This window comes from Xenopus laevis, chromosome 4L, assembly GCF_017654675.1.
Source record: "Xenopus laevis strain J_2021 chromosome 4L, Xenopus_laevis_v10.1, whole genome shotgun sequence".
In the NCBI taxonomy this organism is placed as follows: Eukaryota; Metazoa; Chordata; class Amphibia; order Anura; family Pipidae; genus Xenopus; species Xenopus laevis.
Window position 1 is genome coordinate 101,763,577 of NC_054377.1, and position 144,179 is coordinate 101,907,755.

General features: G+C 38.4%; 1 protein-coding gene across 1 annotated transcript; it reads right to left on the reverse strand.

The window, feature by feature from the left end:
- Nucleotides 1–849: 849 nt before the first annotated feature.
- Nucleotides 850–75,750, reverse strand: pkn2.L (protein kinase N2 L homeolog). The gene is made up of 22 exons (XM_018258592.2): nt 75,263–75,750; nt 31,287–31,584; nt 27,270–27,424; nt 25,448–25,568; nt 24,421–24,566; nt 22,651–22,864; nt 21,334–21,519; nt 20,028–20,137; nt 19,008–19,151; nt 18,387–18,462; nt 17,228–17,399; nt 16,985–17,114; nt 15,510–15,643; nt 15,350–15,425; nt 15,181–15,272; nt 14,350–14,526; nt 12,307–12,369; nt 11,689–11,765; nt 10,713–10,855; nt 9,307–9,414; nt 8,094–8,174; nt 850–7,077 (listed from the first exon to the last, which is right to left on the reverse strand). Exons 1-22 carry the CDS (start codon nt 75,305–75,307, stop codon nt 6,874–6,876), a joined length of 2,952 nt encoding a protein of 983 aa, XP_018114081.1. The 5' UTR covers nt 75,308–75,750; the 3' UTR covers nt 850–6,873.
- Nucleotides 75,751–144,179: the final 68,429 nt, after the last annotated feature.

The following is a 144,179-nucleotide window of genomic DNA, read 5'->3' on the forward strand; positions in this document are numbered from 1 at the left end:
GCCATAAGCAGCACCTCACCCTGTATCATTGCTGGGAGCTGGGTGAGTGTAGTATTCAGAGAAGTGCACATGTCCATAGTCTACATCTGAGCTTCAGCTCAATAACAAAAGCTCCACTTACCAAATGAAAGAATTGAGCACATTTTTATTTAGGCTTCTGGGCAAACAGAGGAACAGACAGTGATTAGATGGCAACGTATTAAGTGTAGTGTCAAATGGGTTTCTGGTGACAAACGGACATTTGTCTTTGCCTAATCTGGAGCTCACATAAGGACCACAATCTTCTGCAACAAATGCTGGATGCCAATGAAGCAGCTGACCCAGCTTGTGCCTCTAGAGCTGGCCACTAATGGAATTGTGAGCTGGACCCGTCTAGGAACAACAGTTGTGAGGTGTCAGACCTGTAACACAACTCACACACAGCGACTGCCAAGTGCTGAAAATGTGTAAAAACAACATCCACGGAAACGATTTCAGCACAAGAATGATTCCCTGGGACTTTTTACGTTGGTTTGCGGAGATGGTCTTCAAAAAACTTGAAAACTTGAGCAACTGTGGGATAAACTGGAAGCTCACTGATGTTTTTGCAGCTGAATGGAAGCAAATCCCACCAATCCTCCAACAGTGAGTGGAACCTCCCCAGGAGAGGCTGAAAGGAAGAACCAACTCCATTTTTATTGCACTTGTTGGCCAGTCAGGTGAGCAGATAATTTCAGCAGTGCAGAGTATTTGTAGTTTGCTTGGGGTGCAGCTCTATCACCAGCTCTATCACCGACCCCTGTCCTACATCCTCTCCGTGACAATAAAACAACGGCAGCCATGAACAAACTACACATACTGACCAAACAATTGAGTCTATTTAATGGTTTAATTTGTGCATTCATAGGATTTAATGACTGCAAAACACTCCTTTTGAGAATGACATTTTCTTAAAGGCACATTTCATATCAATGCATAGTGTACCATCCTAAAAATATTCTAATTTCCTTACAAAGTGCTTGAGCAGCCACTTACAGCTATAGCAAAATATATTTACAATCTAGAGTTTAAAATCATAATTTGCCTAAAAATAGTTATCTGTAAAAAAAACAATAGGACATCCTACAAAGATAAAATTAGTGCTTCTCTTCAGCTTCTGTTTGTGACATTCCCTGGTTACTAATTAGTGATTCCATTAGATGAACACAGTTCTGTACATTGTGTGCTTGGAGAGGGATTCTACAGGGATTTGTTTGACACCAGCTACAAGTAGGAGTAATACGAGGTACCTGCTCACAAGATTCTCTCACCCAGGGGAACACACCACCATTTTTAAAATACTGGGAGAGTTGGGGTTTGGTAAGGGCTGGTGACCCCATGTTTATGGAAAAGCTATGATTTAACAAAAATAAAAAAATATCAGCTACTAATACTGTGGATTTCCTCAGGAGCAGCAGCCATGCTCTGTAAAGTTCCACTGCAGGACTAATCCAGCCAATTGCTTTATTCCTTTGTACATGCCATTTGCCTGTGTGCAACATTGGTACAATCAGTAGAGATAAACAGAATATCATCAATATCAGCTGGCCAATGAAGAGTCATTTATACAATGTAATAGAAACAAAGCTGCTGCTGCTAAATGAAAGGGAAATGAGAAAGATGTGTCATTTTCCATGCGTGTAAGTTACATGTGTAGCCATAGCAGCCACGTATGATTGTGTTGTACAGAGCAAAGGCTGGAGGTGAATTGTAGAGCACGGTTCCTGCACAAAAGCTCAAACACACACACTAATATCACACCTATAAGGGCAAGGCCAGACATGGTGTTTTTGTTTTTTTAAAAAAAACAAAATAAAAAAAACCTCAGTTGTACATGAATACACAAACTGCACTACCACTAAAACTCACTATAGCAATTCTCACAGGGCGCTTACAAGCTGAGACCCACCACGGGACGCCAGTATTGGTGGGGGTTTTTTTTTGTTTTTTTTTTTTTAGCAGAAACACCAATACATAAAGAAATGACCAAATCAATAGACTCTATGGGATCTGCACGTTTGAAACCACACTTTATGTAAATACGCTGCGTATTTAAAATGTGACGTCCAAATTCTCGGGAGATAAATGACGCATATACGTTTTTATGGCTGGTGACGAAATTATGTTGCGTTTTGCTTCATTTTGCATGTACATAGTTTTTCCAGCCAGCGGAATTCTGGAGAACGAGAACAATGAGAAGTGCATGTTGGGAAAAGAAACCTACATGCTGAAAAACGCATGTTGGAGGTCGTGTGTGTTTCACGTGGCGTATTTAGACCCGATGGAGCTTTTTTTTAAAAACGCCACGTCTGGCCTTGCCCTAAACAGCCCACACTGTCACTGAGGCAAAGCTGAACTGTAACATCGCTTTCCCTCGTCAGCTGCTGATCTGCTTTGCTGGACTATTTGACATAAAGGATATTTATGATGAGACACGATTGCTTTTATACAGACCTACCCAACCTGCTGAGCGACACTCTGGGATTAATTAATAGCATTGCCTACAAATAATATATATTTTTGTAAAGTCACGTCTGTCAGTTTGAATGGAAATTGCCAAAACTACGGTGGCCTGATGGGTGATTTGAGGTACTCTGTTTTGCTGCGTAGTGCATTTCTTTTACATGCCATTGACAATACTTTGATCATTCCAGTAACATGATAAGGGAATGTGATCCATACAGAGAAATATGAGTTACTACCTACTGTCCAATGAAAATGCACCTATACAAATTGCTACTGCCGGGAGGGATCTGAAGGCCGGACGCTCCCGTTAAGCAGCAAATAAATGAAGATGAGCTTTGTTCTCTAATGTTTGAGGTACGGCTACAGTTAGTGTTACAATAGCATTATAAAATATACATTTTTATCAAAAATATTTATACATTCTGTCACAACATATTGCTTTTAACCTCAGGCGCTAAACAATAAAAAGGAAAATCCAGTGGGCCGTCATGTTTGTTAGTGTACAACTAGAGAGAGTCACCAGGGGGTGAAGTGGAGGCACAAGCTGACGTTACAAACAATAGAAATGCATAAATATGAATGGAAAGGAAGGAAATCCCGGGATTATGTGCAAGCAAGATGGCTGCAGTAAAACAGGCCAAGCTCCTTTATGAACTAGTGACACCTGGTTTGCCTTTCTGGACGACTGGAGGAACTAATGAAGAATACAAGATATCATATTAGTCCAACGACTGCATCTGGAGCATTACTTCTCGTCATTCAGTACAGGGTAAAACAAATGAGGACTGAAATCCAGGTGACATTTTCATTTTCTAATAAAAACACACAAGAGGTGGGAGACAGGCTGCACATGTCACATGACTCAACCTTTCTGCACCTTTCCCACAAAGCCAACTAAAAATCAAATCATTTGCAGCGGTTGCCTCTGTGTGTTTTGCGTCAGTACAAATAGTTGTATCAAGTCCTGCTGCACCTCAGATTATTTTCATTATAACGAGTTGTGCCACACTTCCCATTGGCCAGACTGAATACAAGGAGGCATCCCAGAATGCATCTTTACTTCCCATAATGCACCTTTATTTCCCACAATGAACTTTTATCTCCCACAATGAACTTTTATCTCCCACAATGCACCTTTCCGTATCTGTCTTCCCCCAACTGTTCTGCCTGTTAAGCAGTTGGCAAGTACATGTCCATTAAAGGGGCAGTTTTCAACACAAGAGCAATAATTAGGGTTTCTGTACATTGTACGTTTTCCTATTTTAATCATTAAAAATCTATGGATATAGTTATTTATTCAGCAATACAGGGAAATCAAAGCTACTCCATGTTTGGTCCTTGTGGGGTAGATAATGAGTTACCGCTGCACAGATAAAGCTGGTGGCACACGGTAGAGTTCTGCATGGAACCAATTTGTTAAACCCCACCTGGGACCCGCAAATCTGAACCACATCCTACACACTTGGACCCGTTACCCAACCCGTCATGATTTAGGAAGTGCTGTCATTGTAAACAGGAAGGGACATCATCGGAAGTAGGCGTGATCAGAAAAAAGGAGTCAAACTTGCTATTGAGAAGACCCACGACCTGTGTCTATACCCGCACCCGAAACTTCTACCCGCAACCTGCAGGTCACCCACTTTTTCTGCTGCAGGACTCTAGCACATGGTAAGATTCGGGGGAGATTAGTCACACAACAACAAAACTCCTCTTCTTTGGATAATCTCCCCGAAATGCCTTCCCGTCTGCAAGAATGTGAATCACTGGCAGAATGGCAACATTTCCAAAGTCATCTCATGAGGAAACTTCGGGTAACATCGAAAAATTCTTGCCGGCAGGAAGCCATTTCAGGGAGTTTAGTTGCCCAAAAAAGAGGAGATTTGTTGCTGGGCGACTAATCTCCCCTAAATAGATGTCTATTATACAGGGGCACTGGGAATCTAATGATCTATCTTGCAAGAACAAAACATGGAGTAACTTCAGTTTCCCTGTCTAGCTCAAGAAATAGAAATAAAATAAGACAAAATAAAGTACATTCAACCTTTTTATTGCCCTCATGTACCTACATTAGTGTGATTAGCTGTGACTGGAGTAAAGCTGCGTGGGGACCATAGAAAGGAAGTTATGGCTGTTTGATTTGGTACAATAAACATGTGCTATAGGAGAAATAATCAGGGCCCAGCATGCAGCAAACTACAACAGCACTAGGTCATTGAAAGGAACCAAAGAGCACAGCTTCCCATTAAAATAGAATTGTTGATTCCAAGCTGTAGCCTCGATATGACACTAAACAAACAGGGACACCTAGTGGCAGAGCCAGGCAAGTTGGCAAATACCTAAACACATTTAAGGCATTGAGAAGTGAAATTAACTATCTACGACTTTTAAAAGGCATCGGCTGAAATCTGAAAATAGTCAAAACTGTAAAAAGCCTGCTAAAAGTGAACAGGAGGAACAATTCATATAAAAACATCATTCCCATTAGTATCTCAAGTTGCTTGTGGCTGATGATACACAACTTGTCCTAGTTGCAGCCAATTCACAGCTTACTATACACAAACAGTCAGGAGCAGGAATATCAGCTCTGCACATTTATGTTTAACGTGGAGCTAAATAAAACACTATATCCATGGGAACTTATTTGTGCAGCTAATCCCACTGCTCAATGGCAGGAAGTCAAACTTACCTTAAAGGGGTTGTTCACCTTTGAGTTAAAGTTTAGTATGATTTAGAGAGGGATATTCTGAGGTAATTTGCAATTGGTCTTCATTTTCTATTACCTGCAATTTTTGCATATTTAGCTTTTTATTCAGCAGCTCCCCAGTTTGACCTAGCAACCATGCACCGATTTAAATAAGAGACTGTAAGGCTGCAAATTTATTGTTATTGCTACTTTTTATTACTCATTTTTATTCAGGTCCTCTCCTATTCCAGAGTATTCATTTTTAGATGGGGTCAGTGAATCCCATTTGAAAGCTGCAAAGAGTAAGAAGAAAATGGCAAATAATTAAAGAACTATAACATATAAATAATGAAGACCAATTGAAAATTTGCTTAGAATTGGGCGTTCTAGAACATACTAAAAGTTAACTTAAGGTGAACCATCCTTTAAGGCTATTTTCTACTTTGTCCCGAAGACACTGAAGGTCTAAGGGCAATGAACACACAGGGCGGTTCTAATCAGTTTATCTCCCTGCCATTTTTCAGCTCATCAAACTCAAAATAAGCCCTTCCTTGAAGGGGCAGTATACCTCTCTTTTTAACATGGGATCAATGCATAGGGCTTGTGCTGAACATCGTTTTTGACTTGTGTTTTAATCACAAAAATCAAAGCAAAATGGCAGGGAGACAGTGGGCTTGCATGTCTTAAAGGCCTGGAAAAATTTGGGTTCTGAATAGGGATGCACCGAATGCACTATTTTGGATTCAGCCGAACCCCCGAATCCTTTGCAAAAGATTCGGCTGAATACTGAACCAAATCCTAATTTGCATATGCAAATTGGGGATGGGAAGGGGCATACATTTTTCACTTCCTCGTCTCATGACAAAAAGTCATGCAATTTCCCTGCCGCCCCCTAATTTGCATATGCAAATTAGGCTTTGGTTCGGCCCGGGCAGACTGATTCGGCCGAATCTGAATCCTGCTGAAAAAGGCCAAATCCCGAACCAAATCCTGGATTCATACATCCTTAGTTCTAAACCACAGCCCAGCAACAACCAACTTGACATTTCAGGTAACCAGAGGGATGCCTAGAATATGGCTTTTCTTTTGGATAAATCATTCACTTAAACAAACCACACTAAAATAACACCTTGTTTGTTATGGGAAATCCAACAGATCGAGGTTAGTAGGCTGCTGCCACAACTCTTCTTGGGACTACAATTCCCAGAATGCCTGGACGATACAAGAGCTGCTGTAGTCCAACAATGGTGTGAGGACCCTCCTGCTACTGACAGTGTTTTATAAAGTGACTACTAGTGTTATGGTTGAACATAGCACAGCATTGGAACATTATAAAGAGTTAACCTTCTCTAATTTGATTGGTTCCTCTCAACTCTGATTCAGAGAATATTCAGCTGTGGATGGTGGGTGCCAGTATGAAGAAGAGCGGGTACAGTACAGATATGTAGCTCAGCGCCTGCATCCGTAGGGTTAGCTGGACCAGACTTGAAACGGCTTCCAGTGCTCGTTAAAATAATAAAAGAAAATAATAAAATAGCGGGGATATGTTGCAAGTGGCCACTCTTCAGCGGAGTTTATATAAAATAGTAATTTAAAAGAATCTTCATGTGATTTCAAAAATAAAATAATCAGGAACTGACGATGGCACAAGATGGCTGGGGACAGTATTTTGCCATTTTGCTCCAGTTTCACAGTGTCCAATGTCCTCAACACCAATCCGCAATGTAATCAAAATCTCTAAACGATTCTTGCTCATCTTCTGTCAGTATCCTGGGCTCCCGGGGCGGTGTTAAAATTGGGGCTTCTGAGGTAAATTCATCGTCAAAATTGCTCACGTCTTCCCGTCCTTTGATGGTCGGTACAAATGGGGGCTTGACTTTCTTTGCTAGCAAAGCGGTCCAGTCTGTGTGCTGTGAAAAGACAACAGTGTTTTGCAAGTACGGCCAAGGCTTCGATTTGCAATCAGCTACAGCAGTTATTATTGTGAGAATAATTTTTGTTTTTTTGGTACATGAGATACAGATCAGGACAACAAAGCTCCTTGTAATGGAGTATCACGAGTGACTGTATAACAGTGGGTCTTGTGGAACTGGACAGATGCACAGTCTGCACCCAGTCAGTCATTATCAAAAACATTCAGGGCCACCATAAAGGTTAAACAGGACTCGGGGCTTAGTAAATGTGTCTATAACAAGGGCGTAACTACAGAAAAAGCAGACTCTGCGCCTGCAGGGGGGCCCAGGAAGTATAGGGGTCACACAAGGCCCTTATTCCTATACAGTTTCAAGAAATATTGGTTAAACAAGTCAACCTCTAAACATTTTTGGGGCCCAAGAAATAATTTGCTGTGGGGGCCAAGTAGTTAGTTATGCAACTGGTCTAGAAACCTATTGGAGTACAGTAGAACCCACATTTTATGTTTTTCAGGGAACCAGAAAAAAATGGTGCAAAATCCAGTAAAATGTAAAATCAGGGAAATGTATTATGCATAATATATAGGTGGGACCACAAAACAACAAGGTAAAATAAGGAAAAACTTAAAATCAGGTGGTGTAAAATGGGGGTTCTGCGGTATTTTAAACATGTTGTTGTAACCCCAAAAGTCTAGAGACTAAACGCAATAAAGCCATGACCACATTTTTGGCTTCCCTATGAATGGACATTACAGAGAACAAGACTTTTCTCTACTACTGCACAACCCAGTGAGACGGTCCATTTGTGCAAATGGAGAATAAATAAAGGGTCCAAGTGGGTAGGGAACCTGAATGCTGGACACAAAAGCAAGATAATGGATACAAAGTGGAACATACTGACAAGAGGTCAGAAAAAAGTGTACCCCTTGCATTAGCGTCCCATATTTTATTATATATATACATATTTCATCTATTAGTGCCTGTGATGTGACAGATCTCAGTACTGTACATACTCTGAAGAAAGGGTGTTTCTTTACATCTTCAGCATCTTTATCACTTGCACCAAGACGACGCTCTGGATTTCTTCTTAAAAGCTGCAAACAAATGAAAGATTATGCATTTTAATATTCTTAATATTTCTAGAGGTTAAATACAACAAGAAGATAACATTTATCAACACTTTAAACACTGCTTGCTTTATGGAGGAGATCAGGTCTTCAGAAACCAACACTACATTATAAACTACTCCATAGTATTAAAGGGGTGGTTTGCCTTTAAGGTAACTTTTATTATGTTATAGAACGGCCAATTCTAAGCAACTTTTCAATTGGCTTTCATTATTTATTTTTTATAGTTTTATAGTTATTTGCCTTTTTCTTCGGACTCTCTGCAGCTCTCAAATAGATGTTGCTGACTCCCTTCTAAAAAAACAAATGCTCTGTAAGGCTACAAATGTATTGTTATTGTTACTTTTTATTACTGATCCTCCTATTCATATGCCAGTCTCTTATTCAAATCAATGCATGGTTGCTAGGGTAATTTGGACCCTAGTTACCAAATTGGTTATGATGCAAATTGAAGAGCTGCTGAATAAAAAGCTAAATAACGCAAAAATCATCAATAATAAAAAATGATAAATTGCAAATTGTCTCAGAATATCACTCTTTACATCATACTAAAATAAGGTGAACAACGCCTTTAATTAATATTAATGAAAGGATATCTTGTAAATGCGGCACTTTTATTTTTTTAACTGTGCAGTTTCTTTTTGGCCTCTGAACATAGTGAAACAGAAATGATATCCTCTAAATATGATCAGAAACCCCAAAAACAAGACCCTTGCTGTGAAGCTAGATTTTTCTTTCTTTTGTTCTATCCACTCCCATCGTCATCCTGTGGCATTTAAACAAATGTCTGTTTGTTGTGGTCTGCAGGCCTAGCAACCAGACAGCAGTTACATTCCAAAATGGAGTGCTGCATAACAACCAAAATATATACTCAAAAAAATATTTGTAATGGTGGAACTCCACAGCTGCACAGACCATTCATTGCTCCTGTTACTATTTTCCCAAGTCTGATCAGTCCCAGGCAGCATGGGAGAAGCAATGAACATGAAATCGACAGAATTTGGAGTCAGAGCCCAGAAGAGCAGGGGCAATGGTCTGAGGAGCAGATATAAACAGTTACAAAGATGTCACCATGGATATTATCATGCTGGGAACGTACTCTTCTCATTATGGAGATGGCTTCTGTTGACAGAAATCGAGGATATCTCACTTCGTCGTTAACGATACTGTCAAACACCTCCTCTTCATCGTCTCCTGGAAAGGGGGACTGAAAAAGCATAATGTGCTTAACAGAGACAGTTGGGCATTAAATAGAATCACATTAGGGTTATGGCAAAAATGCACACTTTTTGAGTTTTTTTTCCCATTGAGCTGAGCAGGGTTCACTGGAATATTTGATAGGTCCTAGGTCATTAACGCAGTTCTCTGACAGCATGTACAGTAAACTAAATCAGCTGAAGCAGGGCTGATGGATACCCTCGATCAGATAGATATGGAGGTACCCTAGGAAATGTCAATGGCATGATTTTTCTATCTCAAACCTCTTTCCCATGCATGTCTGCTCTTAATTATGGTAACAAGCTGTCTAAAAGGACACATTGGAGATTTAGTGAAAGGCAGCAAATGTACCAGGTATATAACAGGAGTTTTAAGAGGTTTTGATAAAAAGGGTTTGGAGGCAGGTTAGGAATAATTTAAAGATTAAGGGGAGACAGAATCTCCTCGGATGACATCAATCCTGTCAGTGGTATAACATGCAGAATTAGGGGGCCCTGAGAAGGAACTGTATGTAGTAAAGATGAGCTGAGAAGTCATTGCATCTGTTTAGTATAGCAAGGGTTCAGACTGCAACAGCAATAGCAGCAGAGGGTACTTGAGAAGAAGAAGCATTTGTTTCATTGGTCGTAGCCAGGACATACAGTGTGAAAAATGAGAAAAACTCAATTAAGGGCTTTTCAGTTCCTTAAATGTGTTATAAAATGATGAAATCAAGGTAAAAGTATATTCAAGTGGTCTATTGAGGTGAAGAAAACGCATGCTCCGTGAAAAAAAAAACAATCACACTTCTGCCACATTTGGATACAGATTAGAAATGAGAGGAGTAGAATTTGTAGCACTGCCCCTATGAATCATGTACAACAGGAAATACTAGAGATTTTTTAACTGCGATGAGTCCGCAAACATTTACAAATTTTAAACCTAATTAAAAAAAAAGCTACAAGTCTTGTAACAAAGCACTACAGTGGCATGGGAAAAAAAGTCACTGTTCTTTTCAGCCTATTGTTAAGAGTGTCAAAAATGGGTTGTTGTTGCTGTTGTTTTGTTGTTTGTTCAACAGTTATTTAATACAGATTTTTTACTTTTATATATAAAATCCTGAAGTGCCTACAGTTTTTTGTAAGATTGGAAATACGAGATCGGCTCTCAATCCACTGAGCACCAGGTCATTTCGACTGCATGAGCCCAGAGCCACATAACTACAAGTATACGACTGCTGGAAACCTGCCAATGATACACAAGTTTATGTTTCATCGGTTTACTCTGTTAATCAGTTTATAATCTTACCTCACCAACAAGCATCTCATAAATGAGAACTCCCAAACCCCACCAATCCACTGCTCTGGTGTACGATGTTTCTGTAAGCACCTCTGGAGCCAGGAACTCAGGAGTCCCACAGAAAGTGCTTGTCCGGTCCCCAAAACCCATTCCTAAAATACAAAGAACATTGTATGCTGGAAGCTCAAGCTTTATTTAATATGGAAAGGTTTTTTTGTACAGAATTGCACAGTTTTAATATATATGCAGTAGGAGCCCCTTTTTCAATTTTCCCTGTGTTGTGTTCTATTATTAATAACTACATTATTACATTATTATAAGTGCTTCCCTGATTTTTTTTCTTTATTTTAATTGCCCCTCAGTTTAGTAGTCCATTGTAAAGTGAGTGCGTGTTGCTAGTGCGATTCTGTAGCAAAACGGATTGACTACAGTCTGTCAGAAACACAAGGTGGTAATGTGAGAAGAGAAATTGCTGCTAGAGTTCTCTATATTCAGCTTATAAACATGAAAGGTTCAACAGCCCTCGAAAAGCCAGAAAAAACAATCATGTATAAGAAGAAGCCCTACTCTAGATAATCACCATCAAGATAACTAAGCCCTGTGAGTGAACCCAATGCCCAGGTCAGGAGTCTCTGATCCCAATAAATGCTACCATGCAGGGATGTGCCAGCCTTTGAATACTATGACCGGAGGTAAATAGTTTGGGCTGCTGTATGGGGATTACTTTGACGTGGTATTGTGGCTTATCAACTTTATGATCACAACTCTGTAACTAAACCCCTGTTTATAAAATACTTGCATATATACTAAATGACGCATAAAACAGGGGATCAGGGAGTGTGCATTGATCAATGCACTCTTGTTTTTGTTTGCTTTTAACTAATTTGGCCAGATCAGTTGCACTTGCATTGTATTTATATATTTTTTACTTAGCCTTTGAGTGCTCCCACAAGCCTTCTTTTTGTTGCATCAAGATATAACATACCTTCTTTACAAAGACCAAAGTCTGCAATCTTCACAAATCCTTCAGTGTCCAACAACAAATTATCCAACTTCAGATCTCTAAAAAAGAACAATGTAATGCAATGCATTTAAATATAACATAGGCTTAATTTTCCAATCCTACTTTTCCCATTTTCTGAATGAGAATAGTACAAAATGGGAATCACTTACTACAGGTGTACAGCATGTTATTATTGGCATACCCTGTGCCTCCTTTATGTCTAGGCAGGTTCATTTCTACTAACCAGCATAGCAGGGCATTAGTTACATTACTATACACCCCCATTTCTTCCTTCAAAAAAAAAAATCTGCCCAGGGATGGACCATAAGAGGATAGTATGCTGCATTTATAGGAACATGTATGTCTTTCTTTTAATGTCATGCTATAAACGAAAAAGGTGGTGGTACCATTTTTAAAGATTTTGTGTAGTACCTCCATTTCTTATACATACATTAACTATATTTACACACAGATGACATCTTACAGATTCTAATAAAGGAATCATTCTGTTTGCTTTCCTAAATTGGTGTTGACTTATGCACTTTCCAGTGCATGCCTGTAGTTACCTAAGCAAACCTTTTGTATTTTACACATGCTTACCTATAAACAATCTTGTGTTCATGCAAATATTGCAAGCCAAGGACGACACAGGCTGCATAAAATCTAAAAAGGTAAACAAACTATCAGTTGCTGAAAATTTCCTACTATTGCAACAAACATCTAAATAAATTCAGCATTGAAATATAAAAGTTAAAGACTTTATGAGTTTTATTTCACTAAATAGAAACAAAGTACAAAGACATTTTACGATGTGCTTAAAATTCTGATTATGTTGTTATACTTTTTCATTTGTTTTTCCTTGGCAGAGATAATCTTGACAATTGGAAAGGGGCTACAAATGTGCTGAGGTCTATCGAGATTACCTATGCAGATGCATGAAATGTAGCAGCACCCACTAAAAGGACCCGTAACACTTAAAATGGGAAGAATGGAATGGACAGGTGAATGTGGGGTTATATATAAGTATGGATAAAAAGCAATACAGGCTGGCACACAGCGATTCAAACCGGGGTGCAACCCCTAGTACGTTTATTGCGTCACAACGTTTCGGGGGCGTTCCCCCTTCGTCAGGTGATCACCTGACGAAGGGGGAACGCCCCCCGAAACGTTGTGACGCAATAAACGTACCAGGGGTTGCACCCCGGTTTGAATCGCTCTGTGTGCCAGCCTGTATTGCTTTTTATCGGTAAAATTTGGGAGGGCCGTCTCCCTGAGGCGCTGTGCACCAAGCGGGATCGTGGCAGAAAGGGCCTGAGTGTGCACGTGAGTTTGTACAGAGTTATATATAGTATGGCCACCTTTCTACTGTTGCACTTATTTGGGCTCACAGGCTATGATTGCAACAGCAGGTAGTGAAGAACAGCAGTGGCTACTTGGTACTTTATATTGTTCCCATCATGAAGAGGTTTCAGGCCAGTGTTGTTACATTTATTTTAGATGCAATGCCTGAATGTTGCAGGCTCACTTCATGGGTGGAAATCTTTAGTGCATAAGGCAGATAATTGGGGTCAGCTTTCTGAGATTAATTATTGTCAGTGTCTCTCAAAAAGACTAGGTTTGTCTAGCTATAGAAAAAATGGCAAGTTAGGTTTCTCTGGGACGCAGAAGAGTTCTGTTACTGAGAAAAGGGCTGTATGGTGCCCCCAGGGTGAAATTGCAAATGGCTTTCTGGTAGGATTGGGCTAAATTTTCAAGGAACTGAAGTGGTAGTTAATTTTTACCAATGCGATGTGGACATACCATGTTTAATTGGCAGAAAGGCAGGGGCAGTTTGTGCCATAAAGTCTAAAAAAGGGTGTAAGGTTAATGCCCAGGTATGTTATTTTAAAGGTATAGCTTAGGGCTAAAAGGAAGATTTTGTATAATGGTGTCAGATCGACAAAACGCATCCTACAAGTCGGATGTAGATGACGCAACTGTCAGATACCAACGCTGCATTGTTGAATCTTCATCAGACGAGATAAAATCTGATGGTGTCTGACCGACTTTTTTTTTTTCCCCACATTGGATTACATGGACTGTTAGATGTAGATGCATGAACAAACTACATCATTTGAATATCTGATCTCACTTTAATTCTAGCTATAGGGAAGATCAGATTTCATAGCACAGTACAAATCTAGTGCTGTTGTGTGGTCTTGCATATTGTTGCATGGCAAGATCAGATAAAATCGGACCCACAAAACCTGATCAAAATCTCCTGTGCAGTGTAACCCCAACAGAAGTCAAAATGGATTTGAATCAGTCGCAGTTCTGCTTTCAAGATTGCAAGAGGAAAAGCCTTAATTTAGAGGGGTTGCTTTTATAGCCCAAGAGTATTCAAAAGTTTTTCAAAGCTTTGGATACATTTCATAAAGGGTAGTGTTTCAGCAGCTCAAACTAAGAGCATCTGTAGAGATTCTATTTATAGCTCCTATTCCCCACCTGTATGCCTTTTATGTTGGGGGAAGTTCTTGTATATTGGGCTAAAATAAGAGAAATTGGGGACAAACTTAATGGACTGAAGTTAATTTTGGGAAGAGAACTATTCTGCATGACTTCCTAAACAGTAACATATTCTCTTAAACAGAAAAATCTACTTACACTGCCCTTGGTTCTGCAAACACATCAGTATGAATGTGCATCATCAGGTCCCCACCAGCTGCATATTCCATAACAAAGCACACGTGATCTTTGGTTTGGAAGCAGGCAAATAAGTTTACTAAGAAAGGGTGCCGTACGCTATTCACAGTTTCAAATATGCGCTTCTCACACATAAGGCTGCAAAATAATTCAAATGAAACTACATGTTAAAGGTCATCTTACATGTAAGAACTCATAATGTTGTGGGGGTGCTAGAATAAATGTCCCTGAGCAACCATCTCTGTGACGCAAAATAAAGCTTTGCTAAATGGGGTGACCATCCAAAAATTTTTATATGTTTGAAGTTTTAAAATTATTGGTGAATGTGGTCGCTATTTGAAGCAGTGTTTTATACCATTGTGTTCTCTTCGCTTCCAATATTGACTATCAAACAATATAGCAGATGCGAGCTGATTAAAAGGGGGGGGGGAAGAACTGACTGCTGCAACATTGTTTCAAGAGTCATAACCAGCAGTGAGTGCAGAGAGCCAACCCAGGAGCGACAAATCCTGCTATTAGTGTAATTACATTTACAAATAACTTTAAAACCATAGAAAAATGCTTTAAAAGTGTATGTTGTAAGGTTGCTTAGAATGTCATTTTTTAATTATACAAAAACTATTTTAGAATTGTTTTGCCACTAATATGGATTCATGCAGCTTAGTTTGGATCAAGTACAAAGTACTATTACAATAGAGATGGCCTTCCCATAATTCTGAGTTTTCTGGATAAAGGGTTTCAAAATAAGGGATTTCATGCCTGTGTATACATACAAAAAAAAAATATACTAACCTGTCAACTTCATCACGTGCAACAATGTCTCCTTTTTTTAAGGCTTTGATTGCAAACATCTCGTTTGTGCTTTTGTACTCTGCCAACAACACCTGGTACAAGACAGTTTCATAAGTTACCTTAAACATTTGAATTACATGTATCTATGTTAAGTTTGAGACCAGCTCACCTTTCCAAAATGTCCCCTCCCAAGCACAGCACAACAATGGAAATCCTGCAGATTGAACTGAAAACGCTGCTGAATCCTGAAAGTGAATAAATGTGTGTTTAGTTCCTCCTACCAACAGCAGCTTCATCACCATACTGTGAGCTTATAGATTTTACTGTACCGTCTGTCCTCGGATTCTTCGCTCGTGCTATAGTTCATATCGGATACTGGAATTTCTGGTTCAATATTTACTTCTGCCGTTTGCTTTCCAATGATGCTATTTCTGTTATTTGAGTTTTCATAAGTTCCTTTATCCTACAAAAGGTAACAAGGATTGATTAAAAAAATTTTTTATGAAAAATACGTCATTTAAATTGTGGACTCAACATTAATATGCACAGAATATATGCAGTTTTGCCTGCATTGTACACAGAGCTCTATCAATTCAGAGTTCTATTAAAAAGATTGCAAACCTAAAACAAGACATTGTTTGGTCTATTTTTTTTAATTTATTACTAAATAATTGTAATTGTATTTATTTCTCAACAATCGTAGCTGAAGTTTAATAAAGCATAAAAATAAAACCTAAGCTATTCAGTCACCAAGTATGCATTGGTAAATTCAAGAGAAAAACACCACTCCAGAATTTCAATGCAACGGTTTTGACACAGATTCCACTATTATGAAGAAATGTTTAACTTTACACCTTGTGTGTCTATAATGTGGTAATATCTCGCACGCAGACATGATCCAGTGGCATGAGACTACCTACAACATGCAATGACTAATTAATCACTCCATTCTGCAAAAATTTGGGGCCCTTTCCCTTTGAACAGGCATGCTCCAGTCACAACAAACCCATTACAAATCCATTTGTGCTTCCTGATGGGTTTGTTTATTTTAGGGACGCACCAAATCCACTATTTTGGATTGGGCCAAACTCCCCGAATCCTTTGTGAAAGTTCTGGCCGAATACCGAACCAAATCCTAATTTGCATATGCAAATTAGGGGTGGGAAGGGGAAAACATTTTTTACTTCCTTGTTTTGTGACAAAGCGATTTCCCTCCCCTCCCTAATTTGCATATGCAAAGTAGGAATTGGCCCGGGCAGAAGGAATCGGTCAAATAAGAAATCCTGCTGAAAAGGGCGAATCCTGGCCAATTCAGTGCATCCCTATTTTATTTTCCTAAAAGGGTATCCTTACCCAAAAACCTTTTGCATAAGGAAAGAAAATATAAATATAGCATTTATCTATCTGCTAGGTTCTGACTCCTGAAATAAAGCAGAAGCCAAGTGCTTAACAGACCTGGCTAACCGACTTCTGCAACATTGTTTCAAGAGTCAGAACAGAAAAGGGAAAAGAAATGTCGTGCTTTCAAACACAATTACAAACAACTTTAAAAAATTTGCCTTTTTTTAATCACGGTACACTGGATAGCTGTTTAGAATCATATATTATTTAATTATACTAACAAAACAAAAACAGTCTTTGGGTGAAGGTCTATTCTAACAGGAGGCTTGGTAAGGTTAAGAAAATGGTTATTCCTAATAATTTTTAAAAAGCATACCAGACCGTAATAAAGTTTATATTTAAATATGTTGCCTCAGCACACTCTGCCATACAAAAATGAGAAAAAGGAAGAAAGTAGTGATACCGGCACTAGGACATTAGGTGTTTTATGTTCTGCTGAAGGCTGATAGAGGTCACCAAGAGAAGATGACCGAGGTGGAGCAGGAGGAGCTTCTGGTTCTAAGTCAAAATCCAACTTTGCTACAGTAGATTCACTGTAAAGAAAAATTGAGGATCAATTATTTTTTTTACCCCTCTGTGCCTATGTTTTCTTCAGCTAACAATGTACTGGTGATTGGCAATCATGTTTAATCAGTAAAAGAAATACCTGATTGGTGAAAGTTCTAGGTTCCGTGGATCCACCACAGGCACAGCGGCAGGAACAGCAACCTGAGGGCTGTAGGTTCCAGAATGATTCACTGTAGGAATTGCCCTTCTCACCAGCCTGCCCCATGTTGCAATATTAATGTTCATTTGAGGAGCACGAAGAAATGTTTTGCCTGCAAAATTCACAGCATGCCATTATGATTAGTAATTAGACATTTATTTAATTAAATCTGCTTATAACTTTTTAAAACTGTTTTTAAAAAAAAAAAAAAAAAAAAAATTGATAACCGTTAACAATTAGCAAAACAATTTAGTTGAGAGCAAAGCTAACATTCACTTTTAAAGATAAAACTTCTTCCTCCTCCTTGTGTCCAGACAGATTCAAAATAAGCTTTTCAACACACAACAACCCAAAGTTTTTAAAGGTGTTTCTTGCCACATTATTAAAGTGTAATAATAATTAATACTCATGTCAGCACCAAAGCCAGTCTATCCCTGCCCCCTTCTGTTCTGGGGCAAAAAGGGAAGAGAAAGGACAATGCATTATTCCTTTCCAGAATTCCAGTGTCACTGTTCCTTCTGCAATCAGGTGCAAAATATTGCACCATATAACAGAGGTGTAAAGATTTCCATGAGCTAGTATACTACTAGCACTTCCATGCAATTTACACCTGCAATGGTAGGCGAAAAATGCAAGCACAGGATGGGCTTTGCACCACTAAGTATAGATGCAACATGTAGCGGAAGTCATGCACTTTTCCCCTCGTCAAGGCATATGCAACATGGCTCCCTTGTGCTGTGACAAACATAATTCTGTACCAAATCTTGCGTCTCAAGATCCTACATGAGCCTTAGTTTATGCAATCTGCACCTGTTAATGAGCTACATTTAACAACATCCTGTAGGGGCTCAAGACCCTTGGTTTGTGCTAGAAACTTTAGCTTCACTACTGGTATTGGACTGCAATAACTTTGTAATCTTGGAAGGAGATTAGAGAAGCCCAAACATATGTACTAACATAACAAAATTGGGGACCTAATCCCAAAATGTATGGCTATCTCTGCTAGAGAGGTGTTACTATGCTATCAATCACTCTTCAACACTCTCTTACAATGACTCCCATGGTAAACAGTGCCGTTAAAGAAATAACCATATATTACCTTGTTGCTTTGAAAATATTTTCTTTTGCCTCTGAAGTTTCGGCCTTCTTTCAATAACCGGGTTAAAGAAGGTTACCTGTTTTGAACAAATAGAAAATAATTTGATTTTGATACGTACCTCTTCCATCAAAGTGTTAGCCTGTATTTTGGCTCCAGAGAAAGGAATTCCTATCCTTTATATACAAAGAAAATAGCTGCATAGAAGGACTACGGGTAGGGGCTAGCCACCCTTAGACCCTACATAGATAGGCAGGCTGTTTTGCTGGGTGATTTGTGTGTGAGAGGGAGTAATGGATATTAAGGAGTAACTCATAACGATTGAGCCACTTTTCCATGGGCACTGCCCTGCACCATTTCAAATGTTGTAAAATGGTGCGGTTATCTGACTAATAAGAACTTTAATTCACAACGTTTTTTATTTTAATCTTAGGAAATGTTAGTAGTAACCGACGATCCACCTACTGAACTGGCCCACTGTGTTGGTAGTGGAAGACCCGTGCATTGTCTCCATTACCATCATCTAATAGCTAATTACACCCTTCCCCTTGACTTACCGAGTGCACTCTTTTTGCACTTTCTGCCATACAACAAAATACAATGTTGGTAGTTGTGTTAACCTACCTCAGCAAAAAGTGTGCCCTGGGGTTCTAAATATAGGCACATGCCATGTCGCTGGTTGTCCAAGAAATCTTCTAGTCTCAGAAACTTAACTGCACATAACGACCTCCAATCTCGCCAAAACACAGAGATCTCCAACTCTCGTGACTAAAGAAAAAAACATTTTTGTCATGAATACATTTCCAGTACATAAATAATTTTAACTTCCCATCACCATCCTCGATATCAAATGTTCACAACTTTTGGGGGCAGGGATGGGTAAAAAAAAAAAAAAAAAGAGAAAAGTGGGTTCACCAAGCAGAGAGGGAGGGGGTTTACAAAGTAGAGGATAGGGTTTCAATTTAATGCCCAATTAGAGTGAGGTGTTGAGGTTTTGAAGTCTATTTTTAGAAATGTAGACGGTGACTAACAGCAATTATCCCAAAAAGTCTGAAAGTCTACTGTATTTATCAAAGCTATGTTTATATTTTGAAGTTCTTATAAAGTGACAACATATGCCATAGTGCTGTACATGCATATACGGACTGATACAGGATGTGGGCCCTGCTCATTAGTACCTACAGTTTAAAAGGGGAAGGTGACGAGTTTTGGAGGAACCTGCAATCTCTTTTGCGCTACATACATAGCATATAAACATATAATCTTCCCACTTGCTGGATAAAGATAAATAATTTATTTAAAAGGGGAACCATCATCAAAACAAAAATCTTGTACGTTACAGATAATGCAACAGTAATCTCCCTAATGGTTTAGCTCAGAAAATAAATCTGCCCTGTTTCAAAGATGTGTGTATGTAACTCGTGATTGAACAATGAGCAATATACATGTATTAACAAATACAGGGCACTGCAGCAGCTTCTTTTCATTACACTGACATATTTTCAGTGTATTCACTAAGGCTAGATTTTACATTTATTTTTTACAATTCATTTTCATGACGGCTTTTTAGTCATACTTTTTTGCACGGAAATTTCTTGTTGTTGGGGAGACGAGAGAGGAGGCTGTCCAAGAATTCATCCTTACCCTATCCAGTTCCAGTGTAAACTTCTGATCCCATGACTGATTGGATATTGGTTTCCAGTTGGTTTGACCAACCACGGTATTGTCCAGCTTTAACACAGCACAGACCTCATCTGTAAGGAAATTTTAGCAACTCAGCTTAAAAGACTAAGAGGATTTGAAGAAAAAAAAACAAAAAGCTTGCTGTTAAAATCAGCAACAACAAAATATCTACTTAAGAACAGATTAGTTAGGATTTTTCTTTTCCACCCTTGAAGTACAGAATTGTCTACACATTGGCTGTGTGCACAGTAGGCTGTTCTTTGTGATAATTTAGCCACAAGGGTTAAGGGGCACATGAACATTCCATTTACCCAACTGTTTCTGCCAATAGGCATGGATTTTAACCACAAATTACTGTGAACTGTGTTGATCACCTCTGAAAAAGTCAGTGTTAGCGTATGGAACAAATCCACAGAAATCTGTTCAAAGGTCTTGACCTATTTAACCGAACAAAGGTATTAAATAACTTTAGCTAAAGCACTACTGCTTCCACGTTTGAGAGTGCTTTGTACCATTCGGCAGTATATCAACATTGGCTTTGCTAAACTAGATACTCTGAAGTCTTCTTTTTAAAGGCTGACGTGTGTTTTAGTAGCCTTTCATGGTAGCAAGAGCATGAATGGGCTTTATACATAAATGTGCCAAACTAACTGTATAACTCAGTATTTTCTATAATGGTCCCAAAAATTTAAAACCCAAAGGGCTAGATATTGTTCTAGCATAAAAGGGTTAAACTAATTTAACCCATTTTATCTAAATCCAGAGAAATGTTGGCTCCCCCTCAAACTAATAATGCTTTACTTTTTAAAGCAGATTGCACTGCATCAGTCTTTCCACTTTGCATGCCATCTGTTCAATATGCTGGTGTCTTATGTAATCTAAAGCAAGTAAATGGGTCATTATACTGTAATGCCCTAAAAATGGAAAACCAATGGTACAATGTGACTGTACAAGAGATATCAACAGGAAATGTTGCAATTGGCAACAAGCTGCCACTGTAGTTGTGCTTGAATGCCTGCCTTCCAACAATACTATTAGGAATGGCTGACAATACTAGAACACATTTAGGGCCAGATTTAGCAAGGGTCAAATTAAAATTTTGAATTCAATCTGAAAAACAAAGAGCAAGTTCTTGCTGATGGGGGGGAGGCAAATAATTGCAACCAATCATGTATATTATTAAGGCTAAAAGAGTCTGAAAAAGAAATGCTGCTGTATATTAACTCAACATTAACCAATAAAATGAAACCAAAACTTGTTACTGAACTGGAAAATTCATCCGTCTTAAGAAGGTTCCGGCTGCTACCGCTTTTATTTTTACTTGTTCTGCTCATGAAGGAGGAGCGCGCTTCACTTGGGCTCCACCCTGGTAAGGTAGCAGAGGCAGCCTTGGATCTGCCTGGTACATTTTCCAGAATATCTTGACAGCCCATAAGTCGAACTTCCAAGGTACCTTTAAAACAGAAGCAAGAATGTAAGTGACTGTGCAAAAATGTTTAACCCTATAATCCCCAATACTTTCAAGTGGATTAAATACACTTTGAACACAAAGAAAAGTCTTATACCAGTGATTACAATAATGAGGGCTCACAATGCAAAATCCTAGGTTAAGAAATCTTTGCACAGAGATATTGGTCATGCTCAGGGACATTCGTTCTATGAATACAATCACGGTATTGCTTTACAGTTATGCTGGACAAGGAAACATTTAGTTGAGCAACAAAGTATGGAAGAGACAAGAATAGTGTACAATTTTGTGAAAACTAACCAGGTTATAACACAAAATACAAATGCTGATAAAACACTGGATCAGAAAATTAGCAACTTGAATAAAATATTTATATTTTTAATTAAAGGATTTTTATGTGAAATATAAGTCAACTGTTAAAGAAAGAACTACATAAATAATACAGGTTTAGTATACGGAAAGAACATCTGTATTTGATGTATATTATTTTATTATACGGCAAGAAATGTATCTTTAAAGGAACAGAACATCTTTAAATACACTTTTAGAAGGTTATAGATGGATACATACTTTGCAACTTTTCAAATGGCCTTAAATTAGTTATTCTGCCTCTTTTATGCCTGCAACTAAAAAAAACCTGCCTATTGTCGTTGTCAGTGGTCCCAGTAAACACTTAAAGTAGAAGAAAAATCTAAATCATTTACCCGGGGCTGGTGCTCCTGTTAGGTGCAGTAGAGTGAAAAGGCTGGCTTTTTTTGTTCGAATTCAGCATTTCACTCTACTGTGCTTTTACATCCAACGCAAAGTAAATTCAAGTTTGACAGCTGCATAACATGTCAGAGATTCAAAAACAATAAAAAAAATTTAAAAAAGGCTGCAAACTCTTACATCATAATAAAAGTTAATTTTAAGATACACTAGGGATGCACCGAACACACTATTTTGGATTTGGCCGAACCCTTCGTGAAAGATTTGGCCATCCCCTTTGTGAAAGATTTGGCCGAATACTGAACCAAATCTGAATTTGTAGATGTCTGTAGATAGAGTGCTTTCATATACACATCTACTCATTGTACATTTGTAAGCCTTCATAGAATGACTCGTGCATATTTTCACCTGTTAAAGCTGCTGGCTTGGATAGTGTACTGTACTGATTCTGTGTAGAAGTCATGCTTTGGCGTGGACTTAATGTTGGAGATGCAACTAGGGAAAGCTCTTCAATGATAACACTGCTCTTGGGATGGTTTTTTGGAAGTTCATTGAGTCTCTGTTCCAAGGAATATTTTAAGAGATCCAGCTTCTGACTTGACTCGTTAAATCTTGCTTGAGCCTGTCAAAAGCATATTGGAAACAAGAATGTATGGCCACAAAACAACAAAATACACAGATGATCAAAGGACTGCTATGTGATGGTACAGAATGATTTCCTTTAGGATTGCTCCACTGAAAAAAATCCAGTTGTCCTATCAGTTCAACTAGGTTGCAATTGTGTTGCAATTGTGTATTAGGCCAACAGCTATTCAAAAGGTTAACGTTGGCTTAAAGATGCTGCAAAAATGGATATAAATCAGTGTTACTGAATTGCAATGCATGGTGTTTTTCTAAAATGCAGGGCATACCACATATAGAAAATAACTCTCAAATACTACTCATATGTTTTGCCCTGCTCAGGTGACAATGAAAAAGGTCTTAATGTTGCATACAAAGAACTACAGTTATAAAAGCAGCCCCACACGATTTTATTAAACATTAAAAGTCAGCAAAAGGGGTTCCATTCCAAGTATTTTCTTCCATTTAAAGCTTTCCATTTTTTGGTTTTTTTTTTTTTCTTTAATAAACAAGCACAATATAAAATGAAACACAAGGACAAACTACCACATTAACACAAAACTTGAATACATGGATTTGAAACATATATAATAATTTTAAAAGGGTGACAGGAGTTCCTGTGAATGGTTCAATGTTGGGCACGTTTGTTTTAAGGAATTGCCAAATACACAGGCAGTTTGACTCAAAAAGTGAAAGGTATCAAGGGCTAGAGGTCCAAGGTTCAGAAACAATATAAAAATAATACAATATAAACCAGCGATACTACCACTCATTCCATAAAAAAAATGTACATTAGAGAAGCAAATTCAAAAGAAAAATTAATTTTGTTTTGCATTATGATATTTTCTTTATTCAACTGCTCCATTCTCTGCATTGCTGGTATTAGCAAAGCAACCTTCTAAGGGTTAGTCCACACGAGCAGATTAGGGGAAATTTAGTCGCCTGGCGACTACGGTAATCGCCTTTTCTTCTGGCCCTCAATCTCCGGAACTGCCTTTGTGTGTCTTCCCATCCGCTGTAATGAAAAGTCGCCTGCACTAAAGCACACGCATCGCTTTCCGAAGTTTCCTTGTGAGGCTACTTCGGAAAACAAAGTGCTGCGTGTGCTTTAGCGCATTCGACTTTTCATTATAGCGGATGGGAAGACACACAAAGGCAGTTCGGGGAGATTGTCAACCAGAAGAAGAGGCGATTAGTCGCCAGGCGACTAAATCTCCCTGAATCTGTTCGTGTGGAATAACCCTAACAGTAGGAAAGACTATTTGCAGCAACATATGCATTTCTGTCCTTCCGAATTTTACCATAAACAAATGCAACTTGCGTTCAACCTACTTTTGGTTTTAATATGGCAACTTATTTTTAAACAAAATATTAAAATTAATATTGCATGTCTGCAAATAAATGTTTTATTAGACATTCTCAAAACCCATTGAGATGTATATATCAAGTAATCTAGGACTTGATCTTACAACTACTAGGCAAGCCTTGAATTTAAGCAGCTCAATAACCAAACCCACTGTAGAAATCAACATTTGCACTGCTGAACAGCAAACTTACTTCAGAAGGAGCCTTTCTGTCTGTAACTTTTCCAGAACCTAAAAGCTTCATGACATTCTTTGCCCCTTCAGCTACAGCAAATTCTATCCTAAAATGGTGCCGTAGTTCTTCCATTCTCAGCTCAAGGGGACTTATCACAGGTTTTTCTGAAAGACAAAACATTACACAGCATGTTTACCAATTGGTTGGAAGATAAAAAATAAATACATGTATACTGGATATATCTAAAAGACTGAAAACATGCAGCAGAAAGAAGTTAAGCTGCAGTTCAGCAACGGTTGGAGAACTGCTGTAGATCATTGGAACAGGGTGTAATGTAATTCTAAGAAAAGTGAGACCGAATTTACTTGAATTTCTGCATAGTCTGATTCATGCAGTGCACGTAAGGCTAACTGCAACATAGGCCCTCTGTACTAGAATGTGAGTGTGGGGAGTTTTCCTTTTGACATTACCAAGCAGGAATTTAAGGAGTTTGCTCAACGTGATTTATTCTGTAAAACATGAAGCCATTTTTTTGGACAACAATTTACAACAATTTGCTTGTCTGATTTCAGGTGTTTTGCCCTGTGCATTTTTTCAGGCCATCACCTAAAAATGGTGTATGTTATCACCTAAAAGCATCAGCACCGGTGTTCATCAGCCGATTTAGGCCAGAAAACTGGATATTACTGTAGTCTTCCAGAGACGCATCAGGTGAGAACTGCATCAAATAACTGCAGTTTTCACCCAACTGATTTTGGGTTATTTTCAGACAGATATCCCTCATAAAGGCTGTAGAAAGGGCCGGTAAGCTGCAGACTGTCTGGGAGGGGCTGAGCCAGCAGCTTTTATATATAAAATATAGCTAGTGACACTACTAGCCACTATATAACCATGGTGCTGCACTGAATAAAGACACCTGCTTTGGTGCACATAAGTGGTGACCGCTTGCTTAAATTCAATAGACAAGTTTGAGAAGTGAATTGGATTTATGATTTTTGGCTGTTGAAAATGGAGTTACTGGCTACACCAGTCTTTAAACGTTTACCATTATCAAAGGACATCTCATTAGTCTGCTGATTGGCTTGTAGAATTTGCATGCGTATTACTTCTATTTTTGTCTTGCTATCCTGGAGCATTTGCTGAGCCGTGCCAAGAAGTTTCCGATCCTGCAAAAAGACAATATATTTGTAACATGGAAAACAGGTCTAATAAAGCAGTGTTCAACAGAATAGAAACAGTTTAAAAGTGGTCTGAAACACTGTAAATGGATTCACAGATATTCCCAATGTAATTTGTCTAAAAGCTGTCTAAGAAAGTATACTTCCCCCAAACTAGATTTAAAGCAAAGTGTGCCTTTGATGAAAATGATGAAAATCACCTGTACAAGCAACATTTTGGTGACAAAATATTGATCAGCCCTTATTTTTAATTAAAAAAAAACAGGCAAAAGGAGTTTCTACCTGCAAACTTAAGAGTGACTTTTATAAACTAAAAATTGTTTATAAAAAAAATGCAAAGGAATACAATAATCTCATACACTTGTTTTTGTTTACACAAAAAAAGTCTACTAAGAACTACAAAATAAAAACAGAGCTCAGATTGGAAGTTACGAGTAAATGCACTGCTGCACTAGCCAACAGATATTTCAAAAATGATCATATACTATTATACATTTTTATACGAATTTCTGAACTTACTGAAAAAAAATCACCACAAAGCTCATCTCCCATGTCATTAGGTAGCAAGAAAAAAAAAACATACTAATTTGAATGCCAGGTGAATATTTAACAGCATGATGTGCATAGGTTTACCCAAGTATGTGGCATGTAGGGGCCCCAAAAATTAAAATACCCTATATGCTACTGCAGAAACAACATATTTACTGCATTTTATGTGGTTTCCACTGATTGGTTACCAGGCAGTAACCAATCAGTGACTTGAGGGAGGGGCACATGGGTCATATCTGTTGCTTCTGTATCTGAGCTGAATGCTAAGGATCAATTGCAAATTCACTGACTAACTCAGAGTTAGAGAGCTGAAAATCAAGAAGTAGTGTCCTGGCTATTATGTTAGACATCCAGTCACTCTAGGCTTTATAGATTACATGTTTGACTAACTATATTAGAAAATGTTTTATTTTGCACAGCATATTTATTTACCCAGTTTTTATTTTTACACTAGCTGTTCCTTTAAAAGAGCATTATTCAGAGCCAACAGGGTAATAGGTAGCAAGTACAGAACAGCAAAGTTTCACATCTACTATTACCAATAGATGTCACATTAAAGGCTGCAATGTTCAGTTTGGGGTATGCTAATGTCCAGTGAGTGTCGACAAGACACTGTTCAGCCCTCCCCTCCAACTCTCCCTACCCCAGTGTCTTGTACCCTTGTCACAGACAAGAAGACATCATGTAGTCTCACAGAGTAGGTGTTGCACCCCACTTACATTCTAATTTGACCTATCGTGTGAACAAGTAAATGGACATATTTATAAGGCTCTGAGGCACTGCCCACTGCACTGTATATAGCTTGGTTTTGGCTGCAATCAACAAACTATATCATCTGATATTTACATTTATATGAGGAGTGAGTTTAAGAAAATATAAGGACAAATTTTAAAATAAATGAAAGCACCTAGTGGCCCAGCATATAAGAAGTGAAGCATACCTTAAAAAAAGAAATATAAATAACCGACCCTGCATTGGCTTCCTACCCTATTCAATGACAGAGAAGTTCCTGCAACCTGCCTACCAACATAAGGCACATTATTGTACCTGTTTTATGCCTTCAAATGCCGCGTGTTCTTTTTTATTATCATAAGAACACTATCAGTGAAAATAATGGTTATTTGAATGTACTGTACTTACTTTTGACTGTCCATTAGAGTAAGTCTGAATCATGTTTTCAGCTCCTTGCTTCACTTTTAACTCAATGTCAAGCTGCTTTTGCAATGCTATCAGCCTTCCATTAAAAGCAGAAGAGCCAGAGTCACTTTTAGGAGTATCTGGAGTTTTTGGACAATCTGCAAAAAAACATTAAAATCATCAGATTCTACATATATGCTATATCTCAAAATCTGGCCACAGACTCAAAGATAAAGACGTACAAATCTCCGTTTTGTATGGTTTTCGGACCGTGTGTGAAGTGTCCTGACATTTTCCATGCCATGGCGATTGGCAAATTAGCCGATTGGACAGGTAAGAAGACTTCTGTTGGCTAAAGATTAGGGATCCACCGAATCCAGATCCACCGAATCCAGGATTCTGCCTTTTTCAGCTGGATTGGGATTCGGCTGAATCCTTCTGCCCGGCCGAACCGAATTGTAAATTGCATATGCAAATTAGGGGTGGGGAGGGAAATCACTTGACTTTTTGTCACAAAACAATGAAGTAAAAAACGTTTTCCCTTCCCACCCTTAATTTGCATATGGAAATTAGGATTTGGATTGGTATTTGGCAGAATCTTTCGCAAAGGATTCGGGGGGTTGGCCGAATCCAAAATAGTGGATTCAGGGCATCCCTACTAAAGATAATATCTCTGCTTGTATTGCCTAGCCCTATCTGATGATATTTGTCAGACATAACTTTCGTACAATGCTGTCTGTCAATTAATGGCCAGAACATCATCTGATTTGTTCTTTTTCATACTTTATTTAATCTGAATGGTTAATGGAAGGTCGGGAGATTGCAACACACAATCATTCGTCAGACATAAGGATATATCTGCATGTCTATGGCCAGTTTAAGAGATAATCTATGACACACAGCAAGTCCTTTGCCTTATCTAGCTACCTTAGGTGAGAAACAACAATTATATTTAGGCCCAGGAGCGTAAATACAGTGGAAGCAGACCCTGCTGCTGCAGGGGGCCGAGAAGGTATAGAGGGCTCCTTGAGGCCCTAATTAATAAACAATTTCAATAAATATTGCTAAAACAGGTCAGCCACTAGACATTTTGGGGGTCTGAAAAATAATTTACTGTGGGGCCCAGCAACATCTAGTTACGCCACTGTTTAGGCCATCTTACTTTTGTTTGTGGGCAGGCAGGTGAGCCAGATTAAATGCAATGAAGAAACTCAGGGTGAAATGTTGTACAACAGCTTCTGGTATAAAAGCAATGCTAAAAATACTAAGGCTTTTTGAAATTTACCTATTTTTTTTTTTTACACTACATTTACTTACACACCACATGGTCACTGCTACTGTCAATATTAAGCTGCCAAATCATGTGCCTTTTTAAGTTGCCATCTTGGCCTCTTCAGACTGAGTGGCTGATAACTGGTGAGTGAATGGGTGCCCTTCTAAAGGCCTGCCCAAAAAACGTATCTGGATCAGCCTGCTTTGACCCAGCGTGTGGGCAGCGAAATTGGGCATAAATCTGCTAATTTGGAAACCTTGCAAAACAATAGTATCTCAAGTGTATGACCAGCCTAAGGCACATTATGTAAGTGCCACAGCCAAGAATCCCATTACAGTTCAATGGCAGGCAGCCTAAGCCAGCATCAGAAAAAGTGTTTTGTTTAATGGCTCTACTTTACAGTATTCATAAGTGATTGTCTCATTTGTTAATTTGCTTGTTCGGCATAGAAAAGGGGCATTTTTGGATGGCCATGGAGTTTATTTTCTGCTATTTTTTCAGCCAGTGGAGAAAAGCCCAAACATGGCTGTGCAGTATGCCCTTTACTTAAAGGGCAAGTCAACCCCAAATTAAAAAAATTTGCATTTGCTTAACTCAGTGATCCCCAACCAGTGACTCGAGAGCAACATGTTGCTCAGGAACACTTTGAATATTGCTCTTAGTGGCCTTAAAGTAGGTACTTATTTTTGAATTCCTAGTTTAGAGGCAAGTTTTGGTTGCGTAAAACCAGGTATACTGCCAAACAGAGCCTCTTATAGGCTGCTAGCCCACATAGGCACTACCAAATGGCTAATCACAACACTCATTTTGCACCAGCCAGGAACATTTTTCATGCCTGCATTGCTCCCCAATTATTTTTACATCTGAATGGTGTGCACAGGTACAAAAAGGTTGGGAACCCCTTGGCTTAGCTCCTGGTTGTTCGTTTTTAAACAATGTTGCGAAAGTCTTAATTCAGACAGGTCTGTTAATCATGTGACATGTCTTACATTGTATCAATAGCCTGAACCACCAAGGTGGATAATAGAAAGGGACAGACAGACACGGCTTTCAATAACAATACATATACAATAACTTAAAAACCATAGAAACATTGTAATGAATGTATACAAGCAAAGTTGATTAGAATTATGTTCTCTTTTATTAGGCAAATATCTTTGGGTTGACATTCCCTTTAAAGGAGAACTAAACCCTAAAAATGAATGTGGCTAAAAATGCCATATTTTATATACTGAACTTATTGCACCAGCCTAAAGTTTCAGCTTCTCAATAGCAGCAATTATCCAGGACTTCAAGATGGGGTCACCATATTGGAAAGTGTCTGCGACACTCACATGCTCAGTGGTCTCTGAGCAGCTGTTGAGAAGCTAAGCTTAGGGGTTGTCACTTATTAAGCAGAAAATCAGGTTGGCCTGTAATATAAGCTGATGCTACAGGGCTCATTATTAAATTCTGATGCTAGTTGCACTCGTTTCTGTGCTGCCATGTAGCAATTATCGGGATTACTTATCAGTCTAAAGGTGGCCATACACAGGGAGATCCGCTCGTTTGGCGATCTTTCCCTGATATGCCCACACTGAGGTGGGCGATATCGGGCTGATCGGATCGTGGACCCTAGGGATTTTTTTACCCTGCCCAATCGGCATCTGGCAGATTTTCAGCCAGATTTCGATCTGGGACGCCCCTCGGATGGCCCCACACACGGGCCAATAAACTGCCCGTGTATAGGGGCCTATATACCGTGACACTGATTTTCTAGGAGTACTGTATAGTGTGAGTGGGCCCCTAAGCTCAGTAAGTAACAGCATCACAATTGCGAGAGCAATTGGGAGAAGAAAAAAAAACACAAATAGCTTCCCACACCCTCTTAAAAAGGGTGGTTCACCGTGAACTTTTGGTATATTATAAAATGGCCAATTCTAAGCAACTTTTCAACTGAAGGAGTAACAGTGGGACTTTTAACTATTGAGTGCTGTTCTTAGATCTACCAGGGAGCTGTTATTTTTTGTCAGGGAGCAGTTATCTGGTTACTGTCCCATTGTTCTGCAGATGGGCTGCTGGGGGAAGGGAGGGGGGGTGAACATCACTCCAACTTGCAGTACAGCAGTAAAGAGTGACTGAAGTTTATCAGATCACAAGTCACATGACTGAGGGCACCCAAGAAACTAACATGTCTAGACCGATGTCAGATTTCAAAATTAAATATAACAAGAATCTTTTGAAAAAACAGATTTCAATGCCGAAGTCTCTTGGAGCAGCACTTTAAACTGATGCATTTTGAATATATCATATTTTCCTGTGACAGAATCCTTTTAAATAAAAAAAAAAATAATTAAAAAAAATGCAATAACACGCCCCTTCTCTTCTGGAAACACTTCAGGGTATACATCACAATTGTCAACTATATGGCTAAATGCTAAGTCACTACCAGGAAGAAATGAACAATGCTATCAACTGTAAATGAGTCAGCATCTCTTACTATAGAACAATTGCCCTAGACATCCTGCTCAGTCAGCATAATAAAAATAAACTAAACCTCAAAAACAATATTAAAAAAAATATGGTACATTTTAATGATCATTAAGAGGCACTACACTTCTAAAAAGAGAATTTTTATCTGGCTGACTGGAGATTCGACATCCATCAATTTCTGACTCATGACAATTTCCCATATAGATAAGAAAGGCAAAGTGAATATTTGATTACTATAATACAACAAGAAGTCAGAAGTCACTGAATTACAGTACCTGGAAGATTCTCGGCCTCTCGCATTACAATATGTGCATTTAGTTCTTGCAGATTGTTGTGAAGCTCTTCTAGTTTCTTGTTAGACTTTTTTAATATAGTGTCCACATAAGCCAAGTTTTTTTTATCCGTAGTGACTTTACGAAGATTTTCAGCACCTTCTTTGATTTTAAGTTCTTTTCTAATTTCACGCTTTATCTGGTCCTTCATCTCATCCAAATGTGGCTGAGCTAATGGATCTGAAAAGTCAATTTTTGGAAAAATACCCATGGGTTCAGCGACTATACTGCTCCTGGGGTCCTGTAGTGAGAGAGAGAGGCAAAACTTTAAAAAAAATTAATACCAGGCTTAATCCCCCTACTAAATTAAACATAACACAAATTATTGGTATTTAAAGGTTATATCATTTTGTCTAGCAAATGCAAATAAAATTTCTTGATAGTAACAGTTTACTGTAGTAGCATTGCTATAGCGGACAACAGATCTCCGTGAAATGCCTTACATTACACGTGGCGATTCAGGTTAAATGCAGGAAAATGCCAATTTTTCAAATGTTCCTGCAATCGCCGTAATATAATTTACTTGCAGAGATTAAAATGATGGTAAAGGGCAATGTATTTTTGGGGACATTTGTCACCCATGGTAGCAAATTTTTAACACAGACAACAAATGTCCCCGAGGCTTGATAAAGGGTCCTGCGAGGCCCGAAACGTTGCCATTTTTATTGTCTGCTCTAAATTATGAGCCAATAAATTCACCTTTCTAAGCAATCGTTCATTCTACAGTGTGCTGCAGTGTATTGGACTACTACAACAAATGTCCCCGTATGTCATTCACAAAAGGCTATGGTCACACATACTTGTTTCTCAGCCTCCGTTAAACAGCCAAACTGCTTGCTGGTCAACACTGGATTCTGTGTATACATTTATATGCACAATGTTGGCCCATGCACAGTGGATTTCAGCACAAAATTATACTGTCACAAATCTTACTGTCTAGACACAGGTCGACTCTTGTTAATGCCAACACAGGATTAAGCTGTTTGGAAGTTACCGTACACTATAAATTAGAATTAGGGATAAAAATTACAGCTTCTTAACGCAAAAGGGTAAAATAGACAATTTTAAATGCATATACAATCCTTTCATTTGTTGGTGTTGCTGGTATTAGGTTAAAAAAAATCTAAGGTTTCCAGATTATTTGGTTTCTAGCTCTGCTTATTTCACAGCAAATGCTACTTATTTATATTAAAGGCACATGGACACACTTTCAAAAAGCATAAGGATTTCTTCCCTAATCACAGATTTCCTTAAAAAAAAATAATCAAAATTTGGGGCTAAAGCAGCAAACAATTTCATGTCTGACTAAATAAGGTGCCCATTACTTGGCTGACACACACATAATCATAACTACATGAAGTGCGGGAGAGCTACTACTCCACTTCATCTGTCGATACACCATGCACCCAGGGCTGACATCATAAAACATGGGGCCCACACTACTTTGTTAGCAGGACATCTATGTATAAATAAGGCCCCAATCAAATGCATATAACTAAACTGCATGCCTGACCACCCACCGATTTGTTCCAGCCCCGCCAAATTAAACCCAAAACATGACCAGCAACAACCTACAGGGTAGGTTACCCCATAATCTGGTAAAGCCCACTTCATACGCAACTAAGTATGATGCTGTTACTTAAATTTGTTAGGAAAGGATGATAAACGATTCATCTCTCTCTCAGTTTTCCTGCTTCAGTATTTAGATGAATAATTAATAATGTATCATATTGTAAATGGGATAAAATGCCAGTATAAACTCAATCCCTGATATAAAATGGTCAGCAACATTATAGTGTTTGCATTGAGACTACTTACACAACAAAATGACTGAAGAGGCAGGCCATGACCAACATTTTTTGTTTTCTGCTTTGAAGAGTATTTATTGTTTCTTTCTGAAAGGCTTGCATGCTGTGGTGTGCTAGTATACACTGCCAGGCTTTGCATGGCTTCATTTGTAATGATCCATTACAAAGACATGATCACACTATTTATAAAGACTGTATTTTTTTACCCACACCGGGCTAATGCGGTCATTTATCCATCTATCCTTTTTATTATGACATTGCCTCTTTATATGTATGCAGTAAGGTGTACTGTGACATTTACTAGGGGATGCTTTGTCTATTTCAATTCATTTTAACATGGACATTTTTAAATAAGCCACTAAAAAGCAATATTATGCACAGAAAGTCTCGCATGAAAGTGGGAAGTATTGAGGTTCATAGCAAGAAAGTGTATTTGAATAACTATGCTTTATCGTTCTTGCTTAAACTATATACACTTTGTAGACATTTGAAAGAAAAAAGAAAATCAATAAAAATAAGGGGGTTGAGATTAGAATACTTTGTACGGATATGACTAGTGTAGCAGAGGCCAGACAGTACAAGACATGAACATAACAAAGAGGTTGAGTTCTCATGTAACATTTATCAATGTAGCCCTAAAAGCTTTTATACATGAGTGGAAACACCACAATATTTCTCACTATTTCACTCATTTTGTCCAAGAAATTGCAAAACAAAGTACAGGGTGTTCTGTTTTGATCTTGTGTTTATTCATTTTAACTTGGTGGGGCATATTTATCAAAGGTCGAGTGATAGTTTTTTTTTCCTAAAATGAACTTAAATTACCTTGAAACTCGAAAAGTATCTAATTTAAGAAAAAACCCGAACATCTAAAACTCTAACTAATATTACCGACCAGAAAACTCGAATCGAATTCGAATCAAATTAGATGGAACTCGAATAGAGCTTTTTCTCAGAAAAAAACTCAAATGTTAGGAAGGATCACTGGACATCTGCCATTGACTTCTAGATGAACTGGCAGGTTTTAGTTGGTGTACTACCGAATTCGAGTTGTTCCCAGGGTATGATAAATCTCAAATTCAAATTCGAGTTTGGATTATTCCCAACTCAAATTTGAGTTTTGACCAAAAATCCAACTCGAAAATTCGAATTGACCATTCGAACCTTAATAAAACTGCACCCAAGTGTTAGTTATTTTATGCCTAAGAGGTTTCAGGTGTCTCCTGTTTAATAATAAACACCAAGTATGCAACATTTAAGATTATTTAATAAATAAATGTTAGTGCTATTCTATTATATTCTATTATAAACATTTGTGCATTACTCACATGGGGTGTATTATAGCAATAGTTAAATAGCAGCCAAGACCGAGCATCAGGTTTATCTAGTTTATTCTTAAACAGCTTTGAAAGCTTGCAAATCATTCCTATAGAAAAATTTAATTTAATGCCTGCAAGAATAATACTTTTGTCTAGCTCTCTGCAATTGTATTTATTAATTACACTTTATTTACATAGTGCCAGCATGGTACTCTAGATACACAGCACCACCAATTTAAACACACAAACAGATCATTTTCAATCGATTAGTCTCCAAAAAAGCAATGCTCATTAAAAAAAAGCTAAATTTGACAAATGTTAAAGAAGGTAAACCATGTTTGCTCATATCCACAATCAGAGAGCGATAAAGTATGTATGTATGTACTGTATGTATGTATGTATGTATGTATGCATGCATGGTTACACATGCACACACTTGGTTGCACAGATAATTAGCAATCCAAATATCAGTGGCCAAAATGTAAAATGCCAATGGCAAGAATTCAGAAAATTGGCATGTGTCCAATCTCCGCCTATTTGTTGCCCTGCTCTTCCTTAGCACATCAATTTAGGGTACACTGGTTTAGCTGGGACATTTACAGTACTCAAGAAAACCTATTAATGTGCCACTGGCAGGTTTCGAATGAATGGGTAAACCATGTTTTCTTGTAAATAGCACAGGTTCCCACAGCCACCCAAATCTACAGCATAACCCTGACACGGATAGGGGAAGGATCTTATCTGTTATAATTGTACCTAACACTGCATATTTTTATTATATCTTGAAGAAACAGGCACTCTCTCAAACTGCTTCTTTTACTTGTTTAAGCTCCAGCTCTTTACTCCAAGCTTAGTGAAGAGGCCATGTGGATGATTTTATTTCAAAGCGCTAACAATGCTCCATTATAAGAGCTGAATCCTTTCCGTAAGATAAGATCAGACTCTTAAAGGGGACCCGTCACCCGAAAAAAATATTCAAAATCCTATTTTATCACATTAGTCAAGCAAAATGAACTTTAATTACACTTTATCAATTATTTGAATCTTGTTTCCTTCAGTCTGGGATTTCAAAATTATAGCAAGCAGGCAGCAGCCATTTTGTGGACACTGTTTTTAAGGAAAGCCTTGTATCGTCTCAGAATTTTGTTTGTGCACCAGAATGGGGGACCTGATGTCCATCCCCATGCCCTGGTTACACAATTAAATGGTAAAAAGAACGGGGGGAATATATGGAGAGCAGTGACATCTAGGAAGTGCTGAATGGAAAGTGAAAGTAATTGTCTGCCCCGCCTCTATGCCACGGGCATAGAGGAGTGGCAACAATATTTGATTGACAGCTGAGATTTTTAAATGAGCTTACAACAGCTATGAATGCTTTAATAAAAAATAGAAATTGGATTTTATGTTTAATTTGAAAAGGACTTTTATTATACAGATTTTTGCGTATGGGTGACAGGTCCACTTTAATGATATTCTTCCTCTGTGTACCTACTATAGCGCAGTCTGAGCCTGCATCTTGTATTGTTCCCCAGTGCACTGGTGGAGAGACACTAACAAGGTAAAACATATTGCAGTATGTGGGACTAACAACATATTGCTTTGAGACAGGCAACAAAAGCTTACGGTATATAGAAAACACTACCTAAAATATTGGCAAGGCAGCACTCACAAGCTTAAATACTTCTGTTTCTCTTCAACGTGTCACTAAAGGTCCTGGTAAAACTTAGCTTTATGCCATTTCTATAAGAGGTAACTATAGATGGGCTTAAATAAAAATATTTGAAATATTCAATTTTTACTTTCAATATATGATTTTTTTGCTAAGCAAGCAGCAGAATCAGCTTGAGATGCAATTCACAAGACATCTTGACAAGGCAACAGTCTTATTTTTACACTCCAAACAAAGAGCACAGCAGAGATAACAAGGGAAAAGGACTGGTTCACTACACGGACACAGAGGACTAAGGGCAGAGACACCCCCAGTAACAAACCGTTTCTTCTTCTGGCGACTAATCACCCCAAACTGCCTTCCCAACAGCTAGACTGTGAATAGTCGGCGGGATGGCACTCGGAACGCTTCATTTTCCGAAGTCGACCAAAGTCGCCTCACGTGGAAACTATGGGCAACTTCGGAAAGCCGAATCGATCCGAGTGCCATCCCGCCGGCGATTCACATTCTAGCCAGCGGGAAGGCAGTTCGGGGAGATTAGTCGTCCGAAGAAACGATTTGCTGCTGGGCAACTAATCTCCAGAAAAAGCATTGTATGTCTCTGCCCTAAGGGGCATGTTTACCAACATTAGAGATAAATATCTGGAGATATCTGGAGATGTTGCCCATGGGAACTAATCAGCAATTAGATTCAAACAGCCACCTATTATTTAGAAAACAAAAGCAAGGTTACGATTGGTTGCTATGGGCAACATCTCCAGAAATCTCTCCAGATATTTATCTCCAATGTTAAGCTCCCCATAGACGCGACGATTCTTCTTGCCGAACAACCGATTTTAGGGAAGTCCGACCAATCCTTCGAAATTATCGTGCGGTTAGTGGGATTCGAACAATCGTACATCTTACGATTTTTTGCCCGACATCTGTCAGGAAATTGATCGGCCAGGTCAAAAAATCTTTGTCGGTCCCAGTGCAATCTATCTATGTTTGCAGGGCCAAGCAGGCAGCTCCCCTTTGTTTTCCTGGCAAATTGGTCTTCTTAGTTGATGGTCAATTCGTACGATCGTTCCCAGAAAATCGTGGTCTCACGATGAGGATCGGATCTTTTAAAAATCTCAACATCTATGACCAGCTTTAGTAAACATGCCCCTATATCTGTTTATGTAACAAGGACACCCCACATTCTTATTATATCTCCACAATGCTCACTGCTGTATTTGAGTAATAACAAGAGGGCACCAGCAAGGTGGCAGAGATCACAATAATAGTGAATGGAGAGGTATTTGTCACCTGCCCATTAGTGCAAATTCTCGGGGGCAACACTCCATGAGTCACTGGCCTAATATGGATTAAAGTGAGGGAGTGGTTTAATGACACAGGTCATACGGGTTTTCCGGATAATGGATCCTTCCGTTATACCTTAAGTCTACTAAAAAATCATGCAAACATTAAATAAACCTGATGGGCTGGTTCTGCTTACAAAAAGGATTAATTATATCTTAGTTGGAACTAAGTACATGAGGTACTGTTTTATTAATATATAGAAAAAGGAAACTTTTTAAAAATTGGATTATTTGATTATAATGGAGTCTATGGGAGAGGACCTTTCCATAATTCGGAGCTTTCTGTATAACGGGTTTCCGGATAAGTGATCCCATACCTGTACTAGAAAATCGCGTAAACATTAAATAAACCCAATAGGCTGGTTTTGCTTCCAATAAGGATTAATTATATCTTAGTTTGGATCAAGTACAAGATACTGTTTTATTAATACAGAGAAAAAGGAAATCATTTTTAAAAAATTTGGATTGTTTGAGTAAAATGGAGTCTATGGGGGACGGCCTTTCCATTATTCAGAGCTTTCTGGATAGCGGGTTTCCGCATAACGGATCCCATACCTGTAGCAGATAATACGAATAATCTCAATCTGAGGAATCATGTAAGTCTGTGTGAAATATACATTTATTTTTGACAGTTCAACAATGTATACAGGCCACTAACACCTTTGTGACATAAGAATAGATTATATTTTAGTAAACCCAAAATTCTTTTGCAGACCATGACCCAAGTGTGGCCCAAGACGTACAGTCTAGATTTAGGGAACTGAAATAGTCCGACAGACATGACGTGCGAGTCTAAGCACTATGAAACTATTTTAAACAAACTAACGCAGGAGAAAACCAATACATATGACCTAGGAGAGCCGAGGTCGTCCCCAACACACACACCACAATGAAAAAGTTGAAAGCCTTTTTACACAGCTTAGACAACATGTGGTTGCTTATATTTTGCTTAACTTTTATATATTAAAAATAAACAAAACTCCTATTCTGCGGTAATAAGAGATCAGACATTTAAAGCAAACTATCATCTTAATAATAATCACTTGAAGTACGTTAAAGGTATATAATCAGCGGACTACTAAAACTGCAATATCAAGTTACTTATTTATGCAACAAAGAACTGGTTGGGCCTGTTCCAACGTCACTTGTAGGCAAATTTACACAGAAAAATACAGGTAGACACAGCTAATATGAACTATAGATCACATCCTTCAGCTAGGGTACTAGGTTTTGCCCAAAGCATTTTACTGTGAGAAATAATTCACACCGTTTTTACCACAATGTTCTGTTTTAAGGAGAACAGAGTTCCATTCCAGCACTATCCAGGGCACTGTCGGCAAGAAGTTTGTATGTTCTCCTCACGTCTGCTGGTTTCCTCTCATTCCAAAAATCAAACATGAAAATAGCCTAAGCAATAGGTTTTCCTCTTTTCTATTTATGCGTTTGTTTGTTCTGTCCTTCAGTTTTCCTTTTTAGCAAGGTTAAAGGGGCAGTATACCTCCTTTTTCAACATTGGTTCAATGAATAGGGCTAGTGCTGAACATACTCTCTGCCTATTGGTTTAGGTAGGAGATATTTATGGTTTTTGATATTTCTTGCTCTAAAAAGGGCAACATTGCAATTGAAACTAAAGTCACATTCTATTTCCTGCAATGTCAGGCAAACCAACAGCCTGAAAAGTGGCTTTAGTCTCAAATGCAAATGTTGCCCTTAGAGCAGTGAACCCCAACCAGTAGCTCGTGAGTAACATGTTGCTCTCCAACCCCTTGGATGTTGCTCCCAGTGGCCTCAAAGCAGGTGATTATTTTTAAATTCCTGGCTTGTAGACAAGTTTTGGTTGTATAAAAACCAGCTGTACTGCCAAACAGAGTCTCAATGTAAGTTGACAATCCACATAGGGGCTACTAAATGGCCAATCACAGCCCATATTTGGCACCCCAAGAACATTTTTCATGCTAGTGTTGCTCCCCAAGTCCTTTTACTTCTGAATGTTGCTCACGGGTTCAAAAGGTTGGGGATCACTGCCTTAGAGCAAGAAATAACAAAAAAATAAATATTCCCTTTAGATTGTAAGCTTTTGCCCGCACGCTTCTGCAGGGGTGTCATGCGGAATTGATGGGCACTAGGACCCTGTGGCTTGATGCTGCCGGGCGCTAGGACCCTGCAGCGTGAAGAGGCCTTGGGGCTGTGAAGACAGGAATCCAGCCTTGGGGCCGGGTTTAGGAGGGGGCGGGTTAGGGTCAGGTGCGGGTTGAGGCAAACTCGACCCACACATCACGAATACGCACCCTTTAAAATATATGAAATCTGGTTGCTAGCACCAGTGACCACAGCACCCAAAAATATGATTTTGACGATTCTTTAGATATATTTTTGCTGGCTAAATTTCTGTGGATGTGTGCATATCTTTGGAATTTAAAGATAATAATACTGAAAGTTTAATCATACAATACCAAAAGTTTAATAATACAGTGACTTTCCTTTTAAGTGGGCCACACCCAAAGGACTGGTTTATCTATTTGTAGTAAGATTATTGAGCTGGCACGTTAGGGCTCCTAATATTGCTCAACATGGATAGCTGGATCAAGCAACCAAAGCAAAATAAACTAATTCTAAGCAACTTTTAAATATAGAATAACCACGTGTTTCAAATGGCTGTTATGTTACTTTATGGTCTGCTCTGTGACTGATGGCACTCACAGTGATCTGGCTTAATTGAAGGAAATTGCTTCAGTTCGTATTTTTCGCGCTATTCAGCCAAATCGCAGCGACCTATTACTTGCAGTGATCTTAAGGTTATACTATAGCAAGTAATTTTCGCAGGATTTGTCGCCTCCAGTAGTACGGACAGTGTGGCATCACCCTAAAGGTGGCCATTGACATTTTTCGTACAATATTTGGTGCGAGTATGGTGGGAAAAGAGCCGACCATTATTGGCAGAAGACTTGGATATCGGTCGGCTCGTCGATCGGGCTGGACGAAAAATTTTCATCAGGCGCCTTTGAAGGCACCCAAACATCGTCCGTTGTTAGTGCTGAATCGTCAGATACAGGTAGAATTCTATTGTTTCTACCTGTATATCCGACGATTCAGCTCTAAACTTGTGTATTGAAACAAACGATCTTTCTTGAAAAGATCTTTTCCAAGAAAGATCGTAATTGTTACGGCTATGGTCACCTTTAGAAGAAGCATGCAAGGCAGCAGTCTGCTACACTGATTCAAAATATAGAAAATAAACAGCCGTGCAGAAAGGAACCGCAAAATAATGCTTTCAAGATGCAATTGCATATTCAAATATCTTAATTGCAAAGTTGCTAAGAATTACTTTTCTTTCAACATTTCTGGGTTTACATCCCCATTAAAAATGTCAAGTTTGCATCTCCCATTTAAAGTTTTCAAAGTCACTGCAAACAGTACAAACATAACAGCAACCTCACAGGTTGTAAAAGGATATAGATAGATAGATAGATGATAGATAGATAGATAGATAGATAGATAGATAGATAGATAGATAGTGCCCAACAAATGATCACTGAGACACTTACCTAAAAGCTAAGAAACAACAGAAATGTACTTTATTAAGCACAGTAGTGCACATAACAAATAAAAACCGATCAATACTTAAATGAATAAGGCTTTCTATTTCATAAGTAGTTGTACTCTAGACATTCACCATAGAAATCCCAGTATTCCTTGGCAGGTTATTATATCTGAATAAAACATGACTTTTCATAAAACATTAAAGCTAAATTACAGACTTCGTAAATTATTTAAAAAGCAGAAAATACAAATGAAAACTCTGGGCACACCACTTCTCACTAATTAATCCCATGGTGCCAGAACAATTCCACAAGCAACATATTCCAGAATTTACAGAAAGTAGTCAAATGATTATTTAAGAGTTTATGGGATAAAAAGTATAAACAAATAAGCTGAACAAAGATGAAGATGAAAAACGTTTGTGTATCGATCTTCTTCCACCTGCCAAGCTATTATTTATATTTTTTAAACAGTACATTTTCATGCATAAATATCTCCTCTCGCCTTGTTTTCTTCAGCTTCTATGACGATGTTACAGACTGTGCAGTTTAAGGGTTGCTCAAAAACTCACAGGAAGATATGGCAAACTGCTCAAATATCACCCTACGTACAACAATCTGGTTGTACATTGAACCTACAGTCCTGAGATATTTATTCTTTTTGCCTCTTCACTCCATGTGAATGAAAAGGCACTAAATGTGGTGCAATAAACCATAGCAACCAATAATTAATGTGACTAGTATAGGATTCCTGCGGCACACTTTACATCTTTGAAACTCTAAAGGGCTTATGTATTAAAATCTGGCACATGCATTTATCTCATTTGATTGCAGAAATTTAAAGTACAAGCCTGAGGAAGGGGTTGGTCTCCAAAAGCTTGTGCTTCAAGTTTCTGCAACAAAATGAGATAAAGGCATTTGCCAGAAAAAATTGATGTGCTTCTTTCCTACTCAATCTGTATGATATAATTGGCCTGGAAGTAGTCGGGATATGAATGCACCCGCAGTGATAAAGAATTGGTTTGCTGCAAGAAAGAACAGTCCTTAAACGTATGTATTAAAAACACTGTACACTGCTGCTTGCAGTGTTAGGCTGCAAGCAGCATATCTGCACTGGACACTCCCCAGTGAGGACTGCAGCAGACAAACTTCACGTGTCTATACCATTCATCAGAGCGGTTCTTCTCTCTATATTTAGGAACACTTAAGACAAGAACATGCTGCACACAAAAATGCGCCACAATAAGAAGCAAGTATCCAGAAATGTACTTGGCTAAGAAAGAAAAAAATTTAATGCAAAAACATATGTTTAATATTGCTATAAATATGCATTAAATTGTATTAATACAGAATCCAAATAATGAATCACATAAGAGCATTTGTCATGTTTTGTCACTGAATTGTGCACTGCTAATTCTATAGCATTGTGCACAGTCACTCTATGCTAATGATTCCCAACCAGTGGCTTGCGAGCTACATATTGCTCACCAACCCCATGGATGTTGCTCCCAGTAGCCTCAAAGCAGGTGCTTATGTTTGAATTCCAGGCTTGCAGGCCAGTTTTAGCTGTATAAAAACCAGGTGTAACGCCAAACAGAGCCTCATATAGGCTTCCAGTCAACATAGGGGCTACCAATAGTTAAAGGAGAACTAAAAATGCCATATTTTATATACTGTGCTTATTGCACCAGCATAAAATTTCAGCTTCTCAATATCAGCAATGATCCTGGACTTCAAACTCGTCACAGGGGGTCACCATCTTGGAAAGTGTCTGTGACACTCACACACATGCTCAGTGGGCTCTGAGCTGCTGTTGAGAAGCTAAGCGTAGGGGTCATGTGATAAAGCAGAAAATGAAGTTGGCCTGTAATATAAGATGATGCTACCAGAGCAGATTATTAAATTGCACTGGTTTCTGTGCTGCCATGTCGTAATTATCTGTATTAATTACTAATCAGTCTTATATTGTAACATTTATATTCTATGTGTACTGTATATTCCTAAACTCATTAATTGACAAGAGCACAGAGCATGTGCAGTGAATCAGCAGTTAAGAAGATGGGGAGCTACTGGGGCATCTTTGGAGACACTGATCTTTACCGCCAAAGGGCTGTGGTTGCCTTGGGCTGGTCCAGAAGACCAAAACATACTGTACAACATTTCTAGCCTACTTTTTTAGTTAAGCTTTAGTTCTCGTTTAATCACAGCCTATAACTGGCATCCCAGGAACTTTTTGCATGCTTGTGTTGCTCTCCAACACTTTTTATATTTGAATGTGGCTCACAGGTAAAAACTATTGGGGCTCCCTAGTCTATTGTAAGAAAAGCTAGCAGAAGCCAGTTGGTGTTGACAATGTGGAAGGCCAATTTAGGCTCAATGAACTACACAGACTTCCGAGGTCAGAAGCTTGACATGACAGATGACTGCTAGTCACTTAAAAACAAAACATCCATTTTTTTCTATAAATCCCATGCAAAGGGTTTTTTCATTTTAAATAAGATTTCTGTTTGCTGCAATTTTACTTATACAGATTATACATGTAGCTTTTCAAATGGGTTTTTAAACGTTGTACAGCCTTTACTGCAGCATCTTAGTTTACTATAAAGCTTTTTGCATAAAGAAAAAAAAAAACGGTTTTGTTATTAGCATGTAGGTGGAAGACAGGGTTCAGATAAGTTGATTTTTCACAGGAATGAGTATGCTAAATGATGGTTTGTGTAAAATAAATACAAATACCTTACGTGCTTTGCATTTTTTCAGATGTAAGTTGTTACACTGAGCAAACTATTTCCTTAGTGCTTTTACTGAATCTTCACAGGTGAAACACACAGTTGTTAAGCTCGAAATTGCAACATAATACCCTACAGCAGCAAATGCAAAACTTGAGAACATCACTTCAAAACCAGGAAAATAGAAAGCACTGCTATTTATAGGGCCTGTGTGGGCAAACTCCCAAATCCTCTGATCTAAGTAGTTGAAATGTTCACTGTCCAAAACATACTGTATCAGCAATCAAACAGCTAAAAGGAAAAGAATTAAAGCATATTCCCTGTGAAGATTTGCTTGAGCCAGGGGGGTTCGGCCTAGTGTTACGTAGCCAGCAAAGGGTCGCCAAGCTGTTTAGGGTGGGCCAGAATGATCTTTGTTTAATCTAATCTCTTTTACAAGTGTGTTTTACTTCAGGGTAGAGTCCTGCGCGGGTCCATTTTTTGGAACCCGTACCCGGACCCGCAACCTGCATTCTTACCCGCTTGGATCAGCTACAAGATCCGCAAGTACCTTATCCACAACCCCGACCCGCTGACCATCAAGAATCAGGAAGTGCTGTCATTGTAAACCAGAAGTGACATCATCAGAAGCAGCCATGATCAGAAAAAAATAGGAGTAAAACAGGAAGTGCTGTCATTGTAAACCGGAAGTGATGTCATCGGAAGTAGACGTGGCCAGAAAAAAGGAGTAAATATCGATATTGAGAAGACCTGCGCCCGACCCGCAAACCCGCAGAACCACCGACCCGTGTCTATACTCGCATGGGAACTTCTATCCGCAACCCGCAGAGTACTGCACGTTTTGTGGGTAACCTGCGAGTACCCGACCCGCTGCAGGACTCTACTTCAGGGTCTTCAAAGAATATGTATGGTATGTTACATGTAAAAGGAATACACAACACTGGGCATATTTACATGTCCGCAGCCAATAATGAATTGGCTTTGTTCAGTTGCAAGTAAATAAAATAAAGCAAAAATATGATTGGTTGCCAAGGACTTCAGAGCTTCATGAGTTTTGTGCCCAGTAGTGATGAGCAAAATTTTTCGCCAATTGACGCCTATATTTGCCCATCACTAGTGCCTAATAATAGTAAATGAGCCACAGTAAATCATAACACTCTCTCCATACAGCCTCTTTTTTGTACACTTCTATTTCTTCCCTACATAAAGACACGCATTAGCACCAAAATAAACAGCCACCCATCTAAAGAAGAGTTTACACAAATTAATCACATTTGACTGTAAATGCATAAGCTCACAATTATTAAAAACCACTCCATGTCGGCCTTAAAGAGATACTGACAACAGAAATTAAACTCTTTTTTACATCATAAAATTACTTTTTAAAGCTACTTATAACTTTGCCATAAATTATTTGCACAATGCTTTTACATTACCTGTCTGATGCCCCATGTTCCTGTATGAGGGGGCTGCCATATTTGTGCAGCAGGAGTCCGTTAGTTAGTATTAGAAACTTTAAATGACAGTACTTTAACGAACAATTACTTACATAAACAATCCTGCAAAAAACGATCATGACCTATAGGTAACTTTTAATGCACATTCATATTTTAAAAAGTCGTTTTTTAGTGTCAGTATCACTTTAACCGTGAATTCATCTGAAATGGTTGCTTACAAGGGCAGTTGTAGATGACATGATTGGACTGGAATCAGACATGTTTTGTGACAGTAAATGAGATTCCACTCAGATGCCATGCTGAAACTTTGGTGCAACAGAGCACAACCTCACTGTCAGCAGTTCCATCTATCTTTGAAGCAGTTAATGGATAGAATTACTGCTCCCCTAATTTGCATATGCAAATTTGAATCCGGATTCGGTTTGGCTGGGAAGAAGGATTTGGCTGAATCCTAATGAAAAAGGCCGAATCCCGAACCGAATCCTGGATTCGGTGCATCCCTACTTCTGACAGTGGAAGACCATTTGCAAATTTAATAGTTTGCGCTAATGCGCCGTAAATGTAATAAAACTTCTTACTGAAAAAGTAGTTATGTTTGCTCCAAAAGATTACCACACCTTCAAGCACTTCTTAAGATAGTGTGCAATTAAAATTGGCAATGCAATAACAGTTTAAGGAACAATATATTACATTGCGAGATGTGGATTTTTATTCTTATTGGTGCGAATTGTTTTTCTCTTTGCAACTTTAATTACATTCCCCCATTAAAGTGTAATGCTAAGGATCCATACATTTTATTCTCTCTCATTATATGGGACGAACGGATTCTGCAAAGAAATGGAGATCTGTGTAGATCTAGATTAGCTGGCTGAGTTATTTGTCCTTAAGCAAAAAAATAGTTGTAGCTTTGCCAGTAGGCATTCTCAGAGCTGTGTGCCACACTTGGCTTTGTGAAGTCATGGCATTTATTAGAAGATTTGTTGGCAGTAATGTTTCTGTACTGCAGTTTTATTATTGTCATTTCCTTGTCAGTAATGAACACACAATGGCAAGCCTTCCAGTTTAAACATATTCTATCCGTGCTACAGGAACTAAATGAATGCACACACTAAATTAAATACACAGTATATATACAGTGCATTGGGGGAAAAAACTACCAGATACATAGAAATTTGATTTGTGATGAACCAGCGATATCTTCATTTCACAGCAACAAAACCTAAATTAGTATTTATAATGTGACTGGCTAAGTAAACAGGAAAGTTGTAAGTGGGGCGAGATGACTGTGTGCCTCAATTTAAAACAATTAAATCACTAACCAACTGAATAAGTATTTAGCCTATGTTTGTAATCCTTGTGCTTTAGTTTTTTTCTGTTTAACAATATGCTTACCGGTACTTCCTAAATTATTTGTTTATAAAGCGCTGACACATTTTCATCTGTGCTTCAGAAAGCAGCTCCAGAGCACTGTGTTACCACTATACTTTACTATAAGGTGTGGCAGTTTTAAAAAAAAAACAGTAACATCACCAAAAGTGTTTTAAAGTAATGAAAATATCATGTATTGTTGCCCTGCACTGGTAAAACTGACCTGTTTGTATGAACTATAGTAGTGTTTCTGAAGCAAACAAGCTACTGAGTAGCAATGGTGGAAGTTGAAAAAAGGCTATATGGCACAGGTTAAATAGTAGATAACAGATAACACCAGCAGTTTTACCAGTGATGTTACAATTCCGTTAAGGTGAAGACTGGCCATACACTGGCCGATAAAAGCTGCCGAAAGACCAAGTCGGAAGCTTATTGGTCCATGTGTGGGGCCCTCAGACAAGCTTCCCCGATCGATATCTGGCCGAAAGTCAGGCAGGGTTAAAAATCCTGTCAGATCGAGGACCGCATCTGTTTGTTGATGTGGTCCCGCGATCCGACCACCCATATTCCATACGTTATGATCTGATGTTGGGACCTAGGGCCCACGATCGGATCAACCCAATATATCAGGGAGAGATCCGCTCGTTTGGTGTATGGCCACCTTTAGATTTCAAGGCACATAAAACTTTGTACTTTTGTCAAATTCCTTTGTGTTTTCACACACATAAATTAATCCAGAATAGTGAGTTTTGTATTTACACATTTGAATGTACTGTTATACAACACTATACTTATGTCTTTAGTTCAGTTCCTCACATATTAAGTAAACATTGTGTAAAAAAAAAAAAAAAAAAAAAAAAAAAGGTGAACTTTAACACAAAATATGCATTTGATCTCTTCATATGGAGTTGAAAAGGGGCCGTGGCCTAGAAAACTAGGGTGTGAGCATTCAAAGTTGGCAATAAAATACTCTGAATAGCAGTGACAACTGTTTTCTCATAGCAAACATCAAGATACCATAGATCTGTGTCAAAACAATTCCTGCCTTGTTGTAAGCACATTTTGAGGGTACAGTGACCGTTTAAAGAGGACATTATCTCCCATAACAAATGGCTCAGACTGCAAAGCAGGGTAAGGGTAAGGCCACACAAGGAGATTCGGGGAGTTTTTGTCGCCTGGCGACTAATGGCCTCTTCTTTTCAGCGACTATCTCCCCGAACTGCCTCAGCGTTTTTCCCCATATGGTGCAATGAAACTTTGGGCGACTATTGAAAACGCATCGCCGCGTGTGCATTAGCCCAGGCGACTTTTCATTCTAGCCTATGGGGAAAAACGCTGAGGCAGTTCGGGGAGATAGTCGATCAAAAGACGTTTTTCCGTTATAGCCAGCGGGAAGGCAGTTTGGGGAGAATGTCGCTCCGAAGAAGAGCCAATTTTTCGCCGGGGCGACTAATCTCCCCAAATCTGGCCTTACCCTAAAGCTAATGCCACACCAGGCAGATTCTTGGACTGTGAATAAACATTTCGGTGCTGTAATGCATTTTGCATGCCTGCAACTGGGCAGACATAGTAGCTCTCAGGCACATCAGAAAGCGGAGCATAGGGGCCGATTTATCACAGGATAAATGCAGACCAAGAATCAGCCCCTTTGTTTCTATGTGTTTGCACCTGGAACCACTAGGGCGGCCTGGGTGCAGGCATATGGTACAGATTTACATGTCAAAAACACGCAAGTATGAATTTTGCCTGAGAAATTTACTTTATGTGCCTGCCAGGGGCCTGAGTGCTGGGTGCAGATACATCAGAAAACTGATAGGAGTGAAAGGGCTGGTTTATCCACAGGCCAAGAAATTGACTTGGTGTGGCAGTAGTCTAAAGGTGGCCATAGACACACAGATCCGATCGTACGAATCGAGGATTCGTACGATTTTCGGATCGTGTGTGGCGTGTGCCGACATCTTTCGTCCGGCGGAGATTGGTCGATCGGTCAGGTTTGATTTTGACCCGACCGATCCCGCCGGAGCCCATGGCACATCGTAATCTGATCGCTCGGCCATACGGCCGAACAATCAGATTACCCCCGATATAGCCATGCCTGTTAATGGCATATCGGGGAAAGATCCGCTCGTTTGGCAACATCGCCAAACGAGCGGATCTTTGCATCTATGGCCACCTTAAGGCTTATGCAACACAAGGCTATTTCTCCATCTACGTATATCTGTAAGCCCAGGATAAGCCAAGCTATGTCCCACATACGGAGTGCAGGCAGAGAAACAGCTTCACGTGGCATTAGATGGTCATTTATCTGGATTAGGTCTTTTCAGCTGGGCGACATGGGGGAAGGACAGGCCTTTTAGCCAACTGCATAAAACCTTCTGTAGATTGGAAAACCTAAAGCTGTCAGACACCTAACTGCCAATACCACAGGCTGTTTAGCATAACTATTCCATAACCATATTAAAAGACAGCCTTTTTTAGCAAGATTCGAATTTGGCCGAATCCTCGTGTCTGGCTGAACCAACCCCAATCTTAATTTGGATATGCAAATTAGGTGCGGGAAGGGAAGTCACTTGACTTTTCACACAAAACAAGGAAGTAAAAAAAAATCCCACTTTTTCTCCATTCTGACCCTAATTTACAAATGCAAATTAGGATTCGGATTTGGTTCGGTATTCGGCCCAATATTTTACGAGGGATTCGGAAAAGTATTGGCACAGTCTTCTCTGCCCACCGGAAAACAATTTCTACTTACTTCACAGCAGCAGTGCCACCAAATTATGATTATATTTATTGAACTATACTCTTACCACTTGTCCCACAGCTGGGGGCAGTGAATCTGTGTGTGATATATTATTTACAAAAACTGTTTACAATTTTAGTATTAACAGAGGAAATGCTGCATGGATTAAAAAACAAGCAGGATTTTTATGTAAACTCAGTTGACTGTAAGTGATATAGTATGGTCTCTTATACTGGAAAGAAAAAGTGGCCATTAAAGGACATGACTAACAGTTGAAATTGGGCAGCGGTTCAAGAATGCTACAGCAAAAGTTCACATTATGGGTTCAACAATAGCCTGGCACGTTCCAAAACGATAAGCAGTAGTTAGTGGAAAGGATTCTTAGGAAGCAGTGGTATATAAAATATACATCCCAGTAGTGACAAGACTTTGCCAAGAGAATAGAAGTTAAGATAGCCAAACATGGGCAGATTAAAGGTCCCAATTGAGCCCCTTCAGCTTAAAGCTGGCCATAGATGCAAAGATTCCCAGCTCCCGACCTGCCACTAACCATTCCGATCAAATAAAGTACAAGAGAACAGATCAGCCAATGTTCTGCCGCTGACAGCAATCGTACGAAAGTTATGTCCGACCAAAGCTAGTGACAGTCTCCCTCTGAAAATCGTACGATCGGCAATACATGCAGAGATATTACCCGCAGCTGAAATCTTTTAACCTGTCCGATCGACCAAACGACCGATTTCCACCGTACGAAAAATGTCGGGACTCTCCACACACGGTCCGAAAATCGTAGTACGAACAGATCTTTGCGTCTATGGCCAGCTTTAGTCAGCAGCTTACCTGCCTGTGTATGGGCCATCCCAGATATCCCTGAGATATCTGGCTGATATGATCCAGATTTCTATTGAGCTGGTTCAAAAATCCTGTCTGATGTTGTTCTGATGCAGCCCTCTCCGGACAACAGGCCTGCATAGGTGCCTATTATGATCAATCACTAGCTCATGGCCCAAGAGTTGGATGAGTTCAATTTAGCCCAGAATGAAGGTGGCCAAATTGGGCAAAGATCCACTTGTTTGGCAGGAAGAGTTTAATGCGCATGACAGTTTTAGTCTGGCAAATATTGCACAAAGCTTACAACTTTCTATACAGAGTCTTGTATGTTATTTGAAGGATTCGTTCCAAGCTCCAGCATATATTGCCTGCTATCATCTATTAAAGCAATGTTTGAACAAAATCTGGTGCAAAGACGCTGTTGCTAAAAGCATTATAAGTTATTTGGATAGCAGTTACAGCAATGAGCTTTTAGCTGGGCCTTTTCCATAAGTCACTCATCTGCTCCCTTCTCTCTGCTATGTCACTTGCCCACTCAAGTGGCAACAGGGATTCCCAGCTCTCACTTGATACTCTGCTCACTTCTCATCATGGAAGGTACTCTGTTGTTGTGAGCATTTGGAAAGTGTGCTGCAGATACTTATATATGGGTTTACAGGACAGCGGCTTCAGGAAATGGTATAATGTTCTGATGCAAGTCAGGTAGATTCAAGCTGTGTCCAAAGGTTTAAAATCAATGCTAGAGAACAGATGCACACTAGTCCCTAGGTAGAGATTCCGTTAAAAGCAGTTAAAGTTTTAAAACTTGCATCCACGATAATCGGCAATGTCTGCCCAGTGGTTAATGAGGAGTGGTGGAAAATGTTTTTAACAGAAGGTTGGGAATGGGATAAGGACAGCAACAGAGACTGCTATAAGAGACCTGTTTTGCTAACAAAAGAAAAATAAGTGAAGGGGAAAGAAATTTAATGGGCAAGTCAAAAGGTAAGAGATGGTAAAAATGGAAGAACGGTTTTCTTGAACGTGTTCCAGGGTATGGTCTATAAGAGTGCTGTCCATCTTCTGTGGAATTTTCTGACATACGTGGAGGAGGGCCGATAATGGGAGCCAGTGTTTACCACTCCATATTTTTAAACCACACCCTCTTTAAACCATACACATGTTACCACAAGAACTTTTAAGACCATGTACACATTAATGGTGTTAGCACACCAAAAAACCAAATTGTTGCTGCTCATTGCAGGGATATCACTCATCACATGAAAAATGTAAATCATATTAAAACATATCCTTAAAGGACTTGTTCAGTCTAAAAATAAAAACTGGGTAAATAGATAGGTTATACAAAATAAAAAAAATGTTTTCAATATAGTTAGCTAAAAGTGACTGGATGTCTAACATAATCGCCAGAACACTACTTCCTACTTTGCAGCTCTCTTGGTTTCCACTGATGGGTTACCAGGCAGTAACCAATCAGTGACTTGAGTGGGGGGGGCACACGGGTCAAAACTTTTTACTTTCGAGTCTGACATGCATGCTGAGGGTTAATTGTAAACTCACTAAACAGTCATGTCCTTTGTGCCCCCCCTTCAAGTAGAGGACTAACTGATTGCTTAAATAACTATATGAACATTTTTTATTTTCCACAGCCTATTTACACAGTTTTTATTTTTCCACCGAACTATTCCTTTAAATCCATATGCTCCTCCCCTGAGGACAATACAGCACCCATTCCCTGGCACATGGTTACACACCACTAACCAAATCTTCTAAATGTTAAGAAACACTACCAGGCTCATGTCCCACAGGCAATGTAGGGTAGAGCATAGGGTGGCAGAATATGGCACACACAGGGAACATAGGGCAGGCAGAGTATGGCTCACACATGGAGCATAGGGCAGGCAGTGCATGGCACACAAGGGGTGCATAGGGCAGGCAGAGTATGGCACACAAGGGGTGCATAGGGCAGGCAGATTATTGCACACACAGGGAGCAAATGGAACAGGCACCGTATGTCACACAGGGAGCATAGGGCAGGCAGGGTATGGCACACAATGAGCATAGGACAGGCAGAGTATGACACACACACACACACAGGGAGCATAGGGCAGGCAGAGTGTGGCACACACAATGAGCATATGGCAGGCACAGTATGGCAAGCACAGGGATCATAGGGCAGACAGAGTATGGCACTCAATGAGCATAGGGCAGGCAGAGTATGGCACACAATGAGCATAGGACAGGCAGAGTATGACACACACAGGGAGCATAGGGCAGGCAGAGTATGGCACACACAATGAGCATATGGCAGGCACAGTATGACACACACATGGATCATAGGGCAGGCAGAGTATGGCAAGCACAGGGAGCATAGGGCAGGCAGAGTATGGCATGCACAGAGAGCATAGGGCAGGTAGAGTATGACACATTGGGAGCATAGGGCAGGCAGAATACAGCAGGAGATAGAGAAATCTATCAGGACTACTCTAAGATGTTCATACAGTGCTACATACAGTGACACAATGCTGGTGACCCTTCAGCAGTTTGTAGGAGTTGTGAACAATGTGGGCACTTTCAGCCTGGGCCTGAGTGTGAATAGAGGTGCGAACAATGCAGGGGGGGTTTTACAGACTGAATTTGAGGTGTAGGGGACAGTTAATCTCAGCACTGATACCTTTTAAAGCTTACATAAGGTAAACAGTCACAGCAGGCAGGCTTTCATGTGGGGGGAACGTGGTCCGGACTAGGCCAGCCAGTTGGACAGCACTAGTCTATAACTTTATGATTCAAACCAGTCTGTATGAGTTCAGAAAAGTGCAAGACATTTTACTAGCTTTTCATTACAATAACGTGACCATGCATACAGAATGTATTTGATCACAGTGGGTACAATAGAGCAACAGGTGAATTAAACTAAACTTTTTTAATTTTCTGGAAACAATTTTTAAAAAGTGAAGTAATGGAAAAATGAAGCAAACTAGCTGAATGAGAACATCCATGTAAATCGAAACAGATTATTGTTAATACACATGCCAAGGCAGATCTACACAAAGTGTTCAGGGGGTTTGGCAGAATCCAAAATAGTGGATTCGGTGCATCCCTAGTTAAAGCATATTAAATTGGGCACTGCAAGGAGGTAAAGAGCAGTGGTATATGGACTATATTTAGTTTGCTAAACATCAAGCAGTTAAAGCATGTTCTTTTCTTTAGACTATGGGTTAGCCTAAAGGACAGTCCTCTCCTAAATGCACTAGCAGCGGTCACAAAGGAGAAGCCATTTCCAAAGGTAACTTACTCAAATTTCACTGTGGGAAAATGAGAAGCAAATACCCTGTCAAGAGACCCAGAGTGCTGCCTCTGCTTACAGCACATTTTGAGGCTCTCATCTCACAGACTGCAGCATCAACAATAAACTCTAAAAACACACACAAAAGGAAACACTATGCATAAGCACAGCTGATACTGAACAAGCACACTGCAAATATGCATTAACTTAGGTACATGTGGGACCTGATATCACCCCATGCATTATAGGCCTAAGTATCTGATTACAAAGTACAAGCAGGAAGCTGAGCAACACAGCTCAATAGTTGTAGATAGACTTAAACAGGCCACACAATATCAACACAATTGGACAATCTCCACATGTGAAAGCAAATAAAATGGATATACTGAGCAACTGCTTTTCAATTCAACAAATTCTATTAAAAAAAAAAAGAAAAAAAGAAAAAAAAAAAGAAAAAAAGAGTCTCCCTATGCAAAGTACCATCATTCTGTCTATATATTAGTGCAACATTGGTAATGAACTTTGCAGAATGATTAGCGGTAATTTATGTGAACTTGCTGGTTGTTTACCTTTAAATGTATGTAGAATGATGTAGAGAGTGATATTCTGAGACAATTTGCAATTGGTTTTCATTTTTTGTTATTTGTGGTTTTTGAGTTAGCTTTATAGTCATCAGCTTTTGAGTTTGCAGTTTCAGAAATCTGGTTGCTAGGGCTAACATTACCCTAGCAACCATGCATTGACTTGAATACGAGAATGGAATATGAATAGGAGAGGGCCTGAACAGAAAGTAGCAATAAAAATAAATGTGTAGCCTTACAGAGCATTTGCAATTTAGATGGGGTCAGTGACCCCCATTTGAAAGCCGGGAAGATTCAGAGAAGGCAAATATTTAAAAACCTATACAAAATAATGAAGACCAATTGAAAGGTTTCCAAGAATGGGCCATTCTAGAATATACTAAAAGTTAACTTAAAGGTGAACCAACCCTTTAAGAGATCATCTAAAGAATTATGACAATCTACATTTTTCTCCCATGCATGTTTAATTAGCGGTATGGTCTTGTGGTTTAAATTCTAGATTGTACTGTACTGGTATCTATATTACCGTGTTGTTTGTAGGGTAGGCACTCAAAAAGCAATCCTCCAGGCAGTAGTAGTAAAAAAGGGCTTTACTGTACTGTAAGTGTGGATTACAGCCTTACGCGTTTCATGTTCTCACAACACTTAATAGGCTGGTATCTATATTATAGATACCAGTTGAGTTTTTTTTACATACTAAGTGTTTAGTGAAAGTACTACAGGAAAACAACTCAAACTTGTTACTGTGGTAGGTAAAAATGACAGTTTTACTTTTCTTGTACTCTATAAATGAAAAACCAGTTTGACAAGTTTTTAAAACTCAGTAAAAAAAAATTGTGGAGAAAATATTCTAAATACATTAAAATATGCTTTCTAAACAAAAGAAAATACATGTGTTAAAAAGTCAAAAGTAGAAGTCAATAACTATAGTGAATCATGGGAAACTATTGGGAGCCAATGATTAGTAGCTGAAAACACACTAGTCCATGTTGGTAGACAATTATAGGCACACCCTTGCTGTAGCCAACCGGATATAACCTCTGATGATTACCAGCATTAAATGGCCAAAAGAAAAACACAAACCGCACCACAGATCCCTTTGTTTACTGTTAAAGGAAAACTATACCCCCCAAACAATGTAGGTCTCTATTAAAAGATAGTGAGTAAAACAGCTCATGTGTAAAACCCTGCTTCATGTAAATGAACCATTATCATAATAATATACTTTTTTAGTAGTATGTGCCATTGGGTAATCCTAAATAGAAAATTGCCATTTTAAAAAATAAGGGCCTCCCCCTGAGATCGTAAGATTCACTGTGTAAACATACAAACCACATGTAAGGTCACATGAGCCAATTAACAGACAGAGTTCTGCCTTTTGCTTCAACACTTCTTCCTGTTACAGTTAGTGTTGTAGTATTTCTGGTCAGGTGATCTCTGAGGCAGCACAGATAGAGTCACGAAATGGTGGTTCAAGGCAAGAGATGTAAAAGGGCAATATTTATGTAAATATATATTCCAGTTTGGTAAGATTCTTTAATATGTCATTCAATTTGATATAAACAATCTGTTTCTTTAAGTATTCATTTTGGGGGTATAGTTTTCCTTTAACGTTTTTATCCTTATGATTCCAGCAGAGGTCTGACTTCTGTCAGTATTAGGTAATTCACAATATTGAAAAGTACCCCCGCTTGATCAATTAAACTAAAGCAGTCACAATATGGGCTATCTTCTAGCCTTCTTCATTTGCCTATTAATTAACTAATTAAGTCATACACACAAGTAAAAGAACCACCGATTGTCTACACACAAGTAAAAGAACCACCGATTGTCCACTAGGTTAAATAATCACAAGATAATTGAATAAGTTATTAAGTGCTGTGCATTAGATTACAATTATGCAACTATAATCGGATATATACATTAACACCATTAATTGTGGTATTGCATTAAATGGCCAGGAATAGGAACAGTAACAGTAACACCAAAAATGAAAGTGTTTTAAAAGAAGCAAAGGTACACAGTAGATAACTGATAAGCTCTGAAGAATCCTGTTTTATGGTACAGAGTTTATTTTGCTATCTGCTGTGTATCCTGTGCCTTTTCTCCTTTTTCAGCTTTGGATGGTTGCCCCCATGGCTACATAGCAGCTTGTTTATATGAACTATATTAGAGTTTCTGAAGCAAACACACCAGTTGTACCAGTGCAGCGCAACTGTATATTATATTGCCATTCCTTTAAAACAGTTTTATTTTCTGTTGTTACTGTTTGTGATGCAGATACAATACACATTTTTGCTATTAAAACGGCCATAGCTCCAATTTTGATTTCCATTTTGTACTAGTAAAATGCTAAGTGATGAACTTACACAATGGCAATACACACACAAAATTATTATAGATTTACCTATTTGTTTTTCTATTTGACAATTCAAAGAGAAATGTAACAATGTATGTATAACAGGCCTTTAAAATGTTGTATTTTCTTGTTTTGCATATGAAATTTATCAGTAAAGTATCCGACTACTAATAGATGCATGTATAGCCCACAGTTACAGGACAAAGCAGTTCATTACTTAAATACTGCCCGGTGCTACGCCACATTAATAGCATATTATAGTATTTAAAAGGCACCTCAAGGTATTACCAAAAACAAAGACAAACAAAACAAAAATCCTTGACAAAATAAGGGACAATTTTATCAAAGATTAAATTCTTTTCCATGGTAAAATTTATGATTCTTTGGTTAGACCCCCACCAAAATATTAATGCATCAAATCCTGGATTCAGTTCAGGATTCAACAAATTTTCAGCAGATTCAGATTCAACGGAATCAAAGAGCCAGAGCCTGGTGGAACCAAATCCGAACCCTTAAAATCACATGACTTGAGATTTCATGATTAAGGGGGTCAAAAAGTTTGTTTCCACCTTCTGTTCCATATTTGCATATGCAAATTACCATTTGGATTTGGCTCGGGATTCAACCAAATCCTTCCTGAAAGATTCGGGGTTCAGACGAATCTTGATAATATCGATTCAGTGCAAACCTACACAAAACACCACAAAAATGGTCACACCTAATAACGATTGCTGAAGAAAATGTTAAAAAAATTTAAGTAGGAATAGATAAAAGGCTGGGACCACATTTTATTTGAAGTATAGGAAGGGTCAGGGGCCACAAAAAAGAACAGAGTTTTACTTGCAGCTCCAGTAACACCTGTTTTGCATTCCTGACCTATAGGAATCAGCTACATGAACCAATTGGAAGTATCTTGGTCTCTGTTGTTACAATTGTGATCTGCATCATAGAATCTAAAAATCAGCTTTTCAGAAGCACCAATAAGCTGATGTACGCTTGTTCTTTTATAGATTGGCAGTGCAGCCATAGGGGACAAAGAAAGAATTTCAACACATAAGCGTAAGAACGTTGTCTGTTTGGCTAGAGGCTTACATGCAAGAAATGTGCTAAAAGTAGGAAAGTGACCTCATCCTTGATCAAAGCTTTCTCTTGGGTATGCTTAGTTCTCATAAGCTTTAGAAATATGTAACTGTCAATGCTTCTAGTAGCGGATTTAAACAGTTTGCATGTTTGGGTTTTTCCCCATTTGTATCTGTTCTCAAAGATGGGTTTTTAAAAAAAAAAAAATCCACCCAGTTGTACAGCTTTTCTATCGAGGCAAAAACGTTCTAAAATAATCAGAAAGATAATAAATTAAAGTAATAAAAAGGGAATAAAACATTTATTCTGAAAGCTAAATATGCAAAAATAAAACAGCTGTCCGCCTTTGACGACAATTACATTTAAGTTCTAATTAGTCCAAGATCTTATTATTAACCCTTTCATTCCTAGCAGTCGATTTACTTGCTAACCAATTAAAAAGAACATCCTCCTCCTAAAACAGATTTTCTGGAAACCATGCCTATGCGTTTTTTTTGTAAGAAGATTCAATGAACATATTTCAAGGGATTGAAAGATACATATTACAAAAGTTAAACACAAAATAATGTAAAATACCACCAGAAGAATGTATTCTGTGATCAAATTTGCCAACGGTTCTAATCTACTTGAGTATGCAGAACATTCTGGAGAGAATAACCGCAGAAATACATAGCTATGGTATGACAGGCAGCTTCCTCTCGGTCTAAGAATCTTCAAATGGTCTCCTAATGTGGGCAATATATGTAGCAATGCTTCATACAGGGCTATTCATTTTTCACTGAACTGTATAATTCTTAGTGCATGTGCCTATTTTAAGTGATGGGTCAAGTTAACCTCTGTACACAAAAATAAGAGCTTGCTGAATGCCGACTATATTTGGTGTGTGTGTATGTGTAAGGTCATCAAAAGATACAGAAAAGGAAAGCACAGGTGTACTTCCACCAAGTAAAAAAGCACTTCCTGGTGAGGCAACGGAATAACCCCTAGCTCAGAATAGCACCAATATTAAAGCACAGCAAGGCTTACTTGCCTGTGAAAACAAAATAATTTGCTTTGGTGAAATGTCACACAGGCATTTTGTCATTCATGCGAAATCATCTCCCCTGCGGCTGACAAAAACCTTTGCACTGGAGACTAGGGGAATTGCTGTGCCCAAACCAGTTGAATTAGAATGTTGCAATGTATAGTATCCATTTTGGCCCATGTTTCATGCAGGTATAAGCCAATTATAACCTGCTCAAAACGGAACCTTTTATTACAATATAGAATAGAAGAAAACTAAAATAATGTCAGCAGTAAACAGATAAAGGCATCAAGAGGATCAAGAGGCATTGTTTGTCTGGCAGTTGACTATATATAATGGAAACGTGAATACATTTAAAAACCACAGCAATAGATATGAAAATAAAATGTAAAAATGTTTTAATTTGCGGCGCAAGTGAAAAATTTTAGATTCAAATATATTTAGTAGTAAGCAGACCTACAATAGTTAAGCTCCCCATAGACACGGCGATTCTTCTTGCCGAACGACCAATTTTTGAGAAGTCCGATCAATCCTTCGAAATTATCGTGAAGTTAGTGGGATTCAAATGATCGTACATCTTACAATTTTTCGGCCGACATCTGTCAGGAAATTGATCGGCCAGGTCAAAAAATCTTTGTCGGCCCCAGTGCAATCTATCTATGTTTGCAGGGCCAAGCAGGCAGCTACCCTTTGTTTTCCTGGCAAATTGGTCTTTTTAGTTGATGGTCAATTTGTACGATCGATCCGAGAAAATGAGGATCGGATCTTTTAAACATCTCAACATCTATGGCCAGCTTTAAACAAAAAAAAAAAAAAGTTGCTTTTTGAGGCCCGTTTTCTGTGAATGCATTTTTCTTATTACCTACCATGTGAAGCTTTTCAAGTTAAATTTTTACTTAAAGGAGAAGGAATAGCATTTAACACTTGGGGGTACCAAAAGTCAGGCACCCCCAAGTGACTACTTTTACTTACTGACAGCTTCTTCTAGCAACCACCATGGAGAGACCCTCTTCCTGCTTCTTCGGGTCTTCTCGCAGTTGCGCATGCACAGTAGAGCGGAAAGCCAGACTTTAACGAAAAAGTCGGCTATTTCGCTCTACTGCGAATGAGTTTTCCCTGGGAAATTTGAAAAACGGTGAAGCAGGAAGAGGACCTCTCCATGGTGCTCGCTAGAAAAACCCCGGGCCGGTGCGGTGTCAGGTAAGTAAAAATAGTCACTTGGGGGTGCCTAATTTTTGTAAAATTCTATAACTTCTTTAACAAATAAAAAATATTTATGGCAAAAAAAAAAAAAAGATTCAGATTCATACAAAAAAAGTCATAAAATAAAATTAAAAAATGAAATACTTGCAATGTAGTTACATAATATAGTGCAAACTTCATATACACCACTCAGCATTAGCACTTCTGAGCCCTGAGATTTAACCAGTTTTACGGGGGGTGAAAAAGATTAAGGGAGTAGTTTCGGGTTTTACTAAGCCTTCTCTGGCCCAGTCTACCTGCTTTTATGTTGAAAAAAAAAACTAGCCACAATCCTATCCCTGTTGTCAGTCATGGGTAGGGTAGGGTGGTAAACAAAAAAAATCCCTTGTATTCCCCTATAAAGGCTGCACCTGTTCTTAGTTACTTAGATGTTATACCATAATTAATGTGCTTGTGTAAAGGCAGAAGCAATTAGCCATTAGAAGCAAGCTCGCCAGCCCATTCCCAGCTAGGCACTGCCTATTGTTAATATTAAAGGGATTCTTTAAATTTTTATGTATTTTTTATTTCTAACTTACACTGCAAATAATTCACTACAATGTGAAATAGGTTACCTTCCCATTGTTTTGTTGTTAAGGTGGCCATAGATGCAAAGATCCGCTCGTTTGGCGATGTTGCCAAACGAGCGGATCTTTCCCCGTTATGCCATTAACAGGCATGGCTATATCGGGGGTAATCTGATTGTTCGGCCGTATGGGCGAACGATCTGATTACGATGTGCAGCGGGATCGGTCGGGTCAAAATCTAACCTGACGGATCTCCGCCGGACGAAAAATGTCGGCACACGCCACACACGATACGAAAATCGTACGAATCCTCGATTCGATCGGATCTGTGTGTCTATGGCCACCTTTAGGCTGATGGGGGGGAGGGGTGATATCACTCCAACTTGCAGTACAGCAGTAAAGAGTGACTGGAGTTTATCAGAGCACAAGTCACATGACTGGGGACAGCTGGGAAACTGACAATATGTCTAGCCCCATGTCAGATTTCAAAATTAAATATAAAAAAATCTGTTTGCTCTTTTGAGAAAATGATTTCAGTGCAGAATTCTGCCAGAGCAGCGCTATTAACTGATGCATTTAGAAATTTTTCAGTATTACCTTTAACAGAATGTATGAGTGTATGAGTGCACTAGCTATAGTACTAACATAGACTGTTATGGTCATCAAGAAGATATGAAGTTCATTTTTGGATAGCAGAATACGTCAGATAACATTTTTACTAAATGCAGATTAAAGAGCATTTTAAACAAGCATCTGTGTTTGTGAAAATGTGTCTATATTCAACTCAACACTGTTTCAAAAAACAAATCATCCTTTATTAGCAAAGATATTTCTGTATAAAGCATGAAGGCAAAAAAGAGCTCTCGTGTCTCATTATTACAAAAAACCTGGAGGGCATACACTGTCTGAAAGCTGACAATTATCTTCCATGCCGAGACTCTTCCATGCTAGTTGAAAGCCATTTAGCAACTGCTGGCTTCTGATGAAATGCAAAGATCCTTTAGATCAGACAGAGTTTAAGATGCTGCTTATAAATCGGGAAAAGTCCTGTGTTTGGGAGAACTTGCAACTGCTGCAGACCTTGCACGAGTGCACTGCCAAAAGGCTCAGATTAGCTCATTGTTGTACTTTCCTCTCTCTCAAAGTTATCTGTAACTTAACAGTCCTTCGCTGTGTGACAAAAATAGGAATTTAAATATCATCATGTATTTGGAACCAATGACAATAACTAATGAACACTGACCAGTTGCTATCTACTTTATAAAGAGTAAGATAGAATTCAGATAGCCTTTAAATCATTAAGAATATAATTAACAAGGACATTCTTTACAGTATTTTTGCAGAATTGTGCTTACTACAGAGGAATGTCTATAATCATGTCTTATTTATTATTGCACCTTCAAGAGTAACAGAACACAGGGCAACAGGTGAAATTTATCACACCCAGTGTTAGCAGCTCTATGAACAGGGGACAAAACATTCCTAATCACCCCTCCACTAAGTATGAATTTAGACATTACGGTACAGTTTGGTCTGCGTGCCGGGTGCTTTCAATACAAAGTTAATGGAGTACCAGCTTGAAGGATTTTGTCCACCATGCATGGAACTACAAAGCAATTGTCCCACGTGTCCATACCTTAAGACTACAAACCATCAATTGTCTTTGTTGCTGTTACTACTATATATCCCTATAATTACCACGTTTATTAAAACGGATTTATAAAGCACCAACATATTCCGGAACACTATACAAAAGATACTGGCTTTTTTTGTAGATAGCCAACAATTGTGTAGGCCATATGTCCCTTGTGCATATAGAGGGCAATCTTTGCTTGCTTCTATAAGAGGAGCATTGTTACTTGAAAAAAAATATGCTAAAATACGTATTTGCTAATGGATTGTCTTACCTTTATGATATTTGGTCTCCTTGGGACACACAGAAGAAAGATAATCTGATACCTGCAGACTAACTTGGCTTAATGGTGGATTTAAGGGTCAGTCCACACGAGCAGATTCGGGGAGATTAGTCGCCCCAGAGACAAATCGCCTCTTCTTCGGGGCGACATCTACCCTAACGGCTTTCCCCCTGCCCTGCGGCAATTCACACGTGTAGATTTTTTTTGGCTTCCTCAGTATTTGTCTGTACTCCTAATTCTAGGTCTTGAAACAATGTAGCAGAGCACTGTTCTCTTCCAGTACAGAATTCAGCTCTCCTCCAGTCAGGGCTCTTAATTTCTCACAAAACCATGTATGGTTTTCACCAGCCAGGTGGCTTGTGCTACACTGTTTCAGTGCAGATGAATATGCAGAGAAACACTGCATGTGACATTAGACATATGAGTAAAGAGTAACAGTTACTCCGACTCATGCATCTCCAAGAAGCCTCATGACCATCGAGACACCCCCATGAGAACATAGCAACAAATGGTAAAACCGTTTTAAATGTATATGTTTATTCACTTATTGGGAGCTTGTCATACTAATTTAAATGGAACTTAGTCCAATATGAGAAAATTCTGCGGACGGGAGAACGTTTCTCCCCCTTTTTTTCAAATACACCATGTCATCGGTGTTAATGCAATCAGGAAATCTGTTAATTATATGGCTTTAGGCTAAGGCCACACTAGGCGATAGCGCCGCGATTTGACTCGCGGCGACTTTTCGCCGCGACTTTTAAGCCGCAATCGCTGGGGAAACTTTTGCGCTGGCGTCTATGGGGAATCGCGAAAAATCGCCAGCGTAAAAACACACGCGGCGATCTTTTCTCTACTGTCGCTCGAAATTGCCTCGCTAGGCGATTTCGAGCGACAATAGAAAAAAGATCGCCGCGTGTGTTTTTACGCTGGCGATTCCCCATAGACGCCAGCGCAAAAGTTTCCCCAGCGATTGCGGCTTAAAAGTCGCGGCGAAAAGTCGCCACGAGTCAAATCGCGGCGCTATCGCCTAGTGTGGCCTTAGCCTTAAACAGCCTTATTTTGGAAATGATTGTTTTGACTATGCATACCCAGAATGGGTACCACAGTTTAACCCCCAGTTGTTACGTTACTGAGCACTTATGACTTTTTTTTTTTCCTTTTTATTTAAAAATTTTTTTTTGTTCTTTTTGTTTTTTGTTTCTTTACTTCAAACTTCTGCACGGAAACCCTATGGACTGATGATCCAATATGTACTTTGCTAACCCTGAGTCTACAGCGAATCTATGGAAGGTATAATGTTTTGAAGAAACTTTTTTTTACAGATTAAAGATGGCAACTTTTCTAACACAATGTTAAGGGCCTGAATAGCCCTCAGAAGCGATCTATGGCCTTTCGTTACTATAAATCCATGGTACAAATACTCTTCTTACAGAAAACTAATTTTTAAAGAAATTCGATCCCAAGTTATTTCCATAGTGAAAAACAGAAGGGTGTGGGAATTTTTATTAACATGTACCCTTTAAATTGTTGAAATGTTTGCCTGTGGTTATCCCCACATTTGGCTTTTCCAGAAGTCAAAAATAGGATAGATAATGTATTGATCATGGAAAAATTAACTAGCATAGCACTAGATAAATAGTAACAGTTCACAAAGGTTTGGGCCCCCTGGATAAAATATTGCTACCCAAATAGATTTGACCGGAGTACGTTATTACATATTAGAAGGTTTTGTTAACAATATTGGGAAATAATATTCACTGCATTGTACTAATATTATATTGGCAAAGTAAGAATAGGCGCAGCTAATGGAATGATTATATCCCCCCCCTTTTTTTTTCTTCTTTTATTGGATATTTCAATGCTTATACACAGTTGCATCCCCTACCTACGGTTATGTATAGCTTGTAATGAGGAATACCCACCACATCTTAAGATTCATGAAAAGAAATAATGAGTTCGACAATTGTAATAAATATTATGTTTATTGGAGATATGCAACGGTACATTCATTTGCAATTGTAAAAATTTAAATGATGTTATAAGATGTGAATGGAAAATATTTGCAATAAAAAATATTGAAACAAAAAAAAAAGGGGGAGAGGTATAATTTCCCTTTCAAAAGGTATCCTAAACATATAAAATGTATTGGCTTTCTATACCATGCAAGGACAAGCCATTTCTTCATCAGGTGAAGACCTAAAAAGTGAACCTGGTTTAATGCCTTTCTTCTGAGTAGAGAGTCCATCACTCACTAGCACATCTGAAATGTCCCATATATTTCTATGGGAGGCAATAGAATGAAGAAAGGGGTGGTTTGAGCACCACTGTTTTCAGCTTAATTATAGCAGCAGTCAAAATACCCCATGTGCCATTTGCCTAAAGACAGACTGCAGCAGTCTCAAATAATTATCTTCTTATAAGCTAAATAAAATGACACAAACAGCTGTTCAGAGATCAGTGCACATGCCTTGTCTGTTGTGCCTCAATCCCTGTAAAGATTGCAAAGCAGATGGAACATCCGTATCTTTTCAGCAAAAAAAATAAAAAAAATAAAAAAAATAAAGAATCCTTACAAATAGGATCAAATAAAATCAAAATGAGAATTGCCTAACTTTTTTTGCAGTGAAAAGGTACCAAGATACAACACTGCCTGTATCTGAACAGTCACATTTTAAGGCACATGAGCTTTAACAAGGAGCTTTCACTAACAACATAAAGGTATTTGTTAGTAATTCCATTAATCAAGCAAAATTTATGGATAGAGCAGCAAAATCTCACCAGTGCTCCGATTCATAGTCCCAGCAATATTGGCAATATTAACAGTGCCCTGATCAGTGGACATGAATGAACACACACAAAAGGTTTAAATAAGATAATGTGCACTCAACGAATAAAAAACAGAAAGTGAAAAATCCCAGCAAATAAAAAAAAAAGTTTAATCAAATCCGAGATACAGGACCGTATCAGTGTGATACACTTTATGCCAATATTTTTAACTATTATTATTATTAACATGTATTTATATAGCGCCAACATATTGCGTAGCACTGTAAAGTAAATGTGATTATACAACTACATCACATGAATTACATATATAGAATATATGGAGTAACATCACAACCAATACAGGTACAAAAAGGTGAGGAAGGCCCTATGCCAGGGGTCCCCAACCCTTTTTACCCGTGAGCCACATTCAAATGTAAAAAGAGTTGGGGAGCAACACAAACATGAAAAAGTCCCTTGCGATGCCAAATAAAGGCTGTGATTGGCCATTGGGTAGCTCCTTTGTGGACTGACAGCCTACAGGAGATTCTACTTGGCAGTATACTTAGTTTTTATGCAATTAAAACTTTCTTCCAAGCCTGGAATTCAAAAATAAGCACCTGCTTTGAGGCCAGTGAGAGCAACATCCAAGGTGTTGGTGAGCAACATGTTGCTCATGAGCTACTGGTTGGGGATCACTGCCCTATGCATAGGCATACAGTCTAAAGGGAAGGGAGTAATACACAAGGTGTGGGAGTGGGCAAGATCGAATTGAGTGGGTGAGAAATGTGGTATTGTATGTGGTGTTGCGTTTGGTAGTTAAGCAGAGTGAGGGTAGGCTTCTCGAAAGAAGTGCGTTTTCAGAGATTTTTTGAAAGCAGAAAGGTTGGGAGAAAGTCGGACAGACCGTGGAAGAGCGTTCCAGAGGAGGGGTGCAGCCCTTGCAAAGTCTTGAATGCGAGCATGTGAGGAGGTAATGAGAGAAGAGTTGAGTAGCAGGTCAGTAGAGGAGCGTAGTAAGCGAGTGGGTGAGTATATAGAGATGAGTTCAGAGATGTAGGGTGGAGCAGATTTGTGAAGTGCTTTGAAAGTCAGTGTCATTAATTTGAATTTGATTCTGAAAGGTAACGGAAGCCAGTGCAGGGATTGACAGAATGGCGAGGCAGAGGAGGAGCGGTTGCTGAGGTGTATGAGCCTCGCAGCAGTGTTCATTATGGACTGGAGAGGTGACAGTCTCTGGAGGCCAATTAAAAGAGAGTTACAGTAGTCTAGACACGATATGATGAGAGAGTGAATAAGAATTTTGGCAGCGTCTTGGGTGATAAATGATCGTATTTTGGATATGTTCCTTAGGTGGAAGTGACATGATTTAATAAGTGACTGGATATGAGGAGTGAATGACAGGGCAGAATCTAGGATAACCCCAAGGCACCGGGCCTGGGGAGAGGGGGTGATAGTGGAATTGTTAACTATGATGGATACTTCGGGGATGCTACTGGTGTTAGTTGGAGGAAAGAGAACCATTTCAGTTTTAGAGAGGTTTAATTTAAGGTAGCGTTGCGACATCCAGGTAGAGATAGCGGACAGGCAGGAGGAGACGCGAGTTAGGAGTTCTGGGTTGAGATCAGGAGATGAGAGATAGATCTGAGTATCGTCAGCATAGAGGTGGTAGTGAAAACCATACGAATTTATTAATTTGCCAAGGGAGGAAGTATAGAGGGAGAATAGTAATGGTCCCAGGACAGAGCCTTGAGGAACTCCCAACAGAAAGAGGTAGGGGAGAAGATGATACTCCATTGTAGGAGACACTGAAGGAACGATTGGTGATGTAAGAAGAGAACCAGGACAGGGCTGTGTCACGAAGGCCAAGCGACTGGAGGGACTGGAGGAGGAGAGGGTTATTTATAGAGCGCAGACACATTAAAACAGCACTACCCCTGTCCCAGTGGAGCATAAAAGGTAATACTTTTTCTTCAGATATAATGCTGTAATGTTGCCATTTTTGCTGAAACCTAAATATGCATATTAAGGTTCAGATTCAGTAAAAACCTTTTATGGACAACTTAATATTTATGTCTATCCAAATCATAGGTTTACAGAACCGGTGTCCTCCTCTGTCTGTCACTAGTCATGTGACTATCTTGAATAATTTGAATGATTTATGTTGTGGAATTGAGCTATATTTATGACAGCATGCTTGAGAGTAAAAGACTATTCAAAGTTTACAGCACTGCAGCATGCAGAAGAATAAATATAACTATGCATCAATTAATGCACTATGTAGCATGCCGATGAATAAACTACAGTAGAACCCCCGTTTTACGTTTTTCAGGGGACCAGGGAGAAATTATGTAAAATCCAGGAAATGTGTTAAAATAACTTTATGTGTTAAAGTACTGAAGAGCATATAAGCACAGAAGTCTGTTTTACTTTGACATACAATATGTACTGTGTTAAAGGAACAGTTCAGTGTAAAAATAAAAACTGAGTAAATAGGCTGTGCAAAATAAAAACTCTTTCTAATATAGCTTGTTAGCCAAAAATGTAATGTATAGAGGCTGGAGTGACTGGATGTGTAACATAATAGCCAGAACACTACTTCCTGCTTATCAGCTCTCAACTCTGAGTTAGTCAGCGACTTGAAGGGGGGGGGAGCACATGAAACATGACTGTTCAGTGAGTTTGCAATTGATCCTCAGTATTCAGCTCAGATTCAAAAGCAAACGGTTATGACTCATATGGCCTCCCTTTAAAGTGCATGTAAAGGCAAAAAAATAAAATCCCATTTTTACTTTCTTTATTAAAAAAAGAAACCTATCTCCAATATACGTTAAATCAAAAAATGTGTACCGTTTTTATAAGAAACCGACTGTATGCAGTGAAATTCTCCCTTCATTTACTGCTGTGGATAGGAATTGTCAGATGGTCCCTAAGGGCTGGGACACACTGGGCGATTTGGGGAGATTTAGTCGCCTGGCGACTAATCGCCGCGACTTTCCACGACCAATCTTCCCCGAATGCTTCCCCTCGCTCTGCGCCTGGCTAAAATGAAAAATCGCCTGCGCTAATCACACGCGGCGATTCGTTTTCCGAAGTCGCCCGAAGTTTCCTCGTGAGGCAACTTCGGGCGACTTCGGAAAACGAATCGCCGCGTGTGATTAGCGCAGGCGATTTTTAATTTTAGCCAGGCGCAGAGCGAGGGGAAGCATTCGGGGAGAAAAGTCGCTGCCATTAGTCGCCAGGCGACTAAATCTTCCCAAATCGCCCAGTGTGTCCCTACCCTAACTGCTGAGCAGGGAAACAATCATACTTATGAACAGCAGGAAGCCCCTGCCTTATTTCCCAGCCATGCAGAACTCAAACAGCTTTGTTAATGATGATCCCTAAGCAGCCCAGACCACACTGAGCATGTGCACAGTCTTAGTCTTGCAAAGATGTTTAACAAAGTTACAAGATGGTGACCCCCTGTAGCCAATTTTGAAAGCATAACTTATTTGTTTGATTAGTCTTGTGGTGCAGTAAGTTCATGTTTATATTTAGTATACAAAATACAGCATTACTAGCCTTATTCTATTTTAGACTTTACATGGCCTTTTAGTCGTTGATTGGTTACTGCCTGGTAACCAATCAGTGGAAACAAAGAAAGCTGCAAAGCAGGAATTTGGATTCTGGCGGATGTCACTCCAGCTTTATATAACACATTTTTGGCTAACTAACTATATTATAGACATTTTTTATTTTGCACAGCCTATTTACCCAGTTTTTATTTTTACACTGAACAGTTCCTTTAATAGCAAGGTTTAAGCATTGCAGCATTAATGTTACACTATGGGGGCATGTGCAAGGCCTCTCTGTCAGTCACATACACAACCTAAATAATAAGTGATTGGTGCAGGACTGTATAAGGGGCAGACTAATTGGAATTGACCATTTACAGGCAGAACCATGGCAAAATATACATCTAGTCTTTTAAACCTCTTTATTTCACAAATAATAACTTTCATAGAGGTCAAAAAGCAGTTTTTGGGTAGATCAGGACAAAATGCATTATAAATTGGTGGGACCACAAATAAAACATGTAAAATGCAAGAAAACAAAATCAGGGTAATTAAAATCGAGGTTTCGCTGTATGCAGCAATTAATGGACTGTGCAGCATGCCGAAAGATAAATATAACTATGAAGCAATTAATGCACTGTGCATCATATACTATAAGCCTAGTCAACTAAAAGGACAATATACACCTGTGTTCTACATAAGCAAAATAAAATTAGTCAGTCACCCCCAGTGAATAGTCTGCCAATGCACTGTGACAGGCACTGTGTCAGCCTGGCAGACACGTGGAGCAGATTTTGGAGCAAAAATGCATACGATTATGTTTTTGTGCCGAAATCTACTCTGTCGACAGAGAAGCGAGCATATTGGCTGTTTCTTGGCTAAGTGCTGGGCCCCAAATTCTATCCCGACTTGGGCACTATCTGGAAGGAGTTTTTATTTTCTCTGTGCATTATGGGGTAATTTTATTGCTTCCCACAATGGTTAACTGGCACCTAATGTAAGTGACTCTAGTGTGCTGTGCGCTCCGCTGGGGCAGGGAGTGATGTTCACAATGAACAATCTCTTTAAAGGGCAACTATCAGGGGAAATCGGTAACCCCCACCAGAGGTGCAGGACTGCAGGCTATAAGAACCCACAGTCTCTTTGGGAGAAAATGATATTTTGTGCATAAAAAACTCCTATAGAACGCTAGGCCCCCCCACTTCAGGAGGAAGGCAGCAGTGCAGGTGACCAATATGAGTCACAAGCATGAAATGGCTTAGTGACATCACATATATAATGAGCGGGCCAGGAGGCTCTCTTACCAAATGCACGCATGCGACAAAACATAGCGACAGAACGCTCCTCTGGGCAGAAACAATTTTCCTCCTATAGGTGCCCTATACACCACTACATATTGTGTGGAAGCTTTGTAAAGATATTAAATCTCTATTTCAAATTTTGAAAACATAAAACAGCTTAATAATTAAAACCTAGGTTACAGGTTCGCTATCATAGCCTCCCATATAAAAGGGCCTACTTATAAAGCTGTATAAAAGCCTGTGTAAAAAGTAGCGTAAAATAAATGTTATGCTCCTAATGTGTGATTTTGCATCATGAAGCAATCCATAACATCCATTAAAAGTCAGTTCCTATATTTGTATAAGTCTGCATTTACTTTTTTTTACAGGCCAAATGCTGTCATTTACGCCATCATTTTACATCATCTGGTGACCCATTTAAATCAATGTTTAAATTTCAGGCTGCAAAGAAAACTCCAGTGTAGCAAACAAAAAAAAAAAAAAAAAAAAGAATTTTTTTCAATTCTACACAGGAGAGCAACTAATTTTTACATTGGGCTACGTGTATGCCTAAAATCAATACACAACTTTATAAATACACTGAATTTTACGCAGTGGTCCCTGGCATTTACACACCAAAATGTGGTGTATTTATACAGCTATTTTAGTAAGCTCATAAAAAGGACATTATAAATTCACCCTGGCTCACATCTGATTTAGTTTTACACAACTTTATATATGAAAAATTGATTATCTGCATTGCTCTGCGATATAATTTTATTTCATGCATTCCACTGAGCAGGGAAACAAAATAAAGCAAATCCAATGATAGAATATCTTGCACAAATTATTCAGTGCTCATGCATGTATATATGTGGAAACTTGGCTTCTTTAATAGATAAACCTGGTGTGCCAACAATTAAACAATATAAACAGAATATTCACTTCAGAATGATACCATGTGTTTGATCCAAGGATACTACAATCCATGTGTTGATGCTAAATTACTATTAATAAATTATAATGTTGCAATAAATGTGCAAAATACCAGTGTCATTTCAGTCTTCCATGAAATGACATCAGAAATATTACAGCATAAATAAAAGGTCCTTATTTTAAACCCAGCAATGTAACCTGCTGTGCACTAAGGAATCTGAGCTCTCGTATACAAGCTATATAAATATCTATGTATATTATATCTGACAGATAATGTTGGCCCAGCATTATGTTATACAGAAATGTTTGTGTGCCATGGATTTCCAGGACTGCAATAAGCGTCTATTCAGATGTCTGAAGAAAGGACTTATATGGTATGAAACAGCTCATGGTCATCGTCATCTGTGATAAATTGTAATGTTGGTTCAATGAAAGGTATCAAGGCCAAACAGTCCAGCATAACCACTATGTACAAATGTGCAAAATAAAAAAATAAGGTTTAATCAGGAGAAGAAAAATAAAGTGAGAGCAATTTCTTTCTTAACAGTGTACACAAGGTCTCCAGAGAAAAAGATATGGCTGAAAAACAGGCCTGCTTTTTAACACAGACAGCATACAAAAAAAAAAAAGGCATGCTTTGGTTTCCTGCATTTGGCTTACCAATTTGCTCTGAAAATCAAGAGAATGGTCATTTACAGGCAAAAACAAGGGAACCATTTCATAATGAATGGGACTGCATAGAAATATTGGTAATAGGTTAAATGAATGCACTAGATGTTTTTACCAGTAAGAAACAATAAAGCCCCAATAAAGTAAAACCGTCACAAAAACATGTTAAAAATAACTTAAGAAGGTGCACATCAAGGTAACCCAGACTGGTTCAGCAGACAGGACCATCAGCCCAGGTCCAAGGTTAAATGTCCCACAGTGCCCGCATTCCAAAATAGATGAAGCCAGAGGTGCATAATCAATATGTTGAATATATGTAGAAGCAAGATCAGCACACTCTGTTAGTAATGAAAATTGAACATGTTCATTCCTCAAAAAGAAGCATTTTATCCGACTTTTCAAGGGTATGGTGCAGTACCAGTGTGCCGGTAGGGTATTTAAGTTGCACACTGGTACTGCACCATATCCTTGAAAACATTGGAGAGAGAGAGAGAGGGGAGAGAGAGAGAGAGAGAGAGAGAGAGAGGGGGAGAGAGAGAGAGAGAGGGGAGAGAGAGAGAGAGAGGGAGAGAGAGAGAGAGAGAGAGAGAGAGAGAGAGAGAGAGAGAGAGAGAGAGAGAGAGAGAGAGAGAGAGAGAGAGATCTCAATCAAAAAAGTCCAGACAACTTGCTTGTTCATCAAGAAAAAACTTTTATCAAGCAAGTAATAAGTACAACGTTTCGAAGCTCCCGCTTCTTTATCAAGCTTGATAAAGAAGCGGGAGCTTCGAAACGTTGTACTTATTACTTGCTTGATAAAAGTTTTTTCTTGATGAACAAGCAAGTTGTCTGGACTTTTTTGATTGATATATAAATTGTCCTTTGGACTAGGTCACAGACCAGGGTTAATCTCCACTCCATTTTGTTGATATATATATATATATATATAAATGCTCTAACTTTAGACATACACAAACACTCGATATACCTAGCATCCCTAAACAGCCTACACAAAGGAATGCTGGAATCTGCAGTTAAACTTTCATAAGGAATTGAAAAGTCAAGGTGGTGACACAAAGATCTGCTCATCTGTCAAGGTTGCAAAATGCTCAGATTCCTGATTTTGCCACCCAATTGCTGGACCAAAACAGGACGATCCAATTGTCTGGGGCAATAACCAAATCATACTGCTGTCTTTACCCAATGGGATTTTCTAACCTGTCCAACAAAAATCCAGTGGTGATGTAGCATGTAGGAGGGCCCCATCCTCGGGCCAATAAGGTGCCTACATTTTATAAGTTTGTTTATGGCAACCTTTAGTTTTTCACATCACACAATCATAGAAATGCAAACACAAAGGTAAATTTAGCAAACTGAATAAATGAGTTTACAAATAAAGAAAACCTTATGACAATATATAAACACCTGCCATATCAAGCTTCTGTCACACCAGCTACTGTAAAATTAAAGGGATAGTTTACCTTAGCATTCAATTTAGCATGATGTAGACAGCAGCATTCTAAGACAATTTACAATTAGTCTATATTTTGTTGTTGTTTTTCAAAAATTTTAATTGTTTTTTTGTTCTGCAGCTCTAAGCCTTGGAATGCAATGAGCAGGGGTTGTGCCAAACAAACTTTTTGCCTATTGTTTTAATCACAAATAATGTACGGGAGACTGAAGCTACTCCATATTTGGTCCTTGCAAGGAAGATGATTATATTAGCAGTATACAACATACATATGCATAACCCCATGCATAAAAGACTCCTGCAAGCAAAATTATCAAAACATAGGATGAAGGAAGGGGGGTTTAGAACAGTAATAGAATTACCTGCATCACAAAGCCGAGACATGGAGTAGCATCAATTTATCAGACTGTACAGATTCGCGAAAACAAGAACAAAAACTATACACAATTTTTTGATCAATACAATAGGCAAAAAGTATGTTCAGTCAAAGCCCTGTTTAATGCACTCATGTTGAACAAGGGAGTATACGGTCACTTAAATGACGATAAAACAGAAAGAAGATGAATAGGTGGGTAACAAAGATTAAAAACGTGGTCAGTTGAGGGGTCAGTGAAGTTAACAGACTGCAAATAAGTAGAATGGGGAAAAAATTGGGAAATTAAAAATCATACAAAATCAGTTGACTAGTTGATTTGAACAGAACCATCCAAAGAATACTAAATGTTAAGCTGAAGGTTGCAGCTCACAACAGTTTGAGATTTAACTTTGTATGCTATTGAGGACTCCAATGCTTGCAAACCTATGGTTGCTCTGGAAACACAATGAACAGAACACAAAATTGTACAATCTACTGCACTGGCAGTGAAAGGATTAAAGTAAGCCCTCAACATATCCACTTAAAGGTGGGTGACCATGACCCCCTCAAGTATAGTGAAACTGAATCAGGGGGCCATAAGCGTGACTTGCCGTACTCTGGGCTGTACTCGTTAAATATACATTCTGCTGCATTCCGGCAACAAAAAGACAACATGCCATCACAATACGTACACATACAATTACAAACAACCAGCATTAACAACAAACATAGCTGACATTTACATGTTGAAAGGACAGTTTTACATTCCAGGATTAAAAAAAACACTTTTTTTTAACCTTACAAACTCAAATCGATTTATAAATTTTGCTGAATTAATTTCAATTTGTCTTTATTTTAAACACATTAGGCTTAGACTACTAGATAAATGTAAAACTGGGGACTACTGCATCTATGTCATTTCCTGAAGTCTCTACAGCGGATTAGCAGCAAGCGACACATCAAATGCTGCTCATTTGTTTCAATTACGGTAAGACCTATACACCTGCACAAAGGGTTTGTGTGATCAGACTATTTGGTCACTCTGTAGGTGTGTAATGTTATACCTGGGGGCTCGCTCACTAACTGAACTGTACCAGGGCTGCTTTGTTTAGCAACCAATCAGCAATTTGCTTGGATCAGTCTATTAGAAGTTAGAAAATGAAAGCAAGAAGCCACTTGGTTACAATGGGCATGTGCACTAGTGCAGTTTGGGGCCTATTTTAGTAAGCCAGAAGTGTACATCGTGGTGTATTTTCTGCAGCAGACACCTCTCTACCTTGCACTGAGGAAATGCAGGTCTGTTGCATGGATCACGTTTCTGGCAGCATTTTATATAAATGCCTGTTAAACAATAAAGTACCTCATCTCATCTGTATCTGAACACAACGGTCATTCTACACAACAGTTGTTACACTCTGCCCTGCATTTAAACCCCCAATACAACAGATGGTTAAAGGGAAGTATATTAATTTCAGACCCATCTGTAATGCCCTTGTATAATAGCAAATGCATACAACAGCTCTCTGAGGTAGGGTTGCCCCCTGGCCGGTAAAAATGATGGTTGATGCCAATGTTATTAATAGGGATGATAAATATAAAGGAAGGCGGGTATTTTTTTCCTACTCTGAGGGCAGACATAGACTAATAAACGGTGGCTTGTGTCTCCTGTTTAACACAGCCAAATGTTGCTGGCATATAGGTGGGTTAATCCTGAGCCTGGTCCTTTCAAGTAGTCAATTCATGAACTACAACTCCCATGATGTCCCTCACTCTGTTTATGCAGGATTTGGTCAAACAACGACGGGCAGTCCATAATATAGAGGGAAAGTAGACACACACGACGGTGTCCGAGATGCCCTATTGCTGCAGCTTAATCCCCAGCAAGGAATAGAGGGAAACAAGCGAGAGAATCCCACAAGACTCGTGAGTTTGTCCCATTTCCCTGTGTAGAAGTTAGTGGAGCGTATGAAGTCGCAAGCAGGCGCACAGAGGCAATGAAACACACCCTGGGGAGCCTCGTCCCCTCACACTGAGGCATGGAACTGGCAACAAGTCCTTTCCCAGAGTCCCACACCGCCCGCCTTTCCTCACCTGATAGTCGGTCAAAATGATCTCCCTGTCCGTGTTGGACGCCATTTCGCTTTCCGGCTGTTCCCGTCCGAGCACCTGGGGGAACGGAAAGGGGAGAAAAGCTCCGAACTCGCTGAGGGGGAGGGTAAATTCACCCGTCTCCCCCCCGTTTCTGCCCCAGCCGAGAGCAGACAAGCTCCGGGGTGGACCCTCCTCGCATAAAGTCCTGGAAGCCAAGAGAAAGGAAGCGGGAGCCGGGGGTAGCGAGGATACAGGAAACCAGCCACACGCAGGGAATGGCAGCGCCGCCTCCTCCGCCCTCACCCTGCCCCAAACAGCAACCCTCAGACCCTCTCACTACCGCTGTCCGTATGAAATGCCTGTCGCGCCGTTTGCGTGTCACGCTGTCGTGAAAAGGGCGATTTTTTTTCGGCCGTTTTCACGGAGTCACGTGACGTGACCCTCAAATTGTGACAGAGGAACTGCATTGGTCAGTGTTGCTGCAGTCGGCGCTCAGAGCTGCAGTTTTTTTTACTGTTGTTGTTGTCGTCGTCCAACCACATATTTTGTTAAGTGACCCTGAGAGTTGTAGTTGATAAACAGCTAATGACTCTCCCCTTCATTAATGCCAATAAATAATAACCACGTCATATACACGTACAACATTCCCTGACTGGATTGGAACGTCTCCAGAACAGGAACCCGTTTGCTGTAAGATTGGTTACTTGTAGGTTTTGTACTGAATAAAGAACTGTGCTACATGTGCTTGTTTCTCACTTATTAATATCAAGCCTTAAGGGAAAACAACTTTGAAAAGAGACGAAACATAAACATAATAAAACTAAACAATCCTACAGGGGGGTCCTCTTCGTGCTCTTGCAGTGTGAAACATGCATATATTGCATTTGTTTTATTTTTAAAACTAGGTGCATTTTATTGAGTAGCAACCCTATTTTCTATTGTCTTAGGGTAAGGGTACACTGGGCGATTCAGGGAGATTTAGTCACCTGGCAACTTCGGCACCGGCGATTTTTCATTTTAGCCAGCGCAGAGTGAGGGAAGGCGTTCGGAGAGATTGGTCACGGCAAAGTTGAGGCGATTAGTCGCCAGGCGACTACATCTCCTCGAATCACCCAGTGTGCCCTTACCCTAATGCATGTACGGCAAACTCAGGAGAATGCAGCATGTTGCTTTAAAAATAAACAAAACACAAAAGTTAGACACCTCCAAGTGACGATTTTTACTTACCTGACACCCCGGGCTGGTGCTTCGATCAGCAGAAAACCGCACTAGCAAGGTCAGGGGAAACCTCAGTGGCGGAACTACCAGGGGTGCAATTGGGCCAGGGCCCGCATCCTCTCAGGGCCCCCCGGCAGCTTGCGCCCCGCCGATTTCCGGGAAGATAATTGTGTACAGAGGGGGCGGGGGCACGGCTGCACATTTCACACCAGGGCCAGCCCCTCTAGTTACGTTACTGGGAAACCTAAGAAGAAGAAATCAAGAAACAATGAAGCCCACTCTGTCCCTGCACAGCCTTCTGCAGGGTCAAAACCTCCCCAAGATTTTGGTGTGAAAGGTGGAACCAAAGCAGAGTTCAAACTCAAAGACACCACAGTTGTTAAGCCAACTACGACAAACAAACGAAAAGCCTAGTAGTGCCGATAATGACACTGCAAGAAAAGGAAGGAATAACACTGCATCTGCTTCATGGTGTGGGTTCATTACAAAAGAGCAAGTAGAACAAGAGGAACTTCCTTATGGCAAAAAGAGGAGGAAGGTCCTCCCTTTGCCTACTAATAAAGGCCCCAAAATCAGGGCACGGGACAAAGGGAAGGTTCAGCAGCTTCCCCCAAAGAAACCCAAAATGCAGACAAAGATCCGGAAAGAGAAGTAGCGAAATGTGATTGCTAAACAGGTTCTGGGACACAAAAGCTGGCACAAAAAAGCCACAATGAAGCATGGTTCAGCCAACTGGTAGAACGGTACAAGTGAAAAATCATGGGCAAGCCTACAAGTGCTGCCCCAATTAAAAGAAGTGGTTGGAGGACTGATTTATATTTTTTCTCACTATGAAGCAACGGACATTCCCACAATAATATATTTGCTCAATTCTACACTCCTGAATGCATGTAAGTACAAAATTAGAAGTCTGCACGGAAACCATTGAACACAAAGTTTGTACTTATAAGTAACTATTGAATATATTCTGTCCAACATAGCTGATGAGAAGGGATCTACAACAGTGACTAAGGAAAAATCTATAAGCACAAAACAAATTGCAGTTTTTTAAAATAAAGTTTGAAGAACTGTTAATATGAGTGGACGGAGTTCTATATGGTATTGTTTCACTTTGTTGAAAAAAAAAGCCTTGAGTATTGGTATCCTATGAGTAAATCCTTCAATCCTTGATCCTTATGTGGGAAGATGTGGCAGCATTTTGCCTAAGGGCAAGGGTAAGGGTACTAAACAAACTTAGCTTTGAGATTGCCACACATCTTTACTTAATTTTACAGGATTCATTGAGGTCTGGCATGGTTCACAGAGATTAGCTACCGTGGTAATGCTATTCAAAAAGGGATCCCATTCTCAGCCTTAAAATTATAGGCCACTTCAGTGGTAGGAAAGCTTTTCAATGGGGTATTAAGGGATATGATACTTGACTTCATTGCAAATCACAATACCATGAGTTGGCGCCATCATGGTTTTATGAGCAGGGGCCTTGACTTATGGCAGTGGATGTAATCTACTTAGACTTTGCTAAAGCATTTGATACATTTCTACACAGAATATTGGCCTGAACCTGGACCTGGACAGAGAACGGCTGAAGGATAGATTACAAAGAGTGGTGATAAACAGAACATTTTCTAATTGTACCAGTGCTGTTAGTGGAGTACAGCAGGGGTCTGTCATTGATCCTTTGCTTTTTATTGTATTTATTATTGTTTTTATTAAAGGGGTTATTCACCATCAAACAACTAATTGTTTTCAGATAGATTACCAGAAATAACGACTTTTTACAATTACTTTCTATTTTCTATGTGTCACTGTTTTTCTAATATTGAAGTGAAAAGTGTAATTTTTCACATTCTAAAGCATCTCTGGGAAGGGGGGGGGGCGTCACACTGACCCTGTAAACTGTTCTAAATTGATACATTTAGTTTATACATTTCTTATCTTTGTCCCTGCTGAGCAGAATCTCTGAATTTCATTACAGGCAGCTGTTAGACTTGATACAATAGTTGCTAATACTCCAGAGATGCTGCTGAGAAATGAAAATTGAAACAGTTCAGAATCTGCACATGAATTACTGAGCTGCCAGACTGAAACACCAGAGACAGGAACATTCAACTTTAAATTTAGATTTTGGAAAAACTGTAAAAAATAAATAATGGAAAGTAATTGAAAAAAGTCTTTATTTCTGGGGAACAACCTGAAAACTTTAAAGGGGTTATTCACCTTCCAACACTTTCTTTCAGTCAAGTTGTTTTTAGATATTTCACCAGAAATAAAGACTGTTTTTCAATTTGTTTTTCTAATATTACAGTTTGATTTCATGTTCCACCTTCTTTTGACATGGGAATTTGTGTAGATAACAATTTGTCTAATTCCAGGCAGTGTCATTCTGTGGCAACTAAAGCAAATAAAGTGCTGTCTTGCATAATAAAAGGCATTAATTGAAGGGATGAAGACATAGTTTGCCTGTTTATACATCCCTGGTAGGGCCTCACCTTGAGTATGCAGTGCAGTTTTGGTATCCAGGAAGGATATTAGTGTGCTGATGAGAGTGCAGAGATGCGCAACTTAACTGGTTAAAGTCATGGAGGATTTAAATTATGAGGTTAAACTGTCAAGGTTGGGGTTGTTTGTGTCGCTTGCGAGGGGACATGATTACTCTTTACAAGTATATTAGAGGGCATTATAGACATAAAAAGGATCAATGCACCAGAGGTCATCCCTTTAGACTAGAGGAACAGAATTTTCATATGAAGCAGTGTAGGTGGTTTTTCACAATGAGGACAGTGAGGTTGTGGAATGCCCTGCTGGTTTATGTTGTGATTCTATTATTATATTCTATTAATAGACTATTGTGATACTATATTCTACAATTAGTATAGTTATTGGTATATATAGTTTATGTGAGTGTATAGAAGGGTTGGTATTGGGTGTGTGCATGTATATGCATTGGGGTTCATTGAACTTGATGGACTTTGGTCCTTTTTCAACCAAATTTAACTATGTAACTATGAATTAGAGCTTTTGGGGAAGGACTTGTGCAACACTTGAGTGTGCACTTTTGTTTACCCATACAGAGTTATGAGGAGGCTGCATGTTTAGAAAGACTGTGTTGTTGTAGTCAGACAGGTAGGCCCGAGCATCACAGCTCCATCTGTTACATTTGCTACTCCCATGGAGGGTTTCAAAGTTTGCCTAACCAGCGTGTAAGCACCCTCTGCTAATTAAAGCTAAACCCCTCCTTAAAAGGTTGTAAGCAACACTTATGTAATCATGGTGCTTCATTGTCTAAAGATATTCCACATAGAGAAAAAGAAGAGAAATTGATCAATGCACATTCCCTGGTCCCCTGTCACATAAGTAATCTATGCAGATGCATGTATTTACAAAGACAGGGGTTTTTTAGTTACAAAATTATGATCATAAGATTGATAAGCCACCATACCACGTCAAGGTAAAACCCATATGGCGGTCCCTAACTATTTACCTCTGGTCATAATTTCAAATGCTAAAGCCTCCCAGCAAGTTTCTTCTTTTTCTCTATGTTTGTAGTTAATTTGGCCAGATCAGTAGCACTTCCATTGTATTTTAGTACATTTTTATTAAGCCATAAAGTGCTCCCACAACCTTTCCTTTTTTACCCAAGGAGAGACCATCTTGTCAGATACTGTGTGGGGACTATTCAGATAAACTGGATTGATGTATTTGTTGAACTGTCTGATTGGCCAAGATTTTATGTAGCTGGGTGTTCTTTTATGTGTCCCCTAGCATCAGTGACCCACTTAAAGGGATTCTGTCATGAATATTATGCTGTAGTTTTTATTTCTAAATTACTCTGTTTACCCTGCAAACAATTCAATCTACAAAAAAAAGATTATGTGATATCACTCCAACTTGCAGTACAGTAGTAAAGAGTGAAGTTTATCAGAGCACAAGTCACATGACTGGGGGCAGCTGGGAAACTGACAATATGTCTAGCCCCATGTCAGATTTCAAAATTAAATATATATAAAAAAAAATCTGTTTGCTCTTTTGAGAAACAGATGTCAGTACAGAATTCTACTGGAGTAGCACTATTGACTGGTGCATTTTAAAAAATACATGTTTTCCCACGACAGTATTCCTTTAAGAAATAAAAGAGACTGTATGCAATGTGGGGACAAAAAAAAATAATTCAGCTGCTAACAAAAACTTTAATGCCTGAAACTTAAGTTCTGGAGATGTAGATCCATTACAGGGATCCATTAGAACCAAGATATGCACCTTCTTTTAATAAAGTCCTATTGTAGAAAGTTATTTTACATTATTTATGAGGATCATTGAGAATTGCCCTATACAGAATGGGCACCCATTTTTTGTCTCATAGGTTATGAATCCCTGGGCTAGAAGGATGGATCATTGAAACAGCCATAAAAAAATGCTGGTAGATGTTGAAACTTTGAAATCTGGCACATTGTAGGAAATCCATTTTTGAGCAGTTATTTGAAATAATACCATATTGGAGCCATGTTTGAAGATGGTGCATCCACAACATTCACGAACACCTGCAAAGAATGAACCATATGTCTTTAGTGGCCAGTAACATGTTCTGCAGTTTAAAAGACTTACAAACGTATATTGGACAACATTATATTCCCTCCATGTGATATAGTAAATTATGTTAATTAAAAAAAAATTACAATAAAACAAGTTTCCAGAAATAGATAAGACAAGGAATTGATCCTTTGTGTGGGCTAAAAATAAAATCAGAAGTGGCAGCCTTGGTACCAACCTTTTTAAAATGTATATAGGCTGGGGTAACAAATTTGTAGCTTTTTTGTGTCACAGGATCTTGTCATTATCAGCTGACACAAACTTTCATTGCTCTTTCTAAAGTGAAAATTAGTACTTGTTTAGGCCTTGAGGAGGAGTCTAAATGACAGAGCTGCCTTCAGCAGAGGGGTAGGAGTTTGACATTCATGATTTAATCTGTAAAAAGCACAGCATTAAGGCATTTTTCCAGCAGCTTTGTGTTTGCTTCATTGCTTTCATTTCATAATAATGTAGGAATGCGATGGAAATTTCCAAAGAGCTTCAGACTCAGTTTATCAACCTTTCTGAATACATTGGGAGGGATTTGTTTTACTGTGAGATAGGTCACAATGCAATTTTATTAATTAATTCTCTGCTTTATGGGTTTATCTCTGAAGATAGTGGAGATTATTGCTTAAAGCCCATGGTAAAGCCTTGCAATGCTGGTGCTTGTGTACTTATTTATCATGAACAGGCTTTTTAATTAGTTTTTTTACAAAAAAGGTGGTAAAATTAAATCTTTATAGTTTACAGGGCTTAAAGCAATCAAGGCAGCCCTCATTGGCCGACTAAAGACTGCAGTACACAAACCTATCCTCGTACTGTTTAAGGTGCAATACAGGAATAGTTGGTATGCACACAGCAGATGGATGCCATTCATCCCACCTTCCTATTGCTCTGCTTGTTGCCGCAGACTACTGTAATGATCAGAACTGCAGGAGTTGCTGGCTAAAACATCCTTAAACATTTTATTCTTTTGTTTGCGGTTCCTTCTGATCCTATTGGTAAACTCCACAACATCTTGGTAAATTCTTGGTAAACTGTACAACATTAAAATATACATTACATACATATATTTTCAGCTAGTATATCACAGGTAGTACCTTGATACTCAAGTTGTGAGACATTTATCAAGAGTAGGGCAACTCTGACCCATTTTGATCAGGTTACATTTTTAGAAGTTTGAATACCACTATTTAAGGGAACTTTTATCCAGAATGCTTGGGAACAAGGGTTTTCTGGATAATGGATTTTTCCATACTTTGTCTACTAGAAAATCTTGTAAAGATTAAATAAACCAAATAGGCTGGTTATGCTTCCAATGAGGATTAATTATATATTGGTTTGGATCAAATACAAGGTACTGTTTTATTATTGCAGAGAAAAAGAAAATAATTTAATATTTTTTTGGATTATTTGGATTAAATGGAGTCTATGGGAGACAGCCTTTCTGCAATTCAGAGCTTTCTCGATAATGGGTTTCCAGATAACTGATCCCATACCAATAGTTTTAATCAATCCTGGGAGGAATTCCGTATTGCTTATTCATTGTATCATAGGGGAATGTAAGCTAGTGAATGATCAAGATCTCTTTACCTTGTCCTGTTTTCTTAGCGTGTCAGTAGTCCATGTTTAGGATGTGTAAAACAAGATCGGATCATTTCAAACCAAAGTTAACCTGTATGACATAGGAAATAGGATTCTGCTGAGTTTGTTGCTTGGTAATATCTGTTACAGTCTAGTAAACCTGCGCTCCTCCTGTTTGCATATAGAATCCTAGAGTGTAAACATGGTATGTTGTTGATTGGAGTTTCACTAGAGTTGCCTCAGGAATGCATAAAATAAATGCAAGATTCTATTAATTATTTTTGACTGCATTTATGCACCCAAACATTAAGGCCTGACGAGGTCAAATGCTTTTTCTGTGATGGTAAATAAAACATAATTTCCCTTCCCCTGTTAATAACATTGTTTGATTTGTCCAATACTAGTTGTAGGCAAGCCATGAATACTTTTTTTTAAGTAATGTTGTTAAGTAAAGATATTAGTAACCAGTTCCCAGGGTTTTTTCGGTTTTCAAAGACGTGCGATGAGCCCCTAAAACTGGAATGAGGTGGTGGCTCCTTTACTAATGCATTTACAGCTTTACTGAGGTGGGCAAGAGTTCCTTAGAAAATTACTTATTAACGATTCTGCTAAATTCATTGTATAACATACTAAGGGTGAATGATCCCTTAAAAAATATTGATTCTGATTGCAAAAATCTAGTGGCTCTGTGTTTTTGTGTCTAAGAATTATACAGTAAGCTCCTGGAATGATTGGAATGATAAATGCATACATTTGTATTACATTTTTAGTGCTTATGTTTTCTTAAGCTATTTTTTTCGTCCTATTTATAATTTTAGTGCCTTGTTTGATTAGCATTCTCCCAATCACACATACATGAGCCTCTCAAGGAGTTACGTGACAAGAAGAATATTCATAAAAGTGATGGGATGATTGTACCAATTCCTTCTTCAATAGTTCACAAAGAAGGGACTATTTTTATTTCCATGTGAAGCTTTGTGGGTTCAATATTTTCAGGATGATTGCTGTCCCTTTTGGTTCTCAAAACCTTATCTTCTTTAAATCCTTACAGCTATTTACATTTTGTTAATAATACACATTTTCCTTCATCCAGTTCCTGCCTCCAGTGTTTGCTTATGATTTCAGTTTTTAAAAATTACTTTCACTTTCTTTCTGGGCGTTTCTGGATTGCATGCAATGAAATTGCTATTTGATGAGTTAATAGACTTCAAATTTGCACAGAAATTATAGAAAATCATTGTTACGAATCTGGATTACTTTAGGATCAGGGTGGTATTTAATATTTCTTCTTTCCATTTTTCAATGTAACTAAAACAGTGCTCTTATTATTTTTCTTAAGATGTGCAATTTAGTGCAGTTGAAGTTGTGCAACATTATCTGCAGCCATTTCACAAAACAGCAACATTCAATAAAGATTCTTGTATCTAAAACTTTATTATAGTTGCTCTTGGCACCACTGCATCATCCTGTCTACTGTTTTTGCACAAGTGCACCATGTAGTTACTTTCACATTCCAGGGTTCTCACGGTGGACTGTGTTAATAGATGCTGCATTCTTGTTCCTGAAGAATGAAGTGAAAACATAATTTTGAAGCAGAGAACTAGAAATAGTAACATCTGGACACTGAAGATTTTCAATGCAGTTGTGTGAAGTACAACTCCGGCCTGTAGCCTCGATGACGTTGGAATAATGGGGGGGACTTCATTGTGGGTTAAAACATGGCAAAATTCTAAATTGCACACTGTGCATTGCAATTGCACTCATAATGAGCTTGTATATGGTTCTGACCCTCATTTTCTGTGTTTTTTAAAAGTGACCAACTGCACAGAAAAATGTCAATGTCCATTATGCTCTCTTACTCTGTAATGAATATTGTAGCATTGAAGCAGCATGGAAAGTTAAAGTAGCTTACAATTTGAAAAAAAGTAGGTGGTGTGCCGAATACTGTAGGGTATGTTCTCTTACTCTTCTTCTAACTCATTAAAAAATTGTGAAAAACCCAATACACAATAATAACTCTGTCTATTTATGGTAGGCATAGCATATTATGCCTGGTTTTATTGCAAAATTCCATTGCAGAACTTGATTGCCCCCATGGTTCAAAATCTGGTTGGTCCCTTTACGATTATAGCTATACAGTGAATACCACCTCTTGTAAAATATAAGGATATTATAAGTTACTGAGGAGTTTCATGACCATTTAAAAATACAAGGCAGAGTGTTTTTATACAGGTCATCATGGAACTCCGAGGTGACATCTAATATCCTCATATTTTGTAACAGGGGGTGCTTTATTTTTTATAATAAAGTGAGTCGTGTAACAGAAATGACATCACTAAGCTACAACTGATGACATCTCTACACACCATTTATAAAGTATTTCCCCATACTTTTACTTATATACAAAAATATGCACTTTTTGCATTTAAGACTACATAGAAATTAAAAAAAATGATTGCTTAACAGTAAAACATCTTTTTAATTATGCATAATATAATGGAAACTGAACTCATTTGGAAGAAAACAAGACTTTGCAGTAATTTTAACATTATTGCTTAGCTCTTTAGCTATCTTCGTGGATGCAGATTACTGCATTTGTTAATCAATAAAGGAAATGGTTCAATTGGTAGATATTTTATAATGCTTATAAAGTTAAAGCACTTCAGAGAGGTATTAACCCTTAAAGGACAATTATGATATCATATAGCTGCATAAATTTATTTACAGTTCAGAAAAATGGCACTGGTGCTGTTCAATTTTCTGGCATATTCTAGGTTTCTTTCTTGTGATATGTCACCCAAGACTTAGCCATGTAGAGAATTCTGTGTTGTATGGCCCCTGTACCTTTAGTTAAGTATTTACCTGTATTTATTTTAGGGAAATATTTATGCTGGCATAGTTTTATGGTATCAGTCTGTACAGCCTATGGCTAAAGTAGGGGGTGGGCCTGTTGCTGCTATGTCTGGAATATTTCATTATCAAATGTTTTTTACTGACATAACTACTAAGCCTAACTGAAGCTAAGATTTCTGTTTTAAAGGGCTATACGCTAAGGTTCTCCTTTTGACTTAGTACTGCTGCTTCTTCTTCTGCTATGCTCAGAGTATTCCATTACTGGTCTTTCTTGGCTGAGCATATCCGTAATGATATCATTCTACACCCCATGGGCAGCTAGGACACAAATCCACTGTGACAGGAGGTGTGGAATTTAGTTATGCAGGCCACAAATGTAGCCAGTTGAAAATGAAATGTATCATCAATTAAAGGGGTTGTTCACCTTCCAAACAGTTTTTTCCAGTTCATTTGTTTTCAGATTGTTCACCACAAATAAAGACGCTTTTCAATTGCTTTCCATTTTATATTTTTTTATTGTTTTTCCAAAATTAAATTTTAAGTTTAATGTTTGTGTCTCTGGTGTCTCAGTCTGGCAGCTCAGTAATGAAGGAGCAGATTCTGGACGTTACAATTGGATACATTTAGTGGCTACATGAGTTGATACATTTATCAGCCGTATCTTTTGAATATTAGCAAGAATTGAATGCTGCTTAGCAGGGACAAAGATAAAAAAATGTATCAAATAAATGTATAAATTTAGAGCAGTTACAAAGTCTACGACCCCCCCCCTCCTAGAGCTGCTATAGGATGTGAAAAATTAAATTTTACACTCCAGTATTAGTAAAACGATCACAAATAGTAAATAGAAAGTAATTGCAAAAAGTCTTTATTTCTGGTGAACTATCTGAAACCAACTAAACTGGAAAAAGTGTTTGAAGATGAATAACCCCTTTAATTCAATGGGTTCCAATTTTAGGTCCAACATTTGGTCAGGGGCCTTTCAGTTGTAACAGCTATTTTAGGACAGTGTATTACTATTCTTCCTGAAACGTACCCTCAATGACCATTAATTTGGATTTCCAGCAATATTTAGAATGTATGATTTTTTAGCTGTCCCACCCCCCAGAACCTGATTTGTATAGGGTATCTGTTGGTCTCAAACTGCATAGGCTTGTATATCCTGTACTGCATTCAGATGTAACAGATCAGATCTTGAAGTGATCCCTTAGATCAGTGCAATGACCATCAAAGTTTGTGGGCAGAGTCCAACAACTTAGACAAATTTCTATACAACTTTGTCACATATGGCAAACCCAAATCCTGTTGGAGTGACTTGATTCCTGTCCAGAGTGCTCTTCTGCCTATAACAGCCACCTTTGACTTTGGGCCTGGCCCTCAGCTACTTGGTTTCCATCATGAAAATCTAGTACTCCCACAGGGGCAGGCAAGGGCACCAAACATATACTCTGGGTAGGAACTGGTAAGGTAAGCTCAAGCAGGGAAGACATTTGTTAGCAAACTGCCATCTTTTAATAGTGCCAGGAGCCCAGGACAAAAGTCAATGAGTTCTTCTGTATGGCCCATTTTATAGCAGTGTATTACTGTAATACTTATCTGCATGCTTAATGATCAACATCTACAAGCAAGAGATAGGGCTTAAATAGCCAAGTCCACCATTTCGAAGGGGTGTCCAGATATTTGATCCCACAGCATAAATGGTTTTCTTTATGAATGCTTTGGCATAGGTTACTGAATATCTCTTCTGGTAAAATGCTTATTGTTCATTAAACTTACACAATAAAATATATATTTTTGCATTGTCCCCCTTAAAAAAAAATCTCATACAAGAAGATGTTTTTAAAAGAACTTCTGTAAACAATTTCGTAAATTCTTTCCATAGACTTCTGTGCTATGTGGGTGTTGTTATTTTACTCCAAGACCATCTTGAAATAATACACAGGACTTTAACTAATGCATCTCCTATTTCAAACCAATACAGTTAAACAACAATCAACCTGTGTCAAATTTCATTGCTTACTAAAAATTGCAATAGATGCTAGGGGAAACAACTTTACACATAACCGTCAGGTAAAAAACACTGTAATTTATGATGACAAACAAATATAATATCTCCTCTTGCCTGAAAGAGTAGACAAAAGCTTTTATATGTAATGCTGGAAGAGTAATATACTTTCTACATAGGTTGAGGGAAAGATGTGTAAGATTATCCGTGTGTGCATGTCAATATCCCACTTTGGCACCCAGAAATATATACTGCTAGGAAAAACTGTATTGCTTGCTGGGATCATAATGTTATAAGTTCTTGTAAGAGCTTACTGTTTCCCAGCATGCTATGCAGGCATGCCCTCATTCTTTGTACATTGCCTATACACTACTGGGTTTAATGAATAAAATTAATCTTGAAAAACGTATAGTAACTTTTCTGGTTGCATGCTTGCATACTTTCTGGTCCTGTCTACTTTCCTTTGTATGATAATACAATAGTTTCAATTTCAATCATAACTGATGGCCTTAATGTTCCAATTTGAGATTTGTGACAACAACCAAAAATAAATGGAGCTTTTCTGAGCTTTTAAAAATGGAAAGAAAAAATATAAACTACTTATAGTGCATTCTTTATGGCGATGGTCCACAAGGAGATTAATCACCTGCTAATCACCTGTGGGCGACTAATCTCCGCCAAATGCTTTCCCGCCAGCGGTGGTAAAACCCATGTTTCACTTCAGTCTTCTAAAGCTGCCTAAAGTTTCCTCTTGACGCAGTAGCTGATGTTATTCCAATATTTAAAAAGGGATTAAGATCTCAGCCTGGCAATTATAGGCCAGTCAGTTTGACATCTGTGGTGGGCAAATTATTTGAAGGCTTGTTAAGGGATCACATTCAAAATTTTGTCCTAGTGAATGGCATTATGAGCAGCAATCAGCATGACTTTATCAAGGATAGGTCATGTCAGACGAATTTGATTGTATGATGTGGTAAGTAAGATGCTGGACAGTGGGGGGGGGGGCAGTAGATTTGATCTATTTGGATTTTACCAAAGCGTTTGATACTGTGCCCCACAAACGACTGCTTTCTAAACTAAGGTCTGTTGGGCTTAATGAAGTCGTTTGCACATGGATAGGAAACTGGCTACAGGATCGAGTACAGAGGGTGGTTGTTAATGGTACATTCTCTACTTGGAGTAAGGTTCTTAGTGGGGTCTCTCAGGGCTCGGTATTGGGTCCACTTTTATTTAACTTGTTCATTAATGACTTAGGGGAGGGTATTGTAAGTAGTGTATCAGTGTTTGCAGATGACACAAAACTATCCAGCCCAATTAATTCCATCCAGGATGTGGCATCCTTGCAACACGATTTTGACAAACTGGCAATCTGGGCAGCTAAGTGGCAAATGAGATTCAATGTTGATAAATGTAAAGACATGCACCTGGGATGTAAGAATATCCAAGCCACTTATTCCCTTAAAGGGACTGCACTAGGCAAATCCATTATGGAAAAGGACCTTGGAGTCCTTGTAGATGACTTTCCAGCTGACACGAGGTCACAAATTCCGATTAGAAGAAAAGAGGTTCCGCTTAAATATTCGGAAGGGGTTTTTTACAGTGACAGCTGTGAAGATGTGGAATTCTCTCCCTATTTCAGTTGTACAGGCTGATACATTAGATAGCTTTAAGAAGGGGTTGGATTGCTTTTTAGCAAGTGAGGGAATACAGGGTTTTGGGAGATAGCTCATAGTACAAGTTGATCCAGGGACTAGTCTGAATTTTCTCCCCCTCTGAGGCAAATTGGAGAGGCTTCAGATGTTTTCTTTTTTGCCTTCCTCTGGATCAACTAGCAGTTAGGCAGAATAAAAAAAAACTAAAAAAAAAAAACTAAAAGGTTGAACTATTTTTTCAACCGTACTATGTTACTATGTAACTCCAGGTTACTTAAGAAGATCGAAGCAACACATGGGTTTTACCACCAGAGATTCACTTTATCACTGGTGGGAAAGTTAAGTCGCTCACAGATGAAGATATTTGTAGCAGGCAATTAATCAATTAATCTCCTTGTGAACCATTGTGCTTAATGAAGTGTGCCATGTAAAAAAAAAAAACAGTTAAAATTACGGCATATAATCATAGTTTGTCTTTACAAAATAGCCAGATATAAATAAGGACCACTGTTCATATCTCAGTGCTCTGATATATAGACAGGTAGAAGCTGGAAGTAAATACATGCATAAATATAGAATGAAATATGCTTAACCCACTAGATAGTTGCTAATTATGTAAACTAAGACTAATTAACAAAACATTACCAATTGTTTTACAGTAGAGAGAAACCTGTTTTTTATTATGGTGCTGTTTCTAATTCAATGGTTAATTATTGATTCTACATTTGAATTAGTTTAAAGAAGATACACTAGATGGAAAAATGAAGCTCAATCCCAACTTCTTATTTTTATGAGGTGTATATATATATATATATATATATACAAATGCTCTCTAGGGAATATCTCAATCTCACTCTTGAAAATGTATATATTTATGAACAGCAAATAGCCTCCTTAAAGACACAAACATGCTCACCTTTAATCCAGATGACCTGGGTGTACATTCCCCAGGTCCCATGCTTCTAGGCTTGCGCATACTTTTTCAATACATAAAGGTTTAGGGAAAAACTGCACTCACCAAATTAGACGAGTGACGCATCGCCCCAAACCCGTAGCTGTAGGTAATGTGCATTCAAAACCAAAAAAATTGGCAAGCACTCCGTAGTCCACTCATAGGGTAAAATTGTTCAAGTTTATTTCAGCAGGTTAAAAATATCACAATCCTGACACATTTTGTATCAGAGATATGTAATCATAGGCAATGACCCATGACTACATATCTCTGATATGAGTGGACTACGGAGTGCTTTCCAATTTATTTGCTGTTAAAGGAGTTCACAAAAATGTAACATGATGAAGGGTAAATATTTGTCTCTATACATAGAAGAAAGTATTCGAATGTTTCATTTGTATGCAATTTCAAGGCCTCATTATGTAACAGTACAATATGCAGAAAATACCTCTCTATAAATATTCAGACAATAGACTAGTAAGGCATCTTTTGTGCTTATTTGTTTGCAATAGCTACTGAAATGCAGATAATCCAGATTTATAACAAATAAAGTAACACAACCAAGGATGCCACTGTTGCAAGATGCAATGTATAATTACATATTTATTTCTCATTCTGAAGCTCTAGATCAGGCCATAATAGGTATAGCCATGTCTAAGGTGTCATAATTAAATGATGGCAGTGTTTTGGGAGTAGCATTACAGATCCCCTGGAGAGCTACTTGTCTTTCTTACAAACTCTTTATGACAGAAAATTTATTTTTATTGTTAAATATTTAGCCTTAAATGATGCTACAAAACTGCAGATCACATACAAACCAGGCTATCCAGAGGGATGTCTGTGGTATGGTTGGTATGGGCATGAACAATTTGGTGTCAGTAATTAAAAGTTTATGATGCTATTGTTCCAAAGCTGACATGGGAAGATACTCTGAATTATTAGAGGAACTCAGAGACAGGGTTGGTATCTAGACTAAAAAGGAATCCAATAGAGGCATCCTAATTATACTGTAAGAGAGATATTACTAAGAACTGCGACTGTCTGTAGATGTACTTCCATGGATCTAGATAATAGATCCTTAATTTATTCAAAGGGAATTTAATATGGACCAAATATATCTATTCTATTCTTGTCCTTTTGGCCTTTCATATGAAAGCATGCCATATTTGACAACAAAAGTGTGCAAAACAAGTGATGCTGGTGTAATTCCTACATGTTAAATTTACACAGAGTGGGAGTGACAATAAAAAGTTATCAATCCAAACTAAAGCTGATTCCTAGAAAAATAAGGTTTTTAAAACATTTGTATTTTGCTGTATGCATGTCTTTACCACACAAAGCGGTGATATCAAACCTGGAGATGCACAGGGAACAAGTATTAGCCTGAACCAAAATTACCATTTTTTAACTCAAGTAAGACCCTTGGTTACTGAGTTGTTGCCAGGTCTGAATGAGGTTTTGAATGAGTGTCTATTAGCGATCGTAAAATAAAGAAGGAGGCTGGAGTTTGTAAAGAAAATACTCTCCTAGATCCACCAATAGCAAAGAAAGAGAGAAAAGAGTAGTCAAGAGCACAGGCTGAGGTCGGTTAAGGGCAGAAGACAACTGGATAAGGCAGGTCAAGGGTCAATAACCACAAGTCGTTGACATAAATAGAGAAACAAACAAAAATCAGAATAACAGGAGCTTCAGGACTAGCATCCAAATTTAGATCAAACAGGATAGTAAGGGGAATGTACCACCAGAACCAGAACCTAGAGCAAAACAGAATAAACACTCTGACCGGAGGCAGGAGAAAAAATGTGCCAATCACCTCCAAATGTCACTGTCAGCAATATGTACATTTGCACATATTAGGGATCCCATTGGTTTCCTAGCAAAAAAAAAGCAGCTGCAAACCAGGATGGGCATTTGAGTATTGCGTCTCCCTGACTGCTCTGCAATGGTCAAAACACTGTGCGTGTGCCCCATGCCTTAGAGCACAATGCCGACAGATGGAAACTGTTGCTGTATTTATATTTTTATTGATTCATTAGTATAATAGTTTTTGGCAAAATTAAAGGGCAATAACCCAGCAGCAATACATAGTCATAAAGTTTAGGAAGGTTGTTGCTTCCGTAATTAGAGAGAGAGAGAGTACAGTTATTGCCTAAAAGGGTATGAGTGCACATTTTTGCATACTTTTTTTGCACATAAAATCGGCAGCCTGTGGAGCTTCATTGCCCATGAGTTACAGTACCATGCTGGGTCCCTAGCTGCCACTAACAACAGGGGCTGGGATGACCTCCTAGAAAACTTCTCCCCATAGAACCTTTTGCTCCCATCTTTCCAGATGATTACATTTTCATTCCTGTCACAAAGTTTAGACACAGAGCAGGCCTATGTACCATGTATACATCATATTCTTTAAGGGAACAGATCCTACACCACGCCAGTATTTGTTGGTGTAAAATGCACAATTTCTATTCACTTTTCATGAAACACCCTTACATTTAAACAAATCTGACCCTGATCTCATTTACACTATAGCACATGTGGTATTTTTTTCGGGCCTTTTAACCATTGGGCCCTTCCCCCATAAAAAAAAGACTACTGAATTCAGACGAAATCCCAGAGCTTTGAAAAACCATAATCTCCTTTCCTCCTATCCTGTGAGGAAGCAGCTAGTCTGGCTAATTTCATGAGACCCTGTTTCAGACTATGTCTGTCTGACACACAGATTAAGCCAATTGCTTAGAGATTTTTTTGTCCTTCTGTCATTGACTTAAAGAAGCCAAAGCATTTCTCTGATTCACTAAAGGCCATATGCTACTAGTGCTATGTATTAAAATTATGATGTCATACAATGAAATCACTGAAGCCCTTAAGCAGAGTTGGGGCCATAACAGTCTTTTGAAAAATCACATCTGGCTTATGGACCTCCTTTTAAAAAGAAATGTCCCAGGAAGTTAGAATGGTTGACTCCTGCAGATATCTGCTTTCTTGCTCTCACGTGTCCATTCGTGCCCTCTGTCTATACAATATTACAATATTAATTGTACTGGTATGGGACCTGTTATCCAGAATGCTCAGAACCTGGGGTTTTCCAGGTAATGGATCTTTCTGTAATTCACTCTAAACCAGACAGAGACTGCAATAGTATTTGAAACCCCTGGATCTACTAGAAAAAGTGATAACAGAATAACCTAGAGCCAGAACAGTAGGGTAATGTACATGTATGGGACCTGTCATTCAGAATGCTTCGGACCTGGGGTTTTCCACATAAGGGATCTTTCTGTAATTTGGATCTTCATTTCTTAAGTCTACTAGAAAATCATGTAAACATTAAATAAACCCAATAGACTGATTTTGCTTCCAATAAGGATTAATTATATATTAGTTGGGCTCAATTAGAAGGTACTGTTTCATTATTACAGAAAAAAAATTTAATAATTTTTAAAAAATTAGATTATTTGGACAAAATGGGTTATATGGGAGGCAACCTTTCCATAATTTGGAGCTTTTTGGATAACGGGTTTCCATATAATGTATCCCATACCTGTACCAACTTTTGCATTAACCCCCTCCATATTTATAGTAAGAATATAAACACAAACAAAAGTGTGCAAGTAATGTAATTGATGTAATATTAAAGTGAATGTAATTGTAACCAACTTTGCAGTATCCGATGATTACATATTTTCACTGGTTTTAAAGTAACCAGTAAATGTATCTGCTATTGAAAATAGTATTTTTGTCCCTTTCTGCACTGCTGGTTCAGTCTCTTGAAACGTTGTAACAGAAGTCAGACTTGCTTGCTTCTTTACTCGGCTGGCCCCTGCTACATTGTATCAAAAGTCAGAACCACCAGGACAGAGACAAGAAAGGGACAGCCAGATACTGCTTTACTAGAAATCACTGTATATTTACAACTTTCTCTAATAGGAAAATAAATAGTTTTGCTTTCATATCCCCTTTAAGGCTACTCATATCATTTCCAGTAACCTGCTCCTTTTTGTTCATTGCCAGAAGGCAGAAATAGCTTTCAGCCGCATCACAGTGACAGGCAGGTGTCTCTGGAATGGTAATGGCTACTATATTAATTAGTCAATATCTTATTTGATGCATGTGCGTCTTTCTCCATTAGTGCTATTGATCTCCAAAAAGACTGGTTTTAATGTGGGGGGTGGGGGGGGGGAGGAGAGGGCTGAAGGTTATTTGTTTGATTCTAGGAGTTGAACAACAGCTGGTAGGTTGCAGCATAGACATTCCAGATTTAGTTCTATTACAAAAAGGGTCCAGCCTTCCTGCATTGCCTGGACTCTCCCTATTCATACTCCAACCCCCGGATCCCAGATTGCTTTTCCTACAACAGAATCCTAATATTATTGTTAACTTGCTGCATGAAGGATAACTTATAGTTACTACTAATTGACAGGAAAGGCTTTTTATATGTAATCTTATTTTAAAAAACAAAGGACAGAATATTGTATTGAAATAATAAGAATATCAGTCATTGCATTCCTTATTGCTGTAATTGCAATCTCCTCGGCCCTTGAGGACTGACAGATTTGTATGTGAGCAATATGGCACACTGAAAGCTGCTTTGTCAAATCACTGTTGAGAAATTGACATTTAGATTAGATTACTTTTCACAAATGCAAATATTTAATGTGATTTGTGGTCTCCAAGAAACATCCAGTTGCACATAAACTAATTGCACTTGTCTGTTAAAGTATAGCAAGGTTACATTTTGATGGAAATAATAGTGGGAATCCAGTTTTAATCACATGAGCTTATATTGTATATTTAAAGAAAGAATAGAGATGGAAAAAGTATCAACTACAAATCCAAAATATATGATTTCCATTATTTAGGGCTCTTACACACGGCCGTTCCGACCTGCGCTCCCCTGCGTTCCGTTTTTTGGCGTTCAGCCGCAGGGGAGCGCAGGAATAGACGCAAGTCATTATTTGAAATGGGGCTGTACTCACTCAGGCGCGTGTAGGCGCCGAACGCAGGTTCAGACGCAACATGCTGCATTTTTCCTGCGTTCGGCGCCTACACGCGCCTGAGTGAGTACAGCCCCATTTCAAATAATGACTTGCGTCTATTCCTGCGCTCCCCTGCGGCTGAACGCCAAAAAACGGAACGCAGGGGAGCGCAGGTCGGAACGGCCGTGTGTAAGAGCCCTTAGAAGCAAATAATGACTATATTGTGCTCAGGGTGGTACAGGCATCCTTATGGTTGGCCTGTTAGATATGGAATAGTCTTTTTAAAGGATAAGTAAGCCATAAAAAATCAGTGGAAAATTACTCAGGGTGAACTTTAGCAATTTACATGAATTTTTTTTTCAGAGCCAGAACTATTAAAATTCTAATTAACTGCTAATATAAGGAATTTTGTACAGCTCCACCTGAGGTCAGTTCCTGTAACTGTACAGTCAACGAGACACTTTCAGAGGGAAAACAAAGTTTTCCTTCCTGAGCAGCGCAACACCAGAACACTTCTCTGTTTTCCTTCTGAAGGTATCTCTTTGACTGTACAGTTACAGGAACTGGCTAGCAGGTGGGGTTACAAATTTCATTATTTTAGCAGTAAATAAAAACTTAAATTGCTCTCAAACTAAAATATATATAAAATAAATGTATTTGCAAAAGTGCTTAGAACAGCACTTTGAACAATTTTTCGTTAAAGGTGTACTTTTAAGCAAAGTCTATAGGGAAAATGAAATATCATATTTTGCTGGTTCTGTAACAATGTAATAAACATGCCAATGATATTCCACTTTCTCCTCAGAGCTGATCAATATGTGACTGTCCCTGAAGTGACATAGATACATGTATGTGAGACCCCCCAACCAATCCGAAACAATGTTTTTATTACCTACTGTACATTAAGCAGTGATTAAAAAAAAGATCTCTTTAATACAAATTAGATCAGCAGGACTTTATCTCAGTATAGTCAATATAATATTTGCTATTCTGACTTCTCTTATTGAAATAGCTATTTGTTCAGAAAAACATAGTAGTTTTGCTAAAAAATAAAATATGTATTATTTTCAGTACAGTTACTGACAACGCCAGTGTGATGCAAGAGGGGGCTACCAATTTGTTAGGAATTCATTTTCTTAGTGAATTTAATTGGTAACTTGGGACCCCAGGCTGTTCCTCCTCTTCTGTAAAAAGAACACGGGCCAAGGGTATGTTTGATCTTAGCATCATCATCATCATCATCATCATCATTTATTTATATAGCGCTGTCAAGATACGCAGTGCTTATCATGCAACCATGTTTATTATTTTTCCAGTGTTACCTTGCACCAGTGCATTAATTGAATAGTTTTTCCTGTCCCATCCTATTGAGACCTACTTTATGACACTATTGCTCTGCTGGGTGCACAAGTGAACTCACAAAGCACAAAGTAAGCCTGTACCCAACACCTACCTTGACCAGGCAGTAAATAAAGAGCATCCTTGGTGTGTTGGGCCTTAGGTGCCTGCTATTACATTATCTGAATGACGCAGAACTGAAGTATATGACCTTGTCTCACTTGTGTGGCACCCCTTCCTTCACAGGCTCTCATTACCTTGCAATTTACAAACCAGCACAAATAAATGTGCCTGCAATAAAAAGTGCAACACTTTGCTTCTGGTTTTGTTTTTGGTTTTGATCAGTGCTCTTCATAACCCAGTTGGAGGCACCGAACAGAGATCCTTACTTTTCAACAATGGAACCTGTAGTTTTTTTTCTGTGTTTCTGTATTTAGGGGCAGATTTATCAAGGGTCGAATTGAAAATTTGAATTTTTAAATTTGAATTCTGAGTTTGTTCTAGTGTAATTCGACTAGGGAATAGTCCAAATTTCGAAATTTGTCTTGTACTGTTTCTTTAAGAATTCGTATTTGACTAGTCGCCATCTAAAACCTGCCAAATTGGTGTTTTAGCCTATGGGGGACCTCCTACTATCAATTTGGAGTTGTTTGGTGGAGTTTTAAAAATCAAATTTGAAAAAAAAAAAATTTGTGAAAAAACTTGAATTTGCAGGCCGATCCTATTCACTCTTACTTAAAAAATTCCAATTCTTTAATAAATTTTGATTGGTGTTTCTTTTTTAATTTTGAGTTTATGGGAGTTTATATAAACTCCCATAAACTCTAAATTTGACCCTTGATAATTATGCCCCTTAGTGAAAGAATGATGAGCAGCAGGCCTTTAAATATAAACCTGATATGTTTGCAAGCCAATGTATTAAGAAGAACATTATTCATGCTTTTGTGCAATTTGCTTGCTGGGCCAAAACAGCTATTAGTAAGTTTGTTTTAGCTGTAAAACACTATGGTGTCCGGTCACAGTGGTTTCCTTTCCCTTAAGAGTTGATGGCAAACTAATTAACTTTACAGGTGCTGTCTAAAAAGAACAAAGGATAAGGGTGCCATCTAGTGGAATAATACATTTTTACCATCATACTATACACCACTGTGTCATATTTGTTTTTACATTTCATATATAAGAGAATCTTAATTGGAGTCTTCATTCAATGGAGTATATTTATCAAAGAGTGCGGTTAGAGATCACCACAGTCCTCTAGAGTGAAATTCCGCCACTCTACATTCATTTCTATCGGATTTTTAAAAGATTATTTCTATCTATCTATCTATCTATCTATTATCTATCTATCTATCTATCTATTATCTATTTATCTATCTATCTATCTATCTATCTATCATCAGGCTATCTATCGATCATCAGGTCGGGAGCACTGGGGATTGGCACATGGGAAATTTAAAAAACTATTGTATCTCATGATCAGCCCCAGAGCTTCCGAATCAATGCAGGTGTGGTTGGGCTTCATGCCGCCCCATAAAATCCTGCCACATTAGGCCCGGGGCTTTGGTGGCCTTTCCACAAATCCGAGCCTGGCCAAGACTATTGTATTTCTTTACTAGCCTGTTAATTACAGGGCATGCAAGGCATTGTAGCCATTATTAATGTTTCTTTTGCAGGAAGAAAATGTCAAAGAACAGTGGGGGAGCAGGGGGTGCGAGCGGGCCAGGGCGCCACTGACAAATGCGGCCATACGGAGGGTGGTGGGGACCGACTGCGCGTCACGCACCAGGGCCTGCCCCCCTCTAGTGACGCTACTGTCAAAGAACTTCACAGAAGAAACTGGTTCTTCAGTAACAAGCAAGCTGGAACATTCCAAGGAAGTTATTAAAATTTTAAATATACATAAAGAAATAGCTCAGGCTTAACTTAAGATGCAGAAAATGTAAAATGCACTCAATAACTGTGTAACAACCTGGAGAAGAGCTGGTCCAGAGTAAGTTGGTAGTTGGAACCATGTTCTGAACTGGACCATGCTGAAACTATGTAAGATTCCTAACACTGTACCTCCTGCATGTCACTGTTGGACAGCCTTAGGGATATAATAGACGATAACTTGGTTGAATTACCCTGCACCTCGTTCATAAAACTGAGCATCTTAATCATTCCACTTTCATCAGGACAAAGCTTCTTAGGATGTAGGTAGTTGCTCAATATGAATTTGTAGCTATATTGATCTCTCTTCTGTTTGAAAGCACCATGCAAATGTGCTTTTTTCCTAAATTCACTAAAGTTGCTTCTTCCTGATAAGGTAGCTGGAATATTATGGAACATGTTTAGAATTTATATATTGGATTCTAGGCAGGGGATGATTAATTAACTCCTGTTAATTATATATATATATATATATATATATATATATATATATATATATATATATATATATATATATATATATATATATATATACTCTGTATTGAGATTGGTCCATAAACATAGGTAATGGGCAGCTGCCCAGAGCATCTGGTGCATACTAGGCAGAAACACATGGTGAACATGGTGTATCTTTATGATGAGTACATATCTGCCACAGATGACAACCTTCAAATGGTACAAAAATCTACTACATAGAATGCAGCCTAATTCTTTGTTAAGCTTTAGTTGTTCTTTTAGTAACATAAGGAAACACAGGCTGTTTTTTTATTAATGCAAAACAGTGTTTTGATTTAGCTAGCTACACTCATGCCTTCAGTGAAGCAGCATTGTTACATTAGCTTCTTATGCAGCCTGTTGGATCAAAGTGCTTTGTGTATTAATTTGCTTCACTTTTTTCTGGCACATGTCCACTTTTTCCTCTGTAGCAGTCCATTTTTTATCGTTTGGCTTTCAGAAATCTCTTAACACAAATAATTACATCATTCCCCTCTAAGCCACCCATAAAAATATTGTTTAAACAATCATTTGGCAAGACTGTCTATATATCTCTGATTTAGAATGTGAGTACTTAACAAAAAAAATGCAACGGTATTAAATATTTAAAGGTAGTCATAAAAAGGGTATTTTCTCCCATGAGTACCAAACACTCATCCTTAACAGCATTAAAAAGAGTAAAGCGGTGAAAGTAGTATCCACCATCAATTCAGTGATACACTGGTATTATTTATGATTAGTGATTCCTTAGTAATCTGCATGTAGAACTTCCAGTAGAATTCTGCACTGAAATCCATTTCTCAAAAGAGCAAACAGATTTTTTTATATTCAATTTTGAAATCTGACATGGGGCTAGACATTTTGTCAATTTCCCAGCTGCCCCTGGTCATGTGACTTGTGCCTGCACTTTAGGAGAGAAATGCTTTCTGGCAGGCTGCTATTTTTCCATCTCAATGTAACTGAATGTGTCTCAGTGGGACATGGGTTTTTACTATTGAGTGTTGTTCTTAGGTCTACCAGGCAGCTGTTATCTTGTGTTAGGGAGCTGTTATCTGGTTACCTTCTCATTGTTCTTTTGTTTGACTGCTGGGGGGGGGGAAAGGGAGGGGGTGATATCACTCCAGCTTGCAGTACAGCAGTAAAGAGTGATTGAAGTTTATAAGAGCACAAGTCACATGACTTGGGGCAGCTGGGAAATTGACAATATGTCTAACCCCATGTCAGATTTCAAAATTGAATATTAAAAAATCTGTTTGCTCTTTTGAGAAATGGATTTCAGTGCAGAATTCTACTGGAGCAGCACTATTAACTGATTCATTTTGGAAATTTTTTTTCCCCATGACAGTATCCCTTTAACAATGCCAAAAGATAGCAACCACAATTGCAGGTATACTTCCGCAACGTAACACTGCTAAATCCCTAATGTCCATTCAATGTCTATGGGTTTGCTACTGCTGGAAAAGGGGGTGCCAAGGGTTCCTATTAAGATTCTGTTTTGGGGCAAATCTGTAAGGTTGTGAACAGGTGCATAGATCTAATAATTACGAGTAGCATGTGACAGAAAAAACAGCAGGAAGCAGGAATGTTTTTGCATTTAACTGACCACTGATAACTCCAAAGTTTACTGTAACCTGGATCTCACCTTCATCAGGCCCGGATTTGTGGAAAGGCCACCGAGGCCCGGGCCTAGGGCAGCAGAATTTTAGGGGGTGGCATGCTACCCAACCACAACCACATTGGTTCAGAAACATTGGGGATGCACAGAGAGACAATAGGTTTTAAAATTTCCCGTGCACCAATCCCCATTGCTCCTGTCCTGATTATGAAATTTGTGTGAATAAAGGGGAAGGCATGGGGGCCACAAACAGCAGCGGGCCTTGGGGCACCTGCTATGTAAATCCGACCCTAACCTTCATTGTTTCTTTTCTCGCCTTACTGCTTATCACTGTGGCCGAAAACCTTATATACATTCTATGGCCCGAGGCCTATTAGCCAGGACCCCTATAACTTTACCCCCTTGTACTGATTTACAGTGTCTTTGCATCTTTGCATTTGTCTGAATGTCAGGCATTATATTATAATATACAATGTAATTTTATGCTGCACCAGCAGGTTTTTTTTTTGACTCCAAAAAAAGGCCAGAAAACAACTGTTTACCTGGAAACAATATTACAAAATTAATTGTAGGCTCATAGAATAGTAACATAGTAATTTATGTTGAAAAAAGACACACACCCATCATGTTAAATTTTTTTTGTATAAATGAAACCTGCCTAACTGCTAATTGATCCAGAGGAAAGAGAATAAAGCTGTGAAGTCTCTCCATTCATTCGATAAGTGCAAACAAGTCTTTCCTGACTCCAATATGGCAATTGCACCAGTGCCTTGATAAGCCCACATATCTCAGCTCATTTCACTATATCTGTATTTTGTCACTTCCTAAAAATGTATGTAGCTCCCACGTGTTGCTGCTTGCAATGTACCGGTACTTCTGGTACTATAATGCTAGGGACAACTCCTGGCAACTCCCAGTAATGTAGATTTGACCTGTGAATGCCCACTATGCCTCTTGGAAAGCGATCAAGTACCTTGATTATCTATTAACCCACTGATGCAATAAATAATTGGTGCAGCAGGGTTTTCTTTATTAGACCCATGCATATTTCTTCTGGATATATCAGTTCTTGACTCATATAGCACAATATCACATAAAGAACAGTCTGAATTCCTTTTCATTCAGTGGTAACTCACATAGTTGGAGTCACACACAATGATCTGTCCTTGCCAGGGGTAGTACTACTCGCCTTGGTGCACAAATTCCATGTACATGTGAATTTTACTCTCTGTATCTCTGAGCTCAACCAATCGAATGTCTGCACTGGTAGCATTGGTACTAACTGTAAGGAGTGCTCGCCAGGGCCTCTGTCCATGGCGGCGTCCTCCACAAGATGGCGGCTCCCAGGGGGAACCACGAGGACATTGGACGCCAGCGAATCAATCTGGATGCCAGCGCGTCAATCTGGACGGGGCATCCTGATACCAGCATCAAAATGTGCAGCATCGACGTGCAACATCTGCGCGTGACGCATGACGTCATCACGCACATTTTGGCGCAAAAATTTGCCTATAAAAGAATGCCAGAGGAGTTCAGCCATTGTGCGAGTATAGGTTCAACTCTGTTGTGTTCCTGGGTGTGACTTTTATTATTTGAATTTCTGATCTTGACCTTGCCTGTATCCCGTTTATGAAACTTCACTGCCTGAACGGACCTTTTGCCTGGGTTGACGACTCTTCTTCTTGACCCCCTTTTGTACCACGAACTTTGGTTATACCTGCAAGCTTCCTCCTTGGTCCACACTGCAAACTGCGCCTTTGGGCCCTGACACTAACCCAACTAACTACCTTAATCCTGTCACTTAATCCTGGCACTACTATAGTGACTATTACATGACTAGTCTGGCACTAGCTTTGCCTTTCTCAGGCCCAAACCTGCACTCACCTTCCAAGAAGGTGAAGTCCCAAGAAAGAGGGTGAGCACATGTGGGCTTTCCTTTTTAATGTGTGCTTTCTTTTTCATACTATAAAGGAAAGCATACTGAACTGCTAGAAATTATTTTAACCTGGGGTGAGGAAGTAGCCACCCAGGGTTAACCAAAGACCCCACTTAGGTGTTTAAACTCTAAGGTACTGCCTGAATAAAGGGAAAATTTTATGTCCACTACAGGTATCCAACCCCTTTTTGATCCAACATATCTACGAGTACAGCCACTTCGGGCAGAGACTTCCACAATGTCAGAGCTCTGACTGCAAAAAAATCATTAAGATGGAACCTCCTTTCTTATAATCTGACTGTGTGAGCTGGAAGGACCCACTGGTCAATAAAGCATTAGAGAGTTTGTTATGTGTTACCCTTTATATATTTATACATAATTATCATATTCCCCCTTTAGCGCCTTTTCGCCAGTGTAAACAACCCCAGCTTGGCCAGTCTTCCTTAATAACTGAGCCTTTCCATATCCTTTATCAGCTATCACTAATCACTATTCACTGAATTTTCTTTACAGTATTTCCCATCTGGGCACTGCAATTTATGAATTACCCCAGGATCGTACCATTGTGATTAGTATACAAGGAGTTATACAATTCTTCATGCATCCTTCCTAATGACTCATTTTACTGTGTTTTTTGATTGTTCACAGAAAAAGGAAAATACCCTTCTACATGACGGCACTCAGTGTCAGTACAAAGGGAATGACTCAGAACTTTCCTGGATGTTTGGCAGCCTCTGACTAATTCATTGGTTTGCACATTCTTATATTGTGCTGATTGTGAGGAATAATGAATGTATATTTGGGGGGCGCCTTTAAATAAAGCTCATTATTACTACTAGAAGTGAGACAAGAGGAGGAATCTTTCTTTTTAAAGTGTTAGTTAAAGATAGCTTTAAAGAACAAGTAAAGCACAACAAAGAAGTAGGCTAGAAATGCTGAACATTTATGTGTCGGGGTTCTGTACCAGCCCAAAGGTTCTGAAGATGAGCATAATGATAAGAATTTTTTGTTGCCAGGTTTTGATGCAAAACTCCCCCCCCACAACATTGCAGTGAATAAAACAACCATTGGTTTCAATGGGTTACACAAATTTGCTCAAAATTTGCCATCCAAATTTTACTCCATCCATTGCTAGGAAGCATTATCGATATATCTCGTTCCCAAGCGATGCAGTAAGCTGGGTTAGCCTTAAAAGTGGTTGAGAGCATCTGAGTATAAAGTGTGGAAATCATACCTCTAGTAAGTGGAGAATTTTTGCATAAAAATGGTGTTGTCTTGAGATGTCATATTAAGTAAAAGACCCTGTACAAAATGTCGAACTTGAGCATAAACATAAACTTCAGAATCCGGAAAATCATATGTAAACTGCAAAAGTTGAAAAGACTTCATATGATAAGGACCCAAAAGAGAGTATATCGTACATAAGCCATTTCGTGTCCATTTTTCAAAAAGTTGTGCTTGCAGCCCTGGTGCAAAAGAAGGATTACCTACAATAGTTTGTTGTAAGGAGTTAGGTTTACATAATAAATTATAGTATTTACATGCATCCCAAATCCGCAGAGAGTGTTGTACAACCAAATTATGAATTCCAAACTTATTTCTGTCCCTATGATCCGCCCACAAAAGATTGTTAGTCGTTAAGGGATGACAATCCTGAGCCTCCATCTCAACCCATACTGTAGTAGTCGGGGAAAGTTGCCATTTGACCAACTGGCCAATCTGTGCAGCCTTATAATAAAGCAGTAAATGTGGGGCCCCCAAACCTCCAAGTATTGGTTTACGATATAGTACCTGACTTGACACCCTAGGTTTCTTATTATACCAAATATAAGACAATATCTGTTTCTGTAAATACGCAATATCCTTTAATGGGACAGCTATTGGTAAAACCCGAAAATAATAAAGCAATTTCGGGAGCCAGGTCATTTTAATTGCACGTATACTGCCTAGCCATGAAATTGAATAGCGTTTCCAACATTCCAATAAGGTCAGCAAATGCCTGATTAAAGGCTGGTAATTAACTTTATAAAATTGCGAGTACCGTGGAGCAATAACTCCTATTTATTTAATACTGTTAGAACATAATATTAAGTGGAAGTTCAAGCGTATTAATTGAAGCGTGGAGTCAGACATATTAAGACCCATCATTTCAGATTTATGTGGGTTTACTTTCAAACCAGAATAGCTATAATATTGGGACAAGAGTGCAAAAAGAATAGGGAGAGCCGTTAATGGCTTAGATAGTGTCAGCAATAGGTCATCGGCATACAAACTGATTGTGTATTCCTTTCCACCGATAACCAGAAATGTTAGCATGCGATCGGATCATTTGTGCCAATGGTTCCATTGCCAGCGCAAATAATAGCGGCGACAAGGGGCACCCCTGGCGCGTACCATTGCTAATAGGAAACTGTTCCGACAGATGACCTCTAACCTTAGTACGAGCTGTAGGATTAGAATAGACTCGTTGAATTGCTTGTAAAAATTTCCCAGTTATTCCAAATTTTTGTAAAACCGCATACATATATGACCATTGCACGGAATCTAAAGCTTTCTGAATATCAAGGCTAACTATCAATAACGGCTCTTTAGTTTTATTAACACGCTGGACAACTTTGGTGATCCTCCGAATGTTATCGGCCGCATTACGCGTGATAATAAACCCTGTTTGATCAGGATGTATCAAATACGGTAAAATTGGTGCTAACCTAGCTGCTAATATAGAAGTGAAAAATTTTAAATCTACCTTAATCATAGAAATAGGTCTATAGTTGGTATACTGATGCCGATCAGTGTGAGGTTTCGGTATAGGGGATACAATAGCTTCCATCATTTCCTGGGGAAGGGCTGCCCCCTGCATAAAATTATTATAGGCCGCTACTAGATGAGGGATCAATAACGTCAAAAAATGTTTATAAAACATCGCCGTATATCCATCAGGACCTGGAGCCTTATTATTTTTAAGCTTTTTTATAGCCTCATCTACCTCCTCCTCTGTAATAAGTGCGTTCAAAGACAATTTTTGCTGATGGTCAATTTGGAGTAACTGCAATTGGGCCAAATCTGCGTGACACTTTTCCATATCTGGAGCAAATGGTTGATTATATAAAGTGCTGTAATAATTCTGAAAAACATTTGAAAGACTTGTAGGATCTGTAACTGGGTGACCTGCCTGATTAAAAATAGTGGAGATAGGCGGCCCCTGTTCATCTATTTTAAGTCGCAAATTGAGTGGAGGCCTTGTTTGAAAAAGCATAAAATCTATGTTTTGTCCACTTAATACTTTTTTCTGCTTCAGTAAGTTGCAAATCCGCCAATTCACGTTTCAATATCTGTATCTCTGAAGTATTTTGACCTGGACTGCCAAAACAATGTGTTAATCGTCTAGTTAACTGATTTATCGTTTGTTGTCTAATCCTTTTTGGGTACGTCCCAATTTTAATAAGATGGCCTCGTATAAAAGGCTTAAAAGCTGCTCAGATCATAAAAGGAGATGAATCAGATGTACAATTATGTAAAAAATACTCCTCAATCTCATGACTAAGTTTTAAAGAGTTTTGGGAATTCAACAATAATGAATCATTAAGGGACCATAACCGAGTCGGGGGGATTGAAGGTGCCATCTGGATCGTCATAGTACAAACATTATGGTCAGACCAACCTACTGAAATAATGTCAACCTCCTGAATCTGCGGTATAAAATCAGAATGAGCTAAAATATAATCGATCCGAGAAAGCGAGTCATGTACAGGGGAATAATATGTGTATTTAGTAGTAGTGGGATTGACATATCTGCTTTAGATGCTTCCCTAGAGTGTACTGTCAAACTAGAGCGGTCCAACGACGCTTGCAATACTATATTAAAATCCCCTGCAAGTATAAGTTGCCCTACAGTATGGCACTCAAACGTATAAAGAAAATTTACCAAAAATGCATTCGGAGAGTCATTAGGAGCATATATGTTAGCGAAAGTAATCTGTCTCCCGTTATAACTACCGACAACAATAACATGTCTGCTGTCACGGTCCCTTACAATATGATCAATATGAAATGGTAAACCTTTTTTGAAAAAGATTGCAACTCCTCTAGTTTTGGATTCATAAGTGGTATGTACAACCTGCGAATACATTTTATCAAAATATTTGGGTATATGACCAATAGAAAAGTGAGTCTCCTGCAGCATAACCACCTCTGCACGTATTTTCTTATAAAATTGAACGCAGCTCTCCTTTTAACCGGGCTATTGAACCCTTTAACATTATGCGAGATAACGGTCAAATTTGCCATAATATCACAGTTACCATACTGCTATTAGAGAGACTCACTTTTCGAAAAAAAACCATCAGCTAACCTTTTAGAGCGGGGGATCAAAGTAAGAAAAGAGAAAGAGAGAATAAAGAGAAAACAAACCAAAAAGAGAAAGAATAACAAAAAGCTTACATAAATGAACTGTAACCATAATGCCCACATCATGCCTCGTGCAATGTGCACTGGTAGGCTGAGGGAAAAAACATTGTTAAGTTCTACCCAGAACCAGTCTGGGTGCCGATTACCATCGGTCAGGGGGGTATGCATGAGCACTTTCAACCATAGTGCTCCGCCAGGGGTAATCTGTCATCAACGAATAAAGGTCAACAGTAGACATTCCAAATAAAGCTTCCACCTCTTCAGGGTGAGGTAGACTTGCTGGTTTTCATAGGAGTGTGCCATTCCACTTCCATTCTGTGGGCAACCTCTGTCGCTGTTACAGGAGCAGTCCCCGACTCCAAAACCGTGTTGTCAGATAGGCCCAACTTCTTTGTTTATGGATACTTGTAGCAGTTAGCTACCAGCCACTTCCTTTATAACTGGTACCCTGATGAGGAAACTGCTTGCACTTTTCAAATTTCATGTTTGATGTCATCTATGGAAGCATTTAGGTTTACAATTTAGTTTAAGTTGGAATTACCATGGGGACTTTTACTCTCTTCTTATTCTCAAAACAGGGTTACAAATATATGAAAGAATGCCTGATTACTCATTTAGTCACTGGTATAATCACATTTAAGTCATCAATTAATTGCTTTCCCCAGAGGTCAACCTAATAAACCTTCATAATAGGATTACTAGAGTTTGTTAGAGGCCTGCTAGGCCATCTCCTAAAATCTCACCCTCAGACAATAGTGTGGGCCACCCACACAGTTTAGGAACCAGTGCCTTATATGACATTTTGTGTATATGTATATAAGTTGGGCATATTTTCCGCACCCAAGCCACATCATTTGTACTGCATATACCCCCTCCATTTTCCAGCGCCATCACATTTTCCTAAAACAAATTGCAGCTTTCACCCGGGGCCATTTTGCCTCTGACACATCATCAGTAACATTGACATGTGCAAACAGGACATGTATGCTGTAAAGTTCATGCAATGCACAATGCAGCTTTACACAGTCACAACATAATTTGATAAACAGTTCTGCTGGGGTTGAGCACTGTGATGGTTAAGCTGAGCTCAGGAGAGGTGGTTAGGAGAAAAAAATAGAACCAGACACCTAGAGCAGAGTATCTATGGGAACCAGTAATGCTATTTCTTCATTGGCTGTTAGACTGGAGGGTGTGTTTACTAATCTGAGCTGAGAAGAACTGAGCATGCTCATAAATCAACAGCAAATTTCTGAGGGAGGGGGCAGAGTGGGACAGAGGAGTAGAATAAATTCTAATTAAGGGGATGCTAGAGCCTTAATGTTAACCTTTTTTCCAATTATCTAAAGATTTCATAGAGGCTGTTCACTGATTACTTTTTTGTGGAGTGGGTTACATAGTGAGTTACATGTCCTTTAAAGGAGAAGGAAATGTCCAATCCATGGAGTGCTTAGTTCTCAAACACTTTTTCCAAAAAAGGAAAGCCCTGGAGCTATAATCGCAGGGGCTGCATGACAAGGGATCCGAATGACCAGCAGCCAAATTATACTGGTCTAGGTCAGAGATGGGCAGAATCATATGTAGCTGTGTTTAGATGAGAAGGAATGAGTTAAAGCTAAGATGGCCAGGCCCAGGGGTGGAGTAAGAGAGGGACGTGATGTCAGGGGAAGAAGCAGTTCACTTCCTTATCTTCTGAACAGGTAGAAACATCCCACCCATATGGATGTTTTCCTGAAAGCACTGTTATATTGTGGTTTCTGTATTTTTACACATTATAATTGTGTGTGTATGTAATGTGTTAAATTAATGTGAAAAGCTTGATCCAGGGAATGTTTCTGATCGCCATTGGGGTCAGGAAGGATTTTTTCCCCTCTTGAAGCATAAACACCACTGGCTTTGGGCTGTTGCCTTCTTCTGGGTCAAAACAGTGCACATATATTATATTTTAAGTTTTATTTGTCACAGCAGTGGTAGGACCTTGCCAGAGTACTGCACAGATACGTTTAGAAGAGGGAGAAAGGAGGTTCTCTCCTGTGACTGCACGGTGGATTGATTGATACAGACGCTACTACTGCTTGTGCTAGGGGGTAGCCTGCTTGGATTTGCTATCATCGAGACACTACAGATGTAGGTTCGGCAGCAGGACTGCTGAACTTCTCTCATGTTGGCGGCACAGCATAGTAGCGATCTCTTGTTAAATTCTGGCTTTAGAATTTTGCTTTGGGTTAAGCAGGCAATGTCCTATTTATTTGATAAAATGCGAATAAATGCTGCGGCCATTTTACAGCCATCTCTGTCTCCTGGTTTCATTAAGGTATGTAATAATGCGGTGCAGTGGGATAGCTCCAAAGGGTCAAATTGAGGATTCCTAATGTCCTATTTATTTGATAAAATGTGAATAAATGCTGCGGCCATTTTACACCCATCTCTGGCTCCTGGTTTCATTAAGGTATGTAATAATGCGGTGCAGTGGGATAGCTCCAAAGGGTCAAATTGAGGATTCCCCTTGTCATGTGTTAATAGCATAATATAAAAAAATGTGGCTGGCCAGCCTACTAGTTTAAAAAAAATTATTAAAACAGAGTTCTATCTGCATACATACTGTATATGGTACCACAATTCATTAACAGAATGATAAAATGTGTTTAAAAAGCTGGATAGTAAGAACAGCCCAGTTCTTAAAAAAACAGACTGGAACACTACAGGTTACAACGCAGAGGTTAAACGTGCAGTGGATTTGTCTCCTGTAGAAACAGCACTTGACAGTAAAGCAAAATAAAAATATAAAAGCAATATAAAAATTCAACCTGACAACCAGACTGCTGGAACTGATATTTTCCTTATAGTTATACAATAAAACTTCCTTCCATTTTACTGCAGCTGAAGGTTATACAAACAGGTTTTTTAAATAGCTCAATGTGACATATATTCCGCCATATGTTAAGGAGCTGGGTGTATTTTGAGCTGGAGTTCTATCTCATATTAATATTCAACAAGGAAGTTAAATATCTGCGTTCTGAGTTGCGTTTCACTCCATATTGTGTTTGTTTAGACGCAGCATGTTGCATTTTCTTGTGTTTGACGCGCATTCAGCTATCAATAGGGTTGTGGTTGGAACGAAAAAACATAGTTGCATCAAAAAAATGCTTTTAACGCAATATGTGCGGGTTTTCACGCTCAGCATGTGTTAAAAAAATGCAGAAAAAACACCTGTGTTTAAGAGCCCTACTTGAAGCAGCCCCACACAGTTGTCAGTGAAAGGAGACCAGATACTGAGATGTGTGTTTTCTTCAGCAGGCTCCATAATGCTCTACCATTTATCTGATTCACTCTGTAGTTTTTTGTTGTTGTTATCCTATCCAGGCATATACAGATATGCAGCAGTTATACATTTTATGTAATTATTTCCATTCACTGCATCCTATAACTACCTAGTTTCAGAATCTAGTTTTTGTCCAGCACTCACTGGAGTTAATGTTCTATTTTGCTCTACACCAATCAGGTGCTTAAAAAGGCTATTTATGGACGGTGCTTACTCATGCTCCTCAGCACACATGTTTCAGTTGTGAAATTAGTCTAGTTAGCTAATCCGTGTTTGACCTGCTTCCCTTCTTACTTGTCTTTGAAAATCCTTTAGTACTTATATGATAGTGTTTCTAACCCTGCTCAGGTATCAACGTTTTTTTAAAATTTTTTAACTAATGGAAATGCAGGACTAGGCAATTAAAAGTTGTTCCCGAAAGGGTGGTGTTTCACCTTTAAATTTGTTACTGAGGTGCATTGTGGTTAACATTTGAAAAAGGGGTGAAAGCTCAAAAACTGATTTGAGATTGGCAGACTCTTGGAGGCCCATTTACTCGTTTTCGAGATCGAGAAAAAAACCAAAGAGAACAGGAAAAAAACGGTGACAAAAATTTTGTGACGTTTTGTGACGTTCTCCTTTTTCTGAAAGGAGAACCAAACCCTTAATTATAAAAACCCCTACCCCCTACCCTATATAGCCTCCCTCCCTGCTCCCCCCCCCAGCCCAGGCGTTACCTCTACCTCTTTACTTACCTGTTGGTGCTGATTCTGTGCAGCGGAGTTCACGGGCGTCATCTTCTTCTCTTCGGTAATCTTCGGGTCTTCTTCTGGAGCTTCGACAATTTCTGTCACTTTCGGTGCATGCGCAGATGTCGTGAACCGGAAGATTACTCCAGCTGCGCATGCGCCGATACACCACATTATTCCCGAAGATTACCGAAGAGAAGACATGGTGCCCGTGAATTCCGCTGCACAGAATCTGCACCGAGGGGTAAGTAAACTGGTAGGGGCATTTACCGGGGGTAACACCTAGGTTAGGGGGGAGCAGGGAGAGGGTCTATGTAGGGTAGGGGTTTTTATAATTAAGGGTTTGGTTCTCCTTTAAATGCTAGCTTGTTTATGAAAGTCTGAATCCGAATAGTGGCATTTGTCTTTTTTGCCGGTGAGAATCACAGAATCAACTGCTTTACTGAAATGGGATAAATAAACTTTTTGAGAATATTCCCATTAACTCCTATTAACTCCTATAAAACCTCACCAGCTTTTACTTGCTGAGTGTTTTCTGGTGACTTTCCACAGCTTTAATCTTTGATAAATCCCGACTACTTGAGGTTTCAGAAAATACTCATGCGACTATAGTTTTTTGAAAACTCAACTTTGCATAAATCTGCCCTATAGAAAATGATGGGTAGAATGTGATTTTGCTACGTTCAAGTTTTTTTTTCTCTATCATGCTTTTAATAAATTTTATCATGTACTGCATATGGCACAGAAAATGGTGCCAGCGATTGTGTATTTGTGTTGTCTATTTAAAATGCATGACTATCAGTCTTATTTTCTTTTTTTGCAATGTTTACAAGATGATACACATGTGTAGTTTATTTTATATTATGATTAATATTATTATTAACTAGTGGTGGGCGAATTTATTCGGCAGGCGCAATTTCGCAGCGAATTCCTGCGAATCACTGCTGGCAAATAAATTTGTGAAACCGCAGCGAAAATTCACCGCTGTCCAAAAAAAAAAGGACGCCGGTGCCATTTCGTGAATTGTTCGCCGTTTCGCGAATTTTGCGGGAAATTCACAAATTTTTTGACGAAGAGAAAAGCACCAAATTCGCCCATCACTATTATTAACACATGTTTATAAAGTAGAAACATATCCTACAGTGATATACAATAAATGGGTGCATACAACAAACATATAGATTATATACAAAAAATATGACCACCAAACACTTCCCGGTTACTTTTAGTGTTTTATAATTTATATATGATTTATATAGTTTTATAATTACGCTTCATTTTGTAAAATGTCAACTCAAAGAAGAGATCTCAGAGTCCATAAAGTTTTAAATGTAATATTTCTATATAGCTTGCAGTTAAATGTATCACATTTATTCCAAATGTGTTGCTTTTTGCCTGAGTGCATGCATACATACAGTAGACCATGAGGTCTGACTATTGCAAGTTAGCTGGTTTTGATTGGCCCAAACAGATTATGAGTTTAAATTCCTCCTGTTGAACTTGTACTGACCTGGCCTGGATATGGATTAGAGCCTGTAATTCATTTGCTACCCTTGCTGGTACAACCTGCTCCCATTTAAACTTTCTGACAATTCAGTGTCCTCTTGGAACCACTGTTGTTAACTTTGCCTCATAAATTATCAGGCAGCTCCACACTGTGTCAGTGGCTACCAAGCAATGCCTTTGCCATGTTCACCCCACTTCTCTCGCTGCTTGATCCCAATTTGCCTTTGCAAACAGCTTCCCCTCTATCTATTTTCCATGCAGCAGAGAGGTTTCTGAAGAACTTCTAGTTTCTGGAAAATTTACATGAAGAGGCTTTCTTGGCCTTGCCAGAGTCTCACCATCAAGGTTGACCAGAGACGCTTGCTGGTGTAACTCTAAACACTCTATATGCATTATTGGCCATGGACAGCTCTGCACACAGTGAGTAAGGAATGCAGGCAATAATTTCACAATGCAGTCACTAGCTGGCATGTTGCCCGTCTCAGGACAAATGCTGCACTATGCTCTGCTACTGTAACTATCTCCTTATTGAAACTAAATATATAATACAGGGCTACACTGTTCAACTCTAAAATACAGTTTGATGGGGCTAGGAGAAACATCTGAAGATTTTATTATCTTTTATATACAGTGGCAACATATTCTGCAGGTCTTTATAGAGATTATATATCATTTACCGGTATATTTTAATATAATGTGGTGCACGCTAGGGGGTTATTTACTAAAATCTGAATTTATCTCATAATTAAATTTAAAAGCTGGACAAAACTCCCATGCCCAATTTTGCCTTGTTTATTAATAAAATAAGTAGAATAAATCAGATTGGGTAAAATCACGATAAAATTGAGCAAAAACCCGTATTGTACAATTTTTTCGGACTTTTTTTTCCAAATGCCTTAATTTTTTCGAGTTTTTGCCCGAGTACCCAGAAAATATTGGATTATCGGGCTAAACCCAGCACAAACCACGATAACTTCCAGTTGGGATAGGGCATCTCCCATTGACTCGACAGGTCTGAGATGTGGATTTTCTGATTCAGGCTTTTTGCAGCATTGGGGTATAATTAATCTAAAAAAATTGAGGTTTTTTCCCCATAAAAATGTTAGTTTTTGCCCCAAAAAGCCTGACCAGATACATGTATATTTTAGTAAATAACCCCCTAGATGTCACTACAACAGGCTAATACAGATTAATGCTTCAGACATGTAAAGTGAAGCTTGTTGATGTAGGAGGTTCAGCAGCCATAGAGTATTCTACACTGACTAAATACAGATCCCTCCAGCAAGAATGTCTCCTGTGTTATTGTGAGTAGCAGAAACCTCACAGTCAAAAAGCATCTCACTCTGAGAATGTGAATGTCTGAAGAATGTCTGAGAATATCTGAAAACTTCCATATTGTGGAAATATTGCAGGGGCCAGAGACCAGGCTCTGTTTCTAAATACAAAGCACCACACAGGCATAAACTCTAGGAAAAATGCCATTAAGAAAAAATAATATGGATAAATCTCACTTACAGAAAGCTGCAAATTGTTTAGTATTGGGGACACATTGAATCCAAATTAAAACTGGAGGTATGCCCTAGGAATGCAAGAACATATTATTTGAAATCCCTATACAGTATTTAGGGAGAGCTACATTTTAAAATACATAAAACTTATATTCAACTTTCAAGAGATTGTTTTCATAAGAGAGGCAGATCCGAAAATAACATTTAATGAGGCAGCTATATTCGTCATAAATAAAGCAATATATGTTGTATAAGTAATGTGCACATAGTCTGTTCAAGAGTATCCTACAATACTTTCTGGAAATTATATTTTTAATCAAAATAACATTTTCATTTTGTGGAGATTTCTGTTCTACATCATGAATTTGTTTCAAGGTAATTGATCAAACAGAACAAACCTCCTAAGGGGTTGTTTAGACAATAGATAAAGGCTAAGCAGACAGCAGGAACAATGCCATAAATATCACGGACTGTGAATTACTGACGTAAATGCTAAATTGCACCTATGCAGTTAACAAAATAGCAACCAATCAGCAATTAGTATTAATCAGTTAACTACTCTGGATATCAGTATTATGTATCTATGTGTATTTATAGAACTAATTATATGATTAGTTGCTAAGGGGATCCACCCTATAATAATCTAGCACATGTTCAGCAATTAGTTCTCAGGACTTCTACCTATTTGTACAGGTAAAGTATTGTTATCTGGAATTCTTGGGACCTGTTTCTTTCCAGTAATTTGGATTTCTATACCTTAAGGGTCTGGCCACACAGGCAGATTCGGGGAGATTAGCCGACAGGCGACAAATCTCTTCTTCACGGCGACTAATCTCCACGATCTGCCTTCCCCTGCCTTCGGCCGGCTAAAATGAAAACCGCCTGGGGGCAGGCACTCGGAGCACTTCATTTTCTGAAGTCACCCGAAGTTTCCTCGTGAGGCAAAATGGGTTATTTCCCTTATTATTTTCCCAAAAAAGTGCTGGAGAAAACGTGAAAAAAAATGGAAAGTCTTATGATTTCCTGGTTTTCCGTCATTTGAAAACCACAATATCTTCAGATTTTTGCCCAGTGCAAATCAGGATATCTTCGGGACTTTTCCGATTGACTTATATACAACCTTGGCAGGTCAGAGATGCTGGATTTTTGGATTTAGACTTTTTCCATCCTTGGGATATAATAAATCATGATAAAATTCAAACTCGCGTCAGGCGCATTTTAGTTTGTCAGGCAGGGGGTTAGAACAAATACGGGCGAACATAGGGTATTGCTCTGCAGCTGTACCGGGAGGGAAGCTCTGTGGGTGAAGGGGTGGTTGATCAATCGGAGCTTTTTTCTGGGGTAGAATATACTTTATCAAGGCACCATCGCTACTTTATTTAACTGTCTCTCCAGCCAGGTTGCTGGGAGGGTTAAACGGAGGGTGAAGGGGTGGTTGCTTGACTGGGGTTCGGCAGTGAACCAACGAGTAGCGGGGCAGATGTTTCTGACACCCACTTCTTTCCATGTGATTAGACAATGATCTTTATTCCTACCTCGTTATCACTTTAATACGCCATTACAGACCTAATAGGTCGGTCCTATACCTACCCTACGACCTACACATTTGGCATAACCACCTCCAGAAGGATCATCTCCCTGCTCCTAACTTCATTTTAAGCATTTTCTTGGACCTACATTATTTTTTATTCAGTTTGTAAAAGTTAAGTTTTAATTGGTTTCTCGAGACATCGGATCCTATGATGGGGCGGTGCAATTTTTAGGGTTAGCTTTTTCTTTATTTAATTATCACTTATTTCTATAACCCTGCAAACCATCCACTGTTTCTCTCACCTGATGGGCGGTGCTCCTTAATCTGTATCTATTTACATTTAATAAATAAACCCCTAAGTGTGTTTTGCCACCAATAAGATTTACAGGTATGTAGTTAGGATAAAGTACACACCACTGTTATATTATTTCATTATTATTAAGGTAAATCCGTTAAAAATAATAATAATAATTTGCTTAAGATAAGAGATCCCATACCTTTAAAAGATATATAGTTTATTTGGGTTGAAAAATAACAATTGTTCATCAACTGCACAGCTAAATGTACCCAGAATTCTTCTCCTATTTACTCCTATTTTTTTACCTCCACCTTTTAAATTGAATATACAATAGACCATAAAGTTCAACCCCTCCAAATGTCCCCTAGCATATATACACATACCTATACCGTAGTGATGTGCAGGTTTGATTTTTACCGATCCTGCAGACATTTGCAGGGCAGAAATATTGTGGCTGGGGTGGGCCTTGGGCAGAGTTCAGCCTATGACTTGCCAAAGACAGGCTGAGCTGCCTGAACTCTGCTCAGGGAATAGATTGAAAAGGGCACCTGAGACTTCTTATCTCTTTCCTGAGCAGAGCAACATCAGAACACTTCTATATTTTCTTTCTGAGGGTATATCTCTTTGACTGTAAAAATTATCCAGCAGGTGGTGGTATTGTTACAAAATTCATAATATTAGCAGTTAATAAAACCTTTTAATCACTCTGAAACTGAAAAACATAAATAATTAATGAAAATTGCAAAAGAGCTTAGAAAAACACCCTGAGAAATCTTACATTATTTTTCAAAAGTTTTACTTATCCTTTAAGGACTGGGGCCCAAAACTGCACTGCATACTCAAGGTGATTCAATACTCAATGAAAAGTACTTTACTTGCTTTAGTACCCACTAAAAATGCTGTCTAGAGTTTCACAATTTGTTATCTACAAAAATCCCCAAATCCTTCTCAATTAATGAGGGCCATACACTATGATTTAGTGTATAACTAGCACAGCAAAGGGCCTAACAACATGCATAATGCATAGCAAAGTGCAAAATGCATAGTTCATATAGTGCATAGTGCAAAGTGTATAGCAATGGGCTAAGGACAGACCCCTACCAATACTGGTCCAATTAGAAAATGTTCCATTCACAACAACTATGGAATCTAGATAATCACTACTCACTCGTGGCACAAGTGATGTATTTATATAGAATTGTTAGTTGTTATTTAAACTGAAGTGATTTCAGTAACAGTAAACCTGCAACATAATTTTTCTGGATTAGAGAACTATTTAATGTAGAAAATAACTGATGATTGGGATATTGCCTCTCGAGAAAAATATTGGTTGCAATATGAACCCTTTAGGTTTTAGGATGCGTAAATTCTCATTTTTATGGCTAATGATGTGGTGTATAAAAGATTATTACTGTTGGAAATAAAAGGATAGATGCTACAAGCTCAGCTACAGATGAATACACATTCAGAACAAGATAAAACAAGTGAAATAAAGTGAAAGGATGTGAAATTGATGCTATGTAAAGGAATTGCATGTGTGGTGATAAACGTTTTTCATGTATGTTACTTATCCATACTAAATCTGTTTCTAAAAAACAACAACAGTAGAAGTGGCAGATGATTCATTAGATTATGGATTGGCTTCTTCGGGCCTCTTTCTGCCTACTGCTAACATTAAGCTAAAAGGAAGTATAACTGAGCCCCCCAACCAAAATAAATCTTATGGGGGAAAGTGTTTCACATAGTCCCTACTTACAGCAAACCCAACCCCTCAGGCAAATGTGCACCTACTGATCACCTTTGTCTAAAAAGCTTAAATTTACTGAAAACTGTTAATGATGTAAATATAGTATCTAGTAAATTAAATTTCCAAAACAAATTTGAGCCTGTGTTTAGAACACCTAATACAAACTTCAATGAAGAGGGTAGCACCAAACCCCCCATGCAGTGTCCCCACAGTGATCGTAAGCTCTAAGTCATTGTTCCTGATAAATATCACAATATTTGTTATAAAAGGTTACATAGTTATTGGCTGATCACCAATCCTAGGGCTCCCCCAACGTAACCCAGGAACCACAAACAGGAGACTGGAGGTTGAGAACCTGACCAAGATTGTAAAGGGAAAAGAAAGAGGCATGTTGTTTGGGCATTGCCAATACCCTATGTGGAGGAAACTTGTAAATGCTGTACTCCCCCAAAAATAAGCTTTAAGATATTAGGAATTGTCAGATCAGTAAGTATAAATTTTAAAACAAAATACAACAAAATTTGCAAAGTATTATACTGGTCTTGTCACCCACAGAAACCAATCAGTCGATCTCCTGTTTAAAAGCAAACATTGTATTGGTTGCTATGTGTTATTGCACCTGGAGAAACTTTGTGCCTTTAATGCATATGTAAGATAGTGTATTAACGGCATGCTTTAATTTTACCTGTAGGTGTAATCCAAGATTCTACTAGGTGGGGGCACAGCACTACAGAATTCCAGGTATCAAAGTGCATATCTATCAGATAATGATACTCTCTCCACAGTTCACCAGAAAGGAACTCCCTAGCTCTCTGTTTACCTATATAGGATTTTTAGGGCATATTTATCAAAGCATAATGATAAAACACCTCATTCTCTGATAATTATAGCTCTAGAAACTCTATAAAATGTTCACACCTTCATAAACATGCCTATTCTAATACCACAGCAGAGTCATGTGCATTCATGGTCAGACTGGGCCATCAGGACACCGGGAAAAAACATGGTCGGCCCTGCCGGGCCAGACCCGTTCCCTATGGAAGACCCTAGGCACTGCTCATTGACTTCGCCCACTTACCCTGTTTGCACTTGGAATTAGAAAAATCATGGCACATGCGGAGGGGGGGCTGGGGAGGGGGCAATGTTGCTGGGGGGCCAGGGTTATGTGTAGGGGCCACTGAGAAGTCAACCGCATGGGCCCTGGACCCCCTAGTCAGATTATGTGTGCAACACAGCAGTTATGATAATGTCATATGTGCCACAAAAGATTTCCTACATTGTTACCTTTTGATGCAAGTAAATCTTGTCTACCGATGCGAAAGTGTGTATTCCACACTTTAATCCATTTTGCGTCTCTCCACTCTATCACATGCTTAAAGCCCTGTCCCAGAGAATCTTTTGTAGCCTCTATTTGTGTTCATTAGCAAGTGAGGAATCGTGTTAGGAAATATACCGCCCCGGGATAAAGGTGCTATACATCTGTTACAATTTACATAATCTGACCCTCAATGACAAGTAAATTACATTTCTATACAGATCTTTTAAAAATTCTGACTTTTAAGAAATGTAATGTGAGGTGCAAGAGTGCCATCTTGTGGACATTAGTTGCTGCAATTCCTTCAACCATAGCGATTTTGTATTTCATGAAATTAGAAAACTTTACAGCTCCTTATTATCAGGGAAGCAAAATGTTAAATAACATTGCAAAAGGACCAAAATGCCCTATTTCAAGCATGACTGATTCCTCCAGTTATAATGAGAAAAGCCTTGCTAATCACTGTTTTGTGCCTGCAATATATGATGCTTGCTGAGTATTTCCGCAGTCAGCCTTACCACATTGCTGTGCTGCCCCAATGAAGGAGTTTTATACAATCATATTTAAATAGGGATTCTCACTTTATAATCTCAGTGACCATTTCTTGAGCAAATTTGTGTTTTATGTAGTGTATAGAATAGAGCAATCAATGTTTTTACGAACCAATGGAATCCTGAGCATATATTGAACAACAGAGGAATTATCTCTTCAAAGGAAACAAATCTACTGCTGAAGGTGATTTTGTCCAGATGATGAATTTCCAGTTTCCTAATGCTATAGATGTTTTGTGATGTAATAAATAAATAGGGAACTACATTTTTAGATAACAAAAAGGTTTTTTCCTTTTTCATTTAAGAGCATTGATCATTACTGTTTAGTGCTGAATATTCCAAACTACTCACAGTAACTCAGAAATTTTAAAAGAAGAACCCAATGACTTTATGACTGAATTTAGGGACAGACGTGCCACTTATACCTTGCATTTAACTCTTTCTAAACCATTCCATGATGATTTTAGTGGATACTTGATAATAAGGACTTTTGTCCTACTGTTTTACTTGTTTTAAATGATCTGTTCCATGTTTATAAATGTTGTAAATACCACCTGCCATACCTCTGTACAACACCTCATTTGCCAGAAAATTTATACTTAATGGTTGGAGTATGTGTAATTAACATAGGCAAAGGGTGATTCCATTTGTTTATGTAGGTTAAGTCTAATGTTACTTCAGCAGTTTCTTTACCTCTGACTTTCCACTGTTGGAGAAACAGCTAATTCAGCATTGGCAAAAGTTGTAATTCACCTGTCACAGGGTGGATTTTTGTCTAAAAATGCACCACAATCTGAAATCTGTCCCATACATGGGCTGACTTAAGTGCTACTAACTGATGCTCCCACAGACTGCATAGTTAAGTACTAAGTTATTTTCCACTTTCCATGGATGAAGCCCAGAATATTTTGAAAATAATATTTATAGCACTCTCTTATTATCAAAGTGATAGAAAAAGTTCAGTTTATCCACATTACTGGAAATCGGGGCTATTGATTGGATTGTTTAACATAAATCATGCAGACAGTATAATGCAGATATATTTTGGTCCCCTTGCAAAAAACGGTAGCTTTTTTTGTACTGCAGTGTCAAAGTAACACAGTATAATAGTAGATGAGATTGAAAAAAGTGAAAGTAGCCTAACTGGTATGCTAGCTGACCCCCAAATTGATTGGCAAAATAAAAAATGTTTCTAATATAGTTAGGCAAAAATGTAATGTATAAAGGCTGGAGTGGCTGGATGTGTAACATAATAGCCAGAACACTACTTTTCAGCTCTTACCCCTGCTATGTCCATTGACCAATGCCCTTATCTGCCCATGCTGGTAACCTACATGTAACAAGTGAGTTCCCTAAGTGTTGCACAATTGTTTCAGGGATCCTACCTCACACATTAACAACCTCATTGAATGAAAGTTGCCCTTGCTAGCTAAACCAGCTGCCTCTGCCTCACTAAGGTAAGCTGTTAGAGGATACCACCCTAGATAGCCTTATCCAAAAATGTTCTTCTTCTGCCCGGGTCTGGACTGATATAGCTAGAAAGATTTTGTATCAGATCTTACTGGGACCATATCTCAATCCAACCCCATTTATAGTTTTTTTGGGGCTTTATGCCTAAAAAGTTGAATTAAATCCAAATAAAGTATTAGGCTAGAAATGCTCTACCTTATATATCTAGCTTAACTGTACCAGCCAGATGTACAGCTCCATATAGCAGTAAAGATCTCTACCAGTTGTGTTCACTAGAAATTAGCAACTATTGTATAAATTCTAACAGCTGCCTTTAATGAAACTATGTGGTTCTGCTAAGCAAGGCCAAAGATAAGAAATGTATCAACTAAATGTATGTGTTGCTTCAGAAACACATAAGATGATGAAAATGGAACTTTAATATGTAATATTAGAAAAATGGTCACAAATAGAAAATAGAATGTAATAAAAGAAAAAAAAAAGTCTTTATTTCTGGTGAACTATTTGAAAACAAGTAAACTAAATGTAGGGACCCTGAGATTTGGGGTAAATTACTGAGGCAGTTCCCGGCAGTTAGTATTTGGACACCTAGTTAACTTAGGTAGCTATGTCCCTGGCTGGGTCCACATTAGTTCATGGAGATTGTCCACTAGATGGCACTGTTTGTCAATATAAAGGGGTTTAGCACCAGGTGGCCGGGGTCTGTCCTGGGACTTCGCCTCACTGACGGGTACTACAGGTCCAGGTCTGCGGGTAAAGTTAGTTAAGTGTGAGATAGTGATAGTAATACAGTAATAGTTGCTCTAGGAGTGAAAGTCAGCACAGGGTAGCTAGAGAGCAGACGTGGCTCCACCGAGGAGAGATAGTAGGGTTAGGACCCCATGGTATTTGAACCACTAGAGCAGGGACTTTAGTGGGTGAGTTGAGGACCAGATAGGATACCAAGACCCAAGACCCCAGACTGAATACAGTGGTTGAGGTGAGGACCCAGTCCGGTGCCAAGTTACAAGACCCCAGGCTGAGAAACCCATGCCTTAGTGCTCAACCAGAGGGATAGTGCCCAGTGAGAGTGGTAACTATTCCCCAAGTCTATTGTTGTACCGTCTGTTGTATCTTGTACCCCTTGGAGGGAATATTTCTGTTGGAAGCTACTCTATGATTACTGCGAACATCAAAGTGCTGGTGAACTACGACCTTGCCACTTTTCTCTGTTAATAAACAAGTTATAGTTTACTGCAAAGCAACTGTCTGGCTGAATATCTTGCTGCATTGATCTACACCAGGTACCGGGAGTTGCATAGGTATGCTGGGGGTCCGGGGCATACTACAAGCAATTTTAGCCTGGTCACACACAGCCTTAATACACAGCAAAAGTACACTCAAGGGTGTGCTACATAAAAAAAAAAGAATTGGAAAATGAGCAACCCATTAAAAACAGTACAATTAGAAAGCACTCATGATGTCTAGCCTATTGTTAATTAAACTGCGTATCACATAATTGTCTGCATCTAAATAAGTTATGAATTAGCAATACAGCCAGGGTCAGACAAGACAACTCAGGACCGCTGTCTCATGTCACTGCTACCATTCCTTGCTGTGCCATGTTACATGTATGTTTTACATATGTGTGTGAATATTCAGGAAACAATCTGAAGGCTGCCAGTTCATTCAACAGAAGAATAACACTTAAGGCACTCTCTTTTACTCTGGCTTTGCTCCTGGGTCAGCTGGAATTGCTTGTGTACAGATGCATACATAAAATATATTAGATGTAAAAAATCTAAATGGCTGCTTTTAAAACAGGTGGTAGAGCTGGATAAATTGTGCCTTTTCGGTATTTGCTGAGTAAATGCAAACAAGCGTTGCACACACACACAGCATACATTCATATTCATAGTCTCTACTATAGGAAACTTTCAGAAAAAAACAAGACTTTCTGTTATTCCAAAATGTAAGACACTGTATTACATTAAATCTCTTTCTGTACCATGTCACAGCATTTTATGCAGGGACACGTAAATCCAATCTCCTTAATGTGCCTCTTCCCTTTCTCATACACTTACACATTGTATAATCACTGATGGGACCTATTACCCATAGCTATCCGGACTGGATAAGGGATCTTTCTATAATTTGGATCTTTTCACATTAAGTAAAAAAATTATTTTAACATTAAATAAACCCATTAGGATTGTTTTGCCTCTAGTGCTGATTAGTTATATCTTATGGACCAAGTACAAGGTACTGTTTTATTGAAACAGAGAAAAAGGAAATACATTTTAAAAATCGGAATTATTTGATTAAAATGGACTCTATGGGAGACTGCCTTCCTGTAATGCGGAGCTTTCTGGACAATGGGTTTCCAGATAACCGATTCCATACCTGTATAATATTGATGACTGAATTTGCCTGTGCCACTTGGTTTTCTCATTACTAATTAAGTCATCAATGGGACCTGGTCTATCTAGTTAATCAACCTACCTTTTCTTCTTGTTCACTTATTTGTTTTCTTCCTTTCCCCAGGACATAATGACAAAGAACTGTAGGACTTTAAAAGCTATTTCTGTTGCTATATGTTTGTGAAGAAAAATTTGCGTCAATTTTTATATGTGTGATATTAAAGTCAATGGGCATCCGAATAATTTTGATGCGCAACAATTTTTATGCGCTTGACAATTTTGATGGCCACCAAATTTTTTTTTGACTCGGTGGATTTTTAACCGGTGAATTGTCGCCGCAGTGTGGCGAAACATGGAAATTCACCACAAATTTGTGTCCGATGAATTTATTCGCCCATCACTACTCAATTGAATTGAGAAAGCCAGTTTGATGACTAGTGAAACGTCTTGAAGAAAAACACAGTCTAGTTGATTTGACTTATTTCTACAGATATTTATGTTGCTCACTGACACTTGCTTTTGTAAGAGTTGTGAGGGACGCAGAGGTAGATAGGGGGGAGAAAAGCAGAAGCAGAAGATGAACCAAGACATTAAAAAATAAAAGCAAAGTTCACATGGGAGCAAAAAAGAATTCTTTAATTGTCCTAACAAAGCAAGTTTTTAAAAGAAAGGGAGGCAATCATCTGTTTGTACTTTATGTCCTTAAGATACTTATAAATCCATTACTTTCAGACATTGCACTGAACTGCCATTACACCATTATAACCAACAGTTATTGCAGTTGAAGATTTTAATTAGTATTTAGTCCATAAAGACTTGTGACTTCACACAGAGCAGCGATCTGCTCATTTGTCAGCATACATCTTGTAGAGCAACACAAAGAGCACAAGAAATGGATATCCCATCCTATGCTCAGAGGAGAGATTTGGCTGAGTCCCAGTGTCTCTGTCAAATCACCAATCTTTAATAGACAGCAACAAAAATATAAGGGACTGTAATTCCACTTAGTTGGTATTTAAATTTATACTTATTGCAATGTTTTTGTATTATATGTCCCTGGTCTCTAACACTGTTCCCTTTATGACATTTCTCACAAGTCTCGATATGCATTCAGCAGGGAGCTACCACAGCATTTAATTCTACTTTAATTAAATCATTCTCTTGATATAGCATGCTATTACAGTATATATGCTTCTCTCTGGTGAACAAAAGTATAGGTCTTGCAACTGGCATTTCAATATATTAATGTTTTCATTATGATGAAAATGAATAATGAGATGTTTATAATGATGATTATATTCTTAATATTTACCAAGAGGCTTACACGGTGAAACCTTAATTTTAAGTCCCCTGATTTAAAGTTTTCCCACATTTGACTTTTTTATTTGTGGTCCCACCAGTTTATAATGCTTTTCAATGGGCGCATTTCCCTGTTTTCAAGTAATTTTTCCTGGATTTTACATCAAAATTTTGTCTTGATGTTCCCAAACACTGCTTTTTTCCCTCTATGAATGTTATTTGTGAAATAAAGAGATTTAAAATACTAACCAGGTGTATATTTTGCCATGATTCTGCCTGTAAATGGTCAATTCCAATTAGTCTGCCCCTTATACAGTCCTGCACCAATCACTTATTTCTTAAGGTTGTGACTGACAGAGAGACCTTGCACATGTCCCCATAGTGGAACATTAAAGTTGCAAAGATTAACCCTGTTATTAACACAGTAAATATTGTATAAGTAAAACGGATTCCTGTGCTTATATCCTTTCAGTACTTGAAGAGAAAGTTACATTAACACATTTTCCTGATTTTACATAATTTTTTCCTGGTCCCCTGAAAATGTAAAATTGGGGTTCTACTGTACATAGTTTGATCAAGGGTACTAGAAAAGGAAACATAGCTAGAATGTACTCTTTTTGTCCTATAAAATGTATAGGGATGTCAACTAGTACTTTGCAGGAATTTCAATAGGAGTGCCTTAAGCCAGGTTGCAAAGAAGATATTCCCCCTGGCCAAAGTGAATGTTGTTCATGTTCCCTTGCTGATTAAAAGGGGGAGTAAGCCCGCCTGAGGTAGCAGCTAGCAGGTGGAAGTGTTGAGGGTCCAAAGCCTGAAGGAGAACCAACCATGAGAAGTAGTGTTCTACATGCATCAAGCTATTTGTTGTTTTTGCAGTTGCATAAGGAGAACATGGCATGGAATGTTTAACAACACCCATCCTCCACCACTATAGCAAGGGCCCAAAAATCACCATGTGGTTATGTTTGGGTACATACAGTTGAAAGTGACCGAAACAATTTTAGGATTGTGATTTATTAGTAGCTGGGATTTCTATGGAACCAGCAAATCACTGAGTTTTTCACTGTGATATTGAACCGACAGCAAATGTTGTTAAAGGCGATATATATCTAGGGTATTGTCAATGTTTCTTTAGTTGAATCTCCACCTTTTGCTGACCATGTCCGTTTAGTTAAAAAAAAACTTTACAGTACATTTTACTTTATAATGTGTCACTAAAGGAAATCTCCTCTTATAACTTCATCCCTTCACAGTCAAGTTACAACTGGGCATATCAATATGATTGGTGACAGGAAGAAGTTACTGTATCCTTTTGTAGGAATGTCCCCTGGAATGCATAATATTTGTAGCTATATTCATTTGTAGGGTTTAGTACTCTGATTTTCCTCTGATGGTTTATTGCTACATGTCCCCTTTAAATGTGAACTAGTGAGCCATGTTCATGTGAGGGGAAGGTGAGGATAATGACACTGAATCATAGAACAAGGGGAAGTTACAGACCAAAATGGTATGTTGAGGGCAAAGTCACTGACTATTTTATCCCACTAAATCCAACCTAATACAGTATACTTTCCTTCTGCTAAAAACACACTCAATCAGGGCAGTGACCAATGTTTAAGATACAGAACTTACTGAATACAACTCAGAGAGAGTACAATTCATGTACAGTGAGAAGCACCTCAATAGCTTCTTGGAACACACTAATACTATACATTCTGGCCATGGTTTAACAATGCAGTGTTTAAAGGCAGTACAGTCTACCTGGTGCTCTGCAGGCTGCATGTGGCCCACCATGGAATATTTATTTTTCCTTCCTTTTCAAGGTCTACATTGACTTTTTATATGATATGATATTGCATCACTACACTGTAAAAAATAAATAGAGCAAACTTCAACTTAATACTTGGATTTGAATACTTGGAATCCTAATCAGCTGAACATTGTAGACCCAGAATTATGGTTTATTCTGTTTGTTACATAGTAACTTAGGTTGGCAAAATACTTCCTGACTCCAACATGGCAGTCAGATCAGTACTAAGAGCTATTTTCAATATCCCCAGGGCCGGATTTACATAGAGGGCACCCCTAGGCCAGCTGTTGTTCGTCCCCCCATCCCCAGTGTTTCTGAACCAATGTGGCTGTGGTTGGGCAGCATGCTGCCCCTAAAATCTTTCATCCCTAGGCCTGGGCCTTAGTGACCTCTCCACAAATCCGGGCCTGAATATCCCTGTATTTTATCACTTGCTAAAAAGCGATCCAACCCCTTCTAAAAGATTTTTAATGTGTCTGCTAGTACAACTAATTAATGTAGACAATTCCCCAACTTCACAGTTCACAGTTCACATTGAAAAAACCCTTTCCAAATATTAAGATAGAACCTCCATTTTTTTCCAGTTGGAATGGATGCCCTAACATCTGCTACGACCTACTGATAAATAAAGCATTAGAGAGTTTATTATATTGTCCTCATATATTTATACATAGGTACCATATCCCATCTCTTCTCCCGTGTGAACAACCCTAACTTAGCTAGTCTTGCTTCATAATTGAGAGTCTCCGTACTCTTTACCAGCTTAGTTGCCCTTCCTTGGACTCTCTTATTCAATAATATCCATTTAAGCACTGGAGACCAAAACGGCATAAGATATTTCAGATGGGTCCTTACCAGTGCTTTGTCAAGTGGAATAATGACCCTCTCCTCCCCCCGAATTATGCACCTTTTAATACAGCTCAAAACCTTGATTACTCTTATAGCTGCTGACTGGCATTGCTTGCTACAGCAAGTTTATTATTACAAGGAGTCCATGGTCTTTTTCCATTATGGGTATAAGTGCATATTTTTCCATCCTAGGTGCATGATCTTATATAAACATTTAACCTCTTCTTCTACTTAGCCATGCAGATTACTGCTCATAGTGCCATTCTCCAGAACATAATTTTGAATGCAATTACTTAGCAAGCCTTGAAATAACTTGTCCACCACAGATGTGAAACTTACTGTCTTACAATCGCCAAGCTAAGATTGTAGTATAAAATAGGTATGTGAAATAGGAATGACATCAGCTTTCCTCCAATCCATAGGGACCATACCAGATGAAAGTGAATCTATGAAAATTAAAAATAGAGAACTGTCTAAAGCTGAACTAAACTGTCTTCGTCCTGGGGTGTATTCTATCTGGCCTTGCCAGTTCACATGAACTCCATTATTTAATGGAGCCACATTCTCAACCTGCATCTATTTACTTTTATATACTAATACTTTTTACTATAGTAATATACTTTTCACTTATACATTGTTTGGGGGGTTAGTCATAGCCTCTGCCACAATCTGCTCCTCATCTTCTATCTTTGCCTTCCTGATTGTAGAAGAATGGGTTATGACTATTCAGCATATTTCACACATCAGAAATATTGTGAACAAAAAGAACCAGGGGTTCTCTGCCAATGAGGCAAGTTGAGAAAATCGCCTCAGGTGGCAGCACCACCCTGGTTGCAAGAGGTGGCAAAAATGCTGCTCCTGATAACTTTAAGAACCAAATTTCCCTTTTTCAATTTGGCTCTTATAGTGCAGAGAGCACGATTGCGATCTCTGCACTAGCAGCACGGACCCCCGCACCCCCTCCAGGAAGGCCACCTCAGGCAGAAAAATTGCCAGGATTGCCCCTGAAAAGGACACATAATCGGAAGTGCTATCAAATCAACTTAACATGACATTGTACTACCATTGCAAACAAACGCATGTTTCTACACTGAACATTTGTCTTGCCTATTGATCCAAAGCCAGGGATTTTTTTTTTCATACAACACAGGCAACCAAGGGCAATAGTCAAAAATTGCACTGTGGTGAAGAATCACAACAGGAAAATGCACTAAATTGTCTAGCAGTAGTAAGATTTAGCTCACAGAGAAGAGACTTAACCAGTGGTTCAACGAAGAGATCAAATCACAGGTTGCTGGTGTCCTTAGACCTGATGACAAACCAATATTTAGGGAACATTCATTTAAAAAGTTAAAGACTTTGTGTTTTCTTGCCCTTGGTCTTTTATGTTTTTAGACATATATAATTGTTCACAGTTTATTGCTGGTTTAATTACATATTGATACAATATAACATCTATTGATTACTCAATAAATTTACTTTAAGGGAAAAAAATATTCCCGATTCATTGGAAAGTCTGAGTAGAGTAACCCTCCCAGTAAAATAACAGGGAACTACAGTTTCTCAGTAGCATTCAGCACAGGCAACAATTCATTTTCAATACAAATTTGGTGCAAGGAAGAAGCAGAAAGAATAGATATAAATGTTATAACTCGTACTCAGTATCAACGCAGATCCTCGGGTAGCCCCATGTGGAGATTTGATTTTATTGTATTTCAGAATTATTTTGTTATTTTGAACAATATATTCATATAAAGCTTCAGGCTGAAGTGCAGATTGCTTAAATCTGTTGTAAAACAGCAAAACAAAAAGCCTGCTTGATCAGCAAAATTTACATTAGCTCAGCATCTGTTCTGTAATATGGATCATTAATGTCCTCCCTAGTTACTGTGGTCTCTATTACTGTCTGGTTTATGCTTGGATTTTTTGCCACTTGTAACTGGTGTTTCATGGGCATCAATTGGCTTCGCTGTCTGTTTTCTTGTTGCAGAGTAATCTGCCTCCTGCTGTTTATTTCAGAAACGTAGCATTCATTTTTTTCACTTTAATAACATTAAGACACATTCTCAGTGTATGCTACAAATATTAAACCTGAGAAATCTTGCCACATATAATTAAATGTTAAAGAATACCTCAAAGAAACTGCTCTCACCTTCCAATCACCTTTAAATAGGTACTAAATCGTGATTCTTGTGGATATCGCGTGACTTTTTGTCACAAAACAAGGAAGTAAATAATGTTTCCCCCTTCCCACACCTAATTTGCATATTCGGCCGAATACCGAACCGAATCCGAATCCTAAAACTAGAAGTGGCCAAAACATAAACTAAGCATTCTCCTGCCTGCTCAGATGGAAAGTAGGTTGCTTAGAAGATAGCATGTCACCAGTTCAAATCCAGGCAGCATGTGACAGACCCTAGCATCCAGATTGCTGAAAATGAAAACTAGAGAGCTGCTGAATAAATAGCTAAATGACTCAAAAATCACAAATAATGAAAACCATTTGCAAATTGTCTCAGGCTATCACTCCCTACATCATACTGAAAGTTAATTCAAAGGTAAACAACTCCTTTAAGAAACATGCAAAGAATTATGGGAAAAGGAGTTTTAGCTGGGGATGAGCAATAAGAATCCATGTCGATGGCAAAACACTCCTATTGGGATTATCTAATGTTTAAAGGGTATGGTGATCCAAATTACCCATCTTGCAAAAACCAACATGTGACACATGCAAACATGTGGTGACAAATGAATTATCTAGGACAGTGATCCCCAACCAGTAGCTCGTGAGCAACATGTTGCTCTCCAACCCCTTGGATGTTGCTCCCAGTGGCCTCAAAGCAGGAGCTTATTTTTGAATTCCAGGCTTGGAGGCAAGTTTTGGTTGTAGAAAAACCAGGTGCACTGCCAAACAGCCTCAATGTAGGTTGACAATCCACATAGGGGCTACTAAATGGCCAATAACAGGCCTTATGTGGCACCCGAGGGACATCTTACATGCTAGTGCTGCTCCCCAACTCCTTTTACTTCTAAATGTTGCTCATGGGTTCTAAAGGTTGGGGATCCCTGATCTAGGATAACACTAATCTGTTTGTCTGCACCACTAAAAATTATTGACTGGTGCCCAAGCCATGCTCTGCAAACAAGAGCAAATGCATGTAGGTATGGGACCCATTATCTGGAAACCTGTTATCCAGAAAGCTCTGAATAACATAATATCCCATAGACTCCTTTTTATCCAAATAATCCACATTTTAAAAAAAGATTTCCCTTTTCTCTGTAATAATACTGTAATGAAATAATTAATCATTCTTGGAAGTTTATTTGATGTTTACATGACTTTCTAGTAGCCCAAAGGTATGAAGATCTTATGGAAAGATCCATTATCCAGAAAACCCCAGGTCCAGAGCATTCTGGATAATAGATCCTATACAATTTATCTAGATTCACTATCCAATTCCCTCCAGCAATGCTCTGTATCTTGTGTCTGCTATTTTGTTTATGGGATCAGCTTGTGTTCTAGCCATGGTTTGGTTTCATAACTAGCACAGCACAATTACTGAGAGTACTTAAGTAATATTACTAATTATCAGACATCTGCTTCCCTTCTAATTCTGCACAAAAATCTGTAATTAATGATGTTCCTTGTGTTAGAGACTGGAAAGTGATATTAAAATACTTGACATTTTGCTTAGTTTTTGAAGTCATATGAATGATGTCAAATGCAATTACCAAGAAATTTTATTCTTCACTTTTTATAATCTTCATTTTGACTTACAGCTCAGTGAATGAATCTTAACATTTTAATCAGATTTTTAAATAGGGTTAAAACCAATGGTATATTGCGTAGGGCTTCTACTACTGCTTTTTATTTTAGTATAGTGACTATCCTTTCATACTTTCTTGTGTCCTTATAGACAATTCATCACTAAAGCTGGCAATCCCTGGTGCACTCATATATAGGTATTCTAAATGTCACCCAGGAGTTCCACAACCACATAAACACTCAAAGCAAAAGTCCAAGTTGTTTTATACAGGTTGTACAGAAGGTAGTAGATTATTTTTATAGCATTATTTTTGAGTCAGTTTGACAGTGACATCGCTAGACACCAATTATAACTGATGACATCATTAGGCACCACTTATATATATTTTACAGGCTATGCATGACTTTTGGGAATGATAAAATTATACCTGTATATGAAAACAATTTGTTGACTGGTAGTTAAAGGGATTCTTCCATGATTTTTATGGTGTCATTTTTATTTCTAAATTACATTGTTTACACTGAAATAATTCATTCTATCATATAACATTTTATTCCGGAACCAACAAAATATAATTTTAGTTGTTTAGTTTTTAGTTGGTGTGTAAGCAGCCATTTCAGGCCATTTTGCCTAATCCTGTGCTTTTAGAAAGAGCCAGCATGATGGAACTGCTTTCAGACAGGCAATTGTTTCTCCTACTCATTGTAATTGAAGGAGTCGCAGTGTGCATTTGATTTTTATTGAGTACTGTTTTCATGTTTACCAGGGAACTGTTTTCTTGCTTCTAGTTAGTTAATTTCCCATTGTTCTGCTTGTGGGCTGCTGGTGGGGGGCAAGGGAAAATCACTCCAATTTGAAGTGCAGCAGAAAAGAGTGACTGAAGTTTATGAGAGCACATGCCACATGACTGGGGCACCTGGGAAACTGACAATATGTCTAGCCCAGATTTCAAAATCCAATACAAAAAAAATCTGTTTGCTCTTTTGAAAAAAGAATTTCAATGCAGAATTCTGCTGGAGCAGCACTATTAATGATGCGTTTTGGGATTCTGTCCTGTGATAGAATCCCTTTAAGGAGAAAAAGGCATTATATCCTATAGATTAAAATATTGTCACGGTCGGCACCCTAAATGCAGAACCTATGCTAAGCTCTTGCTTCTGCCTTTAACAGCCGCCTTTCACCTCGGGAGGAGCCCTCGGCTAACCCGATGCCACCAGGTCTTATTAAAAGAGGTGCCAAGTGAAGTGTTCTGGACGAGCAAAGGGGCACGACGGTAAAGCAAAGTTTTTTGGGCAGAAGGTCACAGTTCAAGGCGTAGATAGAAAGCGTACTCAAATCAGGCTGGCAGAGTGCAAAGCGAGACAGACAGGCAGGGGTCAAACCAGGAGATTAATCAGAAGGGATTCAGAGACAGAACAGAGTCGGTTATCAGGCAGGGTCAGGATTTCAGAAGTCAGGATAGTCACAAACAGGCAGGGGTCACAACAGGTAATCAGATATCAGAAGCTTAAACAGCACAGAGGCAACAGGAACTCACAAGAATGAAACTTATAACAATCAATTGCGCTCTGGCGTCATAACGCCCTGCACGCTGGCGTCATAGCGGACCGCATGCGCCCTTATTTAAGATCACCAGGGCGGTAAGTCGTTACAAATATATAGAGAAAGTTATCCTGTTTCCAAGCAAGGTTATAGTAAGTCTGCTGGTGAAGTCAGTTGGTGCTTTTGGTTATGCATCTGTGTATGGAATTTTAGGGCAACAAGATGACAAAGTGGTTAGCCTTCCTGTATTGGATTTAATACCAACCAGGGTTTTATGTAATAAAATCTGCTAATCACGCGTAGTAACCAATCAGCAGTTAGCATTTACTGGTCATCTGTAGAAAAAATGTATTACATATTTTATATTATTAGTTTTAATTATACTATTATATTATTCATTGCTTAGTGTGCTTTTTTAAATATGGAAATATCTGCATAAATTCTCCCAGTGTTTGTGTAATCCGTTTTTCTACCCAAGGAAACAGTAGAGTAAAGCTGAACCAATGAAATTGAATAAAATTAAGATTCTGTATGATATCTATAAACCATGGATATTTGTTGGTTCCTCAATATGGCAGTTTTGAAAAGTTTACCTTGCTGATGCACCATGTTGGCTAGTACATGCTACATTGGCAGATAAAGAATTGAATTCTGACATTCCAATTGTTTTGGCTGTTGAACAGAACAATAGGAAGGGTTGGGGTTAGGGTATGGCATTCTTTGGTCAGATACCATATGGGATTGACTAATGTATGGTCATAATAGAATATATAGTATCAGAAAATGGAGAATTCTAATCTCTTTTATTCTGAACCTATTAGACTTTTGATAAAACAAAGGGTGAAAAGTGGCAAGACCTTACTTCACATTCCAGAGTAAATGGGATAGACGTGACAAAAAGCCATATGTAACTACTCTAGCTGCCAGGGGGGTTTTGAGATAATGGTAATGTGCCTTAAATTTTTTTTGCATCACTGAAACCTGTGGCTATGGTTAAAAATTAGTAAGAAGATGATATTTCTAATAGGTCTTAAAAGAGATTATTTTCTATTTAATCCCCATAATACAGCTGATTGACTGTCTTCCCCTCTCAGAGGTGGCACACAAAGGGAGAAGTCTCCGTTACCTTTTTAGAATGCAAGCTACATTCTGAGTACCATTTTGAAATTGATTTTAAAGTCTAATTAATGCTCATCTTCTCAAGATATATGCAAACACAAATGCAAATTTGCGAGAAAATATGCAAACATATACAATGTTTCAGAATTAAAAAGCTCTAAAATGTTTAATGAAATCAATATTTTATTCATATTTAGAATTTGTGTTTCATCCTGTGAAGTGTGGAGGGCTTTTAATGGAGAAAGCACAATGCGCCTCTCACTTGCAAGTCTCAAATCCCTTAACGCCATTATTTTGTTGAACGTTTTCTTGAAGATCTGAATATAATGTTTTCAGTGCCGGTCCATAAGCTAAAAAGTTGTATGGATATTTAGCATGCATTCCCACAGGCGGAGGAGAGATTGATCTCAGCGCTTAGGGAGTTATTGAGACAAATAATATTCTGTTGCGTCTCCCTTGGCTTTGTATACATTATTACAGGCTTACATAGTTTTCATTGTCAGAGAACTGTTAATATGTGCACAGGTATTTATTAATGATGTATACTGTTGTGCCCTGGGTTGCATACATATTTGATAATGTGTGATGTATGCAGTGTCCAATATAATTAGGAGATTGGTTAGCTGCTTTGTCCTTTGGGTAATGCATACTGTGAGCAAGTAAACCCTGGTCATGTTTCTCATAAAGTCAATCATTACTAATTTCTTCTGCAAAATGTAGAGCGTTCATCCTGAGCAGATGGCTGAGATAATGTTTAATAAAGAGTGAGAGGATTAGTCAGAACAGGAAAATGCCTTGAGAACGGTATCACTTTAATGAAATCCAGGTCCCCTCAAACATTATTTATTCAAAGAGTGTGAATATTACTGAGAATTTGGCTGGCACCTGGCCTGAACTCTGACCTTTTCAGACCAACAATGTAAAAGAATGCTTTATTAACCCCTTTGCTAATCCTTCCCAGAGACGGAGTTTATTTCAGGAATAACTATAATACATAATATATTTTTTTTTTATTCTGCTTACACTTAAAGGAAAACTAACATATTGAATTTATTTTCCATTTATTTCAGCTTGGCTGCACAATGAAATGTGAGTCTACAAGAAACAAAGATAAATGGCTTGTGCTTTTCATATAGTTGTTCTATGTTATTAAATGCCTCTCTTACCCTTGCCCTACCTGATGTTTCAGACTTTTGTCTACTGCTGTCTAGTAGCTTATGGTTCAAGTTCATGCAACTTGGAACATATTTTCTGAGCCAATCCCGGTCTGGTAAGTCAAATTTAATGGAAGGCTAAGGGCAGTGATCAGCTTTTGCACATTTTTTACAGATAAATATCAATATCGACTGACATTTATTGAAAATAACCAGTTTTCTGCAATATCAACTTAGATATATCTTAAATACTTTAAACAAATGTGATGTGTTGTGACTCAGGTCCAAAGTGTAGTCACTGTTTTCATACATATGGCTATAAACATTTTGTTTCAGACTTCATTTTTAAAGTGTAGTTTTTGTCCTAGGTTTCCATTGCATGTCCGAAATCATGTGTGCTGTGTGTTATAATGGAAATGATGTCCCGATGCAACATGCTATATGTCAAGATGCAGTTCACACTGCTCACCTTCAGAATGGTATATTTAAGGTTCCTATACATTATATTCCTTCTTGGTTGTCAAGTTAGCTCCTTTTCTTTGTTCCCTAATTATTTGGTGATTTTTCTGTTTTTGACTACTGCCTCATTGCTGCCTGATTTGACCATCTGCTTGTTTCCTGATACTGCTCTGCCCACCTTGACCTTTTGCCTGTTTGACCTCTCGCTTGTCTGATCTGTGATACTAAACCTCAGGCCTCTCTCCACACACCTCCATTTTAGGATAGTTTGCTGTCAGAGTGGGCTACTTGTGGGTCATGATCTAGGAACGATCCTCCTCGTCTATGAGAGTAATTTTACAATTGAATAAAAAGGATTTTTTTTTTTTATAATCATCTAGTTACCAATAAAGAAAATTAAATTTTAATCCCATTTATAATTCCTTGTAATTTTCTTCTAGCTCTTGAATTGCAAGAGCCTCCAGTAGTGGCATAACTAGTCAGCACCAGCAAAAATATCTTTGGAGGGGCCTGGCCCACAGTGACTCCTACCTGACCCTTCCCCCATCTACTACTAGTTCCCATCACCCACTATTTCCCCTCAGTTAGGAGAGTGGCTGTAAAAGAGGTATTTCTTTAAAACTTTAGAGTAAGCAGACCCCCAGATCTCGGCCACTCTTTCCCCTAGCCTCTTCTATATTTTCACCTTTATAGTTTTGCTTTTGGTCTCCAGCTTCCCTCATGGCTTGAAAACTCCTCGACCAGGTTGTTAAATGTATTCAAATTAAATTAAAAATCTGTATAAAACAACATTTTCAAAATTTTCATATATATGGGTTATATTAAAATCTCAGACTATCCATCATTTATTTTATCAATCATAATTATTTGTCTTCTTTATTTAATGCAATTACATCCTAAAATGTTAATACATTTTATGTTTACCAATTGCTGAATATGAATTGTGTAAATGGTGCTTACTACAAACCTTATGCACATCATGTACATTTGAAGTACACAAAGTAGAATAACTATCAAAGCGTTAAGCATTTCCATCTTGTAGTTCTGTCAAACAATCCTAGATATGATACCAGAGCATTTCACATAATATTTGTTTGGTGTGCATCACTATTTTGAGTGACATGAATCTGGAATGCTGCCATGCAACAGTTCCTCATATAGATGCTATCATTACAATAAACACTTGCCAGCTTTAGAATCTGCAAGTGATTAAAGCTATTTACCGGTGATAGCTTGGAAATAATGTCATGTAGTGACATTCTTTGCTGCCATTAAGATAACAAAACATGTTAAGCTATAGCTTGTTCAGAAACAATTAACTGAGAAACAAAGTGAAGACAGAAAAAGTTAGCATCAATAAGAATCACATTTGTCTACTGGTGGATATCTTTTTTTTCCATTTCTTTGTGTACAACACAAATAATTTACATTTCTTTAGTAGAATTTAAAAAAATGGATTTGACCTGGTTAAGCCCAGAGCCAACTACTAGAATTAAAATGGTTGTCTTCCTTGGGCCATAGTCTTCAAGCAGATCTCTTTGGTTTAGCCAATGTCTGCACTTAAAGAAGTTCATCATTATGTATAGAAGGGTAATCTTATTCCTATTGTTTCTCAGCCCTAACATAGGGGCCTATTTACGAACGAGATTTCTTTTTTTCACAAATCATATTTTTCTATAAAAAAAAATTGTGTTTTTCTTATTTCTGTAAAACTTTAAAATGTCAAGATTTATGAAGTGTAAAAACCATGAAAAATTTAAAACAAAGCTCCTAATGGACTTTTTAAAGAGGTTTTCTTATTTTTTAGCGTATATTCAGAAATTTTTAGAATTGGATTTTTTAATAACTTTCATGGCATTCGTGGTTTTAGAGAAAATTAGTTTAATCATGGTTTCAAAAAGCTCAAATACCACTAAAATGTTACCTTTAATAATAGGACCTCATATTGTTAAAGATGCCTTTAATTCCTGCTAATACTGGCAAATGGCCTAGGGCTAGATTTACTAACTAACTTTAGCAAAAATTCACATTTCATTACTTTGCTGATTTACTAACAGTTGCCAGCGTAACTTCGCTAGTGAAAGAGACTCTAGCACTAGGAGACTCTAGCGATAATTTCGCTCCCTTACGCCTGGCGAAGTTGCGCTCTTGCGAATGGAAATAACTATGCAAATTCACTAAGATGCAGATTTTACTGAACTTTACCTCTTGCGCCAGACTTTCCATCGCCACCTCAGACCAGGCGAAGTGCAATAGAGTAGATAGGAGCTCCTCAAAAAACTGTTGAAAATTTTTCTAAGTCCCAAAAAACGCTGGGGACTTTTCATTTTTCAGGGTGATAGGCTGCAAAAGATCGTAAATTTTTTCTGGGGTACTCGGCTTCCCCCCTACATTTCCTAACAAATGGCACATAAACTATACACTGGTCCCATGTGTAGGGCAATATAACAACGCTATATTCTTTTATTAAGGTTTCCCGGGCTTGTGTAGTGTAACGTATTGGCTGCAACATATACGTCCATTGAACTTCCCACCATATGCAAATTATGCAACGCTAGCGCAACTTCGCTTCGCTTGCCGCAGTAACGCTAGCGCTACTTCGCCATAGTTCGGCATCCTGGACGCAACTTTAGATTTTAGTGAATTAGTGGTGTCCTGGCAAATCTACACCTGGCGAAGTGTTGTGATGTGAGCGAAGCTGTTGCTGGCGAATTTTCAGAGGTTAGTGAATTTTCTCCCTAGAATCAACAAGGACTTATTTCCTGAGCTGCTAATTACTTTGGAAGATATTTAAGGCCAAATGAAGATATAAGGTCTCCTAGAGAGAGAGAGTGTACAAGGAGAACAACAGAGGACCAAGTACAGAACACTGAGGCACCCCCACATTAAGATGAACAAGAGGAGAGGATTTGTTTGCAAAAGTAACAGAGAAGGAGCGGTCGGAAAGGTAGGAAGAGAACCAGGATGCAGCTTGATCGCGGATACCAATTGAATGGAGTGGTTCCAGTCCAATATTGTGTCTGTGATTTACATGGAAGTCTATGGTTGCTTTGGGCACTCAGGCACTGTGCTTTCAGAGTAGATAAAAACAAGGAGATTAAAATGCCAAAAGTAGCCATGGATGTCATTACTCTTAATTGGCAAAAGGCCATGTTCCAGAATAACAAAGAATTGGATGGTAATGGCCATTTGTAGTAGAAAGTGTTGGGCAAAGAGAGAATTAGAAGTATTTTATTCTGACCACAACCAAGGACAGAGTCGCAAGTAAGATGCAAAGTTACTTGGGGAAGAAGAGTTTTTAGAAAATAACATTTAATATTCTGTCATGCAGTGATAGGCTGCGTTACACTGATATATAACCTCCAACCCAGCATGTCAATAGCTATTAAACAAATAGCCATGCCTGGGACTGGCAATCTGGTGGGGTGCTGAAAGGTGCCATAATCAGTCAATATTTATTGGGCCTGGGGGGGGGGTGCTGTTTGTGGAAATGCCATATACTATTTAAAATCTTAGTCCGTGCCTGCAAATAGCTGAATATTGCTACTTTCTGAGCCTCATAGCTAAGTAGCTTTAGGAAAAATAAATCACAAGTCATATCTTCTTTGATAGCCAAGGGACAGCCTGGGATCCAGAGGTATTTTGTCACAGCATAATTAGTTTTTATTTAAAATAATGTTCAAAATCAAAAGTAGATGAGATTGAATCATTCAGAATTAATTTAGCTGAGCCACATACATGATGAACTGACTTAGCAGATGTGGGATAGTATCTAATTTTACTTGTTCAAACTTTCATAAGCCACATTATGATAAACAGTGATGCCATGTACACATTTTCCATGATTAACAGCTATGCAATCTTCCAAGTTCTTGATTAGAGGTACCCATATACACAGGGGAATTTCCAAAATCATAATTATATTTTTGGGGTTGTCTGGGAGCTCATGATGAAGCTTTCTGCATTTGTATACATATTTTGTGCGGTTTTACACAGGCCAAACACTTTGGTCTCTTAATTTGTTTTCTAAAGCTATCAATGTGCAAGATTTAAAGAGGTACATGGGGGGACATTTATATAAAAAATATGCTCATAATTGTGACTCATTTTCATCACGGTGGTTCCTTGATTTTCTATAATTTTTTGCGCATATTTATGAAAAATCACAAGTAGGTTAATCACAATTGCATAATGTTACGGAACAAAATCAGGATAATTGTTGTGAAGCTCAGTTTCACATGAATTTTTATTCTACGTAATTGAGATTGTTGCATTTTTAAAGAAAAAAAACCTTCTCTATCCAATGAAGATACACTTTCTGCCTCTTTGTAGGACTGAGTGTGACTTCAACTTCTTTTAGCAATCGTTTTTTTAAATACACGCCATAACACGGAATTGTAATGCAATGCTCCATGAAATGCCAAAGGTTTACCTTTTAAAAACAAATGGATGGAAAAATACTGTACGTATGTTAATACTGTGGGATGCACAGAATCTTCTCTTCAGGATTGGGGTAAATCCCAAATCTTTCACGTAGGATTCGGCTGAATTCCAACTTCAATCCAAAACCAAATTTTAATACATAAATTAGTGTTTCCAATTTTTGCATTTGTAGCATATGTCAAAACTGTCACATACAGTTCCGACTATCACATACACCTCCGATTTGATCACATCCCAAACCGAATCCTGGATTTGGTGCATCCCTAATATGATATGGAATATGCTGTTAGGTTAATACTGTAAAGCTATATTAAAATTGCAGCTGCACCTTTACTAAGACTATGAGCTTTACCAACACTTTCTCAGGTGAGACTGAATGTATTGGGGTGGAGGTGTGGCCCTCCCAACGCTGTGGAGGCAGGGTGTTGTGGAACAATCTTTAATATTTCACAAGAATGGGCACCAGTGGTTCTTATAACTTAGCCAGAACTTGTTTATTAAGAACAATCCACAAAGGAGATCACTGAGATAACCCAGGCCACAAATTCACAATCCTTGAACAGTGAGTATAAAGTGAATTAGCACTACTGTCCATATCAAGGTTTTTCCTACAGAATCTAAACCTCTTTATAACTACTCACAGTAATTGAGTAAAGTAATAATTTATGTATTATATTTATAGTGCCACAGGGATAATGGTTGCTTCACTGAGCGAAACCCTGTGTAAAATCGACCCAAGTTTAACTCTTCAAGTGACAGAGAATGTAGACGCTACAGTGCTCCAGCCTTGATAAAACATGAGAGACACAGCACCCAACCACGGTACTTTAAAATTATTGCCCTGAGAAGCATTAACATTTTATCAAAAATTCCTATTAAACAAAACTTTTTAAACAACCTAGTCATGAACAGGTTAATTACACAATTGTTCTAAGCTAATCTTAATGTTTAATGCATAATTCAGTTAGAGACATTTCTCAAGGTACCATTGTGATCAAATATTTAACATTTATTCCTTCTGCTTTGTTTTTAAATGAAACTGCTGAAACAGAGATATTTGTTATTTAATAAACTTAATTAGCAAGCTGCTTAAAGGAAGGATTTCAGGTTTTGCTATACTAAAGTAGTTTAATTTATAATTCGTGGAAACACATATATCACACAAATGCACACGTTGCATTTTCACCTACATTTGTGCCCTGTCCCTAAAAGACAGGGAACTTTCTATTGCATATCAATAGAGAAAGGGAAGGCAGTTGTGCTATAACATGGCATGTAGGGACTACTATCTTTGGGTAGAAAACTGAAAGGGAAAATGTATCACTATATCTAATGGATTTTGCAAGTCTTTAATTAATATTGATTTTTACATGGATGATTATATGTAATAATTTCTAAAACTACCCATTTTCTCTTTTATTTAATAAGTGTAATGTAAGGTTGCCTTTATATGCAGAACACTGTTTGAACGGCCTCATCCAAGGCACTTGTAGAAAGGGAATACCCCCACATGTGCAGTGATAGGGTCAGAACTGGATGCACAAAGTAATTGAGGAAGGTATTTCTGGTGGGAAGCATGCACATAGTAATTCTTCAGCAATAAATTTGGTAGAGTTGAAAAATCTCCTTTTTCGCCAAGGAATGAGTCCCTCAACCAATGACAGTGTACTACAGTGGATCAGATGGGACTTTTTTGCAATGTGTTTTCATGTCCTGTACCAGTCTAGAATAGTATATGACAATGGCACATGCCAATTGGACAAGTGGCTCTTTAAAAAAAAGTTGTTTGTCTGAAATTTCTTATTTCTTTCTGTCTCCATTTACTCAACTCTGCATTACTCCATTATTGCATGCATTACACATTTGGCATGATTTATTGTACATCCCTACTGATTACAAAATCAGGTTTCCCTGATACTGGATCTGGATATAGACTCTGATCAGTGGCGTAACTAGATATTACTGGGCAACACAGAAAATTATTTTACAGGCGCAAAATGTCCTGAGGTTGACCTGTTTTACCAGTATTTATTGAAATTGTATATGATCTAAGGCCTCATGGACCCCCTGCAGCCTCAGGGTCTAGATCTGTCTAAGTATGTTATAAGTAAAAGTATATTTTTCAATTTACATACAAATTCAACTTAAGAACAAAACTACAGACCCTATCTCGTATGTAATCTGGGGACTGCCTGTATTGATAAATAGGCCTCCATGTCTCTGGTTTCATGGTCCCCCACTATCTTGATACCGGAAGTAAGCAAGATCATAAAATATGGCATGTGGTTTAAACTATGGCAATGTACATGACAATGTACACACACAGCAAAAGTTATTATTCTCATGTGGGCAATTATTTATAGCTTCTTGATTGGTCTGTATTGGCCTGGCAAATAAAAACAATGGGGCTCATCTATCAACACTGGGCAAATTTGCCCATGGGCTGTTACTTATAGCAACCAATCAGTGATTAGCTTTTTAAAGCCAGCTGCAAGACGAACAATGAATGCAGCAATCTGATTGGTTGCTATAGGTAACAGCCCATGGGTACATTTGCCCAGTGTTGATAAATGAGCCCCACTGTGTTTATCCATATGGCCTGCAGTAGAGAGGCACATACAGGGGAGCAAAGCTACTAGTCCAGTTTATTGCATTATAATTGTTACTGTGATAGAAGAGAAGACACAAGTTTATATTCTTGTTGCTGAATGGTTTATTTTTATTTTTATTTCGCATTCTACACCCTGTAAATCTGGCACTATGTACAACTTGGTATTTTTTCCATTTAAACAACTAGTGTAATACCTTTCTATATTAATACGCTTAAATATGGACATGACATTTCTGTGCGGGATTAAAAAGTGAAAAATAGAGTCTAAAAAAAGACTTGCCTGAGGATTTTTAATAAGGTTATGTACATCGAGTAGATTCACACTTTGGATAAGACATTGACCATCACTTTATGAGTTAGATTTTATTTGGCTGCAGTAATTTGATGGCACAGGAAAGGTCAAATGCCTCCTTGTCAGTCATTTTCTATCTAAATTATTTTAAGCTTTTTTTCTGGAAAAATGTTGAACTATGCATTATAGAAAATCATATATAAAGGATGTGTTTAACAATGGATTAACATATTTTCTTATGGCGGGACACTGTAAAGGAGCTTGTGCTAGCTTATAACCGGAATGGACAGTGAGCCACATGAGTTTTCATGTGATCAGTCATGAGATATATTTTTCTCAACAATTGAATATTGTTTCACTTCTTGGACCTTTTACACAAGCATTTTTTAGTAGACTTCTACTATAAATGTGAGTGCTGCTCTAAGTGGGATTGGAGCCTCCACGGTGCTTTGAAACTTTTGTTCCGGCATTGACAATACATTGTTAAATCTGAAATGATCTGTAATATTTTGCTGAATGGTAACTATCATTACTGCTAAGTAAAAAGCCCTGATCATTAATAAATTATACCAAAGCTATTTGCAATTCTTAAAGATTCATTAAAGGGGACCCGTCACCCAAAACAATTATTCAAAATCCTATTTTATCACATTAGTCAAGCAAAATGAACTTTAATTACACTATATAATTATTTGAATCGGGCTTCCTTCAGTCTGGGAATTCAAAATTATAGCAAGCAGGCAGCAGCCATTTCGTGTTATTAAGACAAGCCTTGCATCATCTCAGAATCTTGTTTGTGAACCAGAATGGGGGACCCGATGTCCATCCCCATGCCCTGGCTGCACAATTAAATGGTAAAGAGAACGGAGGAATATGTGGAGAGCAGTAACATCTAAAAAGTGCTGAATGGAAAGTGAAAGTAATTGTCTGCCCCACCTCTATGCCTAAGGCACAGAGGAGGGGCAGAAAATCTTTGATTGACAGCTGAGATTTTTAAATGAGCGTACAACAGATATGAATGCTTTAATAAAAAATAAAAATTTGATTTCTTGTTTAATTTGAAAAGGACTTTTATTATAGAGATTTTTGTGTCTGGGTGACAGGTCCACTTTAATGTAACTAAAAAGATGTTAAATCTGCCGTTAAATCCAGAAGTACCTGTATCTGGATTCTTTTTTGTAGCAAAACACCAAATCCAACATTTTGGCATTGGCCGAGTCCCAAACAAAATCCTAGATTTGCATATGCAAATGTGCAAAATCCCACCCCAAAAAAAAATCGTTGTATTCAGTTGTTCAGTGGTCTAAAGTTATGTGATTTTAAGTATTTGTTGAGACCAGCAGTCAGGATTTGGTCAAATCCAGATCCTGCAAAGTAGAATGGGATTCAGCTTAATGCTGAACCAAATCTGGGATTCGAAGCACCCCTACTTTTTGATATGATTGCAGGGGTAAATTAACTTTGCAAGCAATAAAATTTGAGCCTCTATATGTTTTTTATTGTTTGCATTTGTCTAGTGGAAATACTATTGTAGATTGAAGACACAGTGGAAACCCTGTACATGTACATATATATTGTATATACATGTATTATCATTGAATGTACTCTATGGGTTTTATGGTCCCATGGTACAATAAGAATGTGTCCTGGTGTATCCTTCCATTTAAAACACTT

Excerpts from the sequence above, each read along its gene's own strand:
- pkn2.L (XM_018258592.2), bottom strand. The coding sequence starts at position 75,307 with ATGGCGTCCAACACGGACAGGGAGATCATTTTGACCGACTATCAG. Across the intron at positions 20,138-21,333 it reads TAAGACGGATGAATTTTCCA|ATGAGGTCTGTGCTGTGTTA; the intron begins GTTCAGTAACAA and ends ATTTCCTTACAG. Across the intron at positions 15,426-15,509 it reads GAAGAATCCGAGGACAGACG|GATTCAGCAGCGTTTTCAGT; the intron begins GTACAGTAAAAT and ends ATTCACTTTCAG.